The following is a 144,179-nucleotide window of genomic DNA, read 5'->3' as shown; positions in this document are numbered from 1 at the left end:
TGTGAACCTGACCCATCTCACTGTCCAGTCTACATCACACTGTTCTCACAATCTTCTCGTCCCTCACTGTGAACCCGATCCATCTCAATGTCCAGTCTGTATCGCCCTGTCCTCACAATTGCCTCGTCCTCACTGTGAACTCGGCTCATGTCACTCTCCGGAGTGTATCACCCTGTCTTCACACCCTCCTCATCGTCACTGTGAACCCGACCCATCTCACTGTCCAGTCTGTATCACCCTGTCCTCACAATCTCCTCATCCTCACTGTGAACCCAGCCCATCTCACTTTCTGGTGTGTATCACGCTGTCCTCACAATCTCCTCATACCTCACTGTGAACCCGGCCCATCTCACTGTCCAGTCTGTATCACCGTGTCCTCACAATCTCCTCGTCCCTCACTGTGAACCCGACACATCTCACTGTCCGGTGTGTATCACCCTGTCCTCACAATCTCCTCGTCCCTCACTGTGATCCCAACCCATCTCACTGTCCGGTGTGTATCACCCTGTCCTGATAATCTCTTCATCCCTCACAATCTCCACATCCTCACTGTCAACCCGGCCCATCTCACTGTCCGGTGTGCATCACCCTGTCCTCACAATCTCCTCGTCCCTCACCGTGAACCCGGCCCATCTCACTGTCCAGTCTGTATCACCCTGTCCTCACAATCTCGTCGTCCCTCACTGTGAACCCGACCCATCTCACTGTCCGGTGTGTATCACCCTGTCCTCAAAATCTCCTCGTCCATCACTGTGAACCTGACCCATCTCACTGTCCGGAGTGTATCACCCTGTCCTCACAATCTCATCAAGCTCACTGTGAACCCGGCTCATCTCACTGTCTGGTGTGTATCAACCTGTCCTGTCAATCTCCTCGTCCCTCACTGTGAACCCGGCCCATCTCACTGTCCGGTGTGTATCGCCCTGTCCTCACAATCTTCTCGTCCCTCACTGTGAAACCGGCCCATCTGACTGTCCAGACTGTATCACCCTGTCCTCAGAATCTCCTCAACCTTACTGTGAACCTGACCCATCTCACTGTCCAGTCTGTATCACACTGTTCTCACAATCTTCTCGTCCCTCACTGTGAACCCGATCCATCTCAATGTCCAGTCTGTATCGCCCTGTCCTCACAATTGCCTCGTCCTCACTGTGAACTCGGCTCATGTCACTCTCCGGAGTGTATCACCCTGTCTTCACACCCTCCTCATCGTCACTGTGAACCCGACCCATCTCACTGTCCAGTCTGTATCACCCTGTCCTCACAATCTCCTCATCCCTCACTGTGAACCCGACCCATCTCACTGTCCAGTCTGTATCACCCTGTCCTCACAATCACTTGATTTCTCACAATCACCTCATCCTCACTGTGAACCCAGCCCATCTCACTTTCTGGTGTGTATCACCCTGTCCTCACAATCTCCTCCTTCCTCATTGTGATCCCAACCCATCTCACTGTCCGGTGTGCATCACCCTGTCCTCATAATCTCCTCATCCTTCACAATCTCCACATCCTCACTGTCAAACCGGCCCATCTCACTGTCCAGTCTGTATCACCCTGTCCTCACAATCTCCTAGTCCCTCACTGTGAACCCGACCCATCTCACTGTCCGGTGTGTATCACCCTGTCCTCACAATCTCCTCGTCCATCACTGTGAACCTGACCCATCTCACTGTCCGGAGTGTATCACCCTGTCCTCACAATCTCTTCCTCTCTCACAATCTCCTCATCCTCACTGTGAACCCGGCCCAACTCACTGTCCGGTGTGTATCACCCTGTCCTCAAAATCTCCTCATCCCTCACTGTGAACCCGACCCATCTCACTGTCCAGTCTGTATCACCCTGTCCTCACAATCTCATCATCCTCACTGTGAACCTGAACCATCTCACTGTCCGGTGTGTATCACCCTGTCCTCACAATCTCCTAGTCCCTCACTGTGAACCCGGCCCATTTCACTGTCCAGTGTGATTCACCCTGTTCTCACAATCTCCTCGTCCCTCACTGTGAACACGACCCATCTCACTGTCCAGTCTGTATCACCCTATCCTCACAATCTCTTCATTCCTCACAATCTCCTCATCCTCACTGTGAACTCGGCCCATCTTGCTGTCCAGTGTGTATCACCCTGTCCTCACAATCTCCTCATCTTCACCGTGAACCCAATCCATCTCACTGTCCAGTCGGTATCACCTTGTCCTCACAATCTCTTCATCCCTCACATTCTCCTCATCCTCACTGGGAACCCAACCCATCTCACTGTCCGGTCTGTATCGCCCTGTCCTCACAATCTCCTCCTCCCTCACTGTGAACCCGACCCATCTCACTGTCCAGTCTGTATCACCCTGTCCTCACAATCACTTGATTCCTCACAATCACCTCATCCTCACTGTGAACCCAGCGCCTCTCACTTTCCGGTGTGTATCACGCTGTCCTCACATTCTCCTCATACCTCACTGTGAACCCGGCCCATCTCACTGTCCAGTCCGTATCACCCTGTCCTCACAATCTCCTCGTCCCTCACTGTGAACCCGACACATCTCACTGTCCGGTGTGTATCACCCTGTCCTCACAATCTCCTCGTCCCTCACTGTGATCCCGTCACATCTCACTGTCCGGTGTGTATCACCCTGTCCTCACAATCTCTTCCTCTCTCACAATCTCCTCATCCTCACTGTGAACCCGGCCCATCTCACTGTCCGGTGTGTATCGCCCTGTCCTCACAATCTTCTCGTCCCTCACTGTGAAACCGGCCCATCTGACTGTCCAGACTATATCACCCTGTACTCACAATCTCCTCGTCCCTCACTGTGATCCCGTCACATCTCACTGTCCGGTGTGTATCACCCTGTCCTCACAATCTCCTCGTCCATCACTGTGAACCTGAACCATCTCACTGTCCGGTGTATATCACCCTGTCCTCACAATCTCCTCGTTCCTCGCTGTGAACGCAGCCCATCTCACTGTCCAGTCTGTATCACCCTGTCCTCACAATCTCATCATCCGTACTGTGAACCCGGCCCATCTCACTGTCCAGTCTGTATCACCCTGTCCTCGCAATCTTCTCGCCCCTCACTGTGAATCCCACCCATCTCACTGTCCAGTCTGTATAACCCTGTCCTCACAATCTCTTCGTCCCTCACATTCTCCTCATCCTCACTGTGAACCCGGCCCATCTCACTGTCTGGTGTGCATCACCCTGTCCTCACAATCTCTCGTCTCTCACTGTGAACCCGGCCCATCTCACTGGCCAGTCTGTATCACCCTGTCCTCACAATCTCATCCTCCTTCACCTTGAACCCGACCCATCTCACTGTCCGGTGTGTATCACCCTGTCCTCACAATCTCCTCGTCCATCACTGTGAAACTGACCCATCTCACTGTCCAGTATGTCGCGCCCTGTCCTCACAATCTCCTCGTCCCTCACTGTGAACCCGTCCCATCTCACTGTGCGGAGTGTATTACCCTGTCCTCACAATCTCCTCGTCCCTCACTGTGAACCCGGCCCATCTCACTGTCCGGTGTGTATCAGCCTGTCCTCACAATCTTATCATCCTCACTGTGAACCCGGCTAATCTCACAGTCTGGAGTGTATCACCCTGTTCTCACAAACTCCTCGTCCCTCACTGTGAACCCCACCCATCTCACTGTCCAGTCTGTATCACCCTGCCCTCACAATCTCCTCATACTCACTGTGAACCCGGCCCATCTCAGTGTCCAGTCTGTATCACCATGTCCTCACAATCTTCTCGTCCCACACTGTGAACCCGGCCCATCTCACTGTCCGGTGTGTATCACCCTGTCCTCACAATCTCCTCATCCTCACCGTGAACCCGATCCATCTCACTGTCCTGTCTGTATCGCCCTGTCCTCACAATCTCGTCATCGCTCACAATCTCCTCATCCTCACTGGGAATCTAACCCATCTCACTGTCCGTTCTGTATCGCCCTGTCCTCACAACCTCCTCCTCCCTCACTGTGAACCCGACCCATCTCACTGTCTGGTGTGTATTACCTTGTCCTCACAATCTCTTCATCCCTCACAATCTCCTCATCCTCACTGTGAACGCAGCCCATCTCACTGTCCAGTCTGTATCACCCTGTCCTCACAATCTCATCATCCTCACCGTGAAACCGGCCCATCTCACTGTCCGGTGTGTATCGCCCTGTCCTCTCAATCTCCTCATCCCTCACTGTGAACCCGGCCCATCTCACTGTCCGGTGTATATCGCCCTGTCCTCACAATCTTCTCGTCCCTCAGTGTGAAGCCGGCCCATCTCACTGTCCAGTCTGTATCACACTGTCCTTCACAATCTTCTCGTCCCTCACTGTGAACCCGGCCCAACTCACTGTCTGGTGTGTATCACCCTGTCTTCACAACCTCCTCATCGTTACTGTGAACCCGACTCATCTCACTCTCCAGTGTGTATCGCGCTGTACTCACAAACTCCTCGTCCCTCACTGTGAACCCGATCCATCTCACTGTCCAGTCGGTATCACACTGCCCTCACAATCTCCTCGCTCTTCACTGTGAACCCGACCCATCTCACTGTCCAGTCTGTATCACCCTGTCGTCACAATCTCTTCATCCCTCACAATCTCCTCATCCTCACTGTGAACCCGACCCATCTCACTGTCCGGTCTGCATCTCCCTGTCCTCACAATCTCCTCATCCCTCACTGTGAACCCCACCCATCTCACTGACCAGTCTGTTTCGCCTTGTCCTCACAATCTCCTCGTCCCTCCCTGAGAACGCGGCCCATCTCTCTGTCCAGTCTGTATCGCCCTGTCCTCACAATCTCCTCGTCCCTCACTGTGAACCCGACCCATCTCACTGTCAGGTCTGTATCGCTCTGTCCTCACAATCTCATCATCCTCACTGTGAACCCGGCCCATCTCACTGTCCGGAGTGCATCACCCTGTACTCACAATCTCCTCATCCCTCACTATCGACCCGGCACATCTCCCTGTCCGGTGTGTATCGCACTGTCCTCACAATCTTCTCGTCCATCACTGTGAACCCGGCCCATCTCACTGTCCAGCCTGTATCTCCCTGTACTCACAATCTCCTCGTCCCTCACTGTGATCCCGTCACATCTCACTGTCCGGTGTGTATCACCCTGTCCTCACAATCTCTTCCTCTCTCACAATCTCCTCATCCTCACTGTGAACCCGGCCCATCTCACTGTCCGGTGTGTATCACCCTGTCCTCAAAATCTCCTCATCCCTAACTGTGAACCCGACCCATCTCACTGTCCAGTCTGTATCACCCTGTCCTCACAATCTCATCATCCTCACTGTGAACCTGAACCATCTCACTGTCCGGTGTGTATCGCCCTGTCCTCACAATCTCCTCCTTCGTCATTGTGATCCCAACCCATCTCACTGTCCGGTGTGCATCAACCTGTCCTCATAATCTCTTCATCCCTCACAATCTCCACAACCTCACTGTCAACCCGGCCCATCTCACTGTCCAGTCTGTATCACCCTGTCCTCACAATCTCCTAGTCCCTCACTGTGAACCCGGCCCATTTCACTGTCCAGTGTGTATCACCCTGTTCTCACAATCTCCTCGTCCCTCACTGTGAACACGACCCATCTCACTGTCCAGTCTGTATCACCCTATCCTCACAATCTCTTCATTCCTCACAATCTCCTCATCTTCACCGTGAAGCCAATCCATCTCACTGTCCAGTCGGTATCACCTTGTCCTCACAATCTCTTCATCCCTCACATTCTCCTCATCCTCACTGGGATCCCAACCCATCTCACTGTCCGGTCTGTATCGCCCTGTCCTCACAATCTCCTCCTCCCTCATTGTGATCCCAACCCATCTCACTGTCCGGTGTGTATCGCCCTGTCCTCACAATCTTCTCGTCCATCACTGTGAACCCGGCCCATCTCACTGTCCAGTCTGTATCGCCATGTACTCACAATCTCCTCGTCCCTCACTGTGATCCCGTCACATCTCACTGTCTGGTGTATATCACCCTGTCCTCACAATCTCCTCATCCATCACTGTGAACCTGAACCATCTCACTGTCCGGTGTGTATCACCCTGTCCTCACAATCTCCTCGTCCCTCTCTGTGAACCCGGCCCATTTCACTGTCCAGTGTGTATCACCCTGTTCTCACAATCTCCTCATCCCTCACTGTGAACACGACCCATCTCACTGTCCAGTCTGTATCACCCTATCCTCACAATCTCCTCATCCTCACTGTGAACTCGGCCCATCTTGCTGTCCAGTGTGTATCACCCTGTCCTCACAATCTCCTCATCTTCACCGTGAACCCGATCCATCTCACTGTCCAGTCGGTATCACCTTGTCCTCACAATCTCTTCATCCCTCACAATCTCCACATCCTCACTGTCAACCCGGCCCATCTCACTGTCCGGTGTGCATCACCCTGTCCTCACAATCTCCTCGTCCCTCACCGTGAACCCGGCCCATCTCACTGTCCAGTCTGTATCACCCTGTCCTCACAATCTCCTCGTCCCTCACTGTGAACCCGACCCATCTCACTGTCCGGTGTGTATCACCCTGTCCTCACAATCTCCTCGTCCATCACTGTGAAACTGACCCATCTCACTGTCCAGTATGTCGCGCCCTGTCCTCACAATCTCCTCGTCCCTCACTGTGAACCCGTCCCATCTCACTGTGCGGAGTGTATTACCCTGTCCTCACAATCTCCTCGTCCCTCACTGTGAACCCGGCCCATCTCACTGTCCGGTGTGTATCAGCCTGTCCTCACAATCTTATCATCCTCACTGTGAACCCGGCTAATCTCACAGTCTGGAGTGTATCACCCTGTTCTCACAAACTCCTCGTCCCTCACTGTGAACCCCACCCATCTCACTGTCCAGTCTGTATCACCCTGCCCTCACAATCTCCTCATACTCACTGTGAACCCGGCCCATCTCAGTGTCCAGTCTGTATCACCATGTCCTCACAATCTTCTCGTCCCACACTGTGAACCCGGCCCATCTCACTGTCCGGTGTGTATCACCCTGTCCTCACAATCTCCTCATCCTCACCGTGAACCCGATCCATCTCACTGTCCTGTCTGTATCGCCCTGTCCTCACAATCTCGTCATCGCTCACAATCTCCTCATCCTCACTGGGAATCTAACCCATCTCACTGTCCGTTCTGTATCGCCCTGTCCTCACAACCTCCTCCTCCCTCACTGTGAACCCGACCCATCTCACTGTCTGGTGTGTATTACCTTGTCCTCACAATCTCTTCATCCCTCACAATCTCCTCATCCTCACTGTGAACGCAGCCCATCTCACTGTCCAGTCTGTATCACCCTGTCCTCACAATCTCATCATCCTCACCGTGAAACCGGCCCATCTCACTGTCCGGTGTGTATCGCCCTGTCCTCTCAATCTCCTCATCCCTCACTGTGAACCCGGCCCATCTCACTGTCCGGTGTATATCGCCCTGTCCTCACAATCTTCTCGTCCCTCAGTGTGAAGCCGGCCCATCTCACTGTCCAGTCTGTATCACACTGTCCTTCACAATCTTCTCGTCCCTCACTGTGAACCCGGCCCAACTCACTGTCTGGTGTGTATCACCCTGTCTTCACAACCTCCTCATCGTTACTGTGAACCCGACTCATCTCACTCTCCAGTGTGTATCGCGCTGTACTCACAAACTCCTCGTCCCTCACTGTGAACCCGATCCATCTCACTGTCCAGTCGGTATCACACTGCCCTCACAATCTCCTCGCTCTTCACTGTGAACCCGACCCATCTCACTGTCCAGTCTGTATCACCCTGTCGTCACAATCTCTTCATCCCTCACAATCTCCTCATCCTCACTGTGAACCCGACCCATCTCACTGTCCGGTCTGCATCTCCCTGTCCTCACAATCTCCTCATCCCTCACTGTGAACCCGACCCATCTCACTGTCCAGTCTGTATCACCCTGTCCTCACAATCACTTGATTTCTCACAATCACCTCATCCTCACTGTGAACCCGACCCATCTCACTGTCCAGTCTGTATCACCCTGTCCTCACAATCTCATCATCCTCACTGTGAACCTGAACCATCTCACTGTCCGGTGTGTATCACCCTGTCCTCACAATCTCCTAGTCCCTCACTGTGAACCCGGCCCATTTCACTGTCCAGTGTGATTCACCCTGTTCTCACAATCTCCTCGTCCCTCACTGTGAACACGACCCATCTCACTGTCCAGTCTGTATCACCCTATCCTCACAATCTCTTCATTCCTCACAATCTCCTCATCCTCACTGTGAACTCGGCCCATCTTGCTGTCCAGTGTGTATCACCCTGTCCTCACAATCTCCTCATCTTCACCGTGAACCCAATCCATCTCACTGTCCAGTCGGTATCACCTTGTCCTCACAATCTCTTCATCCCTCACATTCTCCTCATCCTCACTGGGAACCCAACCCATCTCACTGTCCGGTCTGTATCGCCCTGTCCTCACAATCTCCTCCTCCCTCACTGTGAACCCGACCCATCTCACTGTCCAGTCTGTATCACCCTGTCCTCACAATCACTTGATTCCTCACAATCACCTCATCCTCACTGTGAACCCAGCGCCTCTCACTTTCCGGTGTGTATCACGCTGTCCTCACATTCTCCTCATACCTCACTGTGAACCCGGCCCATCTCACTGTCCAGTCCGTATCACCCTGTCCTCACAATCTCCTCGTCCCTCACTGTGAACCCGACACATCTCACTGTCCGGTGTGTATCACCCTGTCCTCACAATCTCCTCGTCCCTCACTGTGATCCCGTCACATCTCACTGTCCGGTGTGTATCACCCTGTCCTCACAATCTCTTCCTCTCTCACAATCTCCTCATCCTCACTGTGAACCCGGCCCATCTCACTGTCCGGTGTGTATCGCCCTGTCCTCACAATCTTCTCGTCCCTCACTGTGAAACCGGCCCATCTGACTGTCCAGACTATATCACCCTGTACTCACAATCTCCTCGTCCCTCACTGTGATCCCGTCACATCTCACTGTCCGGTGTGTATCACCCTGTCCTCACAATCTCCTCGTCCATCACTGTGAACCTGAACCATCTCACTGTCCGGTGTATATCACCCTGTCCTCACAATCTCCTCGTTCCTCGCTGTGAACGCAGCCCATCTCACTGTCCAGTCTGTATCACCCTGTCCTCACAATCTCATCATCCGTACTGTGAACCCGGCCCATCTCACTGTCCAGTCTGTATCACCCTGTCCTCGCAATCTTCTCGCCCCTCACTGTGAATCCCACCCATCTCACTGTCCAGTCTGTATAACCCTGTCCTCACAATCTCTTCGTCCCTCACATTCTCCTCATCCTCACTGTGAACCCGGCCCATCTCACTGTCTGGTGTGCATCACCCTGTCCTCACAATCTCTCGTCTCTCACTGTGAACCCGGCCCATCTCACTGGCCAGTCTGTATCACCCTGTCCTCACAATCTCATCCTCCTTCACCTTGAACCCGACCCATCTCACTGTCCGGTGTGTATCACCCTGTCCTCACAATCTCCTCGTCCCTCACTGTGAACCCGGCCCATCTCACTGTCCGGTGTGTATCAGCCTGTCCTCACAATCTTATCATCCTCACTGTGAACCCGGCTAATCTCACAGTCTGGAGTGTATCACCCTGTTCTCACAAACTCCTCGTCCCTCACTGTGAACCCCACCCATCTCACTGTCCAGTCTGTATCACCCTGCCCTCACAATCTCCTCATACTCACTGTGAACCCGGCCCATCTCAGTGTCCAGTCTGTATCACCATGTCCTCACAATCTTCTCGTCCCACACTGTGAACCCGGCCCATCTCACTGTCCGGTGTGTATCACCCTGTCCTCACAATCTCCTCATCCTCACCGTGAACCCGATCCATCTCACTGTCCTGTCTGTATCGCCCTGTCCTCACAATCTCGTCATCGCTCACAATCTCCTCATCCTCACTGGGAATCTAACCCATCTCACTGTCCGTTCTGTATCGCCCTGTCCTCACAACCTCCTCCTCCCTCACTGTGAACCCGACCCATCTCACTGTCTGGTGTGTATTACCTTGTCCTCACAATCTCTTCATCCCTCACAATCTCCTCATCCTCACTGTGAACGCAGCCCATCTCACTGTCCAGTCTGTATCACCCTGTCCTCACAATCTCATCATCCTCACCGTGAAACCGGCCCATCTCACTGTCCGGTGTGTATCGCCCTGTCCTCTCAATCTCCTCATCCCTCACTGTGAACCCGGCCCATCTCACTGTCCGGTGTATATCGCCCTGTCCTCACAATCTTCTCGTCCCTCAGTGTGAAGCCGGCCCATCTCACTGTCCAGTCTGTATCACACTGTCCTTCACAATCTTCTCGTCCCTCACTGTGAACCCGGCCCAACTCACTGTCTGGTGTGTATCACCCTGTCTTCACAACCTCCTCATCGTTACTGTGAACCCGACTCATCTCACTCTCCAGTGTGTATCGCGCTGTACTCACAAACTCCTCGTCCCTCACTGTGAACCCGATCCATCTCACTGTCCAGTCGGTATCACACTGCCCTCACAATCTCCTCGCTCTTCACTGTGAACCCGACCCATCTCACTGTCCAGTCTGTATCACCCTGTCGTCACAATCTCTTCATCCCTCACAATCTCCTCATCCTCACTGTGAACCCGACCCATCTCACTGTCCGGTCTGCATCTCCCTGTCCTCACAATCTCCTCATCCCTCACTGTGAACCCCACCCATCTCACTGACCAGTCTGTTTCGCCTTGTCCTCACAATCTCCTCGTCCCTCCCTGAGAACGCGGCCCATCTCTCTGTCCAGTCTGTATCGCCCTGTCCTCACAATCTCCTCGTCCCTCACTGTGAACCCGACCCATCTCACTGTCAGGTCTGTATCGCTCTGTCCTCACAATCTCATCATCCTCACTGTGAACCCGGCCCATCTCACTGTCCGGAGTGCATCACCCTGTACTCACAATCTCCTCATCCCTCACTATCGACCCGGCACATCTCCCTGTCCGGTGTGTATCGCACTGTCCTCACAATCTTCTCGTCCATCACTGTGAACCCGGCCCATCTCACTGTCCAGCCTGTATCTCCCTGTACTCACAATCTCCTCGTCCCTCACTGTGATCCCGTCACATCTCACTGTCCGGTGTGTATCACCCTGTCCTCACAATCTCTTCCTCTCTCACAATCTCCTCATCCTCACTGTGAACCCGGCCCATCTCACTGTCCGGTGTGTATCACCCTGTCCTCAAAATCTCCTCATCCCTAACTGTGAACCCGACCCATCTCACTGTCCAGTCTGTATCACCCTGTCCTCACAATCTCATCATCCTCACTGTGAACCTGAACCATCTCACTGTCCGGTGTGTATCGCCCTGTCCTCACAATCTCCTCCTTCGTCATTGTGATCCCAACCCATCTCACTGTCCGGTGTGCATCAACCTGTCCTCATAATCTCTTCATCCCTCACAATCTCCACAACCTCACTGTCAACCCGGCCCATCTCACTGTCCAGTCTGTATCACCCTGTCCTCACAATCTCCTAGTCCCTCACTGTGAACCCGGCCCATTTCACTGTCCAGTGTGTATCACCCTGTTCTCACAATCTCCTCGTCCCTCACTGTGAACACGACCCATCTCACTGTCCAGTCTGTATCACCCTATCCTCACAATCTCTTCATTCCTCACAATCTCCTCATCTTCACCGTGAAGCCAATCCATCTCACTGTCCAGTCGGTATCACCTTGTCCTCACAATCTCTTCATCCCTCACATTCTCCTCATCCTCACTGGGATCCCAACCCATCTCACTGTCCGGTCTGTATCGCCCTGTCCTCACAATCTCCTCCTCCCTCATTGTGATCCCAACCCATCTCACTGTCCGGTGTGTATCGCCCTGTCCTCACAATCTCCTCGTCCCTCACTGTGAACCCGACCCATCTCACTGTCCGGTGTGTATCACCCTGTCCTCACAATCTCCTCGTCCATCACTGTGAACCTGACCCATCTCACTGTCCGGAGTGTATCACCCTGTCCTCACAATCTCATCATCCTCACTGTGAACCCGGCTCATCTCACGGTCCGGTGTGTATCACCCTGTCCTCACAATCTCCTCATCCCTCACTGTGAACCTGAACCATCTCACTGTCCGGTGTGTATCACCCTGTCCTCACAATCTCCTAGTCCCTCACCGTGAACCCGATCCATCTCACTGTCCAGTCGGTATCACCTTGTCCTCACAATCTCTTCATCCCTCACATTCTCCTCATACTCACTGGGAACCCAACCCATCTCACTGTCCGGTCTGTATCGCCCTGTCCTCACAATCTCCTCCTCCCTCATTGTGATCCCAACCCATCTCACTGTCCGGTGTGTATCACCCTGTCCTCAAAATCTCCTCGTCCATCACTGTGAACCTGACCCATCTCACTGTCCGGAGTGTATCACCCTGTCCTCACAATCTCATCAAGCTCACTGTGAACCCGGCTCATCTCACTGTCTGGTGTGTATCAACCTGTCATGTCAATCTCCTCGTCCCTCACTGTGAACCCGGCCCATCTCACTGTCCGGTGTGTATCGCCCTGTCCTCACAATCTTCTCATCCCTCACTGTGAAACCGGCCCATCTGACTGTCCAGACTGTATCACCCTGTCCTCAGAATCTCCTCAACCTCACTGTGAACCTGACCCATCTCACTGTCCAGTCTGTATCACACTGTTCTCACAATCTTCTCGTCCCTCACTGTGAACCCGATCCATCTCAATGTCCAGTCTGTATCGCCCTGTCCTCACAATTGCCTCGTCCTCACTGTGAACTCGGCTCATGTCACTCTCAGGAGTGTATCACCCTGTCTTCACACACTCCTCATCGTCACTGTGAACCGACCCATCTCACTGTCCAGTCTGTATCACCCTGTCCTCACAATCTCCTCATCCCTCACTGTGAACCCGACCCATCTCACTGTCCAGTCTGTATCACCCTGTCCTCACAATCACTTGATTTCTCACAATCACCTCATCCTCACTGTGAACCCAGCCCATCTCACTTTCTGGTGTGTATCACGCTGTCCTCACAATCTCCTCATACCTCACTGTGAACCCGGCCCATCTCACTGTCCGGTGTGCATCACCCTGTACTCACAATCTCCTCATCCCTCACTATCGACCCGGCACATCTCCCTGTCAGGTGTGTATCGCACTATCCTCACAATCTTCTCGTCCATCACTGTGAACCCGGCCCATCTCACTGTCCAGTGTGTATCGTCCTGTACTCACAATCTCCTCGTCCCTCACTGTGATCCCGTCACATCTCACTGTCCAGTGTGTATCACCCTGTCCTCAAAATCTCCTCACCCCTCACTGTGAACCCGACCCAACTCACTGTCCAGTCTGTATCACCCTGTCCTCACAATCTCATCATCCTCACTGTGAACCTGAACCATCTCACTGTCCGGTCGGTATCACCTTGTCCTCACAATCTCTTCATCCCTCACATTCTCCTCATCCTCACTGGGAACCCAACCCATCTCACTGTCCGGTCTGTATCGCCCTGTCCTCACAATCTCCTCCTCCCTCTTTGTGATCCCAACCCATCTCACTGTCCGGTGTGTATCACCCTGTCCTCATGATCTCTTCATCCCTCACAATCTCCACATCCTCACTGTCAACCCGGCCCATCTCACTGTCTGGTGTGCATCACCCTGTCCTCACAATCTCCTCGTCCCTCACCGTGAACCCGGAACATCTCACTGTCCAGTCTGTATCACCCTGTCCTCACAATCTCTTCATCCCTCACATTCTCCTCATCCTCACTGGGAACCCAACCCATCTCACTGTCCGGTCTGTATCGCCCTGTGCTCACAATCTCCTCCTCCCTCTTTGTGATCCCAACCCATCTCACTGTCCGGTGTGTATCACCCTGTCCTCATAATCTCTTCATCCCTCACAATCTCCACATCCTCACTGTCAACCCGGCCCATCTCACTGTCTGGTGTGCATCACCCTGTCCTCACAATCTCCTTGTCCCTCACCGTGAACCCGGAACATCTCACTGTCCAGTCTGTATCACCCTGTCCTCACAATCTCCTCGTCCCTCACTGTGAACCCGACCCATCTCACTGTCCGGTGTGTATCAACCTGTCCTCACAATCTCCACGTCCATCACTGTGAACCCGACCCATCACAATGTCCGGTGGGTAACGCCCTGTCCTCACAATCTCATCATCGTCACTGTGAACCCGGCCCATCTCACTGTCCTGTGTGTATCACCCTGTCCTCCCAATCTCCTCGTTCCTCGCTGTGAACGCAGCCCATCTCACTGTCCAGTCTGTATCACCCTGTCCTCACAATCTCATCATCCGTACTGTGAACCCGGCCCATCTCACTGTCCAGTCTGTATCACCCTGTCCTCGCAATCTTCTCGTCCCTCACTGTGAATCCCACCCATCTCACTGTCCAGTCTGTATAACCCTGTCCTCACAATCTCTTCATCCCTCACATTCTCCTCATCCTCACTGTGAACCCGGCCCATCTCACTGTCTGGTGTGCATCACCCTGTCCTCACAATCTCTCGTCTCTCACTGTGAACCCGGCCCATCTCACTGGCCAGTCTGTATCACCCTGTCCTCACAATCTCATCCTCCCTCACTGTGAACCCGACCCATCTCACTGTCCGGTGTGTATCACCCTGTCCTCACAATCTCCTCGTCCATCACTGTGAAACTGACCCATCTCACTGTCCAGTATGTCGCGCCCTGTCCTCACAATCTCCTCGTCCCTCACTGTGAACCCGTCCCATCTCACTGTGCGGAGTGTATTACCCTGTCCTCACAATCTCCTCATACTCACTGTGAACCCGGCCCATCTCACTGTCCAGTCTGTATCACCATGTCCTCACAATCTTCTCGTCCCACACTGTGAACCCGGCCCATCTCACTGTCCGGTGTGTATCACCCTGTCCTCAAAATCTCCTCATCCTCACCGTGAACCCGATCCATCTCACTGTCCTGTCTGTATCGCCCTGTCCTCACAATCTCGTCATCGCTCACAATCTCTTCATCCTCACTGGGAATCTAACCCATCTCACTGTCCGTTCTGTATCGCCCTGTCCTCACAACCTCCTCCTCCCTCACTGTGAACCCGACCCATCTCACTGTCTGGTGTGTATTACCTTGTCCTCACAATCTCTTCATCCCTCACAATCTCCTCATCCTCACTGTGAACGCAGCCCATCTCACTGTCCAGTCTGTATCACCCTGTCCTCACAATCTCATCATCCTCACCGTGAAACCGGCCCATCTCACTGTCCGGTGTGTATCGCCCTGTCCTCTCAATCTCCTCATCCCTCACTGTGAACCCGGCCCATCTCACTGTCCGGTGTATATCGCCCTGTCCTCACAATCTTCTCGTCCCTCAGTGTGAAGCCGGCCCATCTCACTGTCCAGTCTGTATCACACTGTCCTTCACAATCTTCTCGTCCCTCACTGTGAACCCGGCCCAACTCACTGTCTGGTGTGTATCACCCTGTCTTCACAACCTCCTCATCGTTACTGTGAACCCGACTCATCTCACTCTCCAGTGTGTATCGCGCTGTACTCACAATCTCCTCGTCCCTCACTGTGAACCCGATCCATCTCACTGGCCAGTCTGTATCACCCTGTCCTCACAATCTCATCCTCCCTCACTGTGAACCCGACCCATCTCACTGTCCGGTGTGTATCACCCTGTCCTCACAATCTCCTCGTCCATCACTGTGAAACTGACCCATCTCACTGTCCAGTATGTCGCGCCCTGTCCTCACAATCTCCTCGTCCCTCACTGTGAACCCGTCCCATCTCACTGTGCGGAGTGTATTACCCTGTCCTCACAATCTCCTCATACTCACTGTGAACCCGGCCCATCTCACTGTCCAGTCTGTATCACCATGTCCTCACAATCTTCTCGTCCCACACTGTGAACCCGGCCCATCTCACTGTCCGGTGTGTATCACCCTGTCCTCAAAATCTCCTCATCCTCACCGTGAACCCGATCCATCTCACTGTCCTGTCTGTATCGCCCTGTCCTCACAATCTCGTCATCGCTCACAATCTCCTCATCCTCACTGGGAATCTAACCCATCTCACTGTCCGTTCTGTATCGCCCTGTCCTCACAACCTCCTCCTCCCTCACTGTGAACCCGACCCATCTCACTGTCTGGTGTGTATTACCTTGTCCTCACAATCTCTTCATCCCTCACAATCTCCTCATCCTCACTGTGAACGCAGCCCATCTCACTGTCCAGTCTGTATCACCCTGTCCTCACAATCTCATCATCCTCACCGTGAAACCGGCCCATCTCACTGTCCGGTGTGTATCGCCCTGTCCTCTCAATCTCCTCATCCCTCACTGTGAACACGGCCCATCTCACTGTCCGGTGTATATCGCCCTGTCCTCACAATCTTCTCGTCCCTCAGTGTGAAGCCGGCCCATCTCACTGTCCAGTGTGTAACGCGCTGTACTCACAATCTCCTCGTCCCTCACTGTGAACCCGATCCATCTCACTGTCCAGTCGGTATCGCACTGCCCTCACAATCTCCTTGCTCTTCACTGTGAACCCGACCCATCTCACTGTCCAGTCTGTATCACCCTGTCGTCACAATCTCTTCATCCCTAACAATCTCCTCATCCTCACTGTGAACCCGACCCATCTCACTGTCCGGTCTGCATCTCCCTGTCCTCACAATCTCCTCATCCCTCACTGTGAACCCCACCCATCTCACTGACCAGTCTGTTTCGCCTTGTCCTCACAATCTCCTCGTCCCTCCCTGAGAACGCGGCCCATCTCTCTGTCCAGTCTGTATCGCCCTGTCCTCACAATCTCCTCGTCCCTCACTGTGAACCCGACCCATCTCACTGTCAGGTCTGTATCGCTCTGTCCTCACAATCTCATCATCCTCACTGTGAACCCGGCCCATCTCACTGTCCGGAGTGCATCACACTGTACTCACAATCTCCTCATCCCTCACTATCGACCCGGCACATCTCCCTGTCCGGTGTGTATCGCACTGTCCTCACAATCTTCTCGTCCATCACTGTTAACCCGGCCCATCTCACTGTCCAGCCTGTATCTCCCTGTACTCACAATCTCCTCGTCCCTCACTGTGATCCCGTCACATCTCACTGTCCGGTGTGTATCACCCTGTCCTCACAATCTCTTCCTCTCTCACAATCTCCTCATCCTCACTGTGAACCCGGCCCATCTCACTGTCCGGTGTGTATCACCCTGTCCTCAAAATCTCCTCATCCCTAACTGTGAACCCGACCCATCTCACTGTCCAGTCTGTATCACCCTGTCCTCACAATCTCATCATCCGCACTGTGAACCTGAACCATCTCACTGTCCGGTGTGTATCGCCCTGTCCTCACAATCTCCTCCTTCCTCATTGTGATCCCAACCCATCTCACTGTCCGGTGTGCATCACCCTGTCCTCATAATCTCTTCATCCCTCACAATCTCCACAACCTCACTGTCAACCCGGCCCATCTCACTGTCCAGTCTGTATCACCCTGTCCTCACAATCTCCTCGTCCATCACTGTGAACCTGACCCATCTCACTGTCCGGAGTGTATCACCCTGTCCTCACAATCTCTTCCTCTCTCACAATCTCCTCATCCTCACTGTGAACCTGGCCCAACTCACTGTCCGGTGTGTATCACCCTGTCCTCAAAATCTCCTCATCCCTCACTGTGAACCCGACCCATCTCACTGTCCGGTGTGTATCACCCTGTCCTCACAATCTCCTCGTCCCTCACTGTGATCCCGTCACATCTCACTGTCCGGTGTGTATCACCCTGTCCTCACAATCTCTTCCTCTCTCACAATCTCCTCATCCTCACTGTGAACCCGGCCCATCTCACTGTCCAGTGTGTATCACCCTGTTCTCACAATCTCCTCATCCCTCACTGTGAACACGACCCATCTCACTGTCCAGTCTGTATCACCCTATCCTCACAATCGCTTCATTCCTCACAATCACCTCATCCTCACTGTGAACCCAACCCATCTCACTTTCTGGTGTGTATCACGCTGTCCTCACAATCTCCTCATACCTCACTGTGAACCCGGCCCATCTCACTGTCCGGTGTGCATCACCCTGTACTCACAATCTCCTCATCCCTCACTATCGACCCGGCACATCTCCCTGTCAGGTGTGTATCGCACTATCCTCACAATCTTCTCGTCCATCACTGTGAACCCGGCCCATCTCACTGTCCAGTGTGTATCGTCCTGTACTCACAATCTCCTCGTCCCTCACTGTGATCCCGTCACATCTCACTGTCCAGTGTGTATCACCCTGTCCTCAAAATCTCCTCACCCCTCACTGTGAACCCGACCCAACTCACTGTCCAGTCTGTATCACCCTGTCCTCACAATCTCATCATCCTCACTGTGAACCTGAACCATCTCACTGTCCGGTCGGTATCACCTTGTCCTCACAATCTCTTCATCCCTCACATTCTCCTCATCCTCACTGGGAACCCAACCCATCTCACTGTCCGGTCTGTATCGCCCTGTCCTCACAATCTCCTCCTCCCTCTTTGTGATCCCAACCCATCTCACTGTCCGGTGTGTATCACCCTGTCCTCATGATCTCTTCATCCCTCACAATCTCCACATCCTCACTGTCAACCCGGCCCATCTCACTGTCTGGTGTGCATCACCCTGTCCTCACAATCTCCTCGTCCCTCACCGTGAACCCGGAACATCTCACTGTCCAGTCTGTATCACACTGTCCTCACAATCTCTTCATCCCTCACATTCTCCTCATCCTCACTGGGAACCCAACCCATCTCACCGTCCGGTCTGTATCGCCCTGTGCTCACAATCTCCTCCTCCCTCTTTGTGATCCCAACCCATCTCACTGTCCGGTGTGTATCACCCTGTCCTCATAATCTCTTCATCCCTCCCAATCTCCACATCCTCACTGTCAACCCGGCCCATCTCACTGTCTGGTGTGCATCACCCTGTCCTCACAATCTCCTTGTCCCTCACCGTGAACCCGGAACATCTCACTGTCCAGTCTGTATCACCCTGTCCTCACAATCTCCTCGTCCCTCACTGTGAACCCGACCCATCTCACTGTCCGGTGTGTATCAACCTGTCCTCACAATCTCCACGTCCATCACTGTGAACCCGACCCATCACAATGTCCGGTGGGTAACGCCCTGTCCTCACAATCTCATCATCGTCACTGTGAACCCGGCCCATCTCACTGTCCTGTGTGTATCACCCTGTCCTCCCAATCTCCTCGTTCCTCGCTGTGAACGCAGCCCATCTCACTGTCCAGTCTGTATCACCCTGTCCTCACAATCTCATCATCCGTACTGTGAACCCGGCCCATCTCACTGTCCAGTCTGTATCACCCTGTCCTCACAATCTCTTCATCCCTCACATTCTCCTCATCCTCACTGTGAACCCGGCCCATCTCACTGTCTGGTGTGCATCACCCTGTCCTCACAATCTCTCGTCTCTCACTGTGAACCCGGCCCATCTCACTGGCCAGTCTGTATCACCCTGTCCTCACAATCTCATCCTCCCTCACTGTGAACCCGACCCATCTCACTGTCCGGTGTGTATCACCCTGTCCTCACAATCTCCTCGTCCATCACTGTGAAACTGACCCATCTCACTGTCCAGTATGTCGCGCCCTGTCCTCACAATCTCCTCGTCCCTCACTGTGAACCCGTCCCATCTCACTGTGCGGAGTGTATTACCCTGTCCTCACAATCTCCTCATACTCACTGTGAACCCGGCCCATCTCACTGTCCAGTCTGTATCACCATGTCCTCACAATCTTCTCGTCCCACACTGTGAACCCGGCCCATCTCACTGTCCGGTGTGTATCACCCTGTCCTCAAAATCTCCTCATCCTCACCGTGAACCCGATCCATCTCACTGTCCTGTCTGTATCGCCCTGTCCTCACAATCTCGTCATCGCTCACAATCTCCTCATCCTCACTGGGAATCTAACCCATCTCACTGTCCGTTCTGTATCGCCCTGTCCTCACAACCTCCTCCTCCCTCACTGTGAACCCGACCCATCTCACTGTCTGGTGTGTATTACCTTGTCCTCACAATCTCTTCATCCCTCACAATCTCCTCATCCTCACTGTGAACGCAGCCCATCTCACTGTCCAGTCTGTATCACCCTGTCCTCACAATCTCATCATCCTCACCGTGAAACCGGCCCATCTCACTGTCCGGTGTGTATCGCCCTGTCCTCTCAATCTCCTCATCCCTCACTGTGAACACGGCCCATCTCACTGTCCGGTGTATATCGCCCTGTCCTCACAATCTTCTCGTCCCTCAGTGTGAAGCCGGCCCATCTCACTGTCCAGTCTGTATCACACTGTCCTTCACAATCTTCTCGTCCCTCACTGTGAACCCGGCCCAACTCACTGTCTGGTGTGTATCACCCTGTCTTCACAACCTCCTCATCGTTACTGTGAACCCGACTCATCTCACTCTCCAGTGTGTATCGCGCTGTACTCACAATCTCCTCGTCCCTCACTGTGAACCCGATCCATCTCACTGTCCAGTCGGTATCGCACTGCCCTCACAATCTCCTTGCTCTTCACTGTGAACCCGACCCATCTCACTGTCCAGTCTGTATCACCCTGTCGTCACAATCTCTTCATCCCTCACAATCTCCTCATCCTCACTGTGAACCCGACCCATCTCACTGTCCGGTCTGCATCTCCCTGTCCTCACAATCTCCTCATCCCTCACTGTGAACCCCACCCATCTCACTGACCAGTCTGTTTCGCCTTGTCCTCACAATCTCCTCGTCCCTCCCTGAGAACGCGGCCCATCTCTCTGTCCAGTCTGTATCGCCCTGTCCTCACAATCTCCTCGTCCCTCACTGTGAACCCGACCCATCTCACTGTCAGGTCTGTATCGCTCTGTCCTCACAATCTCATCATCCTCACTGTGAACCCGGCCCATCTCACTGTCCGGAGTGCATCACACTGTACTCACAATCTCCTCATCCCTCACTATCGACCCGGCACATCTCCCTGTCCGGTGTGTATCGCACTGTCCTCACAATCTTCTCGTCCATCACTGTTAACCCGGCCCATCTCACTGTCCAGTCTGTATCTCCCTGTACTCACAATCTCCTCGTCCCTCACTGTGATCCCGTCACATCTCACTGTCCGGTGTGTATCACCCTGTCCTCACAATCTCTTCCTCTCTCACAATCTCCTCATCCTCACTGTGAACCCGGCCCATCTCACTGTCCGGTGTGTATCACCCTGTCCTCAAAATCTCCTCATCCCTAACTGTGAACCCGACCCATCTCACTGTCCAGTCTGTATCACCCTGTCCTCACAATCTCATCATCCGCACTGTGAACCTGAACCATCTCACTGTCCGGTGTGTATCGCCCTGTCCTCACAATCTCCTCCTTCCTCATTGTGATCCCAACCCATCTCACTGTCCGGTGTGCATCACCCTGTCCTCATAATCTCTTCATCCCTCACAATCTCCACAACCTCACTGTCAACCCGGCCCATCTCACTGTCCAGTCTGTATCACCCTGTCCTCACAATCTCCTCGTCCATCACTGTGAACCTGACCCATCTCACTGTCCGGAGTGTATCACCCTGTCCTCACAATCTCTTCCTCTCTCACAATCTCCTCATCCTCACTGTGAACCTGGCCCAACTCACTGTCCGGTGTGTATCACCCTGTCCTCAAAATCTCCTCATCCCTCACTGTGAACCCGACCCATCTCACTGTCCAGTCTGTATCACCCTGTCCTCAGAATCTCCTCGTCCCCCACTGTGAACCTGAACCATCTCACTGTCCGGTGTGTATCACCCTGTCCTCACAATCTCCTCGTCCCTCACCGTGATCCCGTCACATCTCACTGTCCGGTGTGTATCACCCTGTCCTCACAATCTCTTCCTCTCTCACAATCTCCTCATCCTCACTGTGAACCCGGCCCATCTCACTGTCCGGTGTGTATCACCCTGTCCTCAAAATCTCCTCATCCCTCACTGTGAACCCGACCCATCTCACTGTCCAGTGTGTATCACCCTGTTCTCACAATCTCCTCATCCCTCACTGTGAACACGACCCATCTCACTGTCCAGTCTGTATCACCCTATCCTCACAATCGCTTCATTCCTCACAATCTCCTCATCCTCACTGTGAACTCGGCCCATCTTGCTGTCCAGTGTGTATCACCCTGTCCTCACAATCTCCTCATCTTCACCGTGAACCCGATGCATCTCACTGTCCAGTCGGTATCACCTTGTCCTCACAATCTCTTCATCCCTCACATTCTCCTCATCCTCACTGGGAACCCAACCCATCTCAATGTCCGGTCTGTATCGCCCTGTCATCACAATCTCCTCCTCCCTCATTGTGATCCCAACCCATCTCACTGTCCGGTGTGTATCACCCTGTCCTCATAATCTCTTCATCCCTCACAATCTCCACATCCTCACTGTCAACCCGGCCCATCTCACTGTCCGGTGTGCATCACCCTGTCCTCACAATCTCCTCGTCCCTCACCGTGAACCCGGCCCATCTCACTGTCCAGTCTGTATCACCCTGTCCTCACAATCTCCTCGTCCCTCACTGTGAACCCGACCCATCTCACTGTCCGGTGTGTATCACCCTGTCCTCAGAATCTCCTCGTCCATCACTGTGAACCTGACCCATCTCACTGTCCGGAGTGTATCACCCTGTCCTCACAATCTCATCATCCTCACTGTGAACCCGGCTCATCTCACTGTCTGGTGTGTATCAACCTGTCCTCTCAATCTCCTCGTCCCTCACTGTGAACCCGGCCCATCTCACTGTCGGGTGTGTATCTCCCTGTCCTCACAATCTTCTCGTCCCTCACTGTGAACCCGATCCATCTCAATGTCCAGTCTGTATCGCCCTGTCCTCACAATTGCCTCGTCCTCACTGAGAACTCGGCTCATGTCAATCTCCTGTGTGTATCACCCTGTCTTCACACCCTCCTCATCGTCACTGTGAACCCGACCCATCTCACTGTCCAGTCTGTATCACCCTGTCCTCACAATCACTTGATTCCTCACAATCACCTCATCCTCACTGTGAACCCAGCCCATCTCACTTTCCGGTGTGTATCACGCTGTCCTCACAATCTCCTCATACCTCACTTTGAACCCGGCCCATCTCACTGTCCAGTCTGTATCACCCTGTCCTCACAATCTCCTCGTCCCTCACTGTGAACCCGACATATCTCACTCTCCGGTGTGTATCACCCTGTCCTCACAATCTCCTCGTCCCTCACTGTGAACCTGGCCCAACTCACTGTCCAGTCTGTATCGCTCTGTCCTCACAATCTCATCATCCTCACTGTGAACCCGGCCCATCTCACTGTCCGGTGTGCATCACCCTGTACTCACAATCTCCTCATCCCTGACTATCGACCCGGCACATCTCCCTGTCCGCTGTGTATCGCACTGTCCTCACTATCTTCTCGTCCATCAGTGTGAACGCGACCCATCTCACTGTCCAGTCTGTATCGCCCTGTACTCACAATCTCCTCGTCCCTCACTGTGATCCCATCACATCTCACTGTCCGGTGTGTATCACCCTGTCCTCACAATCTCTTCCTCTCTCACAATCTCCTCATCCTGACTGTGAACCCGGCCCATCTCACTTTCCGGTGTGTATCACCCTATCCTCAAAATCTCCTCATTCTCACCGTGAACCCGATCCATTTCACTGTCCAGTCTCTATCGCCCTGTACTCACAATCTCCCCGTCCCTCACTGTGATCCCGTCACATCTCACTGTCCGGTGTGTATCACCCTGTCCTCACAATCTCCTCATCCTCACCGTGAACCCGATCCATCTCACTGTCCTGTCTGTATCGCCCTGTCCTCACAATCTCGTCATCGCTCACAATCTCCTCATCCTCACTGGGAATCTAACCCATCTCACTGTCCGTTCTGTATCGCCCTGTCCTCACAACCTCCTCCTCCCTCACTGTGAACCCGACCCATCTCACTGTCTGGGGTGTATTACCTTGTCCTCACAATCTCTTCATCCCTCACAATCTCCTCATCCTCGCTGTGAACGCAGCCCATCTCACTGTCCAGTCTGTATCACCCTGCCCTCACAATCTCATCATCCTCACCGTGAAACCGGCCCATCTCACTGTCCGGTGTGTATCGCCCTGTTCTCTCAATCTCCTCATCCCTCACTGTGAACCCGGCCCATCTCACTGTCCGGTGTATATCGCCCTGTCCTCACAATCTTCTCGTCCCTCAGTGTGAAGCCGGCCCATCTCACTGTCCAGTCTGTATCACACTGTCCTTCACAATCTTCTCGTCCCTCACTGTGAACCCGGCCCAACTCATTGTCTGGTGTGTATCACCCTGTCTTCACAACCTCCTCATCGTTACTGTGAACCCGACTCATCTCACTCTCCAGTGTGTATCGCGCTGTACTCACAATCTCCTCGTCCCTCACTGTGAACCCGATCCATCTCACTGTCCAGTCGGTATCGCACTGCCCTCACAATCTCCTTGCTCTTCACTGTGAACCCGACCCATCTCACTGTCCAGTCTGTATCACCCTGTCGTCACAATCTCTTCATCCCTCACAATCTCCTCATCCTCACTGTGAACCTGACCCATCTCACTGTCCGGTCTGCATCTCCCTGTCCTCACAATCTCCTCATCCCTCACTGTGAACCCCACCCATCTCACTGACCAGTCTGTTTCGCCTTGTCCTCACAATCTCCTCGTCCCACCCTGAGAACGCGGCCCATCTCTCTGTCCAGTCTGTATCGCCCTGTCCTCACAATCTCCTCGTCCCTCACTGTGAACCCGACCCATCTCACTGTCAGGTCTGTATTGCTCTGTCCTCACAATCTCATCATCCTCACTGTGAACCCGGCCCATCTCACTGTCCGGAGTGCATCACCCTGTACTCACAATCTCCTCATCCCTCACTATCGACCCGGCACATCTCCCTGTCCGGTGTGTATCGCACTGTCCTCACAATCTTCTCGTCCATCACTGTTAACCCGGCCCATCTCACTGTCCAGCCTGTATCTCCCTGTACTCACAATCTCCTCGTCCCTCACTGTGATCCCGTCACATCTCACTGTCCGGTGTGTATCACCCTGTCCTCACAATCTCTTCCTCTCTCACAATCTCCTCATCCTCACTGTGAACCCGGCCCATCTCACTGTCCGGTGTGTATCACCCTGTCCTCAAAATCTCCTCATCCCTAACTGTGAACCCGACCCATCTCACTGTCCAGTCTGTATCACCCTGTCCTCACAATCTCATCATCTGCACTGTGAACCTGAACCATCTCACTGTCCGGTGTGTATCGCCCTGTCCTCACAATCTCCTCCTTCCTCATTGTGATCCCAACCCATCTCACTGTCCGGTGTGCATCACCCTGTCCTCATAATCTCTTCATCCCTCACAATCTCCACAACCTCACTGTCAACCCGGCCCATCTCACTGTCCAGTCTGTATCACCCTGTCCTCACAATCTCCTCGTCCATCACTGTGAACCTGACCCATCTCACTGTCCGGAGTGTATCACCCTGTCCTCACAATCTCTTCCTCTCTCACAATCTCCTCATCCTCACTGTGAACCTGGCCCAACTCACTGTCCGGTGTGTATCACCCTGTCCTCAAAATCTCCTCATCCCTCACTGTGAACCCGACCCATCTCACTGTCCAGTCTGTATCACCCTGTCCTCACAATCTCATCATCCTCACTGTGAACCTGAACCATCTCACTGTCCGGTGTGTATCACCCTGTCCTCACAATCTCCTAGTCCCTCACTGTGAACCCGGCCCATTTCACTGTCCAGTGTGTATCACCCTGTTCTCACAATCTCCTCGTCCCTCACTGTGAACACGACCCATCTCACTGTCCAGTCTGTATCACCCTATCCTCACAATCTCTTCATTCCTCACAATCTCCTCATCTTCACCGTGAACCCAATCCATCTCACTGTCCAGTCGGTATCACCTTGTCCTCACAATCTCTTCATCCCTCACATTCTCCTCATCCTCACTGGGAACCCAACCCATCTCACTGTCCGGTCTGTATCGCCCTGTCCTCACAATCTCCTCCTCCCTCATTGTGATCCCAACCCATCTCACTGTCCGGTGTGTATCGCCCTGTCCTCACAATCTTCTCGTCCATCACTGTGAACCCGGCCCATCTCACTGTCCAGTCTGTATCGCCATGTACTCACAATCTCCTCGTCCCTCACTGTGATCCCGTCACATCTCACTGTCCGGTGTATATCAACCTGTCCTCACAATCTCTTCATCCATCACTGTGAACCTGAACCATCTCACTGTCCGGTGTGTATCACCCTGTCCTCACAATCTCTTCCTCTCTCACAATCTCCACATCCTCACTGTGAACCTGGCCCATCTCACTGTCCGGTGTGTATCGCCCTGTCCTCACAATCTTCTCGTCCCTCACTGTGAACCCGACTCATCTCACTGTCCAGTCTGTATCAACCTGTCCTCAGTATCTCCTCGTCCCCCACTGTGAACCTGAACCATCTCACTGTCCGGTGTGTATCACCCTGTCCTCACAATCTCCTCGTCCCTCACTGTGATCCCGTCACATCTCACTGTCCGGTGTGTATCACCCTGTCCTCACAATCTCTTCCTCTCTCACAATCTCCTCATCCTCACTGTGAACCCGGCCCATCTCACTGTCCGGTGTGTATCACCCTGTCCTCAAAATCTCCTCATCCCTCACTGTGAACCCGACCCATCTCACTGTCCAGTGTGTATCACCCTGTTCTCACAATCTCCTCATCCCTCACTGTGAACACGACCCATCTCACTGTCCAGTCTGTATCACCCTATCCTCACAATCGCTTCATTCCTCACAATCTCCTCATCCTCACTGTGAACTCGGCCCATCTTGCTGTCCAGTGTGTATCACCCTGTCCTCACAATCTCCTCATCTTCACCGTGAACCCGATGCATCTCACTGTCCAGTCGGTATCACCTTGTCCTCACAATCTCTTCATCCCTCACATTCTCCTCATCCTCACTGGGAACCCAACCCATCTCAATGTCCGGTCTGTATCGCCCTGTCATCACAATCTCCTCCTCCCTCATTGTGATCCCAACCCATCTCACTGTCCGGTGTGTATCACCCTGTCCTCATAATCTCTTCATCCCTCACAATCTCCACATCCTCACTGTCAACCCGGCCCATCTCACTGTCCGGTGTGCATCACCCTGTCCTCACAATCTCCTCGTCCCTCACCGTGAACCCGGCCCATCTCACTGTCCAGTCTGTATCACCCTGTCCTCACAATCTCCTCGTCCCTCACTGTGAACCCGACCCATCTCACTGTCCGGTGTGTATCACCCTGTCCTCAGAATCTCCTCGTCCATCACTGTGAACCTGACCCATCTCACTGTCCGGAGTGTATCACCCTGTCCTCACAATCTCATCATCCTCACTGTGAACCCGGCTCATCTCACTGTCTGGTGTGTATCAACCTGTCCTCTCAATCTCCTCGTCCCTCACTGTGAACCCGGCCCATCTCACTGTCGGGTGTGTATCTCCCTGTCCTCACAATCTTCTCGTCCCTCACTGTGAACCCGATCCATCTCAATGTCCAGTCTGTATCGCCCTGTCCTCACAATTGCCTCGTCCTCACTGAGAACTCGGCTCATGTCAATCTCCTGTGTGTATCACCCTGTCTTCACACCCTCCTCATCGTCACTGTGAACCCGACCCATCTCACTGTCCAGTCTGTATCACCCTGTCCTCACAATCACTTGATTCCTCACAATCACCTCATCCTCACTGTGAACCCAGCCCATCTCACTTTCCGGTGTGTATCACGCTGTCCTCACAATCTCCTCATACCTCACTTTGAACCCGGCCCATCTCACTGTCCAGTCTGTATCACCCTGTCCTCACAATCTCCTCGTCCCTCACTGTGAACCCGACATATCTCACTCTCCGGTGTGTATCACCCTGTCCTCACAATCTCCTCGTCCCTCACTGTGAACCTGGCCCAACTCACTGTCCAGTCTGTATCGCTCTGTCCTCACAATCTCATCATCCTCACTGTGAACCCGGCCCATCTCACTGTCCGGTGTGCATCACCCTGTACTCACAATCTCCTCATCCCTGACTATCGACCCGGCACATCTCCCTGTCCGCTGTGTATCGCACTGTCCTCACTATCTTCTCGTCCATCAGTGTGAACGCGACCCATCTCACTGTCCAGTCTGTATCGCCCTGTACTCACAATCTCCTCGTCCCTCACTGTGATCCCATCACATCTCACTGTCCGGTGTGTATCACCCTGTCCTCACAATCTCTTCCTCTCTCACAATCTCCTCATCCTCACTGTGAACCCGGCCCATCTCACTTTCCGGTGTGTATCACCCTGTCCTCAAAATCTCCTCATTCTCACCGTGAACCCGATCCATTTCACTGTCCAGTCTCTATCGCCCTGTACTCACAATCTCCCCGTCCCTCACTGTGATCCCGTCACATCTCACGGTCCGGTGTGTATCACCCTGTCCTCACAATCTCCTCATCCCTCACTGTGAACCTGAACCATCTCACTGTCCGGTGTGTATCACCCTGTCCTCACAATCTCCTAGTCCCTCACCGTGAACCCGATCCATCTCACTGTCCAGTCGGTATCACCTTGTCCTCACAATCTCTTCATCCCTCACATTCTCCTCATACTCACTGGGAACCCAACCCATCTCACTGTCCGGTCTGTATCGCCCTGTCCTCACAATCTCCTCCTCCCTCATTGTGATCCCAACCCATCTCACTGTCCGGTGTGTATCACCCTGTCCTCATAATCTCTTCATCCCTCACAATCTCCACATCCTCACTGTCAACCCGGCCCATCTCACTGTCCGGTGTGCATCACCCTGTCCTCACAATCTCCTCGTCCCTCACCGTGAACCCGGCCCATCTCACTGTCCAGTCTGTATCACCCTGTCCTCACAATCTCGTCGTCCCTCACTGTGAACCCGACCCATCTCACTGTCCGGTGTGTATCACCCTGTCCTCAAAATGTCCTCGTCCATCACTGTGAACCTGACCCATCTCACTGTCCGGAGTGTATCACCCTGTCCTCACAATCTCATCAAGCTCACTGTGAACCCGGCTCATCTCACTGTCTGGTGTGTATCAACCTGTCCTGTCAATCTCCTCGTCCCTCACTGTGAACCCGGCCCATCTCACTGTCCGGTGTGTATCGCCCTGTCCTCACAATCTTCTCGTCCCTCACTGTGAAACCGGCCCATCTGACTGTCCAGACTGTATCGCCCTGTCCTCACTGTGAACTCGGCTCATGTCACTCTCCGGAGTGTATCACCCTGTCTTCACACCCTCCTCATCGTCACGGTGAACCCGACACATCTCACTGTCCAGTCTGTATCACCCTGTCCTCACAATCTCCTCATCCCTCACTGTGAACCCGACCCATCTCACTGTCCAGTCTGTATCACCCTGTCCTCAGAATCACTTGATTTCTCACAATCACCTCATCCTCACTCTGAACCCAGCCCATCTCACTTTCTGGTGTGTATCACGCTGTCCTCACAATCTCCTCATACCTCACTGTGAACCCGGCCCATTATACTGTCCAGTCTGTATCACCGTGTCCTCACAATCTCCTCGTCCCTCACTGTGAACCCGACACATCTCACTGTCCGGTGTGTATCACCCTGTCCTCACAATCTCCTCGTCACTCACTGTGAACCTGGCCCAACTCACTGTCCTGTCTGTATCGCTCTGTCCTCACAATCTCATCATCCTCACTGTGAACCCGGCCCATCTGACTGTCCGGTGTGCATCACCCTGTACTCACAATCTCCTCATCCCTCACTATCGACCCGGCACATCTCCCTGTCAGGTGTGTATCGCACTATCCTCACAATCTTCTCGTCCATCACTGTGATCCCGTCACATCTAACTGTCCAGTGTGTATCACCCTGTCCTCAAAATCTCCTCATCCCTCACTGTGAACCCGACGCAACTCACTGTCCAGTCTGTATCACCCTGTCCTCACAATCTCATCATCCTCACTGTGAACCTGAACCATCTCACTGTCCGGTGTGTATCACCCTGTCCTCACAATCTCCTTAGTCCCTCACTGTGAACCCGGCCCATTTCACTGTCCAGTGTGTATCACCCTGTTCTCACAATCTCCTCGTCCCTCACTGTGAACACGACCCATCTCACTGTCCAGTCTGTATCACCCTATCCTCACAATCTCTTCATTCCTCACAATCTCCTCATCCTCACTGTGAACTCGGCCCATCTTACTGTCCAGTGTGTATCACCCTGTCCTCACAATCTCCTCATCTTCACCGTGAACCCGATCCATCTCACTGTCCAGTCGGTTTCACCTTGTCCTCACAATCTCTTCATCCCTCACATTCTCCTCATCCTCACTGGGAACCCAACCCATCTCACTGTCCGGTCTGTATCGCCCTGTCCTCACAATCTCCTCCTCCCTCTTTGTGATCCCAACCCATCTCACTGTCCGGTGTGTATCACCCTGTCCTCATAATCTCTTCATCCCTCACAATCTCCACATCCTCACTGTCAACCCGGCCCATCTCACTGTCTGGTGTGCATCACCCTGTCCTCACAATCTCCTCGTCCCTCACTGTGAACCTGACCCATCTCACTGTCCAGTCTGTATCGCCCTGTCCTCACAATCTCCTCGTCCAACACTGTGATCCCGACCCATCTCATTGTCCGGTGTGTATCACCCTGTCCTTACAATATCTTCGTCCAACACTGTGATCCCGACCCATCTCATTGTCCGGTGTGTATCACCCTGTCCTCACAATCTCCTCGTCCTGACTGTGAACCCGTCCCATGTCACTGTCCGGTGTGTATCACCCTGTCTTCACACCCTCCTCATCGTCACTGTGAACCCGACTAATCTCAATGTCCAGTCTGTATCACCCTGTCCTCACAAGCTCCTCGTTCGTGACTGTGAACCCGACCCATCTAACTCTCCAGTCTCTATCACCCTTTCCTCACAATCTCCTCATCCTCACTGTGAACCCGACCCATGTCAATGTCCGGTCTGTATCGCCCTGTCCTCACAATCTCTTCATCGCTCACAATCTCCTCATCCTCACTGGGAATCCAACCCATCTCACTGTCCGGTGTGTATTGCCCTGTCCTCACAATCTCTTCATCCCTCACAATCTCCTCATCCTCACTGTGAACCCGGCTCATCTCACTGTCTGGTGTGTATCAACCTGTCCTCTCAATCTCCTCGTCCCTCACTGTGAACACAGCCCATCTCACTGTCCTGTCTGTATCACCCTGTCCTCACAATCTCCTCGTCCAACACTGTGATCCCGTCACATCTAACTGTCCAGTGTGTATCACCCTGTCCTCAAAATCTCCTCATCCCTCACTGTGAACCCGACCCAACTCACTGTCCAGTCTGCATCACCCTGTCCTCACAATCTCATCATCCTCACTGTGAACCTGAACCATCTCACTGTCCGGTGTGTATCACCCTGTCCTCACAATCTCCTTAGTCCCTCACTGTGAACCCGGCTCATCTCACTGTCTGGTGTGTATCAACCTGTCCTCTCAATCTCCTCGTCCCTCACTGTGAACCCGGCCCATCTCACTGTCGGGTGTGTATCTCCCTGTCCTCACAATCTTCTCGTCCCTCACTGTGAACCCGATCCATCTCAATGTCCAGTCTGTATCGCCCTGTCCTCACAATTGCCTCGTCCTCACTGAGAACTCGGCTCATGTCAATCTCCTGTGTGTATCACCCTGTCTTCACACCCTCCTCATCGTCACTGTGAACCCGACCCATCTCACTGTCCAGTCTGTATCACCCTGTCCTCACAATCACTTGATTCCTCACAATCACCTCATCCTCACTGTGAACCCAGCCCATCTCACTTTCCGGTGTGTATCACGCTGTCCTCACAATCTCCTCATACCTCACTTTGAACCCGGCCCATCTCACTGTCCAGTCTGTATCACCCTGTCCTCACAATCTCCTCGTCCCTCACTGTGAACCCGACATATCTCACTCTCCGGTGTGTATCACCCTGTCCTCACAATCTCCTCGTCCCTCACTGTGAACCTGGCCCAACTCACTGTCCAGTCTGTATCGCTCTGTCCTCACAATCTCATCATCCTCACTGTGAACCCGGCCCATCTCACTGTCCGGTGTGCATCACCCTGTACTCACAATCTCCTCATCCCTGACTATCGACCCGGCACATCTCCCTGTCCGCTGTGTATCGCACTGTCCTCACTATCTTCTCGTCCATCAGTGTGAACGCGACCCATCTCACTGTCCAGTCTGTATCGCCCTGTACTCACAATCTCCTCGTCCCTCACTGTGATCCCATCACATCTCACTGTCCGGTGTGTATCACCCTGTCCTCACAATCTCTTCCTCTCTCACAATCTCCTCATCCTCACTGTGAACCCGGCCCATCTCACTTTCCGGTGTGTATCACCCTGTCCTCAAAATCTCCTCATTCTCACCGTGAACCCGATCCATTTCACTGTCCAGTCTCTATCGCCCTGTACTCACAATCTCCCCGTCCCTCACTGTGATCCCGTCACATCTCACGGTCCGGTGTGTATCACCCTGTCCTCACAATCTCCTCATCCCTCACTGTGAACCTGAACCATCTCACTGTCCGGTGTGTATCACCCTGTCCTCACAATCTCCTAGTCCCTCACCGTGAACCCGATCCATCTCACTGTCCAGTCGGTATCACCTTGTCCTCACAATCTCTTCATCCCTCACATTCTCCTCATACTCACTGGGAACCCAACCCATCTCACTGTCCGGTCTGTATCGCCCTGTCCTCACAATCTCCTCCTCCCTCATTGTGATCCCAACCCATCTCACTGTCCGGTGTGTATCACCCTGTCCTCATAATCTCTTCATCCCTCACAATCTCCACATCCTCACTGTCAACCCGGCCCATCTCACTGTCCGGTGTGCATCACCCTGTCCTCACAATCTCCTCGTCCCTCACCGTGAACCCGGCCCATCTCACTGTCCAGTCTGTATCACCCTGTCCTCACAATCTCGTCGTCCCTCACTGTGAACCCGACCCATCTCACTGTCCGGTGTGTATCACCCTGTCCTCAAAATGTCCTCGTCCATCACTGTGAACCTGACCCATCTCACTGTCCGGAGTGTATCACCCTGTCCTCACAATCTCATCAAGCTCACTGTGAACCCGGCTCATCTCACTGTCTGGTGTGTATCAACCTGTCCTGTCAATCTCCTCGTCCCTCACTGTGAACCCGGCCCATCTCACTGTCCGGTGTGTATCGCCCTGTCCTCACAATCTTCTCGTCCCTCACTGTGAAACCGGCCCATCTGACTGTCCAGACTGTATCGCCCTGTCCTCACTGTGAACTCGGCTCATGTCACTCTCCGGAGTGTATCACCCTGTCTTCACACCCTCCTCATCGTCACGGTGAACCCGACACATCTCACTGTCCAGTCTGTATCACCCTGTCCTCACAATCTCCTCATCCCTCACTGTGAACCCGACCCATCTCACTGTCCAGTCTGTATCACCCTGTCCTCAGAATCACTTGATTTCTCACAATCACCTCATCCTCACTCTGAACCCAGCCCATCTCACTTTCTGGTGTGTATCACGCTGTCCTCACAATCTCCTCATACCTCACTGTGAACCCGGCCCATTATACTGTCCAGTCTGTATCACCGTGTCCTCACAATCTCCTCGTCCCTCACTGTGAACCCGACACATCTCACTGTCCGGTGTGTATCACCCTGTCCTCACAATCTCCTCGTCACTCACTGTGAACCTGGCCCAACTCACTGTCCTGTCTGTATCGCTCTGTCCTCACAATCTCATCATCCTCACTGTGAACCCGGCCCATCTGACTGTCCGGTGTGCATCACCCTGTACTCACAATCTCCTCATCCCTCACTATCGACCCGGCACATCTCCCTGTCAGGTGTGTATCGCACTATCCTCACAATCTTCTCGTCCATCACTGTGATCCCGTCACATCTAACTGTCCAGTGTGTATCACCCTGTCCTCAAAATCTCCTCATCCCTCACTGTGAACCCGACGCAACTCACTGTCCAGTCTGTATCACCCTGTCCTCACAATCTCATCATCCTCACTGTGAACCTGAACCATCTCACTGTCCGGTGTGTATCACCCTGTCCTCACAATCTCCTTAGTCCCTCACTGTGAACCCGGCCCATTTCACTGTCCAGTGTGTATCACCCTGTTCTCACAATCTCCTCGTCCCTCACTGTGAACACGACCCATCTCACTGTCCAGTCTGTATCACCCTATCCTCACAATCTCTTCATTCCTCACAATCTCCTCATCCTCACTGTGAACTCGGCCCATCTTACTGTCCAGTGTGTATCACCCTGTCCTCACAATCTCCTCATCTTCACCGTGAACCCGATCCATCTCACTGTCCAGTCGGTTTCACCTTGTCCTCACAATCTCTTCATCCCTCACATTCTCCTCATCCTCACTGGGAACCCAACCCATCTCACTGTCCGGTCTGTATCGCCCTGTCCTCACAATCTCCTCCTCCCTCTTTGTGATCCCAACCCATCTCACTGTCCGGTGTGTATCACCCTGTCCTCATAATCTCTTCATCCCTCACAATCTCCACATCCTCACTGTCAACCCGGCCCATCTCACTGTCTGGTGTGCATCACCCTGTCCTCACAATCTCCTCGTCCCTCACTGTGAACCTGACCCATCTCACTGTCCAGTCTGTATCGCCCTGTCCTCACAATCTCCTCGTCCAACACTGTGATCCCGACCCATCTCATTGTCCGGTGTGTATCACCCTGTCCTTACAATATCTTCGTCCAACACTGTGATCCCGACCCATCTCATTGTCCGGTGTGTATCACCCTGTCCTCACAATCTCCTCGTCCTGACTGTGAACCCGTCCCATGTCACTGTCCGGTGTGTATCACCCTGTCTTCACACCCTCCTCATCGTCACTGTGAACCCGACTAATCTCAATGTCCAGTCTGTATCACCCTGTCCTCACAAGCTCCTCGTTCGTGACTGTGAACCCGACCCATCTAACTCTCCAGTCTCTATCACCCTTTCCTCACAATCTCCTCATCCTCACTGTGAACCCGACCCATGTCAATGTCCGGTCTGTATCGCCCTGTCCTCACAATCTCTTCATCGCTCACAATCTCCTCATCCTCACTGGGAATCCAACCCATCTCACTGTCCGGTGTGTATTGCCCTGTCCTCACAATCTCTTCATCCCTCACAATCTCCTCATCCTCACTGTGAACCCGGCTCATCTCACTGTCTGGTGTGTATCAACCTGTCCTCTCAATCTCCTCGTCCCTCACTGTGAACACAGCCCATCTCACTGTCCTGTCTGTATCACCCTGTCCTCACAATCTCCTCGTCCAACACTGTGATCCCGTCACATCTAACTGTCCAGTGTGTATCACCCTGTCCTCAAAATCTCCTCATCCCTCACTGTGAACCCGACCCAACTCACTGTCCAGTCTGCATCACCCTGTCCTCACAATCTCATCATCCTCACTGTGAACCTGAACCATCTCACTGTCCGGTGTGTATCACCCTGTCCTCACAATCTCCTTAGTCCCTCACTGTGAACCCGGCCCATTTCACTGTCCAGTGTGTATCACCCTGTTCTCACAATCTCCTCGTCCCTCACTGTGAACACGACCCATCTCACTGTCCAGTCTGTATCACCCTATCCTCACAATCTCTTCATTCCTCACAATCTCCTCATCCTCACTGTGAACTCGGCCCATCTTACTGTCCAGTGTGTATCACCCTGTCCTCACAATCTCCTCATCTTCACCGTGAACCCGATCCATCTCACTGTCCAGTCGGTTTCACCTTGTCCTCACAATCTCTTCATCCCTCACATTCTCCTCATCCTCACTGGGAACCCAACCCATCTCACTGTCCGGTCTGTATCGCCCTGTCCTCACAATCTCCTCCTCCCTCTTTGTGATCCCAACCCATCTCACTGTCCGGTGTGTATCACCCTGTCCTCATAATCTCTTCATCCCTCACAATCTCCACATCCTCACTGTCAACCCGGCCCATCTCACTGTCTGGTGTGCATCACCCTGTCCTCACAATCTCCTCGTCCAACACTGTGATCCCGACCCATCTCATTGTCCGGTGTGTATCACCCTGTCCTTACAATATCTTCGTCCAACACTGTGATCCCGACCCATCTCATTGTCCGGTGTGTATCACCCTGTCCTCACAATCTCCTCGTCCTGACTGTGAACCCGTCCCATGTCACTGTCCGGTGTGTATCACCCTGTCTTCACACCCTCCTCATCGTCACTGTGAACCCGACTAATCTCAATGTCCAGTCTGTATCACCCTGTCCTCACAAGCTCCTCGTCCGTGACTGTGAACCCGACCCATCTAACTCTCCAGTCTCTATCACCCTTTCCTCACAATCTCCTCATCCTCACTGTGAACCCGACCCATGTCAATGTCCGGTCTGTATCGCCCTGTCCTCACAATCTCTTCATCGCTCACAATCTCCTCATCCTCACTGGGAATCCAACCCATCTCACTGTCCGGTGTGTATTGCCCTGTCCTCACAATCTCTTCATCCCTCACAATCTCCTCATCCTCACTGTGAACCCGGCTCATCTCACTGTCTGGTGTGTATCAACCTGTCCTCTCAATCTCCTCGTCCCTCACTGTGAACACAGCCCATCTCACTGTCCTGTCTGTATCACCCTGTCCTCACAATCTCCTCGTCCAACACTGTGATCCCGACCCATCTCATTGTCCGGTGTGTATCACCCTGTCCACACAATCTCCTCGTCCCTCACTGTGAACCTGGCCCAACTCACTGTCCAGTCTGTATCGCTCTGTCCTCACAATCTCATCATCCTCACTGTGAACCCGGCCCATCTCACTGTCCGGTGTGCATCACCCTGTACTCACAATCTCCTCATCCCTGACTATCGACCCGGCACATCTCCCTGTCCGCTGTGTATCGCACTGTCCTCACTATCTTATCGTCCATCAGTGTGAACGCGACCCATCTCACTGTCCAGTCTGTATCGCCCTGTACTCACAATCTCCTCGTCCCTCACTGTGATCCCATCACATCTCACTGTCCGGTGTGTATCACCCTGTCCTCACAATCTCTTCCTCTCTCACAATCTCCTCATCCTCACTGTGAACCCGGCCCATCTCACTTTCCGGTGTGTATCACCCTGTCCTCAAAATCTCCTCATTCTCACCGTGAACCCGATCCATTTCACTGTCCAGTCTCTATCGCCCTGTACTCACAATCTCCCCGTCCCTCACTGTGATCCCGTCACATCTCACGGTCCGGTGTGTATCACCCTGTCCTCACAATCTCCTCATCCCTCACTGTGAACCTGAACCATCTCACTGTCCGGTGTGTATCACCCTGTCCTCACAATCTCCTAGTCCCTCACCGTGAACCCGATCCATCTCACTGTCCAGTCGGTATCACCTTGTCCTCACAATCTCTTCATCCCTCACATTCTCCTCATACTCACTGGGAACCCAACCCATCTCACTGTCCGGTCTGTATCGCCCTGTCCTCACAATCTCCTCCTCCCTCATTGTGATCCCAACCCATCTCACTGTCCGGTGTGTATCACCCTGTCCTCATAATCTCTTCATCCCTCACAATCTCCACATCCTCACTGTCAACCCGGCCCATCTCACTGTCCGGTGTGCATCACCCTGTCCTCACAATCTCCTCGTCCCTCACCGTGAACCCGGCCCATCTCACTGTCCAGTCTGTATCACCCTGTCCTCACAATCTCGTCGTCCCTCACTGTGAACCCGACCCATCTCACTGTCCGGTGTGTATCACCCTGTCCTCACAATCTCCTCGTCCTGACTGTGAACCTGACCCATCTCACTGTCCGGTGTGTATCACCCTGTCTTCACACCCTCCTCATCGTCACTGTGAACCCGACTAATCTCAATGTCCAGTCTGTATCGCCCTGTCCTCACAATCTCCTCGTCCCTCACTGTGAACCCGATCCATCTCACTGTCCAGTCTGTATCACCCTGTCCTCACAATTGCCTCGTCCTCACTGTGAACTCGGCTCATGTCACTCTCCGGTGTGTATCACCTTGTCTTCACACCAGCCTCATCGTCACTGTGAACCTGACCCATCTCACTGTCCAGTCTGTATCGCCCTGTCCTCACAATCTCCTCGTCCAACACTGTGATCCCGACCCATCTCATTGTCCGGTGTGTATCACCCTGTCCTCACAATATCTTCGTCCAACACTGTGATCCCGACCCATCTCATTGTCCGGTGTGTATCACCCTGTCCTCACAATCTCCTCGTCCTGACTGTGAACCCGTCCCATGTCACTGTCCGGTGTGTATCACCCTGTATTCACACCCTCCTCATCGTCACTGTGAACCCGACTAATCTCAATGTCCAGTCTGTATCACCCTGTCCTCACAAGCTCCTCGTCCGTGACTGTGAACCCGACCCATCTAACTGTCCAGTCTCTATCACCCTTTCCTCACAATCTCCTCATCCTCACTGTGAACCCGACCCATGTCAATGTCCGGTCTGTATCGCCCTGTCCTCACAATCTCTTCATCGCTCACAATCTCCTCATCCTCACTGGGAATCCAACCCATCTCACTGTCCGGTGTGTATTGCCCTGTCCTCACAATCTCTTCATCCCTCACAATCTCCTCATCCTCACTGTGAACCCGGCTCATCTCACTGTCTGGTGTGTATCAACCTGTCCTCTCAATCTCCTCGTCCCTCACTGTGAACACAGCCCATCTCACTGTCCTGTCTGTATCACCCTGTCCTCACAATCTCATCATCCTCACCGTGAAACCGGCCCATCTCACTCTCCGGTGTGTATCGCCCTGTCCTCTCAAACTCCTCATATCTCACTGTGAACACGGCCCATCTCACTGTCCGGTGTGTATCGCCCTGTCCTCACAATCTTCTCGTCCCTCACTGTGAAACCGGCCCATCTCACTGTCCAGTCTGTATCACCCTGTCCTCACAATCTCCTCATCCTCACTGTGAACCTGACCCATCTCACTGTCCAGTCTGTATCACACTGTCCTCAATCTTCTCGTCCCTCACTGTGAACCCGGCCCAACTCACTGTCTGGTGTGTATCACCCTGTCTTCACAACCTCCTCATCGTTACTGTGAACCCGACGCATCTCACAGTCCAGTCTGTATCACCCTGTCCTCACAATTGCCTCGTCCTCACTGTGAACTCGGCTCATGTCACTCTCCGGTGTGTATCACCTTGTCTTCACACCAGCCTCATCGTCACTTTGAAGCCGACCCATCTCACTGTCCAGTCTGTATCACCCTGTCCTCACAATTTCCTCAACCTCACTGTGAACCCGGCCCATCTCACTGTCCAGTCTGTATCACCCTGTCCTCACAATCTCCTCATCCTCACTGTGAACCCAACCCATCTCACTGTCCAGTCTCTATCACCCTGTCCTCACAATCTCCTCGTCCCTCACTGTGAACCTGACCCATCTGACTGTCCAGTCTGTATAACCCTGTCCTCACAATCTCCTCGTCGAACACTGTGATCCCGAACCATCTCATTGTCCAGTGTGTATCACCCTGTCCTCACAATCTCCTCGTCCCTCACTGTGTACCTGGCCCAACTCACTGTCCAGTCTGTATCGCCCTGTCTCACAACCTCCTCATCCTGACTGTGAACCCGTCCCATGTCACTGTCCGGTGTGTATCACACTGTCTTCACACCCTCCTCATCGTCACTGTGAACCAAACTAATCTCAATGTCAAGTCTGTATCACCCAGTCCTCACAAGCTCCTCGTCCGTGACTGTGAACCCGACCCATCTAACTGTCAAGTCTGTATCACCCTTTCCTCACAATCTTTTCATCCCTCACAATCTCCTCATTCTCACTGGGAATCCAACCCATCTCACTGTCCTGTCTGTATCACCCTGTCCTCACAATCTCATCATCCTCACCGTGAAACCGGCCCATCTCACTGTCCGGTGTGTATCGCCCTGTCCTCTCAAACTCCTCATATCTCACTGTGAACACGGCCCACCTCACTGTCCGGTGTGTATCGCCCTGTCCTCACAATCTTCTCGTCCCTCACTGTGAAACCGGCCCATCTCACTGTCCAGTCTGTATCACCCTGTCCTCACAATCTCCTCATCCTCACTGTGAACCTGACCCATCTCACTGTCCAGTCTGTATCACACTGTCCTCAATCTTCTCGTCCCTCACTGTGAACCCGGCCCAACTCACTGTCCGGTGTGTATCACCCTGTCTTCACAACCTCCTCATCGTTACTGTGAACCCGACTCATCTCACAGTCCAGTCTGTATCACCCTGTCCTCACAATTGCCTCGTCCTCACTGTGAACTCGGCTCATGTCACTCTCCGGTGTGTATCACCTTGTCTTCACACCAGCCTCATCGTCACTTTGAAGCCGACCCATCTCACTGTCCAGTCTGTATCACCCTGTCCTCACAATTTCCTCAACCTCACTGTGAACCCGGCCCATCTCACTGTCCAGTCTGTATCACCCTGTCCTCACAATCTCCTCATCCTCACTGTGAACCCAACCCATCTCACTGTGCAGTCTCTATCACCCTGTTCTCACAATCTCCTCGTCCCTCACTGTGAACCTGACCCATCTGACTGTCCAGTCTGTATAACCCTGTCCTCACAATCTCCTCGTCCAACACTGTGATCCCGAACCATCTCATTGTCCAGTGTGTATCACCCTGTCCTCACAATCTCCTCGTCCCTCACTGTGTACCTGGCCCAACTCACTGTCCAGTCTGTATCGCCCTGTCTCACAACCTCCTCATCCTGACTGTGAACCCGTCCCATGTCACTGTCCGGTGTGTATCAGACTGTCTTCACACCCTCCTCATCGTCACTGTGAACCAAACTAATCTCAATGTCAAGTCTGTATCACCCTGTCCTCACAAGCTCCTCGTCCGTGACTGTGAACCCGACCCATCTAACTGTCAAGTCTGTATCACCCTTTCCTCACAATCTTTTCATCCCTCACAATCTCCTCATCCTCACTGTGAACCCGACCCATGTCAATGTCCGGTCTGTTTCGCCCTGTCCTCACAATCTCTTCATCGCTCACAATCTCCTCATTCTCACTGGGAATCCAACCCATCTCACTGTCCGGTCTGTATCACCCTGTCCACACAATCTCCTCCTCCCTCACTGTGAACCCGACCCATCTCACTGTCCGGTGTGTATTACCCTGTCCTCACAATCTCTTCATCCCTCACAATCTCCTCATCCTCAGTGTGAACCCGGCTCATCTCACTGTCTGGTGTGTATCAACCTGTCCTCTCAATCTCCTCGTCCCTCACTGTGAACCCAGCCCATCTCACTGACCAGTCTCTATCACCCTGTCCTCACAATCTCATCATCCTCACCGTGAAACCAGACCATCTCACTGTCCGGTGTGTATCGCCCTGTCCTCACAATCTTCTCGTCCCTCACTGTGAAACCGGCCCATCTCACTGTCCAGTCTGTATCACCCTGTCCTCACAATCTCCTCATCCTCACTGCGAACCTAACCCATCTCACTGTCCAGTCTGTATCACCCTGTCCTCACAATTGCCTAGTCCTCACTCTGAACTCGGCTCATGTCACTCTCCGGTGTGTATCACGTTGTCTTCACACAAGCCTCATCGTCACTTTGAAGCCGACCCATCTCACTGTCCAGATTGTATCACCCTGTCCTCACAATCTCCTCGTCCCTCACTGTGAACCCGACCCATCTCACTGTCCAGTCTGTATCACCTTGTCCTCACAATTATTTCATTCTTCACAATCTCCTCATCCTCACTGTGAACCCGGCCCATCTCACTCTCCGGTGTGTATCACGCTGTCCTCACAATCTCCTCGTCCGTCACTGTGAACCCGGCCCATCTCACTGTCCAGTCTGTATCACCCTGTCCTCACAATCTCCTTGTCCCTCACTGTGAACCCGACCCATCTCACTGTCCGGTGTGTATCACCCTGTCCTCACAATCTCCTCGTCCAACACTGTGATCCCGACCCATCTCATTGTCTGGTGTGTATCAACCTGTCCTCTCAATCTCCTCGTCCCTCACTGTGAACACAGCCCATCTCACTGTCCAGTCTGTATCACCTTGTCCTCACAATTATTTCATTCTTCACAATCTCCTCATCCTCACTGTGAACCTGACCCATCTCACTGTCCAGTCTGTATCACACTGTCCTCAATCTTCTCGTCCCTCACTGTGAACCCGGCCCAACTCACTGTCCGGTGTGTATCACCCTGTCTTCACAACCTCCTCATCGTTACTGTGAACCCGACTCATCTCACTGTCCAGTGTGTATCGCCCTGTCCTCACAATCTCCTCGTCCCTCACTGTGAACCCGATCCATCTCACTTTCCAGTCTGTATCACCCTGTCCTCACAATTGCCTAGTCCTCACTCTGAACTCGGCTCATGTCACTCTCCGGTGTGTATCACGTTGTCTTCACACCAGCCTCATCGTCACTTTGAAGCCGACCCATGTCACTGTCCAGTCTGTATCACCCTGTCCTCACAATTTCCTCAACCTCACTGTGAACCCGGCCCATCTCACTGTCCAGTCTGTATCATCCTGTCCTCACAATCTTCTCGTCGCTCACTTTGATCCCGGCCCATCTCACTGTGCGGTGTGTATCTCCCTGTCTTTACAACCTCGTCATCCTCACTGTGAACCCGTCCCATCTCACTGTCCAGTCTGTATCACCCTGTCCTCACAATCTCCTCGTCCCTCACAGTGAACCTGACCCATCTCACTGTCCAGTCTGTATCACCCTGTCCTCACAATCTCCTCATCCCTCACTGTGTACCTGGCCCAACTCACTGTCCAGTCTGTATCGCCCTGTCTCACAACCTCCTCATCCTGACTGTGAACCCGTCCCATGTCACTGTCCGGTGTGTATCACACTGTCTTCACACCCTCCTCATCGTCACTGTGAACCCAACTAATCTCAATGTCCAGTCTGTATCACCCTGTTCTCACAATCTCCTCCTCCCTCACTGTGAACCCGACCCACCTCACTGTCCGGTGTGTATTACCCTGTCCTCACAATCTCTTCATCCCTCACAATCTCCTGATCCTCAGTGTGAACCCGGCTCATCTCACTGTCTGGTGTGTATCAACCTGTCCTCTCAATCTCCTTGTCCCTCACTGTGAACCCAGTCCATCTCACTGACCAGTCTCTATCACCCTGTCCTCACAATCTCATCATCCTCACCGTGAAACCAGACCATCTCACTGTCCGGTGTGTATCGCCCTGTCCTCACAATCTTCTCGTCCCTCACTGTGAAACCGGCCCATCTCACTGTCCAGTCTGTATCACCCTGTCTTCACAATCTCCTCATCCTCACTGTGAACCTAACCCATCTCACTGTCCAGTCTGTATCACCCTGTCCTCACAATTGCCTAGTCCTCACTCTGAACTCGGCTCATGTCACTCTCCGGTGTGTATCACGTTGTCTTCACACCAGCCTCATCGTCACTTTGAAGCCGACCCGTCTCACTGTCCAGATTGTATCACCCTGTCCTCACAATCTCCTCGTCCCTCACTGTGAACCCGACCCATCTCACTGTCCAGTCTGTATCACCTTGTCCTCACAATTATTTCATTCTTCACAATCTCCTCATCCTCACTGTGAACCCGGCCCATCTCACTCTCCGGTGTGTATCACGCTGTCCTCACAATCTCCTCGTCCGTCACTGTGAACCCGGCCCATCTCACTGTCCAGTCTGTATCACCCTGTCCTCACAATCTCCTTGTCCCTCACTGTGAACCCGACCCATCTCACTGTCCGGTGTGTATCACCCTGTCCTCACAATCTCCTCGTCCAACACTGTGATCCCGACCCATCTCATTGTCCGGTGTGTATCACCCTGTCCACACAATCTCTTCGTCCCTCACTGCGAAGCCGGCACATCTCACTGTCCGGTGTGTATCACCCTGTTCTCGCAATCTCCTCGTCCCTCACTGTGAACCCGGCCCATCTCACTGTCCAGTATGTATCACCCTGTCCTCACAATCTCCTCGTCCCTCACTGTGAACCTGACCCATCTCACTGTCCAGTCTGTATCACCCTGTCCTCACAATCTCCTCGTCCAACACTGTGATCCCGACCCATCTCATTGTCCGGTGTGTATCACCCTGTCCTCACAATCTCCTCGTCCAACACTGTGATCCCGACCCATCTCATTGTCCGGTGTGTATCACCCTGTCCTCACAATCTCCTCGTCCGTGACTGTGAACCCGACCCATCTAACTGTCCAGTCTCTATCACCCTTTCCTCACAATCTCCTCATCTTCACTGGGAATCCAACCCATCTCACTGTCCGGTGTGTATCGCCCTGTCCTCGCAATCTCTTAATCCCTCACAATCTCCTCATCCTCACTGTGAACCCGGCTCATCTCACTGTCTGGTGTGTATCAACCTGTCCTCTCAATCTCCTCGTCCCTCACTGTGAACACAGCCCATCTCACTGTCCAGTCTGTATCACCTTGTCCTCACAATTATTTCATTCTTCACAATCTCCTCATCCTCACTGTGAACCCGGCCCATCTCACTCTCCGGTGTGTATCACGCTGCCCTCACAATCTCCTCGTCCGTCACTGTGAACACGGCCCATCTCACTGTCCGGTGTGTATCGCCCTGTCCTAACAATCTTCTCGTCCCTCACTGTGAAACCGGCCCATCTCACTGTCCAGTCTTTATCACCCTGTCCTCACAATATCCTCATCCTCACTGTGAACCTGACCCATCTCACTGTCCAGTCTGTATCACACTGTCCTCAATCTTCTCGTCCCTCACTGTGAACCCGGCCCAACTCACTGTCCGGTGTGTATCACCCTGTCTTCACAACCTCCTCATCGTTACTGTGAACCCGACTCATCTCACTGTCCAGTGTGTATCGCCCTGTCCTCACAATCTCCTCGTCCCTCACTGTGAACCCGATCCATCTCACAGTCCACTCTGTATCACCCTGTCCTCACAATTGCCTCGTCCTCACTGTGAACTCGGCTCATGTCACTCTCCGGTGTGTATCACCTTGTCTTCACACCAGCCTCATCGTCACTTTGAAGCCGACCCATGTCACTGTCCAGTCTGTATCACCCTGTCCTCACAATTTCCTCAACCTCACTGTGAACCCGGCCCATCTCACTGTCCAGTCTGTATCACCCTGTCCTCACAATCTTCTCGTCGCTCACTTTGATCCCGGCCCATCTCACTGTGCGGTGTGTATCTCCCTGTCTTTACAACCTCGTCATCCTCACTGTGAACCCGTCCCATGTCACTGTCCAGTCTGTATCACCCTGTCCTCACAATCTCCTTGTCCCTCACTGTGAACCCGACCCATCTCACTGTCTGGTGTGTATCACCCTGTCCTCACAATCTCCTCGTCCAACACTGTGATCCCGACCCATCTCATTGTCCGGTGTGTATCACCCTGTCCACACAATCTCTTCGTCCCTCACTGCGAACCCGGCACATCTCACTGTCCGGTGTGTATCACCCTGTTCTCGCAATCTCCTCGTCCCTCACTGTGAACCTGACCCATCTCACTGTCCAGTCTGTATCACACTGTCCTCAATCTTCTCGTCCCTCACTGTGAACCCGGCCCAACTCACTGTCCGGTGTGTATCACCCTGTCTTCACAACCTCCTCATCGTTACTGTGAACCCGACTCATCTCACTGTCCAGTGTGTATCGCCCTGTCCTCACAATCTCCTCGTCCCTCACTGTGAACCCGATCCATCTCACAGTCCACTCTGTATCACCCTGTCCTCACAATTGCCTCGTCCTCACTGTGAACTCGGCTCATGTCACTCTCCGGTGTGTATCACCTTGTCTTCACACCAGCCTCATCGTCACTTTGAAGCCGACCCATGTCACTGTCCAGTCTGTATCAGCCTGTCCTCACAATTTCCTCAACCTCACTGTGAACCCGGCCCATCTCACTGTCCAGTCTGTATCACCCTGTCCTCACAATCTTCTCGTCGCTCACTTTGATCCCGGCCCATCTCACTGTGCGGTGTGTATCACCCTGTCCTCACAATCTCCTCGTCCAACACTGTGATCCCGACCCATCTCATTGTCCGGTGTGTATCACCCTGTCCACACAATCTCTTCGTCCCTCACTGCGAACCCGGCACATCTCACTGTCCGGTGTGTATCACCCTGTTCTCGCAATCTCCTCGTCCCTCACTGTGAACCTGACCCATCTCACTGTCCAGTCTGTATCACACTGTCCTCAATCTTCTCGTCCCTCACTGTGAACCCGGCCCAACTCACTGTCCGGTGTGTATCACCCTGTCTTCACAACCTCCTCATCGTTACTGTGAACCCGACTCATCTCACTGTCCAGTGTGTATCGCCCTGTCCTCACAATCTCCTCGTCCCTCACTGTGAACCCGATCCATCTCACAGTCCACTCTGTATCACCCTGTCCTCACAATTGCCTCGTCCTCACTGTGAACTCGGCTCATGTCACTCTCCGGTGTGTATCACCTTGTCTTCACACCAGCCTCATCGTCACTTTGAAGCCGACCCATGTCACTGTCCAGTCTGTCTCAGCCTGTCCTCACAATATCCTCAACCTCACTGTGAACCCGGCCCATCTCACTGTCCAGTCTGTATCACCCTGTCCTCACAATCTTCTCGTCGCTCACTTTGATCCCGGCCCATCTCACTGTGCGGTGTGTATCACCCTGTCCTCACAATCTCCTCGTCCAACACTGTGATCCCGACCCATCTCATTGTCCGGTGTGTATCACCCTGTCCACACACTCTCTTCGTCCCTCACTGCGAACCCGGCACATCTCACTGTCCGGTGTGTATCACCCTGTTCTCGCAATCTCCTCGTCCCTCACTGTGAACCTGACCCATCTCACTGTCCAGTCTGTATCACACTGTCCTCAATCTTCTCGTCCCTCACTGTGAACCCGGCCCAACTCACTGTCCGGTGTATATCACCCTGTCTTCACAACCTCCTCATCGTTACTGTGAACCCGACTCATCTCACTGTCCAGTGTGTATCGCCCTGTCCTCACAATCTCCTCGTCCCTCACTGTGAACCCGATCCATCTCACAGTCCACTCTGTATCACCCTGTCCTCACAATTGCCTCGTCCTCACTGTGAACTCGGCTCATGTCACTCTCCGGTGTGTATCACCTTGTCTTCACACCAGCCTCATCGTCACTTTGAAGCCGACCCATGTCACTGTCCAGTCTGTATCACCCTGTCCTCACAATTTCCTCAACCTCACTGTGAACCCGGCCCATCTCACTGTCCAGTCTGTATCACCCTGTCCTCACAATCTTCTCGTCGCTCACTTTGATCCCGGCCCATCTCACTGTGCGGTGTGTATCTCCCTGTCTTTACAACCTCGTCATCCTCACTGTGAACCCGTCCCATGTCACTGTCCAGTCTGTATCACCCTGTCCTCACAATCTCCTTGTCCCTCACTGTGAACCCGACCCATCTCACTGTCCGGTGTGTATCACCCTGTCCTCACAATCTCCTCGTCCAACACTGTGATCCCGACCCATCTCATTGTCCGGTGTGTATCACCCTGTCCACACAATCTCTTCGTCCCTCACTGCGAACCCGGCACATCTCACTGTCCGGTGTGTATCACCCTGTTCTCGCAATCTCCTCGTCCCTCACTGTGAACCCGGCCCATCTCACTGTCCAGTATGTATCACCCTGTCCTCACAATCTCCTCGTCCCTCACTGTGAACCTGACCCATCTCACTGTCCAGTCTGTATCACCCTGTCCTCACAATCTCCTCGTCCAACACTGTGATCCCGACCCATCTCATTGTCCGGTGTGTATCACCCTGTCCTCACAATCTCCTCGTCCAACACTGTGATCCCGACCCATCTCATTGTCCGGTGTGTATCACCCTGTCCTCACAATCTCCTCGTCCGTGACTGTGAACCCGACCCATCTAACTGTCCAGTCTCTATCACCCTTTCCTCACAATCTCCTCATCTTCACTGGGAATCCAACCCATCTCACTGTCCGGTGTGTATCGCCCTGTCCTCACAATCTCTTAATCCCTCACAATCTCCTCATCCTCACTGTGAACCCAGCTCATCTCACTGTCTGGTGTGTATCAACCTGTCCTCTCAATCTCCTCGTCCCTCACTGTGAACACAGCCCATCTCACTGTCCAGTCTGTATCACCTTGTCCTCACAATTATTTCATTCTTCACAATCTCCTCATCCTCACTGTGAACCCGGCCCATCTCACTCTCCGGTGTGTATCACGCTGTCCTCACAATCTCCTCGTCCGTCACTGTGAACACGGCCCATCTCACTGTCCGGTGTGTATCGCCCTGTCCTAACAATCTTCTCGTCCCTCACTGTGAAACCGGCCCATCTCACTGTCCAGTCTTTATCACCCTGTCCTCACAATCTCCTCATCCTCACTGTGAACCTGACCCATCTCACTGTCCGGTGTGTATCACCCTGTTCTCGCAATCTCCTCGTCCCTCACTGTGAACCCGGCCGATCTCACTGTCCAGTCTGTATCGCCCTGTCCTCACAATCTCCTCGTCCAACACTGTGATCCCGACCCATCTCATTGTCCGGTGTGTGTCACCCTGTCCTCACAATCTCCTCGTCCAACACTGTGATCCCGACCCATCTCATTGTCCGGTGTGTATCACCCTGTCCTCACAATCTCCTCATCCTCACGGTGAACCCGGCCCATCTCACTGTCCGGTGTGTATCACCCTGTCCTCACAATCTCCTCATCCTCACTGTGAACCTGACCCATCTCACTGTCCAGTCTGTATCACACTGTCCTCAATCTTCTCGTCCCTCACTGTGAACCCGGCCCAACCTACTGTCCGGTGTGTATCACCCTGTCTTCACAACCTCCTCATCGTTACTGTGAACCCGACTCATCTCACTGTCCAGTGTGTATCGCCCTGTCCTCACAATCTCCTCGTCCCTCACTGTGAACCCGATCCATCTCACAGTCCACTCTGTATCACCCTGTCCTCACAATTGCCTCGTCCTCACTGTGAACTCGGCTCATGTCACTCTCCGGTGTGTATCACCTTGTCTTCACACCAGCCTCATCGTCACTTTGAAGCTGACCCATGTCACTGTCCAGTCTGTATCACCCTGTCCTCACAATTATTTCATTATTCACAATCTCCTCATCCTCACTGTGAACCCGGCCCATCTCACTCTCCGGTGTGTATCACGCTGTCCTCACAATCTCCTCGTCCGTCACTGTGAACCCGGCCCATCTCACTGTCCAGTCTGTATCACCCTGTCCTCACAATCTCCTTGTCCCTCACTGTGAACCCGACCCATCTCACTGTCCGGTGTGTATCACCCTGTCCTCACAATCTCCTCGTCCAACACTGTGATCCCGACCCATCTCATTGTCCGGTGTGTATCACCCTGTCCACACAATCTCCTCGTCCCTCACTGCGAACCCGGCACATCTCACTGTCCGGTGTGTATCACCCTGTTCTCGCAATCTCCTCGTCCCTCACTGTGAACCCGGCCCATCTCATTGTCCGGTGTGTATCACCCTGTCCTCACAATCTCCTCGTCCGTGACTGTGAACCCGACCCATCTAACTGTCCAGTCTCTATCACCCTTTCCTCACAATCTCCTCATCTTCACTGGGAATCCAACCCATCTCACTGTCCGGTGTGTATCGCCCTGTCCTCACAATCTCTTAATCCCTCACAATCTCCTCATCCTCACTGTGAACCCGGCTCATCTCACTGTCTGGTGTGTATCAACCTGTCCTCTCAATCTCCTCGTCCCTCACTGTGAACACAGCCCATCTCACTGTCCAGTCTGTATCACCTTGTCCTCACAATTATTTCATTCTTCACAATCTCCTCATCCTCACTGTGAACCCGGCCTATCTCACTCTCCGGTGTGTATCACGCTGTCCTCACAATCTCCTCGTCCGTCACTGTGAACACGACCCATCTCACTGTCCGGTGTGTATCGCCCTGTCCTAACAATCTTCTCGTCCCTCACTGTGAAACCAGCCCATCTCACTGTCCAGTCTTTATCACCCTGTCCTCACAATCTCCTCATCCTCACTGTGAACCTGACCCATCTCACTGTCCAGTCTGTATCACACTGTCCTCAATCTTCTCGTCCCTCACTGTGAACCCGGCCCAACTCACTGTCCGGTGTGTATCACCCTGTCTTCACAACCTCCTCATCGTTACTGTGAACCCGACTCATCTCACTGTCCAGTGTGTATCGCCCTGTCCTCACAATCTCCTCGTCCCTCACTGTGAACCCGATCCATCTCACTTTCCAGTCTGTATCACCCTGTCCTCACAATTGCCTAGTCCTCACTCTGAACTCGGCTCATGTCACTCTCCGGTGTGTATCACGTTGTCTTCACACCAGCCTCATCGTCACTTTGAAGCCGACCCATGTCACTGTCCAGTCTGTATCACCCTGTCCTCACAATTTCCTCAACCTCACTGTGATCCCGACCCATCTCATTGTCCGGTGTGTATCACCCTGTCCTCACAATCTCCTCGTCCAACACTGTGATCCCGACCCATCTCATTGTCCGGTGTGTATCACCCTGTCCTCACAATCTCCTCGTCCGTGACTGTGAACCCGACCCATCTAACTGTCCAGTCTCTATCACCCTTTCCTCACAATCTCCTCATCTTCACTGGGAATCCAACCCATCTCACTGTCCGGTGTGTATCGCCCTGTCCTCACAATCTCTTAATCCCTCACAATCTCCTCATCCTCACTGTGAACCCGGCTCATCTCACTGTCTGGTGTGTATCAACCTGTCCTCTCAATCTCCTCGTCCCTCACTGTGAACACAGCCCATCTCACTGTCCAGTCTGTATCACCTTGTCCTCACAATTATTTCATTCTTCACAATCTCCTCATCCTCACTGTGAACCCGGCCCATCTCACTCTCCGGTGTGTATCACGCTGTCCTCACAATCTCCTCGTCCGTCACTGTGAACACGGCCCATCTCACTGTCCGGTGTGTATCGCCCTGTCCTAACAATCTTCTCGTCCCTCACTGTGAAACCGGCCCATCTCACTGTCCAGTCTTTATCACCCTGTCCTCACAATCTCCTCATCCTCACTGTGAACCTGACCCATCTCACTGTCCGGTGTGTATCACCCTGTTCTCGCAATCTCCTCGTCCCTCACTGTGAACCCGGCCGATCTCACTGTCCAGTCTGTATCGCCCTGTCCTCACAATCTCCTCGTCCAACACTGTGATCCCGACCCATCTCATTGTCCGGTGTGTATCACCCTGTCCTCACAATCTCCTCATCCTCACGGTGAACCCGGCCCATCTCACTGTCCGGTGTGTATCACCCTGTCCTCACAATCTCCTCATCCTCACTGTGAACCTGACCCATCTCACTGTCCAGTCTGTATCACACTGTCCTCAATCTTCTCGTCCCTCACTGTGAACCCGGCCCAACTCACTGTCCGGTGTGTATCACCCTGTCTTCTCAACCTCCTCATCGTTACTGTGAACCCGACTCATCTCACTGTCCAGTGTGTATCGCCCTGTCCTCACAATCTCCTCGTCCCTCACTGTGAACCCGATCCATCTCACAGTCCACTCTGTATCACCCTGTCCTCACAATTGCCTCGTCCTCACTGTGAACTCGGCTCATGTCACTCTCCGGTGTGTATCACCTTGTCTTCACACCAGCCTCATCGTCACTTTGAAGCCGACCCATGTCACTGTCCAGTCTGTATCACCCTGTCCTCACAATTTCCTCAACCTCACTGTGAACCCGGCCCATCTCACTGTCCAGTCTGTATCACCCTGTCCTCACAATCTTCTCGTCGCTCACTTTGATCCCGGCCCATCTCACTGTGCGGTGTGTATCTCCCTGTCTTTACAACCTCGTCATCCTCACTGTGAACCCGTCCCATGTCACTGTCCAGTCTGTATCACCCTGTCCTCACAATCTCCTCGTCCCTCACTGTGAACCTGACCCATCTCACTGTCCAGTCTGTATCGCCCTGTCTCACAACCTGCTCATCCTGACTGTGAACCCGTCCCATGTCACTGTCCGGTGTGTATCACACTGTCTTCACACCCTCCTCATCGTCACTGTGAACCCAACTAATCTCAATGTCCAGTCTGTATCACCCTGTCCTCACAAGCTCCTCGTCCGTGACTGTGAACCCGACCCATCTAACTGTCAAGTCTGTATCACCCTTTCCTCGCAATCTTTTCATCCCTCACAATCTCCTCATCCTCACTGTGAACCCGAACCATGTCAATGTCCGGTCTGTTTCGCTCTGTCCTCACAATCTCTTCATCGCTCACAATCTCCTCATTCTCACTGGGAATCCAACCCATCTCACTGTCCGGTCTGTATCACCCTGTCCTCACAATTGCGTCGTCCTCACTGTGAACTCGGCTAATGTCACTCTCCGGTCTGTATTACCTTGTCTTCACACCAGCCTCATCGTCACGTTGAAGCCGACCCATCTCACTGACCAGTTTGTATCACCCTGTCCTCACAATCTCCTCGTCCCTCACTGTGAACCTGACCCATCTCACTGTCCAGTCTGTATCACCTTGTCCTCACAATCACTTCATTATTCACAATCTCCTCATCCTCACTGTGAACCCGGCCCATCTCACTGTCCAGTCTGTATCGACCTGTCCTCACAATCTCCTCGTCCAACACTGTGATCCCGACCCATCTCATTGTCCGGTGTGTATCACCCTGTCCACACAATCTCCTCGTCCCTCACTGCGAACCCGGCGCATCTCACTGTCCGGTGTGTATCACCCTGTTCTCGCAATCTCCTCGTCCCTCACTGTGAACCCGGCCGATCTCACTGTCCAGTCTGTATCGCCCTGTCCTCACAATCTCCTCGTCCAACACTGTGATCCCGACCCATCTCATTGTCTGGTGTGTGTCACCCTGTCCTCACAATCTCCTCATCCTCACGGTGAACCCGGCCCATCTCACTGTCCGGTGTGTATCACGCTGTCCTCACAATCTCCTCGTCCCTCACTGTGAACCCGGCCCATCTCACTGTCCAGTCTGTATCACCCTGTCCTCACAATCTCCTTGTCCCTCACTGTGAACCTGACCCATCTCACTGTCCGGTGTGTATCACCCTGTCCTCACAATCTCCTCGTCCCTCACTGTGAACCTGACCCATCTCACTGTCCAGTCTGTATCGACCTGTCCTCACAATCTCCTCGTCCAACACTGTGATCCCGACCCATCTCATTGTCCGGTGTGTATCACCCTGTCCACACAATCTCCTCGTCCCTCACTGCGAACCCGGCACATCTCACTGTCGGGTGTGTATCACCCTGTTCTCACAATCTCCTCGTCCCTCACTGTGAACCTGACCCATCTCACTGTCCAGTCTGTATCGCCCTGTCCTCACAATCTCCTCATCCAACACTGTGATCCCGACCCATCTCACTCTCCGGTGTGTATCACCCTGTCCTCACAATCTCCTCGTCCAACACTGTGATCCCGACCCATCTCATTGTGAGGACAGGGTGATACACACCGGACAATCTCCTCATCCGTCACTGTGATCCCGGCCCTTCTCACTGTGCGGTGTGTATCACCCTGTCCTCGCAATCTCCTCGTCCTGACTGTGAACCCGTCCCATGTCACTGTCCGGTGTGTTTCACCCTGTCTTCACACCCTCCTCATCGTCACTGTGAACCCGACTAACCTCAATGTCCAGTCTGTATCACACTGTCCTCACAAGCTCCTCGTCCGTGACTGTGAACCCGACCCATCTAACTGTCCAGTCTGTATCACCCTTTCCTCACAATCTTTTCATGCCTCACAATCTCCTCATCCTCACTGTGAACCCGACCCATGTCAATGTCCGGTCTGTATCGCCCTGTCCTCACAATCTCTTCATCGCTCACAATCTCCTCATCCTCACTGGGAATCCAACCCATCTCACTGTCCGGTCTGTATCGCCCTGTCCTCACAATCTCCTCCTCCCTCACTGTGAACCCGACCCATCTCACTGTCCGGTGTGTATTACCCTGTCCTCACAATCTCTTCATCCCTCACAATCTCCTCATCCTCACTGTGAACCCGGCTCATCTCACTGTCTGGTGTGTATCAACCTGTCCTCTCAATCTCCTCGTCCCTCACTGTGAACACAGCCCATCTCACTGACCAGTCTATATCACCCTGTTTTTCACAATCTCATCATCCTCACCGTGAAACCGGCCCATCTCACTGTCCGGTGTGTATCGCCCTGTCCTCTCAAACTCCTCATCCCTCACTGTGAACACGGCCCATCTCACTGTCCGGTGTGTATCGCCCTGTCCTCACAATCTTCTCGTCCCTCTCTGTAAAACCGGCCCATCTCACTGTCCAGTCTGTATCGCCCTGTCTCACAACCTGCTCATCCTGACTGTGAACCCGTCCCATGTCACTGTCCGGTGTGTATCACACTGTCTTCACACCCTCCTCATCGTCACTGTGAACCCAACTAATCTCAATGTCCAGTCTGTATCACCCTGTCCTCACAAGCTCCTCGTCCGTGACTGTGAACCCGACCCATCTAACTGTCAAGTCTGTATCACCCTTTCCTCACAATCTTTTCATCCCTCACAATCTCCTCATCCTCACTGTGAACCCGACCCATGTCAATGTCCGGTCTGTTTCGCTCTGTCCTCACAATCTCTTCATCGCTCACAATCTCCTCATTCTCACTGGGAATCCAACCCATCTCACTGTCCGGTCTGTATCACCCTGTCCTCACAATTGCGTCGTCCTCACTGTGAACTCGGCTAATGTCACTCTCCGGTCTGTATTACCTTGTCTTCACACCAGCCTCATCGTCACGTTGAAGCCGACCCATCTCACTGTCCAGTTTGTATCACCCTGTCCTCACAATCTCCTCGTCCCTCACTGTGAACCTGACCCATCTCACTGTCCAGTCTGTATCACCTTGTCCTCACAATCACTTCATTATTCACAATCTCCTCATCCTCACTGTGAACCCGGCCCATCTCACTGTCCAGTCTGTATCGACCTGTCCTCACAATCTCCTCGTCCAACACTGTGATCCCGACCCATCTCATTGTCCGGTGTGTATCACCCTGTCCACACAATCTCCTCGTCCCTCACTGCGAACCCGGCGCATCTCACTGTCCGGTGTGTATCACCCTGTTCTCGCAATCTCCTCGTCCCTCACTGTGAACCCGGCCGATCTCACTGTCCAGTCTGTATCGCCCTGTCCTCACAATCTCCTCGTCCAACACTGTGATCCCGACCCATCTCATTGTCCGGTGTGTGTCACCCTGTCCTCACAATCTCCTCGTCCAACACTGTGATCCCGACCCATCTCATTCTCCGGTGTGTATCACCCTGTCCTCACAATCTCCTCATCCTCACGGTGAACCTGGCCCATCTCACTGTCCGGTGTGTATCACGCTGTCCTCACAATCTCCTCGTCCCTCACTGTGAACCCGGCCCATCTCACTGTCCAGTCTGTATCACCCTGTCCTCACAATCTCCTTGTCCCTCACTGTGAACCTGACCCATCTCACTGTCCGGTGTGTATCACCCTGTCCTCACAATCTCCTCGTCCCTCACTGTGAACCTGACCCATCTCACTGTCCAGTCTGTATCGACCTGTCCTCACAATCTCCTCGTCCCTCACTGCGAACCCGGCACATCTCACTGTCGGGTGTGTATCACCCTGTTCTCACAAACTCCTCGTCCCTCACTGTGAACCTGACCCATCTCACTGTCCAGTCTGTATCGCCCTGTCCTCACAATCTCCTTGTCCCTCACTGTGAACCCGACCCATCTCACTGTCCGGTGTGTATTACCCTGTCCTCACAATCTCTTCATCCCTCACAATCTCCTCATCCTCACTGTGAACCCGGCTCATCTCACTGTCTGGTGTGTATCAACCTGTCCTCTCAATCTCCTCGTCCCTCACTGTGAACACAGCCCATCTCACTGACCAGTCTATATCACCCTGTTTTTCACAATCTCATCATCCTCACCGTGAAACCGGCCCATCTCACTGTCCGGTGTGTATCGCCCTGTCCTCTCAAACTCCTCATCCCTCACTGTGAACACAGCCCATCTCACTGTCCGGTGTGTATCGCCCTGTCCTCACAATCTTCTCGTCCCTCTCTGTGAAACCGGCCCATCTCACTGTCCAGTCTGTATCACACTGTCCTCACAATCTTCTCGTCCCTCACTGTGAACCCGGCCCAACTCACTGTCCGGTGTGTATCACCCTGTCTTCACAACCTCCTCATCGTTACTGTAAACCCGACTCATCTCACTGTCCAGTGTGTATCGCCCTGTCCTCACAATCTCCTCGTCCCTCACTGTGAACCCGATCCATCTCACTGTCCAGTCTGTATCACCCTGTCCTCACAATTGCCTCGTCCTCACTGTGAACTCTGCTCATGTCACTCTCCGGTGTGTGTCACGTTGTCTTCACACCAGCCTCATCGTCACTTTGAAGCCGAACCATCTCACTGTCCAGTCTGTATCACCCTGTCCTCACAATTTCCTCATCCTCACTCTGAACGCAACCCATCTCACTGTCCAGTCTGTATCACCCTGTCCTCACAATCTTCTCGTCCCTCTCTGTGAAACCGGCCCATCTCACTGTCCAGTCTGTATCACACTGTCCTCACAATCTTCTCGTCCCTCACTGTGAACCCGGCCCAACTCACTGTCCGGTGTGTATCACCCTGTCTTCACAACCTCCTCATCGTTACTGTAAACCCGACTCATCTCACTGTCCAGTGTGTATCGCCCTGTCCTCACAATCTCCTCGTCCCTCACTGTGAACCCGATCCATCTCACTGTCCAGTCTGTATCACCCTGTCCTCACAATTGCCTCGTCCTCACTGTGAACTCTGCTCATGTCACTCTCCGGTGTGTGTCACGTTGTCTTCACACCAGCCTCATCGTCACTTTGAAGCCGAACCATCTCACTGTCCAGTCTGTATCACCCTGTCCTCACAATTTCCTCATCCTCACTCTGAACGCAACCCATCTCACTGTCCAGTCTGTATCACCCTGTCCTCACAATCTCCTCGTCCCTCACTGTGAGCCTGACCCATCTGACTGTCCAGTCTGTATCTCCCTGTCCTCACAATCTCCTCGTCCAGCATTGTGATCCCGACCCATCTAACTGTCCAGTCTGTATCACCCTTTCCTCACAATCTTTTCATCCCTCACAATCTCCTCATCCTCACTGTGAACCCGACCCATGTCAATGTCCGGTCTGTATCGCTTTGTCCTCACAATCTCTTCATCGCTCACAATCTCCTCATCCTCACTGTGAACCCGACCCATCTCACTGTCCAGTCTGTATCACACTGTCCTCACAAACTTCTCGTCCCTCACTGTGAACCCGGCCCAACTCACTGTCCGGTGTGTATCACCCTGTCTTCACAACCTCCTCATCGTTACTGTGAACCCGATTCATCTCACTGTCCAGTGTGTATCGCCTTGTCCTCACAATCTCCTCGTCCCTCACTGTGAACCCGATCCATCTCCCTGTCCAGTCTGTATCACCCTGTCCTCACAATCTCCTCGTCCCTCACTGTGAACCTGACCCATCTCACTGTCCAGTCTGTATCGCCCTGTCCTCACAATCTCCTCGTCCTCACTGTGAACTCGGCTCATGTCACTCTCCGTTGTGTATCACCTTGTCTTCACACCAGCCTCATCGTCACTTTGAAGCCGACCCATCTCACTGTCCAGTTTGTATCACCCTGTCCTCACAATCTCCTCGTCCCTCACTGTGAACCCGACCCATCTCACTGTCCAGTCTGTATCACCTTGTCCTCACAATCACTTCATTCTTCACAATCTCCTCATCCTCACTGTGAACCCGGCCCATCTCACTGTCCGGTGTGTATCACGCTGTCCTCACAATCTCCTCGTCCCTCACTGTGAACCCGGCCCATCTCACTGTCCAGTCTGTATCACCCTGTCCTCACAATCTCCTTGTCCCTCACTGTGAACCCGACCCATCTCACTGTCCGGTGTGTATCACCCTGTCCTCACAATCTCCTCGTCCCTCACTGTTAACCTGACCCATCTCACTGTCCAGTCTGTATCGACCTGTCCTCACAATCTCCTCGTCCAACACTGTGATCCCGACCCATCTCATTGTCCGGTGTGTATCACCCTGTCCACACAATCTCCTCGTCCCTCACTGCGAACCCGGCACATCTCACTGTCCGGTGTGTATCACCCTGTTCTCGCAATCTCCTCATCCCTCACTGTGAACCCACCCCATCTCACTGTCCAGTCTGTATCACCCTGTCCTCACAATCTCCTCGTCCCTTACTGTGAACCTGACCCATCTCACTGTCCAGTCTGTATCGCCCTGTCCTCACAATCTCCTCGTCCAACACTGTGATCCCGACCCATCTCATTGTCCGGTGTGTATCACCCTGTCCACACAATCTCCTCGTCCCTCACTGCGAACCCGGCACATCTCACTGTCCGGTGTGTATCACCCTGTTCTCGCAATCTCCTCATCCCTCACTGTGAACCCACCCCATCTCACTGTCCAGTCTGTATCACCCTGTCCTCACAATCTCCTCGTCCCTTACTGTGAACCTGACCCATCTCACTGTCCAGTCTGTATCGCCCTGTCCTCACAATCTCCTCGTCCAACACTGTGATCCCGACCCATCTCATTGTCCGGTGTGTATCACCCTGTCCTCACAATCTCCTCGTCCAACACTGTGATCCCGACCCATCTCATTGTCCGGTGTGTATCACCCTGTCCCACAATCTCCTCATCCTCACTGTGAACCCGGCCCATCTCACTGTCCGGTGTGTATCGCGCTGTCCTCACAATCTCCTCGTCCCTCACTGTGAACCCGGCCCAGCTCACTGTCCAGTCTGTATCACCCTGTCCTCACAATCTCCTTGTCCCTCACTGTGAACCCGACCCATCTCACTGTCCGGTGTGTATCACCCTGTCCTCACAATCTCCTCGTCCCTCACTGTGAACCTGACCCATCTCACTGTCCAGTCTGTATCGACCTGTCCTCACAATCTCCTCGTCCAACACTGTGATCCCGACCCATCTCATTGTCCGGTGTGTATCACCCTGTCCCACAATCTCCTCATCCTCACTGTGAACCCGGCCCATCTCACTGTCCGGTGTGTATCACCCTGTCCACACAATCTCCTCGTCCCTCACTGCGAACCCGGCACATCTCTCAGTCCGGTGTGTATCACCCTGTCCTCACAATCTCCTCATCCCTCACTGTGAAACCGGCCCATCTCACTGTCCAGTCTGTATCACCCTGTCCTCACAATCTCCTCATCCTCACTGTGAACCTGACCCATCTCACTGTCCAGTCTGTATCACACTGTCCTCACAATCTTCTCGTCCCTCACTGTGAACCCGGCCCAACTCACTGTCCGGTGTGTATCACCCTGTCTTCACAACCTCCTCATCGACACTGTGAACCCGACTCATCTCACTGTCCAGTGTGTATCGCCCTGTCCTCACAATCTCCTCGTCCCTCACTGTGAACCCGATCCATCTCACTGTCCAGTCTGTATCACCCTGTCCTCACAATTGCCTCGTCCTCACTGTGAACTCGGCTCATGTCACTCTCCGGTGTGTATCACCTTGTCTTCACACCAGCCTCATCGTCACTTTGAAGCCGACCCATCTGACTGTCCAGTCTGTATCACCCTGTCCTCACAATTTCCTCAACCTCACTGTGAACCCGGCCCATCTCACTGTCCAGTCTGTATCACACTGTCCTCACAATCTTCTCGTCCCTCACTGTGAACCTGACCCATCTCACTGTCCAGTCTGTATCACCCTGTGCTCACAATTGCCTCGTCCCTCACTGTGAACCCGATCCATCTCACTGTCCAGTCTGTATCACCCTGTGCTCACAATTGCCTCGTCCCTCACTGTGAATCCGGCCCAACTCACTGTCCGGTGTGTATCACCCTGTCTTCACAACCTCCTCATCGTTACTGTGAACCCGACTCATCTCACAGTCCAGTCTGTATCACCCTGTCCTCACAATTGCCTCGTCCTCACTGTGAACTCGGCTCATGTCACTCTCCGGTGTGTATCACCTTGTCTTCACACCAGCCTCATCGTCACTTTGAAGCCGACCCATCTAACTGTCCAGTTTGTATCACCCTGTCCTCACAATCTCCTCATCCTCACCGTGAACCTGACCCATCTCACTGTCCAGTCTGTATCGACCTATCCACAGAATCTCCTCGTTCAACACTGTGATCCCGACCCATCTCATTGTCCGGTGTGTATCACCCTGTCCTCACAATCTCCTCGTCACTCACTGTGAACCGGACCCATCTCACTGTCCGGTGCGTATCATCCTTTCCTCACAATCTCCTGATCCCTCACTGTGAACCCGACCCATCTCACTGTCCACTCTGTATCACCCTGTCCTCACAATCTCATCATCCTCACTGTGAACCAGAAACATCTCACTGTCCGGTGTGTCTCAGCCTGTCCTGACAATCTGATCATCCTGACTGTGAAACCGGCCCATTTCACTGTCCGGTTTGTATCACCCTGTCCTCACAATCTATTCGTCCCTCACTGTGAACCTGGCCCATTTCACTCTCCGGTGTGTATCACCCTGTTCTCACAATCTATTCGTCCCTCACTGTGAACCCGACCCATCTGACTGTCCGGTGTGTATCACCCTCTCCTCCCTATCTCCTCGTCCCTCACTGTGAACCTGGCTCATCTCACTGTCTGGTGTGTATCACTCTGTCCTCACAATCTCCTCGTTCCTTGTTGTGAACCCAGCCCATCTCACTGTCCAGTCTGTATCACCCTGTCCTCACAATCTCATCATCCTCACTGTGAACCCGGCCCATCTCACTGTACTGTGTGTATCGCCCTGTCCTCGCAACCTCCTCATCCCTCACTGTGAACCCGGCCCATCTCACTGTCCGGTGTGTATCACCCTTGTCCTCACAATCTCCTCATCCTCACCGTGAACCCGATCCATCTCACTGTCCACTGTATCGCCCTGTTCTCACAATCTCCTCGCTATCCACTGTGAACCTGACCCATCTCACTGTCCAGTCTGTATCGCCCTGTCCTCACAATCTCCTCGTCCAACACTGTGATCCCGACCCATCTCATTGTCCGGTGTGTATCACCCTGTCCTCACAATCTCCTCATCCCTCACTGTGATCCCGGCCCTTCTCACTGTGCGGTGTATATCACCCTGTCCTCACAATCTCCTCGTCCTGACTGTGAACCCGTCCCATGTCACTGTCCGGTGTGTATCACCCTGTCTTCACACCCTCCTCATCGTCACTGTGAACCCGACTAATCTCAATGTCCAGTCTGTATCACCCTGTCCTCACAAGCTCCTCGTCCGTGACTGTGAAGCCGACCCATCTAACTGTCCAGTCTGTATCACCCTTTCCTCACAATGTTTTCATCCCTCACAATCTCCTCATCCTCACTGTGAACCCGACCCATGTCAATGTCCGGTCTGTATCGCCCTGTCCTCACAATCTCTTCAACCCTCACAATCTCCTCATCCTCACTGTGAACCCGGCTCATCTCACTGTCTGGTGTGTATCAACCTGTCCTCTCAATCTCCTCGTCCCTCACTGTGAACCCAGCCCATCTCACTGACCAGTCTCTATCACCCTGTCCTCACAATCTCATCATCCTCACCGTGAAACCGGCCCATCTCACTGTCCGGTGTGTATCGCCCTGTCCTCTCAAACTCCTCATCCCTCACTGTGAACACGGCCCATCTTACTGTCCGGTGTGTATCGCCCTGTCCTCACAATCTCCTCATCCTCACTGTGAACCTGACCCATCTCACTGTCCAGTCTGTATCACACTGTCCTCACAATCTTCTCGTCCCTCACTGTGAACCCGGCCCAACTCACTGTCCGGTGTGTATCACCCGGTCTTCACAACCTCCTCATCGTTACTGTGAACCCGACTCATCTCACTGTCCAGTGTGTATCGCCCTGTCCTCACAATCTCCTCGTCCCTCAATGTGAACCCGACCCATCTCACTGTCCAGTCTGTATCACCTTGTCTTCACAATCACTTCATGCTCTACAATCTCCTCATCCTCACTGTGAACCCGGCCCATCTCACTGTCCAGTCTGTATCACCCTGTCCTCACAATTGCCTCGTCCTCACTGTGAACTCGGATCATGTCACTCTCAGGTGTGTATCACCTTGTCTTCACACCAGCCTCATCGTCAATTTGAAGCCGACCCATCTCACTGTCCAGTTTGTATCACCCTGTCCTCACAATCTCCTCGTCCCTCACTGTGAACCCGACCCATCTCACTGTCCAGTCTGTATCACCTTGTCCTCACAATCACTTCATTCTTCACAATCTCTTCATCCTCACTGTGAACCCGGCCCATCTCACTGTCCGGTGTGTATAATGCTGTTCTCACAATCTCCTCGTCCCTCACTGTGAACCCGGCCCATCTCACTGTCCAGTCTGAATCACCCTGTCCTCACAATCTCCTTGTCCCTCACTGTGAACCCGACCCATCTCACTGTCCGGTGTGTATCACCCTGTCCTCACAATCTCCTCGTCCCTCACTGTGAACCTGACCCATCTCACTGTCCAGTCTGTATCGACCTGTCCTCACAATCTCCTCGTCCAACACTGTGATCCCGACCCATCTCATTGTCCGGTGTGTATCACCCTGTCCACACAATCTCCTCATCCCTCACTGCGAACCCGGCACATCTCACTGTCCGGTGTGTATCACCCTGTTCTCGCAAACTCCTCGTCCCTCACTGTGAACCTGACCCATCTCACTGTCCTGTGTGGATCACCCTGTCCTCACAGTCTCCTCGTCCCTGACTATGAACCCGACCCATCTCACTGTCCGGTGTGCATCACCCTGTCCTCACAGTCTCCTGATCACTCACTATGAACCCGGCACATCTCACTGTCTGGTGTGTATCGCCCTGTCCGCACAATCTTCTCGTCCATCACTGTGAACCCGGCCCATCTCACTGTCCAGTCTGTATCACTCTGTCCTCACAATCTCCTCATCCCTCACTGCGATCCCGGCCCTTCTCACTGTGCGGTGTGTATCACCCTGTCCTCGCAATCTCCTCGTCCTGACTGTGAACCTGTCCCATGTCACTGTCCGGTGTGTATCACCCTGTCTTCACACCATCCTCATCGTCACTGTGAACCCGACTAATCTCAATGTCCAGTCTGTATCACCGTGTCCTCACAACCTCTTCATCGCTCACAATCTCCTCATCCTCACTGGGATCCAACCCATCTCACTGTCCGGTCTGTATCGCCCTGTCCTCACAATCTCCTCCTCTCTCACTGTGAACCCAACCCATCTCACTGTCCGGTGTGTATTACCCTGTCCTCACAATCTCTTCATCCCTCACAATCTCCTGATCCTCACTGTGAACACGGCTCATCTCACTGTCTGGTGTGTATCAACCTGTCCTCACAAACTCCTCGTCCCTCAATGTGAACCCGACCCATCTCACTGTCCAGTCTGTATCACCTTGTCCTCACAATCACTTCTTTCTTCACAATCTCCTCATCCTCACTGTGAACCCGGCCCATCTCACTGTCCGTTGAGTATCACGCTGTCCTCACAATCTCCTCGTCCCTCACTGTGAACCCGGCCCATCTCACTGTCCAGTCTGTATCACCCTGTACTCACAATCTCCTTGTCCCTCACTGTGAACCCGACCCATCTCACTGTCCGGTGTGTATCACCCTGTCCTCACAATCTCCTCGTCCCTCACTGTGAACCTGACCCATCTCACTGTCCAGTCTGTATCGACCTGCCTCACAATCTCCTCGTCCAACACTGTGATCCCGACCCATCTCATTGTCCGGTGTGTATCACCCTGTCCACACAATCTCCTCGTCCCTCACTGCGAACCCGGCACATCTCACTGTCCGGTGTGTATCACCCTGTTCTCGCAATCTCCTCGTCCCTCACTGTGAACCCGGCCCATCTCACTGTCCAGTCTGTATCACCCTGTACTCACAATCTCCTTGTCCCTCACTGTGAACCCGACCCATCTCACTGTCCGGTGTGTATCACCCTGTCCTCACAATCTCCTCGTCCCTCACTGTGAACCTGACCCATCTCACTGTCCAGTCTGTATCGACCTGCCTCACAATCTCCTCGTCCAACACTGTGATCCCGACCCATCTCATTGTCCGGTGTGTATCACCCTGTCCACACAATCTCCTCGTCCCTCACTGCGAACCCGGCACATCTCACTGTCCGGTGTGTATCACCCTGTTCTCGCAATCTCCTCGTCCCTCACTGTGAACCCGGCCCATCTCACTGTCCAGTCTGTATCACCCTGTCCTCACAATCTCCTCGTCCCTCACTGTGAACCTGTCCCATCTCACTGTCCAGTCTGTATCGCCCTGTCCTCACAATCTCCTCGTCCAACACTGTGATCCCGACCCATCCCATTGTCCGGTGTGTATCACCCTGTCCTCACAATCTCCTCGTCCAACACTGTGATCCCGACCCATCTTATTGTCCGGTGTGTATCACCCTGTCCTCGCAATCTCCTCGTCCTGACTGTGAACCCGTCCCATGTCACTGTCTGGTGTGTATCACCCTGTCCTGACAATTGCCTCGTCCCTCACTGTGAACCCGATCCATCTCACTGTCCAGTCTGTATCACCCTGTCCTCACAATTGCCTCGTCCTCACTGTGAACTCGGCTCATGTCTCTCTCCGGTGTTTATCCCCTTGTCTTCACACCAGCCTCATCGTCACTTTGAAGCCGACCCATCTCACTGTCCAGTTTGTATCACCCTGTCCTCACAATCTCCTCGTCCCTCACTGCGAACCCGGCACATCTCACTGTCCGGTGTGTATCACCCTGTTCTCGCAAACTCCTCGTCCCTCACTGTGAACCTGACCCATCTCACTGTCCTGTGTGGATCACCCTGTCCTCACAGTCTCCTCGTCCCTGACTATGAACCCGACCCATCTCACTGTCCGGTGTGCATCACCCTGTCCTCACAGTCTCCTGATCACTCACTATGAACCCGGCACATCTCACTGTCTGGTGTGTATCGCCCTGTCCGCACAATCTTCTCGTCCATCACTGTGAACCCGGCCCATCTCACTGTCCAGTCTGTATCACCCTGTCCTCACAATCTCCTCATCCCTCACTGCGATCCCGGCCCTTCTCACTGTGCGGTGTGTATCACCCTGTCCTCGCAATCTCCTCGTCCTGACTGTGAACCTGTCCCATGTCACTGTCCGGTGTGTATCACCCTGTCTTCACACCATCCTCATCGTCACTGTGAACCCGACTAATCTCAATGTCCAGTCTGTATCACCGTGTCCTCACAACCTCTTCATCGCTCACAATCTCCTCATCCTCACTGGGATCCAACCCATCTCACTGTCCGGTCTGTATCGCCCTGTCCTCACAATCTCCTCCTCTCTCACTGTGAACCCGACCCATCTCACTGTCCGGTGTGTATTACCCTGTCCTCACAATCTCTTCATCCCTCACAATCTCCTGATCCTCACTGTGAACACGGCTCATCTCACTGTCTGGTGTGTATCAACCTGTCCTCTCAATCTCCTCGTCCCTCACTGTGAACCCGACCCATCTCACTGTCCAGTCTGTATCACCCTGTCCTCACAATCTCATCATCCTCACTGTGAACCCGTCCCATGTCACTGTCCGGTGTGTATCACCCTGTCTTCACACCCTCCTCATCGTCATTGTGAACCCGACGAATCTCAATGTCCAGTCTGTATCATCCTGTCCTCACAAGCTCCTCGTCCGTGACTGTGAACCCGACCCATCTAACTGTCCAGTCTGTATCACCCTTTCCTCACAATCTTTTCATCCCTCACAATCTCCTGATCCTCACTGTGAACCCGACCCATCTCACTGTCCACTCTGTATCACCCTGTCCTCACAATCTCATCATCCTCACTGTGAACCAGAAACATCTCACTGTCCGGTGTGTCTCAGCCTGTCCTGACAATCTGATCATCCTGACTGTGAAACCGGCCCATTTCACTGTCCGGTTTGTATCACCCTGTCCTCACAATCTATTCGTCCCTCACTGTGAACCTGGCCCATTTCACTCTCCGGTGTGTATCACCCTGTTCTCACAATCTATTCGTCCCTCACTGTGAACCCGACCCATCTGACTGTCCGGTGTGTATCACCCTCTCCTCCCTATCTCCTCGTCCCTCACTGTGAACCTGGCTCATCTCACTGTCTGGTGTGTATCACTCTGTCCTCACAATCTCCTCGTTCCTTGTTGTGAACCCGGCCCATCTCACTGTACTGTGTGTATCGCCCTGTCCTCGCAACCTCCTCATCCCTCACTGTGAACCCGGCCCATCTCACTGTCCGGTGTGTATCACCCTTGTCCTCACAATCTCCTCATCCTCACCGTGAACCCGATCCATCTCACTGTCCACTGTATCGCCCTGTTCTCACAATCTCCTCGCTATCCACTGTGAACCTGACCCATCTCGCTGTCCAGTCTGTATCGCCCTGTCCTCACAATCTCCTCGTCCAACACTGTGATCCCGACCCATCTCATTGTCCGGTGTGTATCACCCTGTCCTCACAATCTCCTCATCCCTCACTGTGATCCCGGCCCTTCTCACTGTGCGGTGTATATCACCCTGTCCTCGCAATCTCCTCGTCCTGACTGTGAACCCGTCCCATGTAACTGTCCGGTGTGTATCACCCTGTCTTCACACCCTCCTCATCGTCACTGTGAACCCGACTAATCTCAATGTCCAGTCTGTATCACCCTGTCCTCACAAGCTCCTCGTCCGTGACTGTGAAGCCGACCCATCTAACTGTCCAGTCTGTATCACCCTTTCCTCACAATGTTTTCATCCCTCACAATCTCCTCATCCTCACTGTGAACCCGACCCATGTCAATGTCCGGTCTGTATCGCCCTGTCCTCACAATCTCTTCAACCCTCACAATCTCCTCATCCTCACTGTGAACCCGGCTCATCTCACTGTCTGGTGTGTATCAACCTGTCCTCTCAATCTCCTCGTCCCTCACTGTGAACCCAGCCCATCTCACTGACCAGTCTCTATCACCCTGTCCTCACAATCTCATCATCCTCACCGTGAAACCGGCCCATCTCACTGTCCGGTGTGTATCGCCCTGTCCTCTCAAACTCCTCATCCCTCACTGTGAACACGGCCCATCTTACTGTCCGGTGTGTATCGCCCTGTCCTCACAATCTCCTCATCCTCACTGTGAACCTGACCCATCTCACTGTCCAGTCTGTATCACACTGTCCTCACAATCTTCTCGTCCCTCACTGTGAACCCGGCCCAACTCACTGTCCGGTGTGTATCACCCGGTCTTCACAACCTCCTCATCGTTACTGTGAACCCGACTCATCTCACTGTCCAGTGTGTATCGCCCTGTCCTCACAATCTCCTCGTCCCTCAATGTGAACCCGACCCATCTCACTGTCCAGTCTGTATCACCTTGTCTTCACAATCACTTCATGCTCTACAATCTCCTCATCCTCACTGTGAACCCGGCCCATCTCACTGTCCAGTCTGTATCACCCTGTCCTCACAATTGCCTCGTCCTCACTGTGAACTCGGATCATGTCACTCTCAGGTGTGTATCACCTTGTCTTCACACCAGCCTCATCGTCAATTTGAAGCCGACCCATCTCACTGTCCAGTTTGTATCACCCTGTCCTCACAATCTCCTCGTCCCTCACTGTGAACCCGACCCATCTCACTGTCCAGTCTGTATCACCTTGTCCTCACAATCACTTCATTCTTCACAATCTCTTCATCCTCACTGTGAACCCGGCCCATCTCACTGTCCGGTGTGTATAATGCTGTTCTCACAATCTCCTCGTCCCTCACTGTGAACCCGGCCCATCTCACTGTCCAGTCTGAATCACCCTGTCCTCACAATCTCCTTGTCCCTCACTGTGAACCCGACCCATCTCACTGTCCGGTGTGTATCACCCTGTCCTCACAATCTCCTCGTCATTCACTGTGAACCTGACCCATCTCACTGTCCAGTCTGTATCGACCTGTCCTCACAATCTCCTCGTCCAACACTGTGATCCCGACCCATCTCATTGTCCGGTGTGTATCACCCTGTCCACACAATCTCCTCGTCCCTCACTGCGAACCCGGCACATCTCACTGTCCGGTGTGTATCACCCTGTTCTCGCAAACTCCTCGTCCCTCACTGTGAACCTGACCCATCTCACTGTCCTGTGTGGATCACCCTGTCCTCACAGTCTCCTCGTCCCTGACTATGAACCCGACCCATCTCACTGTCCGGTGTGCATCACCCTGTCCTCACAGTCTCCTGATCACTCACTATGAACCCGGCACATCTCACTGTCTGGTGTGTATCGCCCTGTCCGCACAATCTTCTCGTCCATCACTGTGAACCCGGCCCATCTCACTGTCCAGTCTGTATCACCCTGTCCTCACAATCTCCTCATCCCTCACTGCGATCCCGGCCCTTCTCACTGTGCGGTGTGTATCACCCTGTCCTCGCAATCTCCTCGTCCTGACTGTGAACCTGTCCCATGTCACTGTCCGGTGCGTATCACCCTGTCTTCACACCATCCTCATCGTCACTGTGAACCCGACTAATCTCAATGTCCAGTCTGTATCACCCTGTCCTCACAACCTCTTCATCGCTCACAATCTCCTCATCCTCACTGGGATCCAACCCATCTCACTGTCCGGTCTGTATCGCCCTGTCCTCACAATCTCCTCCTCTCTCACTGTGAACCCGACCCATCTCACTGTCCGGTGTGTATTACCCTGTCCTCACAATCTCTTCATCCCTCACAATCTTCTGATCCTCACTGTGAACACGGCTCATCTCACTGTCTGGTGTGTATCAACCTGTCCTCTCAATCTCCTCGTCCCTCACTGTGAACCCGACCCATCTCACTGTCCAGTCTGTATCACCCTGTCCTCACAATCTCATCATCCTCACTGTGAACCCGTCCCATGTCACTGTCCGGTGTGTATCACCCTGTCTTCACACCCTCCTCATCGTCATTGTGAACCCGACGAATCTCAATGTCCAGTCTGTATCATCGTGTCCTCACAAGCTCCTCGTCCGTGACTGTGAACCCGACCCATCTAACTGTCCAGTCTGTATCACCCTTTCCTCACCATCTTTTCATCCCTCACAATCTCCTGATCCTCACTGTGAACCCGACCCATCTCAATTTCCGGTCTGTATCACCCTGTCCTCACAGTCTCCTCGTCTCTGACTGTGAACCCGACCCATCTCACTGACCAGTCTCTATCACCGTGTCCTCACAATCTCATCATCCTCACCGTGAAACCGGACCATCTCACTGTCCGGTGTGTATCGCCCTGTCCTCTCAAACTCCTCATCCCTCACTGTGAACACGGCCCATCTCACTGTCCGGTGTGTATCGCCCTGTCCTCACAATCTTCTCGTCCCTCACTGTGAAACCGGCCCATCTCACTGTCCAGTCTGTATCACCCTGTCCTCACAATCTCCTCATCCTCACTGTGAACCTTACCCATCTCACGGTCCAGTCTGTATCACACTGTCCTCGCAATCTTCTCGTCCCACACTGTGAACCCGGCCCAACTCACTGTCCGGTGTGTATCACCCTGTCTTCACAACCTCCTCATCGTTACTGTGAACCCGACTCATCTCACTGTCCAGTGTGTATCGCCCTGTCCTCACAATCTCCTCGTCCCTCACTGTGAACCCGACCCATCTCACTGTCCAGTTTGTATTGCCCTGTCCTCACAATCTCCTCGTCCCTCACTGTGAACCCGACCCATCTCACTGTCCAGTCTGTATCACCTTGTCCTCACAATTATTTCATTCTTTACAATCTCCTCATCCTCACTGTGAACCCGGCCCTTCTCACTGTGCGGTGTGTATCACCCTGTCCTCGCAATCTCCTCGTCCTGACTGTGAACCTGTCCCATGTCACTGTCCGGTGTGTATCACCCTGTCTTCACACCATCCTCATCGTCACTGTGAACCCGACTAATCTCAATGTCCAGTCTGTATCACCGTGTCCTCACAACCTCTTCATCGCTCACAATCTCCTCATCCTCACTGGGATCCAACCCATCTCACTGTCCGGTCTGTATCGCCCTGTCCTCACAATCTCCTCCTCTCTCACTGTGAACCCGACCCATCTCACTGTCCGGTGTGTATTACCCTGTCCTCACAATCTCCTCGTCCCTCACTGTGAACCTGACCCATCTCACTGTCCAGTCTGTATCGACCTGTCCTCACAATCTCCTCGTCCAACACTGTGATCCTGACCCATCTCATTGTCCGGTGTGTATCACCCTGTCCACACAATCTCCTCGTCCCTCACTGCGAACCCGGCACATCTCACTGTCCGGTGTGTATCACCCTGTTCTCGCAAACTCCTCGTCCCTCACTGTGAACCTGACCCATCTCACTGTCCTGTGTGGATCACCCTGTCCTCACAGTCTCCTCGTCCCTGAGTATGAACCCGACCCATCTCACTGTCCGGTGTGCATCACCCTGTCCTCACAGTCTCCTGATCACTCACTATGAACCCGGCACATCTCACTGTCTGGTGTGTATCGCCCTGTCCGCACAATCTTCTCGTCCATCACTGTGAACCCGGCCCATCTCACTGTCCAGTCTGTATCACCCTGTCCTCACAATCTCCTCATCCCTCACTGCGATCCCGGCCCTTCTCACTGTGCGGTGTGTATCACCCTGTCCTCGCAATCTCCTCGTCCTGACTGTGAACCTGTCCCATGTCACTGTCCGGTGTGTATCACCCTGTCTTCACACCATCCTCATCGTCACTGTGAACCCGACTAATCTCAATGTCCAGTCTGTATCACCGTGTCCTCACAACCTCTTCATCGCTCACAATCTCCTCATCCTCACTGGGATCCAACCCATCTCACTGTCCGGTCTGTATCGCCCTGTCCTCACAATCTCCTCCTCTCTCACTGTGAACCCGACCCATCTCACTGTCCGGTGTGTATTACCCTGTCCTCACAATCTCTTCATCCCTCACAATCTCCTGATCCTCACTGTGAACACGGCTCATCTCACTGTCTGGTGTGTATCAACCTGTCCTCTCAATCTCCTCGTCCCTCACTGTGAACCCGACCCATCTCACTGTCCAGTCTGTATCACCCTGTCCTCACAATCTCATCATCCTCACTGTGAACCCGTCCCATGTCACTGTCCGGTGTGTATCACCCTGTCTTCACACCCTCCTCATCGTCATTGTGAACCCGACGAATCTCAATGTCCAGTCTGTATCATCCTGTCCTCACAAGCTCCTCGTCCGTGACTGTGAACCCGACCCATCTAACTGTCCAGTCTGTATCACCCTTTCCTCACAATCTTTTCATCCCTCACAATCTCCTGATCCTCACTGTGAACCCGACCCATCTCACTGTCCACTCTGTATCACCCTGTCCTCACAATCTCATCATCCTCACTGTGAACCAGAAACATCTCACTGTCCGGTGTGTCTCAGCCTGTCCTGACAATCTGATCATCCTGACTGTGAAACCGGCCCATTTCACTGTCCGGTTTGTATCACCCTGTCCTCACAATCTATTCGTCCCTCACTGTGAACCTGGCCCATTTCACTCTCCGGTGTGTATCACCCTGTTCTCACAATCTATTCGTCCCTCACTGTGAACCCGACCCATCTGACTGTCCGGTGTGTATCACCCTCTCCTCCCTATCTCCTCGTCCCTCACTGTGAACCTGGCTCATCTCACTGTCTGGTGTGTATCACTCTGTCCTCACAATCTCCTCGTTCCTTGTTGTGAACCCAGCCCATCTCACTGTGCAGTCTGTATCACCCTGTCCTCACAATCTCATCATCCTCACTGTGAACCCGGCCCATCTCACTGTACTGTGTGTATCGCCCTGTCCTCGCAACCTCCTCATCCCTCACTGTGAACCCGGCCCATCTCACTGTCCGGTGTGTATCACCCTTGTCCTCACAATCTCCTCATCCTCACCGTGAACCCGATCCATCTCACTGTCCACTGTATCGCCCTGTTCTCACAATCTCCTCGCTATCCACTGTGAACCTGACCCATCTCGCTGTCCAGTCTGTATCGCCCTGTCCTCACAATCTCCTCGTCCAACACTGTGATCCCGACCCATCTCATTGTCCGGTGTGTATCACCCTGTCCTCACAATCTCCTCATCCCTCACTGTGATCCCGGCCCTTCTCACTGTGCGGTGTATATCACCCTGTCCTCGCAATCTCCTCGTCCTGACTGTGAACCCGTCCCATGTCACTGTCCGGTGTGTATCACCCTGTCTTCACACCCTCCTCATCGTCACTGTGAACCCGACTAATCTCAATGTCCGGTCTGTATCACCCTGTCCTCACAAGCTCCTCGTCCGTGACTGTGAAGCCGACCCATCTAACTGTCCAGTCTGTATCACCCTTTCCTCACAATGTTTTCATCCCTCACAATCTCCTCATCCTCACTGTGAACCCGACCCATGTCAATGTCCGGTCTGTATCGCCCTGTCCTCACAATCTCTTCAACCCTCACAATCTCCTCATCCTCACTGTGAACCCGGCTCATCTCACTGTCTGGTGTGTATCAACCTGTCCTCTCAATCTCCTCGTCCCTCACTGTGAACCCAGCCCATCTCACTGACCAGTCTCTATCACCCTGTCCTCACAATCTCATCATCCTCACCGTGAAACCGGCCCATCTCACTGTCCGGTGTGTATCGCCCTGTCCTCTCAAACTCCTCATCCCTCACTGTGAACACGGCCCATCTTACTGTCCGGTGTGTATCGCCCTGTCCTCACAATCTCCTCATCCTCACTGTGAACCTGACCCATCTCACTGTCCAGTCTGTATCACACTGTCCTCACAATCTTCTCGTCCCTCACTGTGAACCCGGCCCAACTCACTGTCCGGTGTGTATCACCCGGTCTTCACAACCTCCTCATCGTTACTGTGAACCCGACTCATCTCACTGTCCAGTGTGTATCGCCCTGTCCTCACAATCTCCTCGTCCCTCAATGTGAACCCGACCCATCTCACTGTCCAGTCTGTATCACCTTGTCTTCACAATCACTTCATGCTCTACAATCTCCTCATCCTCACTGTGAACCCGGCCCATCTCACTGTCCAGTCTGTATCACCCTGTCCTCACAATTGCCTCGTCCTCACTGTGAACTCGGATCATGTCACTCTCAGGTGTGTATCACCTTGTCTTCACACCAGCCTCATCGTCAATTTGAAGCCGACCCATCTCACTGTCCAGTTTGTATCACCCTGTCCTCACAATCTCCTCGTCCCTCACTGTGAACCCGACCCATCTCACTGTCCAGTCTGTATCACCTTGTCCTCACAATCACTTCATTCTTCACAATCTCTTCATCCTCACTGTGAACCCGGCCCATCTCACTGTCCGGTGTGTATAATGCTGTTCTCACAATCTCCTCGTCCCTCACTGTGAACCCGGCCCATCTCACTGTCCAGTCTGAATCACCCTGTCCTCACAATCTCCTTGTCCCTCACTGTGAACCCGACCCATCTCACTGTCCGGTGTGTATCACCCTGTCCTCACAATCTCCTCGTCATTCACTGTGAACCTGACCCATCTCACTGTCCAGTCTGTATCGACCTGTCCTCACAATCTCCTCGTCCAACACTGTGATCCCGACCCATCTCATTGTCCGGTGTGTATCACCCTGTCCACACAATCTCCTCGTCCCTCACTGCGAACCCGGCACATCTCACTGTCCGGTGTGTATCACCCTGTTCTCGCAAACTCCTCGTCCCTCACTGTGAACCTGACCCATCTCACTGTCCTGTGTGGATCACCCTGTCCTCACAGTCTCCTCGTCCCTGACTATGAACCCGACCCATCTCACTGTCCGGTGTGCATCACCCTGTCCTCACAGTCTCCTGATCACTCACTATGAACCCGGCACATCTCACTGTCTGGTGTGTATCGCCCTGTCCGCACAATCTTCTCGTCCATCACTGTGAACCCGGCCCATCTCACTGTCCAGTCTGTATCACCCTGTCCTCACAATCTCCTCATCCCTCACTGCGATCCCGGCCCTTCTCACTGTGCGGTGTGTATCACCCTGTCCTCGCAATCTCCTCGTCCTGACTGTGAACCTGTCCCATGTCACTGTCCGGTGCGTATCACCCTGTCTTCACACCATCCTCATCGTCACTGTGAACCCGACTAATCTCAATGTCCAGTCTGTATCACCGTGTCCTCACAACCTCTTCATCGCTCACAATCTCCTCATCCTCACTGGGATCCAACCCATCTCACTGTCCGGTCTGTATCGCCCTGTCCTCACAATCTCCTCCTCTCTCACTGTGAACCCGACCCATCTCACTGTCCGGTGTGTATTACCCTGTCCTCACAATCTCTTCATCCCTCACAATCTTCTGATCCTCACTGTGAACACGGCTCATCTCACTGTCTGGTGTGTATCAACCTGTCCTCTCAATCTCCTCGTCCCTCACTGTGAACCCGACCCATCTCACTGTCCAGTCTGTATCACCCTGTCCTCACAATCTCATCATCCTCACTGTGAACCCGTCCCATGTCACTGTCCGGTGTGTATCACCCTGTCTTCACACCCTCCTCATCGTCATTGTGAACCCGACGAATCTCAATGTCCAGTCTGTATCATCGTGTCCTCACAAGCTCCTCGTCCGTGACTGTGAACCCGACCCATCTAACTGTCCAGTCTGTATCACCCTTTCCTCACAATCTTTTCATCCCTCACAATCTCCTGATCCTCACTGTGAACCCGACCCATCTCAATTTCCGGTCTGTATCACCCTGTCCTCACAGTCTCCTCGTCTCTGACTGTGAACCCGACCCATCTCACTGACCAGTCTCTATCACCGTGTCCTCACAATCTCATCATCCTCACCGTGAAACCGGACCATCTCACTGTCCGGTGTGTATCGCCCTGTCCTCTCAAACTCCTCATCCCTCACTGTGAACACGGCCCATCTCACTGTCCGGTGTGTATCGCCCTGTCCTCACAATCTTCTCGTCCCTCACTGTGAAACCGGCCCATCTCACTGTCCAGTCTGTATCACCCTGTCCTCACAATCTCCTCATCCTCACTGTGAACCTTACCCATCTCACGGTCCAGTCTGTATCACACTGTCCTCGCAATCTTCTCGTCCCACACTGTGAACCCGGCCTAACTCACTGTCCGGTGTGTATCACCCTGTCTTCACAACCTCCTCATCGTTACTGTGAACCCGACTCATCTCACTGTCCAGTGTGTATCGCCCTGTCCTCACAATCTCCTCGTCCCTCACTGTGAACCCGACCCATCTCACTGTCCAGTTTGTATTGCCCTGTCCTCACAATCTCCTCGTCCCTCACTGTGAACCCGACCCATCTCACTGTCCTGTCTGTATCACCTTGTCCTCACAATTATTTCATTCTTTACAATCTCCTCATCCTCACTGTGAACCCGGCCCTTCTCACTGTGCGGTGTGTATCACCCTGTCCTCGCAATCTCCTCGTACTGACTGTGAACCTGTCCCATGTCACTGTCCGGTGTGTATCACCCTGTCTTCACACCATCCTCATCGTCACTGTGAACCCGACTAATCTCAATGTCCAGTCTGTATCACCGTGTCCTCACAACCTCTTCATCGCTCACAATCTCCTCATCCTCACTGGGATCCAACCCATCTCACTGTCCGGTCTGTATCGCCCTGTCCTCACAATCTCCTCCTCTCTCACTGTGAACCCGACCCATCTCACTGTCCGGTGTGTATTACCCTGTCCTCACAATCTCTTCATCCCTCACAATCTCCTCATCCTCACTGTGAACACGGCTCATCTCACTGTCTGGTGTGTATCAACCTGTCCTCTCAATCTCCTCGTCCCTCACTGTGTACCCGACCCATCTCACTGTCCAGTCTGTATCACCCTGTCCTCACAATCTCATCATCCTCACTGTGAACCCGTCCCATGTCACTGTCCGGTGTGTATCACCCTGTCTTCACACCCTCCTCATCGTCATTGTGAACCCGACGAATCTCAATGTCCAGTCTGTATCATCCTGTCCTCACAAGCTCCTCGTCCGTGACTGTGAACCCGACCCATCTAACTGTCCAGTCTGTATCACCCTTTCCTCACAATCTTTTCATCCCTCACAATCTCCTGATCCTCACTGTGAACCCGACCCATCTCAATTTCCGGTCTGTATCACCCTGTCCTCACAATCTCATCATCCTCACCGTGAAACCGGACCATCTCACTGTCCGGTGTGTATCGCCCTGTCCTCTCAAACTCCTCATCCCTCACTGTGAACACGGCCCATCTCACTGTCCGGTGTGTATCGCCCTGTCCTCACAATCTTCTCGTCCCTCACTGTGAAACCGGCCCATCTCACTGTCCAGTCTGTATCACCCTGTCCTCACAATCTCCTCATCCTCACTGTGAACCTTACCCATCTCACGGTCCAGTCTGTATCACACTGTCCTCGCAATCTTCTCGTCCCTCACTGTGAACCCGGCCCAACTCACTGTCCGGTGTGTATCACCCTGTCTTCACAACCTCCTCATCGTTACTGTGAACCCGACTCATCTCACTGTCCAGTGTGTATCGCCCTGTCCTCACAATCTCCTCGTCCCTCACTGTGAACCCGACCCATCTCACTGTCCAGTCTGTATCACCTTGTCCTCACAATTATTTCATTCTTTACAATCTCCTCATCCTCACTGTGAACCCGGCCCATCTCACTGCCCGGTGTGTATCACGCTGTCCTCACAATCTCCTCGTCCCTCACTGTGAACCCGACCCATCTCACTGTCCGGTGTGTATCACGCTGTCCTCACAATCTCCTCGTCCCTCACTGTGAACCCGACCCATCTCACTGTCCGGTGTGCATCACCATGTCCTCACAATCTCCTCGTCCCTCACTGTGAACCTGACCCATCTCACTGTCCAGTCTGTATCGACCTGTCCTCACAATCTCCTCGTCCAACACTGTGATCCCGACCCATCTCATTGTCCGGTGTGTATCACCCTGTCCTCACAATCTCCTCATCCCTCACTGTGAACCGGCCCATCTCTCTATCCAGTCTGTATCACCCATTCCTCACAATCTCCTCGTTCCTCACTGTGAACCTGACCCATCTCACTGTCCGGTGCGTATCACCATTTCCTCACAATCTCCTCATCCCTCACTGTGAAACCGGCCCATCTCACTGTCCGGTGTGTATCACCCTGTCCTCACAATCTCCTCGTCCCTCACTGTGAACCCAGCCCATCTCACTGTCCAGTCTGTATCACCCTGTCCTCACAATCTCCTCGTCCCTCACTGTGAACCTGACCCATCTCACTGTCCAGTCTGTATCGCCCTGTCCTCACAATCTCCTCGTCCAACACTGTGATCCCGACCCATCTCATTGTCCGGTGTGTATCACCCTGTCCACACAATCTCCTCGTCCCTCACTGCGAACCCTGCCCTTCTCACTTTGCGGTGTGTATCACCCTGTCCTCACAATCTCCTCATCGTCACTGTGAACCCGTCCCATGTCACTGTCCGGTGTGTATCACCCTGTCTTCACACCCTCCTCATCGTCACTGTGAACCCGACTAATCTCAATGTCCAGTCTGTATCACCCTGTCCTCACAATCTCCTTGTCCCTCACTGTGAACCAGATCCATCTCACTGTCCAGTCTGTAACACCCTGTCCTCACAATTGCCTCGTCCTCACTGTGAACTCGGCTCATGTTACTCTCCGGTGTGTATCACCCTGTCTTCACACCAGCCTCATCGTCACTTTGAAGCCGACCCATCTCACTGTCCAGTCTGTATCACCCTGTCCTCACAATCTCCTTGTCCCTCACTGTGAACCCGACCCATCTCATTGTCCGATGTGTATCACCCTGTCCTCACAATCTCCTCGTCCCTCACTGTGAACCTGACCCATCTCACTGTCCAGTCTGTATCGAACTGCCTGACAATCTCCTCGTCCAACACTGTGATCCCGACCCATCTCATTGTCCGGTGTGTATCACCCTGTCCACACAATCTCCTCGTTCCTCACTGCGAACCCGGCACATCTCACTGTCCGGTGTGTATCACCCTGTCCTCACAATCTCCTCGTCCCTCACTGTGAACCTGACCCATCTCACTGTCCAGTCTGTATCGCCCTGTCCTCACAATCTCCTCGTCCAACACTGTGATCCCGACCCATCCCATTGTCCGGTGTGTATCACCCTGTCCTCACAATCTCCTCGTCCAACAATGTGATCCCGACCCATCTTATTGTCCGGTGTGTATCACCCTGTCCTCACAATCTCCTCATCCCTCACTGTGATCCCGGCCCTTCTCACTGTGCGGTGTGTATCACCCTGTCCTCGCAATCTCCTCGTCCTGAGTGTGAACCCGTCCCATGTCACTGTCTGGTGTGTATCACCCTGTCCTCACAACAGCCTCATCGTCACTTTGAAGCCGACCCATCTCCCTGTCCAGTTTGTATCACCCTGTCCTCACAATCTCCTCGTCCCTCACTGTGAACCCGACCCATCTCACTGTCCAGTCTGTATTACCTTGTCCTCACAATCACTTCATTCTTCACAATCTCCTCATCCTCACTGTGAACCCGACCCATGTCAATGTCCGGTCTGTATCGTCCTCTCCTCACAATCTCCTCGTCCTTCACTGTGAACCCGGCCCATCTCAGTGTCCTGTGCGTATCACCCTTTCCTCACAATCTCCTCATCCCTCACTGTGATCCCGACCCATCTCATTGTCCGGTGTGTATCACACTGTCCTCACAATCTCCTTGTCCAACACTGTGATCCCGACCCATCTCATTGTCCGGTGTGTATCACCCTGTCCCCACAATCTCCTCATCCCTCACTGTGATCCCGGCCCTTCTCACTGTGCGGTGTGTATCACCCTGTCCTGGCAATCTCCTCGTCCTGACTGTGAATCCGTCCCATCTCACTGTCTGGTGTGTATCACCCTGTCTTCACACCCTCCTCATCGTCACTGTGAACCCGACTAATCTCAATGTCCAGTCTGTATCACCCTGTCCTCACAAGCTCCTCGTCCGTGACTGTGAACCTGACCCATCTAACTGTCCAGTCTGTATCACCCTTTCCTCACAATCTTTTCATTCCTCACAATCTCCTCATCCTCACTGTGAACCCGACCCATGTCAATGTCCGGTCTGTATCGTCCTGTCCTCACAATCTCCTCGTCCTTCACTGTGAACCCGGCCCATCTCACTGTCCTGTGTGTATCACCCTGTCCTCACAATCTCCTCGTCACTCACTGTGAACCGGACCCATCTCACTGTCCGGTGCGTATCACCCTTTCCTCAAAATCTCCTCATCCCTCACTGTGAACCCGACCCATCTCACTGTCCAGTCTGTATCACCCTGTCCTCATAATCTGATCATCCTCACTGTGAAACCGGCCCATTTCACTGTCCGGTGTGTATCACCCTGTCCTCACAATCTCCTCGTCCCTCACTGTGAACCTGACCCATCTCACTGTCCAGTCTGTATCGACCTGCCTGACAATCTCCTCGTCCAACACTGTGATCCCGACCCATCTCATTGTCCGGTGTGTATCACCCTGTCCACACAATCTCCTCGTTCCTCACTGCGAACCCGGCACATCTCACTGTCCGGTGTGTATCACCCTGTTCTCGCAATCTCCTCGTCCCTCACTGTGAACCCGGCCCATCTCACTGTCCAGTCTGTATCACCCTGTCCTCACAATCTCCTCGTCCCTCACTGTGAACCTGACCCATCTCACTGTCCAGTCTGTATCGCCCTGTCCTCACAATCTCCTCGTCCAACACTGTGATCCCGACCCATCCCATTGTCCGGTGTGTATCACCCTGTCCTCACAATCTCCTCGTCCAACACTGTGATCCCGACCCATCTTATTGTCCGGTGTGTATCACCCTGTCCTCACAATCTCCTCATCCCTCACTGTGATCCCGGCCCTTCTCACTGTGCGGTGTGTATCACCCTGTCCTCGCAATCTCCTCGTCCTGAGTGTGAACCCGTCCCATGTCACTGTCTGGTGTGTATCACCCTGTCCTCACAATTGCCTCGTCCCACACTGTGAACCCGATCCATCTCACTGTCCAGTCTGTATCACCCTGTCCTCACAATTGCCTCGTCCTCACTGTGAACTCGGCTCATGTCTCTCTCCGGTGTGTATCACCTTGTCTTCAGAACAGCCTCATCGTCACTTTGAAGCCGACCCATCTCACTGTCCAGTTTGTATCACCCTGTCCTCACAATCTCCTCGTCCCTCACTGTGAACCCGACCCATCTCACTGTCCAGTCTGTATCACCCTGTCCTCACAATCTCCTCGTCACTCACTGTGAACCGGACCCATCTCACTGTCCGGTGCGTATCACCCTTTCCTCAAAATCTCCTCATCCCTCACTGTGAACCCGACCCATCTCACTGTCCAGTCTGTATCACCCTGTCCTCATAATCTGATCATCCTCACTGTGAAACCGGCCCATTTCACTGTCCGGTGTGTATCACCCTGTCCTCACAATCTCCTCGTCCCTCACTGTGAACCTGACCCATCTCACTGTCCAGTCTGTATCGACCTGCCTGACAATCTCCTCGTCCAACACTGTGATCCCGACCCATCTCATTGTCCGGTGTGTATCACCCTGTCCACACAATCTCCTCGTTCCTCACTGCGAACCCGGCACATCTCACTGTCCGGTGTGTATCACCCTGTTCTCGCAATCTCCTCGTCCCTCACTGTGAACCCGGCCCATCTCACTGTCCAGTCTGTATCACCCTGTCCTCACAATCTCCTCGTCCCTCACTGTGAACCCGACCCATCTCACTGTCCAGTCTGTATCGCCCTGTCCTCACAATCTCCTCGTCCAACACTGTGATCCCGACCCATCCCATTGTCCGGTGTGTATCACCCTGTCCTCACAATCTCCTCGTCCAACACTGTGATCCCGACCCATCTTATTGTCCGGTGTGTATCACCCTGTCCTCACAATCTCCTCATCCCTCACTGTGATCCCGGCCCTTCTCACTGTGCGGTGTGTATTACCCTGTCCTCACAGTCTCTTCATCCCTCACAATCTCCTCATCCTCACTGTGAACACGGCTCATCTCACTGTCTGGTGTGTATCAACCTGTCCTCTCAATCTCCTTGTCCCTCACTGTGAACCCGACCCATCTCACTGTCCAGTCTGTATCACCCTGTCCTCTCAATCTCATCATCCTCACTGTGAACCCGTCCCATGTCACTGTCCGGTGTGTATCACCCTGTCTTCACACCCTCCTCATCGTCATTGTGAACCCGACGAATCTCAATGTCCAGTCTGTATCATCCTGTCCTCACAAGCTCCTCGTCCGTGACTGTGAACCCGACCCATCTAACTGTCCAGTCTGTATCACCCTTTCCTCACAATCTTTTCATCCCTCACAATCTCCTGATCCTCACTGTGAACCCGACCCATCTCAATTTCCGGTCTGTATCACCCTGTCCTCACAGTCTCCTCGTCTCTGACTGTGAACCCGACCCATCTCACTGACCAGTCTCTATCACCGTGTCCTCACAATCTCATCATCCTCACCGTGAAACCGGACCATCTCACTGTCCGGTGTGTATCGCCCTGTCCTCTCAAACTCCTCATCCCTCACTGTGAACACGGCCCATCTCACTGTCCGGTGTGTATCGCCCTGTCCTCACAATCTTCTCGTCCCTCACTGTGAAACCGGCCCATCTCACTGTCCAGTCTGTATCACCCTGTCCTCACAATCTCCTCATCCTCACTGTGAACCTTACCCATCTCACGGTCCAGTCTGTATCACACTGTCCTCGCAATCTTCTCGTCCCTCACTGTGAACCCGGCCCAACTCACTGTCCGGTGTGTATCACCCTGTCTTCACAACCTCCTCATCGTTACTGTGAACCCGACTCATCTCACTGTCCAGTTTGTATCGCCCTGTCCTCACAATCTCCTCGTCCCTCACTGTGAACCCGACCCATCTCACTGTCCAGTCTGTATCACCTTGTCCTCACAATTATTTCATTCTTTACAATCTCCTCATCCTCACTGTGAACCCGGCCCTTCTCACTGTGCGGTGTGTATCACCCTGTCCTCGCAATCTCCTCGTCCTGACTGTGAACCTGTCCCATGTCACTGTCCGGTGTGTATCACCCTGTCTTCACACCATCCTCATCGTCACTGTGAACCCGACTAATCTCAATGTCCAGTCTGTATCACCGTGTCCTCACAACCTCTTCATCGCTCACAATCTCCTCATCCTCACTGGGATCCAACCCATCTCACTGTCCGGTCTGTATCGCCCTGTCCTCACAATCTCCTCCTCTCTCACTGTGAACCCGACCCATCTCACTGTCCGGTGTGTATTACCCTGTCCTCACAATCTCTTCATCCCTCACAATCTCCTCATCCTCACTGTGAACACGGCTCATCTCACTGTCTGGTATGTATCAACCTGTCCTCTCAATCTCCTCGTCCCTCACTGTGAACCCGACCCATCTCACTGTCCAGTCTGTATCACCCTGTCCTCACAATCTCATCATCCTCACTGTGAACCCGTCCCATGTCACTGTCCGGTGTGTATCACCCTGTCTTCACACCCTCCTCATCGTCATTGTGAACCCGACGAATCTCAATGTCCAGTATGTATCATCCTGTCCTCACAAGCTCCTCGTCCGTGACTGTGAACCCGACCCATCTGACTGTCTAGTCTGTATCACCCTTTCCTCACAATCTTTTCATCCCTCACAATCTCCTGATCCTCACTGTGAACCCGACCCATCTCAATTTCCGGTCTGTATCACCCTGTCCTCACAGTCTCCTCGTCTCTGACTGTGAACCCGACCCATGTCACTGACCAGTCTCTATCACCGTGTCCTCACAATCTCATCATCCTCACCGTGAAACCGGACCATTTCACTGTCCGGTGTGTATCGCCCTGTCCTCTCAAACTCCTCATCCCTCACTGTGAACACGGCCCATCTCACTGTCCGGTGTGTATCGCCCTGTCCTCACAATCTTCTCGTCCCTCACTGTGAAACCGGCCCATCTCACTGTCCAGTCTGTATCACCCTGTCCTCACAATCTCCTCATCCTCACTGTGAACCTTACCCATCTCACGGTCCAGTCTGTATCACACTGTCCTCGCAATCTTCTCGTCCCTCACTGTGAACCCGGCCCAACTCACTGTCCGGTGTGTATCACCCTGTCTTCACAACCTCCTCATCGTTACTGTGAACCCGACTCATCTCACTGTCCAGTGTGTATCGCCCTGTCCTCACAATCTCCTCGTCCCTCACTGTGAACCCGACCCATCTCACTGTCCAGTCTGTATCACCTTGTCCTCACAATTATTTCATTCTTTACAATCTCCTCATCCTCACTGTGAACCCGGCCCATCTCACTGCCCGGTGTGTATCACGCTGTCCTCACAATCTCCTCGTCCCTCACTGTGAACCCGACCCATCTCACTGTCCGGTGTGCATCACCATGTCCTCACAATCTCGTCGTCCCTCACTGTGAACCTGACCCATCTCACTGTCCAGTCTGTATCGACCTGTCCTCACAATCTCCTCGTCCAATACTGTGATCCCGACCCATCTCATTGTCCGGTGTGTATCACCCTGTCCTCACAATCTCCTCATCCCTCACTGTGAACCGGCCCATCTCTCTATCCAGTCTGTATCACCCATTCCTCACAATCTCCTCGTTCCTCACTGTGAACCTGACCCATCTCACTGTCCGGTGCGTATCACCATTTCCTCACAATCTCCTCATCCCTCACTGTGAAACCGGCCCATCTCACTGTCCGGTGTGTATCACCCTGTCCTCACAATCTCCTCGTCCCTCACTGTGAACCCAGCCCATCTCACTGTCCAGTCTGTATCACCCTGTCCTCACAATCTCCTCGTCCCTCACTGTGAACCTGACCCATCTCACTGTCCAGTCTGTATCGCCCTGTCCTCACAATCTCCTCGTCCAACACTGTGATCCCGACCCATCTCATTGTCCGGTGTGTATCACCCTGTCCACACAATCTCCTCGTCCCTCACTGCGAACCCTGCCCTTCTCACTTTGCGGTGTGTATCACCCTGTCCTCTCAATCTCCTCATCGTCACTGTGAACCCGTCCCATGTCACTGTCCGGTGTGTATCACCCTGTCTTCACACCCTCCTCATCGTCACTGTGAACCCGACTAATCTCAATGTCCAGTCTGTATCACCCTGTCCTCACAATCTCCTTGTCCCTCACTGTGAACCAGATCCATCTCACTGTCCAGTCTGTAACACCCTGTCCTCACAATTGCCTCGTCCTCACTGTGAACTCGGCTCATGTTACTCTCCGGTGTGTATCACCCTGTCTTCACACCAGCCTCATCGTCACTTTGAAGCCGACCCATCTCACTGTCCAGTCTGTATCACCCTGTCCTCACAATCTCCTTGTCCCTCACTGTGAACCCGACCCATCTCATTGTCCGGTGTGTATCACCCTGTCCTCACAATCTCCTCGTCCCTCACTGTGAACCTGACCCATCTCACTGTCCAGTCTGTATCGAACTGCCTGACAATCTCCTCGTCCAACACTGTGATCCCGACCCATCTCATTGTCCGGTGTGTATCACCCTGTCCACACAATCTCCTCGTTCCTCACTGCGAACCCGGCACATCTCACTGTCCGGTGTGTATCACCCTGTTCTCGCAATCTCCTCGTCCCTCACTGTGAACCCGGCCCATCTCACTGTCCAGTCTGTATCACCCTGTCCTCACAATCTCCTCGTCCCTCACTGTGAACCTGACCCATCTCACTGTCCAGTCTGTATCGCCCTGTCCTCACAATCTCCTCGTCCAACACTGTGATCCCAACCCATCCCATTGTCCGGTGTGTATCACCCTGTCCTCACAATCTCCTCGTCCAACAATGTGATCCCGACCCATCTTATTGTCCGGTGTGTATCACCCTGTCCTCACAATCTCCTCATCCCTCACTGTGATCCCGGCCCTTCTCACTGTGCGGTGTGTATCACCCTGTCCTCGCAATCTCCTCGTCCTGAGTGTGAACCCGTCCCATGTCACTGTCTGGTGTGTATCACCCTGTCCTCACAACAGCCTCATCGTCACTTTGAAGCCGACCCATCTCACTGTCCAGTTTGTATCACCCTGTCCTCACAATCTCCTCGTCCCTCACTGTGAACCCGACCCATCTCACTGTCCAGTCTGTATCACCTTGTCCTCACAATCACTTCATTCTTCACAATCTCCTCATCCTCACTGTGAACCCGACCCATGTCAATGTCCGGTCTGTATCGTCCTCTCCTCACAATCTCCTCGTCCTTCACTGTGAACCCGGCCCATCTCACTGTCCTGTGCATATCACCCTTTCCTCACAATCTCCTCATCCCTCACTGTGATCCCGACCCATCTCATTGTCCGGTGTGTATCACACTGTCCTCACAATCTCCTTGTCCAACACTGTGATCCCGACCCATCTCATTGTCCGGTGTGTATCACCATGTCCCCACAATCTCCTCATCCCTCACTGTGATCCCGGCCCTTCTCACTGTGCGGTGTGTATCACCCTGTCCTGGCAATCTCCTCGTCCTGACTGTGAATCCGTCCCATGTCACTGTCTGGTGTGTATCACCCTGTCTTCACACCCTCCTCATCGTCACTGTGAACCCGACTAATCTCAATGTCCAGTCTGTATCACCCTGTCCTCACAAGCTCCTCGTCCGTGACTGTGAACCTGACCCATCTAACTGTCCAGTCTGTATCACCCTTTCCTCACAATCTTTTCATTCCTCACAATCTCCTCATCCTCACTGTGAACCCGACTCATGTCAATGTCCGGTCTGTATCGTCCTGTCCTCACAATCTCCTCGTCCTTCACTGTGAACCCGGCCCATCTCACTGTCCTGTGTGTATCACCCTGTCCTCACAATCTCCTCGTCACTCACTGTGAACCGGACCCATCTCACTGTCCGGTGCGTATCACCCTTTCCTCAAAATCTCCTCATCCCTCACTGTGAACCCGACCCATCTCACTGTCCAGTCTGTATCACCCTGTCCTCATAATCTGATGATCCTCACTGTGAAACCGGCCCATTTCACTGTCCGGTGTGTATCACCCTGTCCTCACAATCTCCTCGTCCCTCACTGTGAACCTGACCCATCTCACTGTCCAGTCTGTATCGACCTGCCTGACAATCTCCTCGTCCAACACTGTGATCCCGACCCATCTCATTGTCCGGTGTGTATCACCCTGTCCACACAATCTCCTCGTTCCTCACTGCGAACCCGGCACATCTCACTGTCCGGTGTGTATCACCCTGTTCTCGCAATCTCCTCGTCCCTCACTGTGAACCCGGCCCATCTCACTGTCCAGTCTGTATCACCCTGTCCTCACAGTCTCCTCGTCCCTCACTGTGAACCTGACCCATCTCACTGTCCAGTCTGTATCGCCCTGTCCTCACAATCTCCTCGTCCAACACTGTGATCCCGACCCATCCCATTGTCCGGTGTGTATCACCCTGTCCTCACAATCTCCTCATCCCTCACTGTGATCCTGGCCCTTCTCACTGTGCGGTGTGTATCACCCTGTCCTCGCAATCTCCTCGTCCTGAGTGTGAACCCGTCCCATGTCACTGTCTGGTGTGTATCACCCTGTCCTCACAATTGCCTCGTCCCACACTGTGAACCCGATCCATCTCACTGTCCAGTCTGTATCACCCTGTCCTCACAATTGCCTCGTCCTCACTGTGAACTCGACTCATGTCTCTCTCCGGTGTGTATCACCTTGTCTTCAGAACAGCCTCATCGTCACTTTGAAGCCGACCCATCTCACTGTCCAGTTTGTATCACCCTGTCCTCACAATCTCCTCGTCCCTCACTGTGAACCCGACCCATCTCACTGTCCAGTCTGTATCACCTTGTCCTCACAATCACTTCATTCTTCACAATCTCCTCATCCTCACTGTGAACCGGACCCATCTCACTGTCCGGTGCGTATCACCCTTTCCTCAAAATCTCCTCATCCCTCACTGTGAACCCGGCCCATCTCACTGTCCTGTGTGTATCACCCTGTCCTCACAATCTCCTCGTCACTCACTGTGAACCGGACCCATCTCACTGTCCGGTGCGTATCACCCTTTCCTCAAAATCTCCTCATCCCTCACTGTGAACCTGACCCATCTCACTGTCCAGTCTGTATCGACCTGCCTGACAATCTCCTCGTCCAACACTGTGATCCCGACCCATCTCATTGTCCGGTGTGTATCACCCTGTCCACACAATCTCCTCGTTCCTCACTGCGAACCCGGCACATCTCACTGTCCGGTGTGTATCACCCTGTTCTCGCAATCTCCTCGTCCCTCACTGTGAACCCGGCCCATCTCACTGTCCAGTCTGTATCACCCTGTCCTCACAATCTCCTCGTCCCTCACTGTGAACCCTACCCATCTCACTGTCCAGTCTGTATCGCCCTGTCCTCAGAATCTCCTCGTCCAACACTGTGATCCCAACCCATCCCATTGTCCGGTGTGTATCACCCTGTCCTCACAATCTCCTCGTCCAACACTGTGATCCCGACCCATCTTATTGTCCGGTGTGTATCACCCTGTCCTCGCAATCTCCTCGTCCTGAGTGTGAACCCGTCCCATGTCACTGTCTGGTGTGTATCACCCTGTCCTCACAATTGCCTCGTCCCTCACTGTGAACCCGATCCATCTCACTGTCCAGTCTGTATCACCCTGTCCTCACAATTGCCTCGTCCTCACTGTGAACTCGGCTCATGTCTCTCTCCGGTGTGTATCACCTTGTCTTCACAACAGCCTCATCGTCACTTTGAAGCCGACCCATCTCACTGTCCAGTTTGTATCACCCTGTCCTCACAATCTCCTCGTCCCTCACTGTGAACCCGACCCATCTCACTGTCCAGTCTGTATCACCTTGTCCTCACAATCACTTCATTCTTCACAATCTCCTCATCCTCACTGTGAACCCGACCCATGTCAATGTCCGGTCTGTATCGTCCTCTCCTCACAATCTCCTCGTCCTTCACTGTGAACCCGGCCCATCTCACTGTCCTGTGTGGATCACCCTGTCCTCACAGTCTCCTCGTCCCTGACTATGAACCCGACCCATCTCACTGTCTGGTGTGTATCGCCCTGTCCGCACAATCTTCTCGTCCATCACTGTGAACCCGGCCCATCTCACTGTCCAGTCTGTATCACCCTTTCCTCACAATCTCCTCATCCTCACTGTTAACCCGGCCCATCTCACTGTCCAGTCTGTATCACACTGTCCTCGCAATCCTCTCGTCCCTCACTGTGAACTCGGCCCATCTCACTGTCCGGTGTGGATCACCCTGTCCTCACAGTCTCCTCGTCCCTGACTGTGAACCCGACCCATCTCACTGTCAAGTCTGTGTCACCCAGTCCTCACAATCTATTCGTCCCTCATTGTGAACCCAGCCCATCTCACTGTCCGTTGTGTATCACCCTGTCTTCAGAACCTCCTCATCGTCACTGTGAACCCGACCCATCTCGCTGTCCGGTGTGTATCGACCAGTCCTCACAATCTCATCATCATCACTGTGAACCTGGCCCATCTGACTGTCCGTTGTGTATCACTCTCTACTCACAATCTCCTCATCCCTCACTGTGAACCCGGCACATCTCACGGTCGAGTCTGTATCACCCTGTCCTCACAATCTCCTCATCCTCACTGTGAACCCGGCCCATCTCACTGTCCAGTCTGTATCACACTGTCCTCACAATTTCCTCAACCTCACTGTGAACCCGGCCCATCTCACTGTCCAGTCTGTATCACCCTGTCCTCACAATCTTCTCGTCGCTCACTTTGATCCCGGCCCATCTCGCTGTTCGGTGTGTATCTCCCTGTCTTCACAACCTCCTCATCCTCACTGTGAACCCGTCCCATGTCACTGTCCGGTGTGTATCACCCTGTCTTCACACCCTCCTCATCGTCATTGTGAACCCGACGAATCTCAATGTCCAGTCTGTATCATCCTGTCCTCACAAGCTCCTCGTCCGTGACTGTGAACCCGACCCATCTAACTGTCCAGTCTGTATCACCCTTTCCTCACAATCTTTTCATCCCTCACAATCTCCTGATCCTCACTGTGAACCCGACCCATCTCAATTTCCGGTCTGTATCACCCTGTCCTCACAATCTCCTCGTCCCTCACTGTGAACGCGACCCATCTCACTGTCTGGTGTTTATCACTTTGTCCTCACAATCTCTTCATCTCTCACAATCTCCTCATCCTCACTGTGAACCCGGCCCATCTCACTGTCCGGTGTGTATCACATTGTCCTCACAATCTCCTCATCCCTCACTGTGAACCGGCCCCTCTCTCTGTCCAGTCTATATCACCCTGTCCTCACAATCTCCTCATCCCTCACTGTGAACCTGACCCATCCCACTGTCCGGTGTGTATCACCCTGTCCTCACAATCTCCTCATCCCTCACTGTGAACCCGAACCATCTCTCTGTCCAGTCTGTATCACCCTGTCCTCACAATCTCATCATCCTCACTGTGAACCAGAAACATCTCACTGTCCAGTGTGTATCACCCTGTCTTGACAATCTGATCATCCTCACTGTGAAACCGGCTCATTTCACTGTCCGGGGTGTATCACCCTGTCCTCAGAATCTCCTCGTCCCTCACTGTGAACCTGGCCTATTTCACTCTCCGGTGTGTATCACCCTGTTCTCACAATCTCCTCGTCCCTTACTGTGAACCCGACCCATCTGACTGTCCGGTGTGTATCACCCTCTCCTCCCTATCTCCTCGTCCCTCAGTGTGAAACCGGCCCATCTCACTGTCCGGTGTGTATCATCCTGTCCTCGCAATCTCATCATCATCACTGTGAACCTGGATCATCTCACTGTCTGGTGTGTATCACTCTGTCCTCAAAATCTCCTCGTTCCTTGTTGTGAACCCAGCCCATCTCACTGTCCATTCTATATCACCCTGTCCTCACAATCTCATCATCCTCACTGTGAACCCGGCCCATATCACTGTCCAGTCTGTATCGCCCTGTTCTCACAATCTCCTCGCTCTTCACTGTGAACCTGACCCATCTCACTGTCCAGTCTGTATCACCCTGTCATCACAATCTCTTCATCCCTCACAATCTCCTCATCCTCACTGTGAACCGGACCCATCTCACTGTCCGGTCTGAATCGCCCTGTCCTCACAATCTCTTCATCCCTCACTGTGAACCCCACCCATCTCACTGACCAGTCTGTATCGCCCTGTCCTCACAATCTCCTCGTCCCTCCCTGAGAACGCGGCCCATCTCTCTGTCCAGACTGTATCGCTCTGTCCTCACAATCTCCTCATCCTCACTGTGAACCCGGACCATCTCACTGTCCGGTGTGTATCACCTTGTCCTCACAATCTCCTCGTCCCTCACTGTGAACCTGACCCATCTCACTGTCCAGTCTGTATCGACCTGTCCTCACAATCTCCTCGTCCAACACTGTGATCCCGACCCATCTCATTGTCTGGTGTGTATCACCCTGTCCACACAATCTCCTCGTCCCTCACTGCGAACCCAGCACATCTCACTGTCCGGTGTGTATCACCCTGTCCTCACAATCTCCTCGTCCCTCACTGTGAACCTGACCCATCTCACTGTCCAGTCTGTATCGCCTTGTCCTCACAATCTCCTCGTCCCTCCCTGAGAGTGCGGCCCATCTCTCTGTCCAGACTGTATCGCTCTGTCCTCACAATCTCCTCATCCTAACTGTGAACCCAGACCATCTCACTGTCCGGTGTGTATCACCCTGTCCTCACACTCTCCTCATCCTCACCGTGAACCCGATCCATCCTCACTGTCCACTGTATCGCCCTGTTCTCACAATCTCCTCGCTCTTCACTGTGAACCTGACCCATCTCACTGTCCAGTCTGTATCACCCTGTCGTCACAATCTCTTCATCCCTCACAATCTCCTCATCCTCACTGTGAACCCGGCCCTTCTCACTGTGCGGTGTATATCACCCTGTCCTCGCAATCTCCTCGTCCTGACTGTGAACCCGTCCCATGTCACTGTCCAGTCTGTATCACCCTGTCCTCACAATCTCCTCATCCTCACCGTGAACCCGATCCATCTCACTGTCCACTGTATCGCCCTGTTCTCACAATCTCCTCGCTCTTCACTGTGAACCTGACCCATCTCACTGTCCGGTCTGAATCGCCCTGTCCTCACAATCTCTTCATCCCTCACTGTGAACCCCACCCATCTCACTGACCAGTCTGTATCGCCCTGTCCTCACAATCTCCTCGTCCCTCTCTGAGAACCCCACCCATCTCACTGACCAGTCTGTATCGCCCTGTCCTCACAATCTCCTCGTCCCTCCCTGAGAACGCGGCCCATCTCTCTGTCCAGACTTTATCGCCCTGTCCTCACAATCTCCATGTCCCTCACTGTGAACCCGACCCATCTCACTCTCTGGTGTGTATCGCTCTGTCCTCACAATCTCCTCATCCTCACTGTGAACCCGGACCATCTCACTGTCCAGTGTGTATCGCCCTGTCCTCACAATCTCATCATCGTCACTGTGAACGTAGCCCATCTCACTGTCCGGTGTGTATCACCCTGTGCTCGCAATCTCCTTGTCCCTCACTGTATACCTGGCCCAACTCACTGTCCAGTCTGTATCGCCCTGTCCTCACAATCTCCTCGTACCTCACTGTGAACCCGGCCCATCTCACTGTCCAGTCTGTATCACCCTGTCTTCACAACCTCCTCATCGTCACTGTGAACCCGACCCATCTCACTGTCCAGTCTGTATCACCCTGTCCTCACAATCTTCTCGTCGCTCACTTTGATCCCGGCACATCTCACTGTGCGGTGTGTATCTCCCTGTCTTCACAATCTCCTCATCCCTCACTGTGAACCGGCCCATCTCTCTGTCCAGTCTGTATCACCCTGTCTTCACAATCTCATCATCCTCACTTTGAACCAGAAACATCTCACTGTCCGGTGTGTATCACCCTGTTCTCACAATCTCCTCGTCCCTCACTGTGAACCCGACCCATCTGACTGTCCGGTGTGTATCACACTCTCCTCCCTATCTCCTCGTCCCTCACTGTGATCCCGGCCCATCGCACTGTCCGGTGTGTATGACCCTGTCCTCACAATCTCCTGGTCCCGCAATGTGAACCCGGCCCAACTCACTGTCCGTTGTGTATCATCCTGTCCACACAATCTGATCATCCTCACTGTGAACCTGGCTCATCTCACTGTCTGGTGTGTATCACTCTGTCCTCACAATCTCCTCGTTCCTCGTTGTGAACCCAGCCCATCTCACTGTCCAGTCTGTATCACCCTGTCCTCACAATCTCATCCTCACTGTGATCCCGGCCCATCTCACTGTCTGGTGTGTATCACACTGTCCTCACAATCTCCTCATCCCTCACTGTGAACCGGCCCCTCTCTCTGTCCTGTCTGTATCACCCTGTCCTCACAATCTCCTCATCCCTCACTGTGAACCGGCCCATCTCTCTGTCCAGTCTGTATCACCCTGTCCTCACAATCTCATCATCCTCTCTTTGAACCAGAAACATCTCACTGTCCGGTGTGTATCACCCTGTTCTCACAATCTCCTCATCCCTCACTGCGAACCCCACCCATCTCACTGTCCAGTCTGTATCGCCCTGTCCTCACAATCTCCTTGTCCCTCACTGTGAACCCGACCCATCTCACTCTCCGGTGTGTATCGCTCTGTCCTCACAATCTCCTCATCCTCACTGTGAACCCGGACCATCTCACTGTCCTGTGTGGATCACCCTGTCCTCACAGTCTCCTCGTCCCTGACTATGAACCCGACCCATCTCACTGTCTGGTGTGTATCGCCCTGTCCGCACAATCTTCTCGTCCATCACTGTGAACCCGGCCCATCTCACTGTCCAGTCTGTATCACCCTTTCCTCACAATCTCCTCATCCTCACTGTGAACCCGGCCCATCTCACTGTCCGGTGTGGATCACCCTGTCCTCACAGTCTCCTCGTCCCTGACTGTGAACCCGACCCATCTCACTGCCCAGTCTGTGTCACCCAGTCCTCACAATCTACTCGTCCCTCACTGTGAACTCGGCCCATCTCACTGTCCGGTGTGTATCACCCTGTCTTCACAACCTCCTCATCGTCACTGTGAACCCGACTCATCTCACTGTCCGTTGTGTATCGCCCTGTCCTCACAATCTCATCATCGTTACTGTGAACCCGATCCATCTCACTGTCCAGTCTGTATCACCCTGTCCTCACAATTGCCTCGTCCTCACTGTGAACTCGGCTCATGATACTCTCCGGTGTGTATCACCTTGTCTTCACACCAGCCTCATCGTCACTTTGAAGCCGATCCATGTCACTGTCCAGTTTGTATCACCCTGTCCTCACAATCTCCTCGTCCCTCACTGTGAACCTGACCCATCTCACTGTCCAGTCTGTATCGCCCTGTCCTCACAATCTCCTCGTCCAACACTGTGATCCCGACCCATCTCATTGTCCGGTGTGTATCACCCTGTCCTCACAATCTCCTCATCCCTCACTGTGATCCCGGCCCTTCTCACTGTGCGGTGTGTATCACCCTGTCCTCGCAATCTCCTCGTCCTGACTGTGAACCCGACCCATCTAACTGTCCACTCTGTATCACCCTTTCCTCACAATCTTTTCATCCCTCACAATCTCCTCAATCTCACTGTGAACCCGACCCATGTCAATGTCCGGTCTGTATCGTCTTGTCCTCACAATCTCATCATCCTCACTGTGAACCAGAAACATCTCACTGTCCGGTGTGTATCAGCCTGTCCTCACAATCTCCTCGTCACTCACTGTGAACCGGCCCATCTCTCTATCCAGTCTGTATCACCCCTTCCTCACAATCTCCTCGTCCCTCACTGTGAACCTGACCCATCTCACTGTCCGGTGCGTATCACCCTTTCCTCACAATCTCCTCATGCCTCACAGTGAACCCGACCCATCTCACTGTCCAGTCTGTATCACCCTGTCCTCACAATCTCATCATCCTCACTGTGAACCAGAAACATCTCACTGTCGGGTGTGTATCAGCCTGTCCTGACAATCTCCTCGTTCCTTGTTGTGAACCCAGCCCATCTCACTGTCCATTCTATATCACCCTGTCCTCACAATCTCATCATCCTCACTGTGAACCCGGCCCATATCACTGTCCAGTCTGTATCGCCCTGTTCTCACAATCTCCTCGCTCTTCACTGTGAACCTGACCCATCTCACTGTCCAGTCTGTATCACCCTGTCATCACAATCTCTTCATCCCTCACAATCTCCTCATCCTCACTGTGAACCGGACCCATCTCACTGTCCGGTCTGAATCGCCCTGTCCTCACAATCTCTTCATCCCTCACTGTGAACCCCACCCATCTCACTGACCAGTCTGTATCGCCCTGTCCTCACAATCTCCTCGTCCCTCCCTGAGAACGCGGCCCATCTCTCTGTCCAGACTGTATCGCTCTGTCCTCACAATCTCCTCATCCTCACTGTGAACCCGGACCATCTCACTGTCCGGTGTGTATCACCTTGTCCTCACAATCTCCTCGTCCCTCACTGTGAACCTGACCCATCTCACTGTCCAGTCTGTATCACCCTGTCGTCACAATCCCTTCATCCCTCACAATCTCCTCATCCTCACTGTGAACCCGGCCCTTCTCACTGTGCGGTGTATATCACCCTGTCCTCGCAATCTCCTCGTCCTGACTGTGAACCCGACCCATCTCACTGCCCAGTCTGTGTCACCCAGTCCTCACAATCTACTCGTCCCGCACTGTGAACTCGGCCCATCTCACTGTCCGGTGTGTATCACCCTGTCTTCACAACCTCCTCATCGTCACTGTGAACCCGACTCATCTCACTGTCCGTTGTGTATCGCCCTGTCCTCACAATCTCATCATCGTTACTGTGAACCCGATCCATCTCACTGTCCAGTCTGTATCACCCTGTCCTCACAATTGCCTCGTCCTCACTGTGAACTCGGCTCATGATACTCTCCGGTGTGTATCACCTTGTCTTCACACCAGCCTCATCGTCACTTTGAAGCCGATCCATGTCACTGTCCAGTTTGTATCACCCTGTCCTCACAATCTCCTCGTCCCTCACTGTGAACCTGACCCATCTCACTGTCCAGTCTGTATCGCCCTTTCCTCACAATCTTTTCATCCCTCACAATCTCCTCAATCTCACTGTGAACCCGACCCATGTCAATGTCCGGTCTGTATCGTCTTGTCCTCACAATCTCATCATCCTCACTGTGAACCAGAAACATCTCACTGTCCGGTGTGTATCAGCCTGTCCTCACAATCTCCTCGTCACTCACTGTGAACCGGCCCATCTCTCTATCCAGTCTGTATCACCCCTTCCTCACAATCTCCTCGTCCCTCACTGTGAACCTGACCCATCTCACTGTCCGGTGCGTATCACCCTTTCCTCACAATCTCCTCATGCCTCACAGTGAACCCGACCCATCTCACTGTCCAGTCTGTATCACCCTGTCCTCACAATCTCATCATCCTCACTGTGAACCAGAAACATCTCACTGTCGGGTGTGTATCAGCCTGTCCTGACAATCTCCTCGTTCCTTGTTGTGAACCCAGCCCATCTCACTGTCCATTCTATATCACCCTGTCCTCACAATCTCATCATCCTCACTGTGAACCCGGCCCATATCACTGTCCAGTCTGTATCGCCCTGTTCTCACAATCTCCTCGCTCTTCACTGTGAACCTGACCCATCTCACTGTCCAGTCTGTATCACCCTGTCATCACAATCTCTTCATCCCTCACAATCTCCTCATCCTCACTGTGAACCGGACCCATCTCACTGTCCGGTCTGAATCGCCCTGTCCTCACAATCTCTTCATCCCTCACTGTGAACCCCACCCATCTCACTGACCAGTCTGTATCGCCCTGTCCTCACAATCTCCTCGTCCCTCCCTGAGAACGCGGCCCATCTCTCTGTCCAGACTGTATCGCTCTGTCCTCACAATCTCCTCATCCTCACTGTGAACCCGGACCATCTCACTGTCCGGTGTGTATCACCTTGTCCTCACAATCTCCTCGTCCCTCACTGTGAACCTGACCCATCTCACTGTCCAGTCTGTATCGACCTGTCCTCACAATCTCCTCGTCCAACACTGTGATCCCGACCCATCTCATTGTCTGGTGTGTATCACCCTGTCCACACAATCTCCTCGTCCCTCACTGCGAACCCAGCACATCTCACTGTCTGGTGTGTATCACCCTGTCCTCACAATCTCCTCGTCCCTCACTGTGAACCTGACCCATCTCACTGTCCAGTCTGTATCGCCTTGTCCTCACAATCTCCTCGTCCCTCCCTGAGAGTGCGGCCCATCTCTCTGTCCAGACTGTATCGCTCTGTCCTCACAATCTCCTCATCCTAACTGTGAACCCAGACCATCTCACTGTCCGGTGTGTATCACCCTGTCCTCACACTCTCCTCATCCTCACCGTGAACCCGATCCATCCTCACTGTCCACTGTATCGCCCTGTTCTCACAATCTCCTCGCTCTTCACTGTGAACCTGACCCATCTCACTGTCCAGTCTGTATCACCCTGTCGTCACAATCTCTTCATCCCTCACAATCTCCTCATCCTCACTGTGAACCCGGCCCTTCTCACTGTGCGGTGTATATCACCCTGTCCTCGCAATCTCCTCGTCCTGACTGTGAACCCGTCCCATGTCACTGTCCAGTCTGTATCACCCTGTCCTCACAATCTCCTCATCCTCACCGTGAACCCGATCCATCTCACTGTCCACTGTATCGCCCTGTTCTCACAATCTCCTCGCTCTTCACTGTGAACCTGACCCATCTCACTGTCCGGTCTGAATCGCCCTGTCCTCACAATCTCTTCATCCCTCACTGTGAACCCCACCCATCTCACTGACCAGTCTGTATCGCCCTGTCCTCACAATCTCCTCGTCCCTCTCTGAGAACCCCACCCATCTCACTGACCAGTCTGTATCGCCCTGTCCTCACAATCTCCTCGTCCCTCCCTGAGAACGCGGCCCATCTCTCTGTCCAGACTTTATCGCCCTGTCCTCACAATCTCCATGTCCCTCACTGTGAACCCGACCCATCTCACTCTCTGGTGTGTATCGCTCTGTCCTCACAATCTCCTCATCCTCACTGTGAACCCGGACCATCTCACTGTCCAGTGTGTATCGCCCTGTCCTCACAATCTCATCATCGTCACTGTGAACGTAGCCCATCTCACTGTCCGGTGTGTATCACCCTGTGCTCGCAATCTCCTTGTCCCTCACTGTATACCTGGCCCAACTCACTGTCCAGTCTGTATCGCCCTGTCCTCACAATCTCCTCGTACCTCACTGTGAACCCGGCCCATCTCACTGTCCAGTCTGTATCACCCTGTCTTCACAACCTCCTCATCGTCACTGTGAACCCGACCCATCTCACTGTCCAGTCTGTATCACCCTGTCCTCACAATCTTCTCGTCGCTCACTTTGATCCCGGCACATCTCACTGTGCGGTGTGTATCTCCCTGTCTTCACAATCTCCTCATCCCTCACTGTGAACCGGCCCATCTCTCTGTCCAGTCTGTATCACCCTGTCTTCACAATCTCATCATCCTCACTTTGAACCAGAAACATCTCACTGTCCGGTGTGTATCACCCTGTTCTCACAATCTCCTCGTCCCTCACTGTGAACCCGACCCATCTGACTGTCCGGTGTGTATCACACTCTCCTCCCTATCTCCTCGTCCCTCACTGTGATCCCGGCCCATCGCACTGTCCGGTGTGTATGACCCTGTCCTCACAATCTCCTGGTCCCGCAATGTGAACCCGGCCCAACTCACTGTCCGTTGTGTATCATCCTGTCCACACAATCTGATCATCCTCACTGTGAACCTGGCTCATCTCACTGTCTGGTGTGTATCACTCTGTCCTCACAATCTCCTCGTTCCTCGTTGTGAACCCAGCCCATCTCACTGTCCAGTCTGTATCACCCTGTCCTCACAATCTCATCCTCACTGTGATCCCGGCCCATCTCACTGTCTGGTGTGTATCACACTGTCCTCACAATCTCCTCATCCCTCACTGTGAACCGGCCCCTCTCTCTGTCCTGTCTGTATCACCCTGTCCTCACAATCTCCTCATCCCTCACTGTGAACCGGCCCATCTCTCTGTCCAGTCTGTATCACCCTGTCCTCACAATCTCATCATCCTCTCTTTGAACCAGAAACATCTCACTGTCCGGTGTGTATCACCCTGTTCTCACAATCTCCTCATCCCTCACTGCGAACCCCACCCATCTCACTGTCCAGTCTGTATCGCCCTGTCCTCACAATCTCCTTGTCCCTCACTGTGAACCCGACCCATCTCACTCTCCGGTGTGTATCGCTCTGTCCTCACAATCTCCTCATCCTCACTGTGAACCCGGACCATCTCACTGTCCTGTGTGGATCACCCTGTCCTCACAGTCTCCTCGTCCCTGACTATGAACCCGACCCATCTCACTGTCTGGTGTGTATCGCCCTGTCCGCACAATCTTCTCGTCCATCACTGTGAACCCGGCCCATCTCACTGTCCAGTCTGTATCACCCTTTCCTCACAATCTCCTCATCCTCACTGTGAACCCGGCCCATCTCACTGTCCGGTGTGGATCACCCTGTCCTCACAGTCTCCTCGTCCCTGACTGTGAACCCGACCCATCTCACTGCCCAGTCTGTGTCACCCAGTCCTCACAATCTACTCGTCCCTCACTGTGAACTCGGCCCATCTCACTGTCCGGTGTGTATCACCCTGTCTTCACAACCTCCTCATCGTCACTGTGAACCCGACTCATCTCACTGTCCGTTGTGTATCGCCCGGTCCTCACAATCTCATCATCGTTACTGTGAACCCGATCCATCTCACTGTCCAGTCTGTATCACCCTGTCCTCACAATTGCCTCGTCCTCACTGTGAACTCGGCTCATGATACTCTCCGGTGTGTATCACCTTGTCTTCACACCAGCCTCATCGTCACTTTGAAGCCGATCCATGTCACTGTCCAGTTTGTATCACCCTGTCCTCACAATCTCCTCGTCCCTCACTGTGAACCTGACCCATCTCACTGTCCAGTCTGTATCGCCCTGTCCTCACAATCTCCTCGTCCAACACTGTGATCCCGACCCATCTCATTGTCCGGTGTGTATCACCCTGTCCTCACAATCTCCTCATCCCTCACTGTGATCCCGGCCCTTCTCACTGTGCGGTGTGTATCACCCTGTCCTCGCAATCTCCTCGTCCTGACTGTGAACCCGACCCATCTAACTGTCCACTCTGTATCACCCTTTCCTCACAATCTTTTCATCCCTCACAATCTCCTCAATCTCACTGTGAACCCGACCCATGTCAATGTCCGGTCTGTATCGTCTTGTCCTCACAATCTCATCATCCTCACTGTGAACCAGAAACATCTCACTGTCCGGTGTGTATCAGCCTGTCCTCACAATCTCCTCGTCACTCACTGTGAACCGGCCCATCTCTCTATCCAGTCTGTATCACCCCTTCCTCACAATCTCCTCGTCCCTCACTGTGAACCTGACCCATCTCACTGTCCGGTGCGTATCACCCTTTCCTCACAATCTCCTCATGCCTCACAGTGAACCCGACCCATCTCACTGTCCAGTCTGTATCACCCTGTCCTCACAATCTCATCATCCTCACTGTGAACCAGAAACATCTCACTGTCGGGTGTGTATCAGCCTGTCCTGACAATCTCCTCGTTCCTTGTTGTGAACCCAGCCCATCTCACTGTCCATTCTATATCACCCTGTCCTCACAATCTCATCATCCTCACTGTGATCCCGGCCCATCTCACTGTCTGGTGTGTATCACACTGTCCTCACAATCTCCTCATCCCTCACTGTGAACCGGCCCCTCTCTCTGTCCTGTCTGTATCACCCTGTCCTCACAATCTCCTCATCCCTCACTGTGAACCGGCCCATCTCTCTGTCCAGTCTGTATCACCCTGTCCTCACAATCTCATCATCCTCTCTTTGAACCAGAAACATCTCACTGTCCGGTGTGTATCACCCTGTTCTCACAATCTCCTCATCCCTCACTGCGAACCCCACCCATCTCACTGTCCAGTCTGTATCGCCCTGTCCTCACAATCTCCTTGTCCCTCACTGTGAACCCGACCCATCTCACTCTCCGGTGTGTATCGCTCTGTCCTCACAATCTCCTCATCCTCACTGTGAACCCGGACCATCTCACTGTCCTGTGTGGATCACCCTGTCCTCACAGTCTCCTCGTCCCTGACTATGAACCCGACCCATCTCACTGTCTGGTGTGTATCGCCCTGTCCGCACAATCTTCTCGTCCATCACTGTGAACCCGGCCCATCTCACTGTCCAGTCTGTATCACCCTTTCCTCACAATCTCCTCATCCTCACTGTGAACCCGGCCCATCTCACTGTCCGGTGTGGATCACCCTGTCCTCACAGTCTCCTCGTCCCTGACTGTGAACCCGACCCATCTCACTGCCCAGTCTGTGTCACCCAGTCCTCACAATCTACTCGTCCCTCACTGTGAACTCGGCCCATCTCACTGTCCGGTGTGTATCACCCTGTCTTCACAACCTCCTCATCGTCACTGTGAACCCGACTCATCTCACTGTCCGTTGTGTATCGCCCTGTCCTCACAATCTCATCATCGTTACTGTGAACCCGATCCATCTCACTGTCCAGTCTGTATCACCCTGTCCTCACAATTGCCTCGTCCTCACTGTGAACTCGGCTCATGATACTCTCCGGTGTGTATCACCTTGTCTTCACACCAGCCTCATCGTCACTTTGAAGCCGATCCATGTCACTGTCCAGTTTGTATCACCCTGTCCTCACAATCTCCTCGTCCCTCACTGTGAACCTGACCCATCTCACTGTCCAGTCTGTATCGCCCTGTCCTCACAATCTCCTCGTCCAACACTGTGATCCCGACCCATCTCATTGTCCGGTGTGTATCACCCTGTCCTCACAATCTCCTCATCCCTCACTGTGATCCCGGCCCTTCTCACTGTGCGGTGTGTATCACCCTGTCCTCGCAATCTCCTCGTCCTGACTGTGAACCCGACCCATCTAACTGTCCACTCTGTATCACCCTTTCCTCACAATCTTTTCATCCCTCACAATCTCCTCAATCTCACTGTGAACCCGACCCATGTCAATGTCCGGTCTGTATCGTCTTGTCCTCACAATCTCATCATCCTCACTGTGAACCAGAAACATCTCACTGTCCGGTGTGTATCAGCCTGTCCTCACAATCTCCTCGTCACTCACTGTGAACCGGCCCATCTCTCTATCCAGTCTGTATCACCCCTTCCTCACAATCTCCTCGTCCCTCACTGTGAACCTGACCCATCTCACTGTCCGGTGCGTATCACCCTTTCCTCACAATCTCCTCATGCCTCACAGTGAACCCGACCCATCTCACTGTCCAGTCTGTATCACCCTGTCCTCACAATCTCATCATCCTCACTGTGAACCAGAAACATCTCACTGTCGGGTGTGTATCAGCCTGTCCTGACAATCTCCTCGTTCCTTGTTGTGAACCCAGCCCATCTCACTGTCCATTCTATATCACCCTGTCCTCACAATCTCATCATCCTCACTGTGAACCCGGCCCATATCACTGTCCAGTCTGTATCGCCCTGTTCTCACAATCTCCTCGCTCTTCACTGTGAACCTGACCCATCTCACTGTCCAGTCTGTATCACCCTGTCATCACAATCTCTTCATCCCTCACAATCTCCTCATCCTCACTGTGAACCGGACCCATCTCACTGTCCGGTCTGAATCGCCCTGTCCTCACAATCTCTTCATCCCTCACTGTGAACCCCACCCATCTCACTGACCAGTCTGTATCGCCCTGTCCTCACAATCTCCTCGTCCCTCCCTGAGAACGCGGCCCATCTCTCTGTCCAGACTGTATCGCTCTGTCCTCACAATCTCCTCATCCTCACTGTGAACCCGGACCATCTCACTGTCCGGTGTGTATCACCTTGTCCTCACAATCTCCTCGTCCCTCACTGTGAACCTGACCCATCTCACTGTCCAGTCTGTATCACCCTGTCGTCACAATCCCTTCATCCCTCACAATCTCCTCATCCTCACTGTGAACCCGGCCCTTCTCACTGTGCGGTGTATATCACCCTGTCCTCGCAATCTCCTCGTCCTGACTGTGAACCCGACCCATCTCACTGCCCAGTCTGTGTCACCCAGTCCTCACAATCTACTCGTCCCGCACTGTGAACTCGGCCCATCTCACTGTCCGGTGTGTATCACCCTGTCTTCACAACCTCCTCATCGTCACTGTGAACCCGACTCATCTCACTGTCCGTTGTGTATCGCCCTGTCCTCACAATCTCATCATCGTTACTGTGAACCCGATCCATCTCACTGTCCAGTCTGTATCACCCTGTCCTCACAATTGCCTCGTCCTCACTGTGAACTCGGCTCATGATACTCTCCGGTGTGTATCACCTTGTCTTCACACCAGCCTCATCGTCACTTTGAAGCCGATCCATGTCACTGTCCAGTTTGTATCACCCTGTCCTCACAATCTCCTCGTCCCTCACTGTGAACCTGACCCATCTCACTGTCCAGTCTGTATCGCCCTTTCCTCACAATCTTTTCATCCCTCACAATCTCCTCAATCTCACTGTGAACCCGACCCATGTCAATGTCCGGTCTGTATCGTCTTGTCCTCACAATCTCATCATCCTCACTGTGAACCAGAAACATCTCACTGTCCGGTGTGTATCAGCCTGTCCTCACAATCTCCTCGTCACTCACTGTGAACCGGCCCATCTCTCTATCCAGTCTGTATCACCCCTTCCTCACAATCTCCTCGTCCCTCACTGTGAACCTGACCCATCTCACTGTCCGGTGCGTATCACCCTTTCCTCACAATCTCCTCATGCCTCACAGTGAACCCGACCCATCTCACTGTCCAGTCTGTATCACCCTGTCCTCACAATCTCATCATCCTCACTGTGAACCAGAAACATCTCACTGTCGGGTGTGTATCAGCCTGTCCTGACAATCTCCTCGTTCCTTGTTGTGAACCCAGCCCATCTCACTGTCCATTCTATATCACCCTGTCCTCACAATCTCATCATCCTCACTGTGAACCCGGCCCATATCACTGTCCAGTCTGTATCGCCCTGTTCTCACAATCTCCTCGCTCTTCACTGTGAACCTGACCCATCTCACTGTCCAGTCTGTATCACCCTGTCATCACAATCTCTTCATCCCTCACAATCTCCTCATCCTCACTGTGAACCGGACCCATCTCACTGTCCGGTCTGAATCGCCCTGTCCTCACAATCTCTTCATCCCTCACTGTGAACCCCACCCATCTCACTGACCAGTCTGTATCGCCCTGTCCTCACAATCTCCTCGTCCCTCCCTGAGAACGCGGCCCATCTCTCTGTCCAGACTGTATCGCTCTGTCCTCACAATCTCCTCATCCTCACTGTGAACCCGGACCATCTCACTGTCCGGTGTGTATCACCTTGTCCTCACAATCTCCTCGTCCCTCACTGTGAACCTGACCCATCTCACTGTCCAGTCTGTATCGACCTGTCCTCACAATCTCCTCGTCCAACACTGTGATCCCGACCCATCTCATTGTCTGGTGTGTATCACCCTGTCCACACAATCTCCTCGTCCCTCACTGCGAACCCAGCACATCTCACTGTCTGGTGTGTATCACCCTGTCCTCACAATCTCCTCGTCCCTCACTGTGAACCTGACCCATCTCACTGTCCAGTCTGTATCGCCTTGTCCTCACAATCTCCTCGTCCCTCCCTGAGAGTGCGGCCCATCTCTCTGTCCAGACTGTATCGCTCTGTCCTCACAATCTCCTCATCCTAACTGTGAACCCAGACCATCTCACTGTCCGGTGTGTATCACCCTGTCCTCACACTCTCCTCATCCTCACCGTGAACCCGATCCATCCTCACTGTCCACTGTATCGCCCTGTTCTCACAATCTCCTCGCTCTTCACTGTGAACCTGACCCATCTCACTGTCCAGTCTGTATCACCCTGTCGTCACAATCTCTTCATCCCTCACAATCTCCTCATCCTCACTGTGAACCCGGCCCTTCTCACTGTGCGGTGTATATCACCCTGTCCTCGCAATCTCCTCGTCCTGACTGTGAACCCGTCCCATGTCACTGTCCAGTCTGTATCACCCTGTCCTCACAATCTCCTCATCCTCACCGTGAACCCGATCCATCTCACTGTCCACTGTATCGCCCTGTTCTCACAATCTCCTCGCTCTTCACTGTGAACCTGACCCATCTCACTGTCCGGTCTGAATCGCCCTGTCCTCACAATCTCTTCATCCCTCACTGTGAACCCCACCCATCTCACTGACCAGTCTGTATCGCCCTGTCCTCACAATCTCCTCGTCCCTCTCTGAGAACCCCACCCATCTCACTGACCAGTCTGTATCGCCCTGTCCTCACAATCTCCTCGTCCCTCCCTGAGAACGCGGCCCATCTCTCTGTCCAGACTTTATCGCCCTGTCCTCACAATCTCCATGTCCCTCACTGTGAACCCGACCCATCTCACTCTCTGGTGTGTATCGCTCTGTCCTCACAATCTCCTCATCCTCACTGTGAACCCGGACCATCTCACTGTCCAGTGTGTATCGCCCTGTCCTCACAATCTCATCATCGTCACTGTGAACGTAGCCCATCTCACTGTCCGGTGTGTATCACCCTGTGCTCGCAATCTCCTTGTCCCTCACTGTATACCTGGCCCAACTCACTGTCCAGTCTGTATCGCCCTGTCCTCACAATCTCCTCGTACCTCACTGTGAACCCGGCCCATCTCACTGTCCAGTCTGTATCACCCTGTCTTCACAACCTCCTCATCGTCACTGTGAACCCGACCCATCTCACTGTCCAGTCTGTATCACCCTGTCCTCACAATCTTCTCGTCGCTCACTTTGATCCCGGCACATCTCACTGTGCGGTGTGTATCTCCCTGTCTTCACAATCTCCTCATCCCTCACTGTGAACCGGCCCATCTCTCTGTCCAGTCTGTATCACCCTGTCTTCACAATCTCATCATCCTCACTTTGAACCAGAAACATCTCACTGTCCGGTGTGTATCACCCTGTTCTCACAATCTCCTCGTCCCTCACTGTGAACCCGACCCATCTGACTGTCTGGTGTGTATCACACTCTCCTCCCTATCTCCTCGTCCCTCACTGTGATCCCGGCCCATCGCACTGTCCGGTGTGTATGACCCTGTCCTCACAATCTCCTGGTCCCGCAATGTGAACCCGGCCCAACTCACTGTCCGTTGTGTATCATCCTGTCCACACAATCTGATCATCCTCACTGTGAACCTGGCTCATCTCACTGTCTGGTGTGTATCACTCTGTCCTCACAATCTCCTCGTTCCTCGTTGTGAACCCAGCCCATCTCACTGTCCAGTCTGTATCACCCTGTCTTCACAACGTCCTCATCGTCACTGTGAACCTGATCCATCTCACTGTCCAGTCTGTATCACCCTGTCCTCACAATCTCATCCTCACTGTGATCCCGGCCCATCTCACTGTCTGGTGTGTATCACCCTGTCCTCACAATCTCCTGGTCCCTCACTGTGATCCCGGCCCATATCACTGTCCGGTGTGTATCATCCTGTCCTCACAATCTCCTCATCCTCACTGTGAACCCGATCTAACTCACTGTCCAGTCTGTGCCACCCAGTCCTCACAATCTACTCGTCCCTCACTGCGAACACGGCCCATCTCACTGTCCGGTGTGTATCACCCTGTCTTCACAACCTCCTCATCGTCACTGTGAACCCGACCCATCTCACTGTCCGGTGTGTATAGACCAGTCCTCACAATCTCATCATCATCATTGTGAACCTGGCCCATCTCACTGTCCATTGTGTATCACCCTGTCCTCACAATCTCCTCGTCCCTCACTGTGAACCCGGCACATCTCACGGTCGAGTCTGTATCACCCTGTCCACACAATCTCATCATCGTCACTGTGAACCTGTCCCATCTCACTATCCGGTGTGTATCACCCTGTTCTCGCAATCTCCTTGTCCCTCACTGTGTCCCTGGCCCAACTCACTGTCCAGTCTGTATCACCCTGTCATCACAATTTCCTCGTCGCTCACTTTGATCCCGGCCCATCTCACTGTGCGGTGTGTATCTCACTGTCTTCACAACCTCCTCATCCTCACTGTGAAACCGTCCCATGTCACTGTCCGGTGTGTATCACCCTGTCTTCACACCCTCCACATCGTCATTGTGAACCCGACTAATCTCAATGTCCAGTCTGTATCACCCTTTCCTCACAATCTTTTCATCCCTCACAATCTCCTGATCCTCACTGTGAACCCGACCCATCTCAATGTCCGGTCTGTATCGCCCTGTCCTCACAATCTCCTCGTCCCTCACTGTGAACGCGACCCATCTCACTGTCCGGTGTTTATCACTTTGTCCTCACAATCTCTTCATCTCTCACAATCTCCTCATCCTCACTGTGAACCCGGCCCATCTCACTGTCCGGTGTGTATCACACTGTCCTCACAATCTCCTCATCCCTCACTGTGAACCGGCCCCTCTCTCTGTCCTGTCTGTATCACCCTGTCCTCACAATCTCCTCATCCCTCACTGTGAACCGGCCCATCTCTCTGTCCAGTCTGTATCACCCTGTCCTCACAATCTCATCATCCTCTCTTTGAACCAGAAACATCTCACTGTCCGGTGTGTATCACCCTGTTCTCACAATCTCCTCATCCCTCACTGCGAACCCCACCCATCTCACTGTCCAGTCTGTATCGCCCTGTCCTCACAATCTCCTTGTCCCTCACTGTGAACCCGACCCATCTCACTCTCCGGTGTGTATCGCTCTGTCTTCACAATCTCCTCACCCTCACTGTGAACCCGGCCCATCTCACTGTCCGGTGTGCATCACCCTGTCCTCACAATCTCTTCATCCTCACTGTTAACCCGGCCCATCTCACTGTCCAGTCTGTATCACACTGTCCTCGCAATCTTCTCGTTCCTCACTGTGAACCCGGCCCATCTCACTGTCCGGTGTGGATCACCCAGTCCTCACAATCTCCTCGTCCCTCACTGTGAACCCGGCCCATCTCACTGCCGGTGTGTATCACCCTGTCTTCAGAACCTCCTCATCGTCACTGTGAACCCGACCCATCTCACTGTCCGGTGTGTATCGCCCAGTCCTCACAATCTCATCATCATCACTGTGAACCTGGCCCATCTCACTGTCCGGTGTGTATCACCCTGTCCTCACAATCTCCTCGTCCCTCACTGTGAACCCGACCCATCGCACTGTCCAGTCTGTATCACTCTGTCCTCACAATCTTCTCGTCGCTCACTTTGATCCCGTCCAATCTCACTGTGCGGTGTGTATCTCCCTGTCTTCACAACCTCCTCATCCTCACTGTGAACCCGTCCCATGTCACTGTCCGGTGTGTATCACCCTGTCTTCACACCCTCCTCATCGTCATTGTGAACCCGACTAATCTCAATGTCCAGTCTGTATCACCCTGTCCTCACAAGCTCCTCGTCCGTGACTGTGAACCCGACCCATCTAACTGTCCAGTCTGTATCACCCTTTCCTCACAATCTTTTCATCCCTCACAATCTCCTGATCCTCACTGTGAACCCGACCCATCTCAATGTCCGGTCTGTATCACCCTGTCCTCACAATCTCCTCGTCCCTCACTGTGAACGCGACCCATCTCACTGTCCGGTGTTTATCACTTTGTCCTCACAATCTCTTCATCTCTCACAATCTCCTCGTCCCTCACTGTGAACCTGACCCATCTCACTGTCCGGTGTGTATCACCCTTTCCTCACAATCTCCTCATCCCTCACTGTGAACCCGACCCATCTCACTGTCCAGTCTGTATCACCCTGTCCTCACAATCTCATCATCCTCACTGTGAACCAGAAACATCTCACTGTCCGGTGTGTATCACCCTGTCCTCACAATCTCCTCGTCCCTCACTGTGATCCCGGCCCATCGCACTGTCCGGTGTGTATGACCCTGTACTCACAATCTCCTCGTCCCTCACTGTGAAACCAGCCCATCTCACTGTCCGGTGTGTATCACCCTGTCCTCACAATCTCATCCTCACTGTGATCCCGGCCCATCTCACTGTCTGGTGTGTATCACCCTGTCCTCACAATCTCCTAGTCCCTCACTGGGATCCCGGACCATATCACTGTCCGGTTTGTATCATCCTGTCCTCACAATCTCCTCATCCTCACCGTGAACCCGATCTATCTCACTGTCCAGTCTGTATCACACTGTCCTCACAATCTCCTCATTCCCCACTGTGAACCCGACCCATCTCACTGTCCGGTGTGTATCACCCTGTCCTCACAATCTCCTCGTCCCTCACTGTGATCCCGGCCCATCGCACTGTCCGGTGTGTATGACCCTGTCCTCACAATCTCCTGGTCCCGCAATGTGAACGCGGCCCATCTCACTGTCCAGTGTGTATCACTCTGTCCTCGCAATCTCATCATCCTCACTGTGAACCTGGCTCATCTCACTGTCTGGTGTGTATCACTCTGTCCTCACAATCTCCTCGTTCCTCGTTGTGAACCCAGCCCATCTCACTGTCCAATCTGTATCACCCTGTCTTCACAACGTCCTCATCGTCACTGTGAACCCGATCCATCTCACTGTCCGGTGTGTATCACCCTGTCCTCACAATCTCCTCATCCTCACCGTGAACCCGATCCATCTCACTGTCCAGTCTGTATCACCCTGTCCTCACAATCTCCTCGCTCTTCACTTGGTACCTGACCCATCTCACTGTCCGGTGTTTATCACTTTGTCCTCACAATCTCTTCATCTCTCACAATCTCCTCGTCCCTCACTGTGAACCTGACCCATCTCACTGTCCGGTGTGTATCACCCTTTCCTCACAATCTCCTCATCCCTCACTGTGAACCCGACCCATCTCACTGTCCAGTCTGTATCGCCCTGTCCTCACAATCTCATCATCCTCACTGTGAACCAGAAACATCTCACTGTCCGGTGTGTATCACCCTGTCCTCACAATCTCCTCGTCCCTCACTGTGATCCCGGCCCATCGCACTGTCCGTTGTGTATGACCCTGTCCTCACAATCTCCTCGTCCCTAACTGTGAACCCGACCCATCTGACTGTCCGGTGTGTATCACCCTGTCCTCACAATCTCCTCATCCTCACCGTGAACCCGATCCATCTCACTGTCCAGTCTGTATCACCCTGTCCTCACAATCTCCTCGCTCTTCACTGGGTACCTGACCCATCTCACTGTCCAGTCTGTATCGCCCTGTCGTCACAATCTCTTCATCCCTCACAATCTCCTCATCCTCACTGTGAACCCGACCCATCTCACTCTCCGGTGTGTATCGCTCTGTCTTCACAATCTCCTCATCCTCACTGTGAACCCGGCCCATCTCACTGTCCGGTGTCAATCACCCCATCCTCACAGTCTCCTCGTCCCTGACTGTGAACCCGACCCATCTCACTGTCCAGTCTGTGTCACCTAGTCCTCACAATCTACTCGTCCCTCACTGTGAACCCGGCCCATCTCACTGTCCGGTGTGTATCACTCTGTCTTCAGAACCTCCTCATCGTCACTGTGAACCCGACCCATCTCACTGTCCGGTGTGTATCACCCTGTCTTCACACCCTCCTCATCGTCATTGTGAACCCGACTAATCTCAATGTCCAGTCTGTATCACCCTGTCCTCACAAGCTCCTCGTCCGTGACTGTGAACCCGACCCATCTAACTGTCCAGTCTGTATCAACCTGTCCTCACAATCTCCTCGTCCCTCACTGTGAACGCGACCCATCTCACTGTCCGGTGTTTATCACTTTGTCCTCACAATCTCTTCATTTCTCACAATCTCCTCATCCTCACTGTGAACCCGGCCCATCTCACTGTCCGGTGTGTATCACCCTGTCCTCACAATCTCCTCATCCCTCACTGTGAACCGCCCCATCTCACTGTCCGGTGTGTATCACCCTGTCCTCACAATCTCCTCATCCTCACTGTGAACCCGGCCCATCTCACTGTCCGGTGTGTATCACCCTGTCCTCACAATCTCATCATCCTCACTGTGAACCCGGCCCATCTCACTGTCCGGTGTTTATCGCCCTGTCCACGCAACCTCCTCATCCCTCACTGTGAACCCGGCACATCTCACTGTCCGGTGTGTATCACCCTGTGCTCACAATCTCCTCATCCTCACCGTGAACCTGATCCATCTCACTGTCCAGTCTGTATCGCCCTGTCCTCACAATCTCCTTGCTCTTCACTGTGAATCCCACCCATCTCACTGACCAGTCTGTATCGCCCTGTCCTCACAATCTCCTCGTCCCTGACTGTGAACCCGGCCCATCTCACTGTCCAGTCTGTATCACCCTGTCGTCACAATCTCCTCGTCCCTCCCTGTGAACGCGGACCATCTCTCTGTCCAGTCTGTGTCGCCCTGTCCTCACAATCTCCTCGTACCTCACTTTGAACCCGGCACATCTCACTGTCCAGTCTGTATCACCCTGTCCTCACAAGCTCCTCATCCTCACTGTTAACCCGGTCCATCTCACTGTCCAGTCTGTATCACCCTGTCCTCGCAATCTTCTCGTCCTTCTCTGTGAACCCGGCCCATCTCACTGTCCGGTGTGTATCTCCCTGTCCTCACAATCTGCTCGTCCCTCGCTGTGAACCCGACCCATCTCACCGTCCAGTCTCTATCACACTGTCTGCACAATTTCATCATTCTCACTGTGAACCCGGCCCATCTCACTGTCCAGTCTGTATCACCCTGTCCTCACAATTTCCTCATCGTCACTCTGAACCCAACCCATCTCACTGTCCAGTCTGTATCACCGTGTCCTCACAATCTCCTCGTCCCTCACTGTGAACCCGACTCATCTCACTGACCACTCTGTATCACCCTGTCTACACAATCTCCTGGTCCCTCACTGAGAACCCGGACCATCTCACTGTCCGGTGTGTATCACCCTGTACTCACAACCTCATCTTCCTCACTGTGAACCCGACCCATCACACTGTCCGGTGTGTATCGCACTGTCCTCACAATCTCATCATCGTCACTGTGAACCCGGCCCATCTCACTGTCCGGTGTGTATCGCCCTGTCCTCACAATCTTCTCATCCATCACTGTGAACCCGGCCCATCTCACTGTCCGGTGTGTATCACCCTGTCTTCAGAACCTCCTCATCGTCACTGTGAACCCGACCCATCTCACTGTCCGGTGTGTATCGCCCAGTCCTCACAATCTCATCATCATCACTGTGAACCTGGCCCATCTCACTGTCCGGTGTGTATCACCCTGTCCTCACAATCTCCTCGTCCCTCACTGTGAACCCGGCCCATCTCACTGTCCAGTCTGTATCACTCTGTCCTCACAATCTTCTCGTCGCTCACTTTGATCCCGGCCCATCTCACTGTGCGGTGTGTATCTCCCTGTCTTCACAACCTCCTCATCCTCACTGTGAACCCGTCCCATGTCACTGTCCGGTGTGTATCACCCTGTCTTCACACCCTCCTCATCGTCATTGTGAACCCGACCAATCTCAATGTCCAGTCTGTATCACCCTGTCCTCACAAGCTCCTCGTCCGTGACTGTCAACCCGACCCATCTAACTGTCCAGTCTGTATCACCCTTTCCTCACAATCTTTTAATCCCTCACAATCTCCTGATCCTCACTGTGAACCCGACCCACCTCAATGTCCGGTCTGTATCACCCTGTCCTCACAATCTCCTCGTCCCTCACTGTGAACGCGACCCATCTCACTGTCCGGTGTTTATCACTTTGTCCTCACAATCTTTTCATCTCTCACAATCTCCTCGTCCCTCACTGTGAACCTGACCCATCTCACTGTCCAGTGTGTATCACCCTTTCCTCACAATCTCCTCATCCCTCACTGTGAACCCGACCCATCTCACTGTCCAGTCTGTATCACCCTGTCCACACAATCTCATCATCCTCACTGTGAACCAGAAACATCTCACTGTCCGGTGTGTATCACCCTGTCCTCACAATCTGATCATCCTCACTGTGAACCTGGCCCATTTCACTGTCCGGTATGTATCACACTGTTCTCACAATCTCCTCGTCCCTAACTGTGAACCCGACCCATCTGACTGTCCGGTGTGTATCACCCTCTCCTCCCTATCTCCTCGTCCCTCACTGTGAAACCAGCCCATCTCACTGTCCGGTGTGTATCACCCTGTCCTAACAATCTCATCCTCACTGTGATCCCGGCCCATCTCACTGTCTGGTGTGTATCACCGTCCTCACAATCTCCTGGTCCCTCACTGGGATCCCGGACCATATCACTGTCCGGTGTGTATCATCCTGTCCTCACAATCTCATCATCCTCACCGTGAACCCGATCTATCTCACTGTCCAGTCTGTATCACACTGTCCTCACAATCTCCTCATTCCCCACTGTGAACCTGACCCATCTCACTGTCCGGTGTGTATCACCCTGTCCTCACAATCTCCTCGTCCCTCACTGTGATCCCGGCCCATCGCACTGTCCGGTGTGTATGACCCTGTCCTCACAATCTCCTGGTCCCGCAATGTGAACGCGGCCCATCTCACTGTCCAGTGTGTATCACTCTGTCCTCGCAATCTCATCATCCTCACTGTGAACCTGGCTCATCTCACTGTCTGGTGTGTATCACTCTGTCCTCACAATCTCCTCGTTCCTCGTTGTCAACCCAGCCCATCTCACTGTCCAGTCTGTATCACCCTGTCTTCACAACGTCCTCATCGTCACTGTGAACCCGATCCATCTCACTGTCCGGTGTGTATCACCCTGTCCTCACAATCTCCTCATCCTCACCGTGAACCCGATCCATCTCACTGTCCAGTCTGTATCACCCTGTCCTCACAATCTCCTCGCTCTTCACTGGGTACCTGACCCATCTCACTGTCCAGTCTGTATCACCCTGTCGTCACAATCTCTTCATCCCTCACAATCTCCTCATCCTCACTGTGAACCCGACCCATCTCACTGTCCGGTCTGTATCGCCCTGTCATCACAATCTCCTCATCCCTCACTGCGAACCCCAACCATCTCTCTGTCCAGTCTGTATCGCCCTGTCCTCACAATCTCCTTGTCCCTCACTGTGAACCCAACCCATCTCACTCTCCGGTGTGTATCGCTCTGTCTTGACAATCTCCTCATCCTCACTGTGAACCCGGCCCATCTCACTGTCCGGTGTCGATCACCCCATCCTCACAGTCTCCTCGTCCCTGACTGTGAACCCGACCCATCTCACTGTCCAGTCTGTGTCACCTAGTCCTCACAATCTACTCGTCCCTCACTGTGAACCCGGCCCATCTCACTGTCCGGTGTGTATCACTCTGTCTTCAGAACCTCCTCATCGTCACTGTGAACCCGACCCATCTCACTGTCCGGTGTGTATCACCCTGTCTTCACACCCTCCTCATCGTCATTGTGAACCCGACTAATCTCAATGTCCAGTCTGTATCACCCTGTCCTCACAAGCTCCTCGTCCGTGACTGTGAACCCGACCCATCTAACTGTCCAGTCTGTATCAACCTGTCCTCACAATCTCCTCGTCCCTCACTGTGACCGCGACCCATCTCACTGTCCGGTGTTTATCACTTTGTCCTCACAATCTCTTCATCTCTCACAATCTCATCATCCTCACTGTGAACCCGGCCCATCTCACTGTCCGGTGTGTATCACCCTGTCCTCACAATCTCCTCATCCCTCACTGTGAACCGCCCCATCTCACTGTCCGGTGTGTATCACCCTGTCCTCACAATCTCCTCATCCTCACTGTGAACCCGGCCCATCTCACTGTCCGGTGTGTATCACCCTGTCCTCACAATCTCATCATCCTCACTGTGAACCCGGCCTATCTCACTGTCCGGTGTTTATCGCCCTGTCCACGCAATCTCATCATCCCTCACTGTGAACCCGGCCCATCTCACGGTCCGGTGTTTATCACCCTGTGCTCACAATCTCCTCATCCTCACCGTGAACCTGATCCATCTCACTGTCCAGTCTGTATCGCCCTGTCCTCACAATCTCCTTGCTCTTCACTGTGAATCCCACCCATCTCACTGACCAGTCTGTATCGCCCTGTCCTCACAATCTCCTCGTCTCTGACTGTGAACCCGGCCCATCTCACTGTCCAGTCTGTATCACCCTGTCTTCACAACCTCCTCATCGTCACTGTGAACCCGACCCATCTCACTGTCCGGTGTGTATCGCCCTGTCCTCACAATCTCATCATCGTCACTGTGAACCCGGCCCATCTCGCTGCCCGGTGTGTATCGCCCTGTACTCAAAATATCCTCATCCTCACTGTGAACCCGGCCCATCTCACTGTCCGGTGTGTATCACCCTGTCCTCACAATCTTCTCGTCCCCCACTGTGAATCTGACCCATCTCACTGTCAGGTGTGTATCACCCAGTCCTCACAATCACCTCATCCCTCACTGTGAACACGACACAACTCACTGTCGAGTCTGTATCACCCTGTCCTCACAATCTCATCCTCACTGTGCACCCGGCTCATCTCACTGTCCGATGTGTATCACCCTGTCCTCGCAACCTCCTCATCCCTCACTGTGAACCCGGCCCATCTCACTGTCCGGTGTGTATCACCCTGTCTTCACAACCTCCTCATCGTCACTGTGAACCCGATCCATCTCACTGTCCGGTGTGTATCACCCTGTCCTCACAATCTCCTCATCCTCACTGTGAACCTGATCCATCTTACTGTCCAGTCTGTATCGCCCTGTCCTCAAAACCTCCTCGCTCTTCACTGTGAACCCAACCCATCTCACTGTCCAGTCTGTATCACCCTGTCGTCACAATCTCTTCATCCTTCACAATCTTCTCATCCTCACTGTGAACCCCACCCATCTCACTGACCAGTCAGTATCGCCCTGTCCTCACAATCTCCTCGTCCCTCCCTGTGAACGCGGACCATCTCTCTGTCCAGTCTGTGTCGCCCTGTCCTCACAATCTCCTCGTACCTCACTTTGAACCCGGCACATCTCACTGTCCAGTCTGTATCACCCTGTCCTCACAAGCTCCTCATCCTCACTGTTAACCTGGCCCATCTCACTGTCCAGTCTGTATCACCCTGTCCTCGCAATCTTCTCGTCCTTCTCTGTGAACCCGGCCCATCTCACTGTCTGGTGTGTATCTCCCTGTCCTCACAATCTCCTCGTCCCTCGCTGTGAACCCGACCCATCTCACCGTCCAGTCTCTATCACACTGTCTGCACAATTTCATCCTTCTCACTGTGAACCCGGCCCATCTCACTGTCCAGTCTGTATCACCCTGTCCTCACAATTTCCTCATCGTCACTGTGAACCCAACCCATCTCACTGTCCAGTCTGTATCACCGTGTCCTCACAATCTCCTCGTCCCTCACTGTGAACCCGACTCATCTCACTGTCCAGTCTGTATCACCCTGTCTACACAATCTCCTGGTCCCTCACTGAGAACCCGGACCATCTCACTGTCCGCTGTGTATCACCCTGTACTCACAACCTCATCTTCCTCACTGTGAACCCGACCCATCACACTGTCCGGTGTGTATCGCACTGTCCTCACAATCTCATCATCGTCACTGTGAACCCGGCCCATCTCACTGTCCGGTGTGTATCGCCCTATCCTCACAATCTTCTCGTCCATCACTGTGAACCCGGCCCATCTCACTGTCCAGTCTGTATCACCCTTTCCTCACAATCTCTTCATCCTCACTGTTAACACGGCCCATCTCACTGTCCAGTCTTTATCACCCTGTCCTCGCAATCTTCTCGTCCCTCACTGTGAACCTGGCTCATCTCACTGTCCGGTGTGGATCACCCTGTCCTCACAGTCTCCTCGTCCCTGACTGTGAACCCGACCCATCTCACTGTCTAGTCTGTGTCACCCAGTCCTCACAATCTACTCGTCCCTCACTGTGAACCCGGCCCATCTCACTGTCCAGTGTGTATCACCCTGTCTTCACAACCTCCTCATCGTCACTGTGAACCCGACCCATCTCACTGTCCGGTGCGTATCACCCTGTCCTCACAATCTCCTCGTCCCTCACTGTGAACCCGGCCCATCTCACGGTGGAGTCTGTATCACCATGTCCTCACAATATCCTCGTCCCTCACTGTTAACCCGACCCATCTCACTGTCCAGTGTGTATCGCCCTGTCCTCATAATCTCCTCGTCCCTCACTGTGAACCCGACCCTTATCACCGTCCAGTCTGTATCACCCTGTCCGCACAATTTCATCATTCTCAATGTGAACCCGGCCCATCTCACTGTCCAGTCTGTATCAACCTGTCCTCATAATTTCCTCATCGTCACTGTGAACCCGACCCATCTCAGTATCCAGTCTGTATCGCCCTGTCCTCACTCGCTGCTCAGTCCCTCACTTTGAACCTGACCCATCTCACTGTGCAGTCTGTTTCGCCCTGTCCTCACAATCTCCTCATCCCCCACTGTGAACCCGACCTATCTCACTGTCCAGTGTGCATCACCCTGTCTTCACAACCTCCTCGTCCCTCACTGTGAACCCGGACCATCTCACTGTCCGGTTTGTATCACCCTGTGCTCACAATCTACTCATCCTCACCGTGAACCTGATCCATCTCACTGTCCAGTCTGTATCGCCCTGTCCTCACAATCTCCTTGCTCTTCACTGTGAACTCCACCCATCTCACTGACCAGTCTGTATCACCCTGTCCTCACAATCTCCTCGTCCCTGACTGTGAACCCGGCCCATCTCACTGTCCAGTCTGTATCACCCTGTCTTCACAACCTCCTCATCGTCACTGTGAACCCGACCCATCTCACTGTCCGGTGTGTATCACCCTGTCCTCACAATCTTCTCGTCCCCCACTGTGAATCTGACCCATCTCACTGTCAGGTGTGTATCACCCTGTCCTCACAATCACCTCATCCCTCACTGTGAACACGACACAACTCACTGTCGAGTCTGTATCACCCTGTCCTCACAATCTCATCCTCACTGTGAACCCGGCCCATCTGACTGTCCGGTGTGTATCACCCTGTGCTCACAATCTCCTCATCCTCACCGTGAACCTGATCCATCTCACTGTCCAATCTGTATCGCCCTGTCCTCACAATCTCCTTGCTCTTCACTGTGAACCCCACCCATCTCACTGACCAGTCTGTATCGCCCTGTCCTCACAATCTCCTCGTCCCTGACTGTGAACCCGGCCCATCTCACTGTCCAGTCTGTATCACCCTGTCTTCACAACCTCCTCATCGTCACTGTGAACCCGACCCATCTCACTGTCCGGTGTGTATCGCCCTGTCCTCACAATCTCATCATCGTCACTGTGAACCCGGCCCATCTCGCTGCCCGGTGTGTATCGCCCTGTCCTCAAAATATCCTCATCCTCACTGTGAACCCGGCCCATCTCACTGTCCGGTGTGTATCACCCTGTCCTCACAATCTTCTCGTCCCCCACTGTGAATCTGACCCATCTCACTGTCAGGTGTGTATCACCCTGTCCTCACAATCACCTCATCCCTCACTGTGAACACGACACAACTCACTGTCGAGTCTGTATCACCCTGTCCTCACAATCTCATCCTCACTGTGAACCCGGCCCATCTCACTGTCCGATGTGTATCACCCTGTCCTCGCAACCTCCTCATCCCTCACTGTGAACCCGGCCCATCTCACTGTCCGGTGTGTATCACCCGGTCTTCACAACCTCCTCATCGTCACTGTGAACCCGATCCATCTCACTGTCCGGTGTGTATCACCCTTTCCTCACAATCTCCTCATCCCTCACTGTGAACCCGACCCATCTCACTGTCCAGTCTGTATCACCCTGTCCTCACACTCTCATCAGCCTCACTGTGAACCAGAAACATCTCACTGTCCGGTGTGTATCACCCTGTCCTCACAATCTTTTCGTTCCTCACTGTGAACCTGGCCCATTTCACTCTCCGGTGTGTATCACGCTGTTCTCACAATCTCCTCGTCCCGAACTGTGAACCCGACCCATCTGACTGTCCGGTGTGTATCACCCTCTCCTCCCTATCTCCTCGTCCCTCACTGTGAAACCAGCCGATCTCACTGTTCGGTGTGTATCACCCTGTCCTCACAATCTCCTCATCCGTCACTGTGAACCCGGCCAATCTCTCTGTGCGGTGTGTATCTCCCTGTGCTCACAATGTCCTCGTCCCTCACTGTGAATCCGGCCCATCTCACTGTCCGGTGTGTATCGCTCTGTCCTCACAATCTCCTCATCCTCACAGTGAACCCGATCTATCTCACTGTCCAGTCGGTATCGCCCTGTCCTCACAATCTCCTCGCTCTTCACTGTGAACCCGACCCATCTGACTGTCCAGTCTGTATCACACTGTCGTCACAATCTCTTCATCCCTCACAATCTCCTCATCCTCACTGTGAACCCCACCCATCTCACTGACCAGTCAGTATCGCCCTGTCCTCACAATCTCCTCGTCCCTCCCTGAGAACGCGGCCCATCTCTCTGTCCAGTCTGTAGCGCCCTGTCCTCACAATCTCCTTGTCCCTCACTGTGAACCCGAACCATCTGACTGTCCGGTGTGTATCGCTCTGTCCTCACAATCTCCTCATCACTCACTATCAACCCGGCACATCTCACTGTCCGGTGTGTATCGCCCTGTCCTCACAATCTTCTCGTCCATCACTGTGAACCCGGCCCATCTCACTGTCCAGTCTGTATCACCCTTTCCTCACAATCTCTTCATCCTCACTGTTAACCCGGCCCATCTCACTGTCCAGTCTTTATCACCCTGTCCTCGCAATCTTCTCGTCCCTCACTGTGAACCCGGCTCATCTCACTGTCCGGTGTGGATCACCCTGTCCTCACAGTCTCCTCGTCCCTGACTGTGAACCCGACCCATCTCACTGTCTAGTCTGTGTCACCCAGTCCTCACAATCTACTCGTCCCTCACTGTGAACCCGGCCCATCTCACTGTCCGGTGTGTATCACCCTGTCTTCACAACCTCCTCATCGTCACTGTGAACCCGACTCATCTCAATGTCCGGTGCGTATCACCCTGTCCTCACAATCTCCTCGTCCCTCACTGTGAACCCGGCCCATCTCACGGTCGAGTCTGTATCACCATGTCCTCACAATCTCCTCGACCCTCACTGTTAACCCGACCCATCTCACTGTCCAGTGTGTATCGCCCTGTCCTCACAATCTCCTCGTCCCTCACTGTGAACCCGACCCATATCACCGTCCAGTCTGTATCACCCTGTCCGCACAATTTCATCATTCTCACTGTGAACCCGGCCCAGCTCACTGTCCAGTCTGTATCAACCTGTCCTCACAATTTCCTCATCGTCACTGTGAGCCCAACCCATCTCAGTATCCAGTCTGTATCGCCCTGTCCTCACTAGCTGCTCAGTCCCTCACTTCGAACCTGACCGATCTCACTGTGCAGTCTGTTTCGCCCTGTCCTCACAATCTCCTCATCCCCCACTGTGAACCCGACCTATCTCACTGTCCAGTGTGCATCACCCTGTCTTCACAACCTCCTCGTCCCTCACTGTGAACCCGGACCATCTCACTGTCCGGTGTGTATCACCCTGTCCTCACAATCTCATCATCCTCACTGTGAACCTGACCCATCTCACTGTCCTGTGTGGATCACCCTGTCCTCACAGTCTCCTCGTTCCTGACTATGAACCCGACCCATCTCACTGTCCAGTGTGTATCACCCTGTCTTCACAACCTCCTCATCGTCACTGTGAACCCGGCCCATCTCACTGTCCAGTGTGTATCACCTTGCCTTCACAACCTCCTCATCCTCACTGTGAACCCGGCCCATCTCACTGTCTGGTGTGTATCACCCTGTCCTCACAATCTCATCCTCACTGTGAACCCGGCCCATCTCACTGTCCGGTGTGTATCACCCTGTCCTTACAATCTCCTGGTCCCGCAATGTGAACCCGGTCCATCTCACTGTCTGGTATGTATCATTCTGTCCTCACAATTTCCTCGTTCCTCGCTGTGAACACAGCCCATCTCACTGTCTGGTCTGTATCACCCTGTCTTCACAACCTCCTCATCGTCACTGTGAACCCGACCCATCTCACTGTCCGGTGCGTATCACCCTGTCCTCACAATCTCCTCGTCCCTCACTGTGAACCCGGCCCATCTCACGGTCGAGTCTGTATCACCATGTCCTCACAATATCCTCGTCCCTCACTGTTAACCCGACCCATCTCACTGTCCAGTGTGTATCGCCCTGTCCTCATAATCTCCTCGTCCCTCACTGTGAACCCGACCCTTATCACCGTCCAGTCTGTATCACCCTGTCCGCACAATTTCATCATTCTCAATGTGAACCCGGCCCATCTCACTGTCCAGTCTGTATCAACCTGTCCTCACAATTTCCTCATCGTCACTGTGAACCCGACCCATCTCAGTATCTAGTCTGTATCGCCCTGTCCTCACTCGCTCCTCAGTCCCTCACTTTGAACCTGACCCATCTCACTGTGCAGTCTGTTTCGCCCTGTCCTCACAATCTCCTCATCCCCCACTGTGAACCCGACCTATCTCACTGTCCAGTGTGCATCACCCTGTCTTCACAACCTCCTCGTCCCTCACTGTGAACCCGGACCATCTCACTGTCCGGTTTGTATCACCCTGTGCTCACAATCTGCTCATCCTCACCGTGAACCTGATCCATCTCACTGTCCAGTCTGTATCGCCCTGTCCTCACAATCTCCTTGCTCTTCACTGTGAACCCCACCCATCTCACTGTCCAGTCTGTATCGCCCTGTCCTCACAATCTCCTCGTCCCTGACTGTGAACCCGGCCCATCTCACTGTCCAGTCTGTATCACACTGTCCTCACAATCTCCTCATTCCCCACTGTGAACCCGACCCATCTCACTGTCCGGTGTGTATCACCCTGTCCTCACAATCTCCTCGTCCCTCACTGTGATCCCGGCCCATCGCACTGTCCGGTGTGTATGACCCTGTCCTCACAATCTCCTGGTCCCGCAATGTGAACGCGGCCCATCTCACTGTCCAGTGTGTATCACTCTGTCCTCACAATCTCCTCGTCCCTCACTGTGAACCCGACCCATATCACCGTCCAGTCTGTATCACCCTGTCCGCACAATTTCATCATTCTCACTGTGAACCCGGCCCAGCTCACTGTCCAGTCTGTATCAACCTGTCCTCACAATTTCCTCATCGTCACTGTGAGCCCAACCCATCTCAGTATCCAGTCTGTATCGCCCTGTCCTCACTAGCTGCTCAGTCCCTCACTTCGAACCTGACCCATCTCACTGTGCAGTCTGTTTCGCCCTGTCCTCACAATCTCCTCATCCCCCACTGTGAACCCGACCTATCTCACTGTCCAGTGTGCATCACCCTGTCTTCACAACCTCCTCGTCCCTCACTGTGAACCCGGACCATCTCACTGTCCGGTGTGTATCACCCTGTCCTCACAATCTCATCATCCTCACTGTGAACCTGACCCATCTCACTGTCCTGTGTGGATCACCCTGTCCTCACAGTCTCCTCGTTCCTGACTATGAACCCGACCCATCTCACTGTCCAGTGTGTATCACCCTGTCTTCACAACCTCCTCATCGTCACTGTGAACCCGGCCCATCTCACTGTCCAGTGTGTATCACCTTGCCTTCACAACCTCCTCATCCTCACTGTGAACCCGGCCCATCTCACTGTCTGGTGTGTATCACCCTGTCCTCACAATCTCATCCTCACTGTGAACCCGGCCCATCTCACTGTCCGGTGTGTATCACCCTGTCCTTACAATCTCCTGGTCCCGCAATGTGAACCCGGTCCATCTCACTGTCTGGTATGTATCATTCTGTCCTCACAATTTCCTCGTTCCTCGCTGTGAACACAGCCCATCTCACTGTCTGGTCTGTATCACCCTGTCTTCACAACCTCCTCATCGTCACTGTGAACCCGACCCATCTCACTGTCCGGTGCGTATCACCCTGTCCTCACAATCTCCTCGTCCCTCACTGTGAACCCGGCCCATCTCACGGTCGAGTCTGTATCACCATGTCCTCACAATATCCTCGTCCCTCACTGTTAACCCGACCCATCTCACTGTCCAGTGTGTATCGCCCGGTCCTCATAATCTCCTCGTCCCTCACTGTGAACCCGACCCTTATCACCGTCCAGTCTGTATCACCCTGTCCGCACAATTTCATCATTCTCAATGTGAACCCGGCCCATCTCACTGTCCAGTCTGTATCAACCTGTCCTCACAATTTCCTCATCGTCACTGTGAACCCGACCCATCTCAGTATCTAGTCTGTATCGCCCTGTCCTCACTCGCTCCTCAGTCCCTCACTTTGAACCTGACCCATCTCACTGTGCAGTCTGTTTCGCCCTGTCCTCACAATCTCCTCATCCCCCACTGTGAACCCGACCTATCTCACTGTCCAGTGTGCATCACCCTGTCTTCACAACCTCCTCGTCCCTCACTGTGAACCCGGACCATCTCACTGTCCGGTTTGTATCACCCTGTGCTCACAATCTGTTCATCCTCACCGTGAACCTGATCCATCTCACTGTCCAGTCTGTATCGCCCTGTCCTCACAATCTCCTTGCTCTTCACTGTGAACCCCACCCATCTCACTGACCAGTCTGTATCGCCCTGTCCTCACAATCTCCTCGTCCCTGACTGTGAACCCGGCCCATCTCACTGTCCAGTCTGTATCACACTGTCCTCACAATCTCCTCATTCCCCACTGTGAACCCGACCCATCTCACTGTCCGGTGTGTATGACCCTGTCCTCACAATCTCCTGGTCCCGCAATGTGAACGCGGCCCATCTCACTGTCCAGTGTGTATCACTCTGTCCTCGCAATCTCATCATCCTCACTGTGAACCTGGCTCATCTCACTGTCTGGTGTGTATCACTCTGTCCTCACAATCTCCTCGTTCCTCGTTGTGAACCCAGCCCATCTCACTGTCCAGTCTGTATCACCCTGTCTTCACAACGTCCTCATCGTCACTGTGAACCCGATCCATCTCACTGTCCGGTGTGTATCACCCTGTCCTCACAATCTCCTCATCCTCACCGTGAACCCGATCCATCTCACTGTCCAGTCTGTATCACCCTGTCCTCACAATCTCCTCGCTCTTCACTGGGTACCTGACCCATCTCACTGTCCAGTCTGTATCACCCTGTCGTCACAATCTCCTCATCCCTCACTGCGAACCCCAACCATCTCTCTGTCCAGTCTGTATCGCCCTGTCCTCACAATCTCCTTGTCCCTCACTGTGAACCCAACCCATCTCACTCTCCGGTGTGTATCGCTCTGTCTTGACAATCTCCTCATCCTCACTGTGAACCCGGCCCATCTCACTGTCCGGTGTCGATCACCCCATCCTCACAGTCTCCTCGTCCCTGACTGTGAACCCGACCCATCTCACTGTCCAGTCTGTGTCACCTAGTCCTCACAATCTACTCGTCCCTCACTGTGAACCCGGCCCATCTCACTGTCCGGTGTGTATCACTCTGTCTTCAGAACCTCCTCATCGTCACTGTGAACCCGACCCATCTCACTGTCCGGTGTGTATCACCCTGTCTTCACACCCTCCTCATCGTCATTGTGAACCCGACTAATCTCAATGTCCAGTCTGTATCACCCTGTCCTCACAAGCTCCTCGTCCGTGACTGTGAACCCGACCCATCTAACTGTCCAGTCTGTATCAACCTGTCCTCACAATCTCCTCGTCCCTCACTGTGACCGCGACCCATCTCACTGTCCGGTGTTTATCACTTTGTCCTCACAATCTCTTCATCTCTCACAATCTCATCATCCTCACTGTGAACCCGGCCCATCTCGCTGTCCGGTGTGTATCGCCCTGTACTCAAAATATCCTCATCCTCACTGTGAACCCGGCCCATCTCACTGTCCGGTGTGTATCACCCTGTCCTCACAATCTTCTCGTCCCCCACGGTGAATCTGACCCATCTCACTGTCAGGTGTGTATCACCCAGTCCTCACAATCACCTCATCCCTCACTGTGAACACGAAACAACTCACTGTCGAGTCTGTATCACCCTGTCCTCACAATCTCATCCTCACTGTGCACCCGGCTCATCTCACTGTCCGATGTGTATCACCCTGTCCTCGCAACCTCCTCATCCCTCACTGTGAACCCGGCCCATCTCACTGTCCGGTGTGTATCACCCTGTCTTCACAACCTCCTCATCGTCACTGTGAACCCTATCCATCTCACTGTCCGGTGTGTATCACCCTGTCCTCACAATCTCCTCATCCTCACTGTGAACCTGATCCATCTTACTGTCCAGTCTGTATCGCCCTGTCCTCAAAACCTCCTCGCTCTTCACTGTGAACCCAACCCATCTCACTGTCCAGTCTGTATCACCCTGTCGTCACAATCTCTTCATCCTTCACAATCTGCTCATCCTCACTGTGAACCCCACCCATCTCACTGACCAGTCAGTATCGCCCTGTCCTCACAATCTCCTCGTCCCTCCCTGTGAACGCGGACCATCTCTCTGTCCAGTCTGTGTCGCCCTGTCCTCACAATCTCCTCGTACCTCACTTTGAACCCGGCACATCTCACTGTCCAGTCTGTATCACCCTGTCCTCACAAGCTCCTCATCCTCACTGTTAACCTGGCCCATCTCACTGTCCAGTCTGTATCACCCTGTCCTCTCAATCTCCTCGACCCTCACTGTTAACCCGACCCATCTCACTGTCCAGTGTGTATCGCCCTGTCCTCACAATCTCCTCGTCCCTCACTGTGAACCCGACCCATATCACCGTCCAGTCTGTATCACCCTGTCCGCACAATTTCATCATTCTCACTGTGAACCCGGCCCAGCTCACTGTCCAGTCTGTATCAACCTGTCCTCACAATTTCCTCATCGTCACTGTGAACCCAACCCATCTCAGTATCCAGTCTGTATCGCCCTGTCCTCACTAGCTGCTCAGTCCCTCACTTCGAACCTGACCCATCTCACTGTGCAGTCTGTTTCGCCCTGTCCTCACAATCTCCTCATCCCCCACTGTGAACCCGACCTATCTCACTGTCCAGTGTGCATCACCCTGTCCTCACAATCTCCTCATCCCCCACTGTGAACCTGACCCATCTCACTGTCCTGTGTGGATCACCCTGTCCTCACAGTCTCCTCGTTCCTGACTATGAACCCGACCCATCTCACTGTCCAGTGTGTATCACCCTGTCTTCACAACCTCCTCATCGTCACTGTGAACCCGGCCCATCTCACTGTCCAGTGTGTATCACCTTGCCTTCACAACCTCCTCATCCTCACTGTGAACCCGGCCCATCTCACTGTCTGGTGTGTATCACCCTGTCCTCACAATCTCATCCTCACTGTGAACCCGGCCCATCTCATTGTCCGGTGTGTATCACCCTGTCCTTACAATCTCCTGGTCCCGCAATGTGAACCCGGTCCATCTCACTGTCTGGTATGTATCATTCTGTCCTCACAATTTCCTCGTTCCTCGCTGTGAACACAGCCCATCTCACTGTCTGGTCTGTATCACCCTGTCTTCACAACCTCCTCATCGTCACTGTGAACCCGACCCATCTCACTGTCCGGTGCGTATCACCCTGTCCTCACAATCTCCTCGTCCCTCACTGTGAACCCGGCCCATCTCACGGTCGAGTCTGTATCACCATGTCCTCACAATATCCTCGTCCCTCACTGTTAACCCGACCCATCTCACTGTCCAGTCTGTATCACCCTGTCCGCACAATTTCATCATTCTCAATGTGAACCCGGCCCATCTCACTGTCCAGTCTGTATCAACCTGTCCTCACAATTTCCTCATCGTCACTGTGAACCCGACCCATCTCAGTATCTAGTCTGTATCGCCCTGTCCTCACTCGCTCCTCAGTCCCTCACTTTGAACCTGACCCATCTCACTGTGCAGTCTGTTTCGCCCTGTCCTCACAATCTCCTCATCCCCCACTGTGAACCCGACCTATCTCACTGTCCAGTGTGCATCACCCTGTCTTCACAACCTCCTCGTCCCTCACTGTGAACCCGGACCATCTCACTGTCCGGTTTGTATCACCCTGTGCTCACAATCTGCTCATCCTCACCGTGAACCTGATCCATCTCACTGTCCAGTCTGTATCGCCCTGTCCTCACAATCTCCTTGCTCTTCACTGTGAACCCCACCCATCTCACTGACCAGTCTGTATCGCCCTGTCCTCACAATCTCCTCGTCCCTGACTGTGAACCCGGCCCATCTCACTGTCCAGTCTGTATCACCCTGTCTTCACAACCTCCTCATCGTCACTGTCAACCCGACCCATCTCACTGTCCGGTGTGTATCGCCCTGTCCTCACAATCTCATCATCGTCACTGTGAACCTGGCCCATCTCGCTGCCCGGTGTGTATCGCCCTGTCCTCAAAATATCCTCATCCTCACTGTGAACCCGGCCCATCTCACTGTCCGGTGTGTATCACCCTGTCCTCACAATCTTCTCGTCCCCCACTGTGAATCTGACCCATCTCACTGTCAGGTGTGTATCACCCTGTCCTCACAATCACCTCATCCCTCACTGTGAACACGACACAACTCACTGTCGAGTCTGTATCACCCTGTCCTCACAATCTCATCCTCACTGTGAACCCGGCCCATCTCACTGTCCGATGTGTATCACCCTGTCCTCGCAACCTCCTCATCCCTCACTGTGAACCCGGCCCATCTCACTGTCCGGTGTGTATCAGCCTGTCTTCACAACCTCCTCATCGTCACTGTGAACCCGATCCATCTCACTGTCCGGTGTTTATCACTTTGTCCTCACAATCTCTTCATCTCTCACAATCTCCTCGTCCCTCACTGTGAACCTGACCCATCTCACTGTCCGGTGTGTATCACCCTTTCCTCACAATCTCCTCATCCCTCACTGTGAACCCGACCCATCTCACTGTCCAGTCTGTATCACCCTGTCCTCACAATCTCATCATCCTCACTGTGAACCAGAAACATCTCACTGTCCGGTGTGTATCACCCTGTCCTCACAATCTCCTCGTCCCTCACTGTGATCCCGGCCCATCGCACTGTCCGGTGTGTATGACCCTGTACTCACAATCTCCTCGTCCCTTACTGTGAAACCAGCCCATCTCACTGTCCGGTGTGTATCACCCTGTCCTCACAATCTCATCCTCACTGTGATCCCGGCCCATCTCACTGTCTGGTGTGTATCACCCTGTCCTCACAATCTCCTGGTCCCTCACTGGGATCCCGGACCATATCACTGTCCGGTTTGTATCATCCTGTCCTCACAATCTCCTCATCCTCACCGTGAACCCGACCCATCTCACTGTCCGGTGTGTATCACCCTGTCCTCACAATCTCCTCATTCCCCACTGTGAACCCGACCCATCTCACTGTCCGGTGTGTATGACCCTGTCCTCACAATCTCCTGGTCCCGCAATGTGAACGCGGCCCATCTCACTGTCCAGTGTGTATCACTCTGTCCTCGCAATCTCATCATCCTCACTGTGAACCTGGCTCATCTCACTGTCTGGTGTGTATCACTCTGTCCTCACAATCTCCTCGTTCCTCGTTGTGAACCCAGCCCATCTCACTGTCCAGTCTGTATCACCCTGTCTTCACAACGTCCTCATCGTCACTGTGAACCCGATCCATCTCACTGTCCGGTGTGTATCACCCTGTCCTCACAATCTCCTCATCCTCACCGTGAACCCGATCCATCTCACTGTCCAGTCTGTATCACCCTGTCCTCACAATCTCCTCGCTCTTCACTGGGTACCTGACCCATCTCACTGTCCAGTCTGTATCACCCTGTCGTCACAATCTCCTCATCCCTCACTGCGAACCCCAACCATCTCTCTGTCCAGTCTGTATCGCCCTGTCCTCACAATCTCCTTGTCCCTCACTGTGAACCCAACCCATCTCACTCTCCGGTGTGTATCGCTCTGTCTTGACAATCTCCTCATCCTCACTGTGAACCCGGCCCATCTCACTGTCCGGTGTCGATCACCCCATCCTCACAGTCTCCTCGTCCCTGACTGTGAACCCGACCCATCTCACTGTCCAGTCTGTGTCACCTAGTCCTCACAATCTACTCGTCCCTCACTGTGAACCCGGCCCATCTCACTGTCCGGTGTGTATCACTCTGTCTTCAGAACCTCCTCATCGTCACTGTGAACCCGACCCATCTCACTGTCCGGTGTGTATCACCCTGTCTTCACACCCTCCTCATCGTCATTGTGAACCCGACTAATCTCAATGTCCAGTCTGTATCACCCTGTCCTCACAAGCTCCTCGTCCGTGACTGTGAACCCGACCCATCTAACTGTCCAGTCTGTATCAACCTGTCCTCACAATCTCCTCGTCCCTCACTGTGACCGCGACCCATCTCACTGTCCGGTGTTTATCACTTTGTCCTCACAATCTCTTCATCTCTCACAATCTCATCATCCTCACTGTGAACCCGGCCCATCTCGCTGTCCGGTGTGTATCGCCCTGTACTCAAAATATCCTCATCCTCACTGTGAACCCGGCCCATCTCACTGTCCGGTGTGTATCACCCTGTCCTCACAATCTTCTCGTCCCCCACGGTGAATCTGACCCATCTCACTGTCAGGTGTGTATCACCCAGTCCTCACAATCACCTCATCCCTCACTGTGAACACGAAACAACTCACTGTCGAGTCTGTATCACCCTGTCCTCACAATCTCATCCTCACTGTGCACCCGGCTCATCTCACTGTCCGATGTGTATCACCCTGTCCTCGCAACCTCCTCATCCCTCACTGTGAACCCGGCCCATCTCACTGTCCGGTGTGTATCACCCTGTCTTCACAACCTCCTCATCGTCACTGTGAACCCTATCCATCTCACTGTCCGGTGTGTATCACCCTGTCCTCACAATCTCCTCATCCTCACTGTGAACCTGATCCATCTTACTGTCCAGTCTGTATCGCCCTGTCCTCAAAACCTCCTCGCTCTTCACTGTGAACCCAACCCATCTCACTGTCCAGTCTGTATCACCCTGTCGTCACAATCTCTTCATCCTTCACAATCTGCTCATCCTCACTGTGAACCCCACCCATCTCACTGACCAGTCAGTATCGCCCTGTCCTCACAATCTCCTCGTCCCTCCCTGTGAACGCGGACCATCTCTCTGTCCAGTCTGTGTCGCCCTGTCCTCACAATCTCCTCGTACCTCACTTTGAACCCGGCACATCTCACTGTCCAGTCTGTATCACCCTGTCCTCACAAGCTCCTCATCCTCACTGTTAACCTGGCCCATCTCACTGTCCAGTCTGTATCACCCTGTCCTCGCAATCTTCTCGTCCTTCTCTGTGAACCCGGCCCATCTCACTGTCCGGTGTGTATCTCCCTGTCCTCACAATCTCCTCGTCCCTCGCTGTGAACCCGACCCATCTCACCGTCCAGTCTCTATCACACTGTCTGCACAATTTCATCCTTCTCACTGTGAACCCGGCCCATCTCACTATCCAGTCTGTATCACCCTGTCCTCACAATTTCCTCATCGTCACTGTGAACCCAACCCATCTCACTGTCCAGTCTGTATCACCGTGTCCTCACAATCTCCTCGTCCCTCACTGTGAACCCGACTCATCTCACTGTCCAGTCTGTATCACCCTGTCTACACAATCTCCTGGTCCCTCACTGAGAACCCGGACCATCTCACTGTCCGCTGTGTATCACCCTGTACTCACAACCTCATCTTCCTCACTGTGAACCCGACCCATCACACTGTCCGGTGTGTATCGCACTGTCCTCACAATCTCATCATCGTCACTGTGAACCCGGCCCATCTCACTGTCCGGTGTGTATCGCCCTATCCTCACAATCTTCTCGTCCATCACTGTGAACCCGGCCCATCTCACTGTCCAGTCTGTATCACCCTTTCCTCACAATCTCTTCATCCTCACTGTTAACACGGCCCATCTCACTGTCCAGTCTTTATCACCCTGTCCTCGCAATCTTCTCGTCCCTCACTGTGAACCCGGCTCATCTCACTGTCCGGTGTGGATCACCCTGTCCTCACAGTCTCCTCGTCCCTGACTGTGAACCCGACCCATCTCACTGTCTAGTCTGTGTCACCCAGTCCTCACAATCTACTCGTCCCTCACTGTGAACCCGGCCCATCTCACTGTCCAGTGTGTATCACCCTGTCTTCACAACCTCCTCATCGTCACTGTGAACCCGACCCATCTCACTGTCCGGTGCGTATCACCCTGTCCTCACAATCTCCTCGTCCCTCACTGTGAACCCGGCCCATCTCACGGTGGAGTCTGTATCACCATGTCCTCACAATATCCTCGTCCCTCACTGTTAACCCGACCCATCTCACTGTCCAGTGTGTATCGCCCTGTCCTCATAATCTCCTCGTCCCTCACTGTGAACCCGACCCTTATCACCGTCCAGTCTGTATCACCCTGTCCGCACAATTTCATCATTCTCAATGTGAACCCGGCCCATCTCACTGTCCAGTCTGTATCAACCTGTCCTCACAATTTCCTCATCGTCACTGTGAACCCGACCCATCTGAGTATCCAGTCTGTATCGCCCTGTCCTCACTCGCTGCTCAGTCCCTCACTTTGAACCTGACCCATCTCACTGTGCAGTCTGTTTCACCCTGTCTTCACAACCTCCTCGTCCCTCACTGTGAACCCGGACCATCTCACTGTCCGGTTTGTATCACCCTGTGCTCACAATCTCCTCATCCTCACCGTGAACCTGATCCATCTCACTGTCCAGTCTGTATCGCCCTGTCCTCACAATCTCCTTGCTCTTCACTGTGAACTCCACCCATCTCACTGACCAGTCTGTATCACCCTGTCCTCACAATCTCCTCGTCCCTGACTGTGAACCCGGCCCATCTCACTGTCCAGTCTGTATCACCCTGTCTTCACAACCTCCTCATCGTCACTGTGAACCCGACCCATCTCACTGTCCGGTGTGTATCACCCTGTCCTCACAATCTTCTCGTCCCCCACTGTGAATCTGACCCATCTCACTGTCAGGTGTGTATCACCCTGTCCTCACAATCACCTCATCCCTCACTGTGAACACGACACAACTCACTGTCGAGTCTGTATCACCCTGTCCTCACAATCTCATCCTCACTGTGAACCCGGCCCATCTCACTGTCCGGTGTGTATCACCCTGTCTTCACAACCTCCTCATCGTCACTGTGAACCCGACTCATCTCAATGTCCGGTGCGTATCACCCTGTCCTCACAATCTCCTCGTCCCTCACTGTGAACCCGGCCCATCTCACGGTCGAGTCTGTATCACCATGTCCTCTCAATCTCCTCGACCCTCACTGTTAACCCGACCCATCTCACTGTCCAGTGTGTATCGCCCTGTCCTCACAATCTCCTCGTCCCTCACTGTGAACCCGACCCATATCACCGTCCAGTCTGTATCACCCTGTCCGCACAATTTCATCATTCTCACTGTGAACCCGGCCCAGCTCACTGTCCAGTCTGTATCAACCTGTCCTCACAATTTCCTCATCGTCACTGTGAACCCAACCCATCTCAGTATCCAGTCTGTATCGCCCTGTCCTCACTAGCTGCTCAGTCCCTCACTTCGAACCTGACCCATCTCACTGTGCAGTCTGTTTCGCCCTGTCCTCACAATCTCCTCATCCCCCACTGTGAACCCGACCTATCTCACTGTCCAGTGTGCATCACCCTGTCCTCACAATCTCCTCATCCCCCACTGTGAACCTGACCCATCTCACTGTCCTGTGTGGATCACCCTGTCCTCACAGTCTCCTCGTTCCTGACTATGAACCCGACCCATCTCACTGTCCAGTGTGTATCACCCTGTCTTCACAACCTCCTCATCGTCACTGTGAACCCGGCCCATCTCACTGTCCAGTGTGTATCACCTTGCCTTCACAACCTCCTCATCCTCACTGTGAACCCGGCCCATCTCACTGTCTGGTGTGTATCACCCTGTCCTCACAATCTCATCCTCACTGTGAACCCGGCCCATCTCATTGTCCGGTGTGTATCACCCTGTCCTTACAATCTCCTGGTCCCGCAATGTGAACCCGGTCCATCTCACTGTCTGGTATGTATCATTCTGTCCTCACAATTTCCTCGTTCCTCGCTGTGAACACAGCCCATCTCACTGTCTGGTCTGTATCACCCTGTCTTCACAACCTCCTCATCGTCACTGTGAACCCGACCCATCTCACTGTCCGGTGCGTATCACCCTGTCCTCACAATCTCCTCGTCCCTCACTGTGAACCCGGCCCATCTCACGGTCGAGTCTGTATCACCATGTCCTCACAATATCCTCGTCCCTCACTGTTAACCCGACCCATCTCACTGTCCAGTCTGTATCACCCTGTCCGCACAATTTCATCATTCTCAATGTGAACCCGGCCCATCTCACTGTCCAGTCTGTATCAACCTGTCCTCACAATTTCCTCATCGTCACTGTGAACCCGACCCATCTCAGTATCTAGTCTGTATCGCCCTGTCCTCACTCGCTCCTCAGTCCCTCACTTTGAACCTGACCCATCTCACTGTGCAGTCTGTTTCGCCCTGTCCTCACAATCTCCTCATCCCCCACTGTGAACCCGACCTATCTCACTGTCCAGTGTGCATCACCCTGTCTTCACAACCTCCTCGTCCCTCACTGTGAACCCGGACCATCTCACTGTCCGGTTTGTATCACCCTGTGCTCACAATCTGCTCATCCTCACCGTGAACCTGATCCATCTCACTGTCCAGTCTGTATCGCCCTGTCCTCACAATCTCCTTGCTCTTCACTGTGAACCCCACCCATCTCACTGACCAGTCTGTATCGCCCTGTCCTCACAATCTCCTCGTCCCTGACTGTGAACCCGGCCCATCTCACTGTCCAGTCTGTATCACCCTGTCTTCACAACCTCCTCATCGTCACTGTCAACCCGACCCATCTCACTGTCCGGTGTGTATCGCCCTGTCCTCACAATCTCATCATCGTCACTGTGAACCTGGCCCATCTCGCTGCCCGGTGTGTATCGCCCTGTCCTCAAAATATCCTCATCCTCACTGTGAACCCGGCCCATCTCACTGTCCGGTGTGTATCACCCTGTCCTCACAATCTTCTCGTCCCCCACTGTGAATCTGACCCATCTCACTGTCAGGTGTGTATCACCCTGTCCTCACAATCTCATCCTCACTGTGAACCCGGCCCATCTCACTGTCCGATGTGTATCACCCTGTCCTCGCAACCTCCTCATCCCTCACTGTGAACCCGGCCCATCTCACTGTCCGGTGTGTATCAGCCTGTCTTCACAACCTCCTCATCGTCACTGTGAACCCGATCCATCTCACTGTCCGGTGTTTATCACTTTGTCCTCACAATCTCTTCATCTCTCACAATCTCCTCGTCCCTCACTGTGAACCTGACCCATCTCACTGTCCGGTGTGTATCACCCTTTCCTCACAATCTCCTCATCCCTCACTGTGAACCCGACCCATCTCACTGTCCAGTCTGTATCACCCTGTCCTCACAATCTCATCATCCTCACTGTGAACCAGAAACATCTCACTGTCCGGTGTGTATCACCCTGTCCTCACAATCTCCTCGTCCCTCACTGTGATCCCGGCCCATCGCACTGTCCGGTGTGTATGACCCTGTACTCACAATCTCCTCGTCCCTTACTGTGAAACCAGCCCATCTCACTGTCCGGTGTGTATCACCCTGTCCTCACAATCTCATCCTCACTGTGATCCCGGCCCATCTCACTGTCTGGTGTGTATCACCCTGTCCTCACAATCTCCTGGTCCCTCACTGGGATCCCGGACCATATCACTGTCCGGTTTGTATCATCCTGTCCTCACAATCTCCTCATCCTCACCGTGAACCCGACCCATCTCACTGTCCGGTGTGTATCACCCTGTCCTCACAATCTCGTCGTCCCTCACTGTGATCCCGGCCCATCGCACTGTCCGGTGTGTATGACCCTGTCCTCACAATCTCCTGGTCCCGCAATGCGAACGCGGCCCATCTCACTGTCCAGTGTGTATCACTCTGTCCTCGCAATCTCATCATCCTCACTGTGAACCTGGCTCATCTCACTGTCTGGTGTGTATCACTCTGTCCTCACAATCTCCTCGTTCCTCGTTGTGAACCCAGCCCATCTCACTGTCCAGTCTGTATCACCCTGTCTTCACAACGTCCTCATCGTCACTGTGAACCCGATCCATCTCACTGTCCGGTGTGTATCACCCTGTCCTCACAATCTCCTCATCCTCACCGTGAACCCGATCCATCTCACTGTCCAGTCTGTATCACCCTGTCCTCACAATCTCCTCGCTCTTCACTTGGTACCTGACCCATCTCACTGTCCAGTCTGTATCACCCTGTCGTCACAATCTCTTCATCCCTCACAATCTCCTCATCCTCACTGTGAACCCGACCCATCTCACTGTCCGGTCTGTATCGCCCTGTCCTCACAATCTCCTCATCCCTCACTGCGAACCCCACCCATCTCTCTGTCCAGTCTGTATCGCCCTGTCCTCACAATCTCCTTGTCCCTCACTGTGAACCCGACCCATCTCAATGTCCCGGTCTGTATCACCCTGTCCTCACAATCTCCTCGTCCCTCACTGTGAACGCGACCCATCTCACTGTCCGGTGTTTATCACTTTGTCCTCACAATCTCTTCATCTCTCACAATCTCCTCGTCCCTCACTGTGAACCTGACCCATCTCACTGTCCGGTGTGTATCACCCTTTCCTCACAATCTCCTCATCCCTCACTGTGAACCCGACCCATCTCACTGTCCAGTCTGTATCACCCTGTCCTCACAATCTCATCATCCTCACTGTGAACCAGAAACATCTCACTGTCCGGTGTGTATCACCCTGTCCTCACAATCTCCTCGTCCCTCACTGTGATCCCGGCCCATCGCACTGTCCGGTGTGTATGACCCTGTCCTCACAATCTCCTCGTCCCTAACTGTGAACCCGACCCATCTGACTGTCCGGTGTGTATCACCCTCTCCTCCCTATCTCCTCGTCCCTCACTGTGAAACCAGCCCATCTCACTGTCCGGTGTGTATCACCCTGTCCTCACAATCTCATCCTCACTGTGATCCCGGCCCATCTCACTGTCTGGTGTGTATCACCCTGTCCTCACAATCTCCTGGTCCCTCACTGGGATCCCGGACCATATCACTGTCCGGTTTGTATCATCCTGTCCTCACAATCTCCTCATCCTCACCGTGAACCCGATCTATCTCACTGTCCAGTCTGTATCACACTGTCCTCACAATCTCCTCATTCCCCACTGTGAACCCGACCCATCTCACTGTCCGGTGTGTATCACCCTGTCCTCACAATCTCCTCGTCCCTCACTGTGATCCCGGCCCATCGCACTGTCCGGTGTGTATGACCCTGTCCTCACAATCTCCTGGTCCCGCAATGTGAACGCGGCCCATCTCACTGTCCAGTGTGTATCACTCTGTCCTCGCAATCTCATCATCCTCACTGTGAACCTGGCTCATCTCACTGTCTGGTGTGTATCACTCTGTCCTCACAATCTCCTCGTTCCTCGTTGTGAACCCAGCCCATCTCACTGTCCAGTCTGTATCACCCTGTCTTCACAACGTCCTCATCGTCACTGTGAACCCGATCCATCTCACTGTCCGGTGTGTATCACCCTGTCCTCACAATCTCCTCATCCTCACAGTGAACCCGATCCATCTCACTGTCCGGTCTGTATCACCCTGTCCTCACAATCTCCTCGCTCTTCACTGGGTACCTGACCCATCTCACTGTCCAGTCTGTATCACCCTGTCGTCACAATCTCTTCATCCCTCACAATCTCCTCATCCTCACTGTGAACCCGACCCATCTCACTGTCCGGTCTGTATCGCCCTAGTCCTCACAATCTCCTCATCCCTCACTGCGAACCCCACCCATCTCTCTGTCCAGTCTGTATCGCCCTGTCCTCACAATCTCCTTGTCCCTCACTGTGAACCCGACCCATCTCACTCTCCGGTGTGTATCGCTCTGTCTTCACAATCTCCTCATCCTCACTGTGAACCCGGCCCATCTCACTGTCCGGTGTCGATCACCCCATCCTCACAGTCTCCTCGTCCCTGACTGTGAACCCGACCCATCTCACTGTCCAGTCTGTGTCACCTAGTCCTCACAATCTACTCGTCCCTCACTGTGAACCCGGCCCATCTCACTGTCCGGTGTGTATCACTCTGTCTTCAGAACCTCCTCATCGTCACTGTGAACCCGACCCATCTCACTGTCCGGTGTGTATCACCCTGTCTTCACACCCTCCTCATCGTCATTGTGAACCCGACTAATCTCAATGTCCAGTCTGTATCACCCTGTCCTCACAAGCTCCTCGTCCGTGACTGTGAACCCGACCCATCTAACTGTCCAGTCTGTATCAACCTGTCCTCACAATCTCCTCGTCCCTCACTGTGAACGCGACCCATCCTCACTGTCCGGTGTTTATCACTTTGTCCTCACAATCTCTTCATTTCTCACAATCTCCTCATCCTCACTGTGAACCCGGCCCATCTCACTGTCCGGTGTGTATCACCCTGTCCTCACAATCTCCTCATCCCTCACTGTGAACCGCCCCATCTCACTGTCCGGTGTGTATCACCCTGTCCTCACAATCTCCTCATCCTCACTGTGAACCCGGCCCATCTCACTGTCCGGTGTGTATCACCCTGTCCTCACAATCTCATAATCCTCACTGTGAACCCGGCCCATCTCACTGTCCGGTGTTTATCGCCCTGTCCACGCAACCTCCTCATCCCTCACTGTGAACCCGGCCCATCTCACTGTCCGGTGTGTATCACCCTGTGCTCACAATCTCCTCATCCTCACCGTGAACCTGATCCATCTCACTGTCCAGTCTGTATCGCCCTGTCCTCACAATCTCCTTGCTCTTCACTGTGAATCCCACCCATCTCACTGACCAGTCTGTATCGCCCTGTCCTCACAATCTCCTCGTCCCTGACTGTGAACCCGGCCCATCTCACTGTCCAGTCTGTATCACCCTGTCGTCACAATCTCTTCATCCTTCAGCAATCTTCTCATCCTCACTGTGAACGCCACCCATCTCACTGACCAGTCAGTATCGCCCTGTCCTCACAATCTCCTCGTCCCTCCCTGTGAACGCGGACCATCTCTCTGTCCAGTCTGTGTCGCCCTGTCCTCCACAATCTCCTCGTACCTCACTTTGAACCCGGCACATCTCACTGTCCAGTCTGTATCACCCTGTCCTCACAAGCTCCTCATCCTCACTGTTAACCCGGCCCATCTCACTGTCCAGTCTGTATCACCCTGTCCTCGCAATCTTCTCGTCCTTCTCTGTGAACCCGGCCCATCTCACTGTCCGGTGTGTATCTCCCTGTCCTCACAATCTCCTCGTCCCTCGCTGTGAACCCGACCCATCTCACCGTCCAGTCTCTATCACACTGTCTGCACAATTTCATCATTCTCACTGTGAACCCGGCCCATCTCACTGTCCAGTCTGTATCACCCTGTCCTCACAATTTCCTCATCGTCACTCTGAACCCAACCCATCTCACTGTCCAGTCTGTATCACCGTGTCCTCACAATCTCCTCGTCCCTCACTGTGAACCCGACTCATCTCACTGTCCAGTCTGTATCACCCTGTCTACACAATCTCCTGGTCCCTCACTGAGAACCCGGACCATCTCACTGTCCGGTGTGTATCACCCTGTACTCACAACCTCATCTTCCTCACTGTGAACCCGACCCATCTCACTGTCCGGTGTGTATCGCCCTGTCCTCACAATCTTCTCATCCATCACTGTGAACCCGGCCCATCTCACTGTCCGGTGTGTATCACCCTGTCTTCAGAACCTCCTCATCGTCACTGTGAACCCGACCCATCTCACTGTCCGGTGTGTATCGCCCAGTCCTCACAATCTCATCATCATCACTGTGAACCTGGCCCATCTCACTGTCCGGTGTGTATCACCCTGTCCTCACAATCTCATCCTCACTGTGATCCCGGCCCATCTCACTGTCTGGTGTGTATCACCCTGTCCTCACAATCTCCTGGTCCCTCACTGGGATCCCGGACCATATCACTGTCCGGTTTGTATCATCCTGTCCTCACAATCTCCTCATCCTCACCGTGAACCCGATCTATCTCACTGTCCAGTCTGTATCACACTGTCCTCACAATCTCCTCATTCCCCACTGTGAACCCGACCCATCTCACTGTCCGGTGTGTATCACCCTGTCCTCACAATCTCCTCGTCCCTCACTGTGATCCCGGCCCATCGCACTGTCCGGTGTGTATGACCCTGTCCTCACAATCTCCTGGTCCCGCAATGTGAACGCGGCCCATCTCACTGTCCAGTGTGTATCACTCTGTCCTCGCAATCTCATCATCCTCACTGTGAACCTGGCTCATCTCACTGTCTGGTGTGTATCACTCTGTCCTCACAATCTCCTCGTTCCTCGTTGTGAACCCAGCCCATCTCACTGTCCAGTCTGTATCACCCTGTCTTCACAACGTCCTCATCGTCACTGTGAACCCGATCCATCTCACTGTCCGGTGTGTATCACCCTGTCCTCACAATCTCCTCATCCTCACAGTGAACCCGATCCATCTCACTGTCCGGTCTGTATCACCCTGTCCTCACAATCTCCTCGCTCTTCACTGGGTACCTGACCCATCTCACTGTCCAGTCTGTATCACCCTGTCGTCACAATCTCTTCATCCCTCACAATCTCCTCATCCTCACTGTGAACCCGACCCATCTCACTGTCCGGTCTGTATCGCCCTGTCCTCACAATCTCCTTGTCCCTCACTGTGAACCCGACCCATCTCACTCTCCGGTGTGTATCGCTCTGTCTTCACAATCTCCTCATCCTCACTGTGAACCCGGCCCATCTCACTGTCCGGTGTCGATCACCCCATCCTCACAGTCTCCTCGTCCCTGACTGTGAACCCGACCCATCTCACTGTCCAGTCTGTGTCACCTAGTCCTCACAATCTACTCGTCCCTCACTGTGAACCCGGCCCATCTCACTGTCCGGTGTGTATCACTCTGTCTTCAGAACCTCCTCATCGTCACTGTGAACCCGACCCATCTCACTGTCCGGTGTGTATCACCCTGTCTTCACACCCTCCTCATCGTCATTGTGAACCCGACTAATCTCAATGTCCAGTCTGTATCACCCTGTCCTCACAAGCTCCTCGTCCGTGACTGTGAACCCGACCCATCTAACTGTCCAGTCTGTATCAACCTGTCCTCACAATCTCCTCGTCCCTCACTGTGAACGCGACCCATCTCACTGTCCGGTGTTTATCACTTTGTCCTCACAATCTCTTCATTTCTCACAATCTCCTCATCCTCACTGTGAACCCGGCCCATCTCACTGTCCGGTGTGTATCACCCTGTCCTCACAATCTCCTCATCCCTCACTGTGAACCGCCCCATATCACTGTCCGGTGTGTATCACCCTGTCCTCACAATCTCCTCATCCTCACTGTGAACCCGGCCCATCTCACTGTCCGGTGTGTATCACCCTGTCGTCACAATCTCATAATCCTCACTGTGAACCCGGCCCATCTCACTGTCCGGTGTTTATCGCCCTGTCCACGCAACCTCCTCATCCCTCACTGTGAACCCGGCCCATCTCACTGTCCGGTGTGTATCACCCTGTGCTCACAATCTCCTCATCCTCACCGTGAACCTGATCCATCTCACTGTCCAGTCTGTATCGCCCTGTCCTCACAATCTCCTTGCTCTTCACTGTGAATCCCACCCATCTCACTGACCAGTCTGTATCGCCCTGTCCTCACAATCTCCTCGTCCCTGACTGTGAACCCGGCCCATCTCACTGTCCAGTCTGTATCACCCTGTCGTCACAATCTCTTCATCCTTCACAATCTTCTCATCCTCACTGTGAACCCCACCCATCTCACTGACCAGTCAGTATCGCCCTGTCCTCACAATCTCCTCGTCCCTCCCTGTGAACGCGGACCATCTCTCTGTCCAGTCTGTGTCGCCCTGTCCTCACAATCTCCTCGTACCTCACTTTGAACCCGGCACATCTCACTGTCCAGTCTGTATCACCCTGTCCTCACAAGCTCCTCATCCTCACTGTTAACCCGGCCCATCTCACTGTCCAGTCTGTATCACCCTGTCCTCGCAATCTTCTCGTCCTTCTCTGTGAACCCGGCCCATCTCACTGTCCGGTGTGTATCTCCCTGTCCTCACAATCTCCTCGTCCCTCGCTGTGAACCCGACCCATCTCACCGTCCAGTCTCTATCACACTGTCTGCACAATTTCATCATTCTCACTGTGAACCCGGCCCATCTCACTGTCCAGTCTGTATCACCCTGTCCTCACAATTTCCTCATCGTCACTCTGAACCCAACCCATCTCACTGTCCAGTCTGTATCACCGTGTCCTCACAATCTCCTCGTCCCTCACTGTGAACCCGACTCATCTCACTGTCCAGTCTGTATCACCCTGTCTACACAATCTCCTGGTCCCTCACTGAGAACCCGGACCATCTCACTGTCCGGTGTGTATCACCCTGTACTCACAACCTCATCTTCCTCACTGTGAACCCGACCCATCACACTGTCCGGTGTGTATCGCACTGTCCTCACAATCTCATCATCGTCACTGTGAACCCGGCCCATCTCACTGTCCGGTGTGTATCGCCCTGTCCTCACAATCTTCTCATCCATCACTGTGAACCCGGCCCATCTCACTGTCCGGTGTGTATCACCCTGTCTTCAGAACCTCCTCATCGTCACTGTGAACCCGACCCATCTCACTGTCCGGTGTGTATCGCCCAGTCCTCACAATCTCATCATCATCACTGTGAACCTGGCCCATCTCACTGTCCGGTGTGTATCACCCTGTCCTCACAATCTCCTCGTCCCTCACTCTGAACCCGGCCCATCTCACTGTCCAGTCTGTATCACTCTGTCCTCACAATCTTCTCGTCGCTCACTTTGATCCCGGCCCATCTCACTGTGCGGTGTGTATCTCCCTGTCTTCACAACCTCCTCATCCTCACTGTGAACCCGTCCCATGTCACTGTCCGGTGTGTATCACCCTGTCTTCACACCCTCCCCATCGTCATTGTGAACCCGACCAATCTCAATGTCCAGTCTGTATCACCCTGTCCTCACAAGCTCCTCGTCCGTGACTGTGAACCCGACCCATCTAACTGTCCAGTCTGTATCACCCTTTCCTCACAATCTTTTAATCCCTCACAATATCCTGATCCTCACTGTGAACCCGACCCATCTCAATGTCCGGTCTGTATCACCCTGTCCTCACAATCTCCTCGTCCCTCACTGTGAACGCGACCCATCTCACTGTCCGGTGTTTATCACTTTGTCTTCACAATCTCTTCATCCCTCACAATCTCCTCGTCCCTCACTGTGAACCTGACCCATCTCACTGTCCGGTGTGTATCACCCTTTCCTCACAATCTCCTCATCCCTCACTGTGAACCCGACCCATCTCACTGTCCAGTCTGTATCACCCTGTCCTCACAATCTCATCATCCTCACTGTGAACCAGAAACATCTCACTGTCCGGTGTGTATCACCCTGTCCTCACAATCTGATCATCCTCACTGTGAACCTGGCCCATTTCACTGTCCGGTATGTATCACACTGTTCTCACAATCTCCTCGTCCCTAACTGTGAACCCGGACCATATCACTGTCCGGTGTGTATCACCCTGTCCTCACAATCTCATCATCCTCACTGTGAACCCGGCCTATCTCACTGTCCGGTGTTTATCGCCCTGTCCACGCAAACTCCTCATCCCTCACTGTGAACCCGGCCCATCTCACGGTCCGGTGTGTATCACCCTGTGCTCACAATCTCCTCATCCTCACCGTGAACCTGATCCATCTCACTGTCCAGTCTGTATCGCCCTGTCCTCACAATCTCCTTGCTCTTCACTGTGAATCCCACCCATCTCACTGACCAGTCTGTATCGCCCTGTCCTCACAATCTCCTCGTCTCTGACTGTGAACCCGGCCCATCTCACTGTCCAGTCTGTATCACCCTGTCTTCACAACCTCCTCATCGTCACTGTGAACCCGACCCATCTCACTGTCCGGTGTGTATCGCCCTGTCCTCACAATCTCATCATCGTCACTGTGAACCCGGCCCATCTCGCTGCCCGGTGTGTATCGCCCTGTACTCAAAATATCCTCATCCTCACTGTGAACCCGGCCCATCTCACTGTCCGGTGTGTATCACCCTGTCCTCACAATCTCATCATCCTCACGGTGAACCCGATCTATCTCACTGTCCAGTCTGTATCACACTGTCCTCACAATCTCCTCATTCCCCACTGTGAACCCGACCCATCTCACTGTCCGGTGTGTATCACCCTGTCCTCACAATCTCCTCGTCCCTCACTGTGATCCCGGCCCATCGCACTGTCCGGTGTGTATGACCCTGTCCTCACAATCTCCTGGTCCCGCAATGTGAACGCGGCCCATCTCACTGTCCAGTGTGTATCACTCTGTCCTCGCAATCTCATCATCCTCACTGTGAACCTGGCTCATCTCACTGTCTGGTGTGTATCACTCTGTCCTCACAATCTCCTCGTTCCTCGTTGTGAACCCAGCCCATCTCACTGTCCAGTCTGTATCACCCTGTCTTCACAACGTCCTCATCGTCACTGTGAACCCGATCCATCTCACTGTCCGGTGTGTATCACCCTGTCCTCACAATCTCCTCATCCTCACCGTGAACCCGATCCATCTCACTGTCCGGTCTGTATCACCCTGTCGTCACAATCTCTTCATCCCTCACAATCTCCTCATCCTCACTGTGAACCCGACCCATCTCACTGTCCGGTCTGTATCGCCCTGTCCTCACAATCTCCTCATCCCTCACTGCGAACCCCACCCATCTCTCTGTCCTGTCTGTATCGCCCTGTCCTCACAATCTCCTTGTCCCTCACTGTGAACCCGACCCATCTCACTCTCCGGTGTGTATCGCTCTGTCTTCACAATCTCCTCATCCTCACTGTGAACCCGGCCCATCTCACTGTCCGGTGTCGATCACCCCATCCTCACAGTCTCCTCGTCCCTGACTGTGAACCCGACCCATCTCACTGTCCAGTCTGTGTCACCTAGTCCTCACAATCTACTCGTCCCTCACTGTGAACCCGGCCCATCTCACTGTCCGGTGTGTATCACTCTGTCTTCAGAACCTCCTCATCGTCACTGTGAACCCGACCCATCTCACTGTCCGGTGTGTATCACCCTGTCTTCACACCCTCCTCATCGTCATTGTGAACCCGACTAATCTCAATGTCCAGTCTGTATCACCCTGTCCTCACAAGCTCCTCGTCCGTGACTGTGAACCCGACCCATCTAACTGTCCAGTCTGTATCAACCTGTCCTCACAATCTCCTCGTCCCTCACTGTGACCGCGACCCATCTCACTGTCCGGTGTTTATCACTTTGTCCTCACAATCTCTTCATCTCTCACAATCTCCTCATCCTCACTGTGAACCCGGCCCATCTCACTGTCCGGTGTGTATCACCCTGTCCTCACAATCTCCTCATCCTCACTGTGAACCCGGCCCATCTCACTGTCCGGTGTGTATCACCCTGTCCTCACAATCTCATCATCCTCACTGTGAACCCGGCCTATCTCACTGTCCGGTGTTTATCGCCCTGTCCACGCAAACTCCTCATCCCTCACTGTGAACCCGGCCCATCTCACGGTCCGGTGTGTATCACCCTGTGCTCACAATCTCCTCATCCTCACCGTGAACCTGATCCATCT

This window comes from Mobula birostris, unplaced genomic scaffold (assembly GCF_030028105.1).
Source record: "Mobula birostris isolate sMobBir1 unplaced genomic scaffold, sMobBir1.hap1 scaffold_468, whole genome shotgun sequence".
NCBI classification, from domain to species: domain Eukaryota; kingdom Metazoa; phylum Chordata; class Chondrichthyes; order Myliobatiformes; family Myliobatidae; genus Mobula; species Mobula birostris.
The sequence above is the reverse complement of the archived record's forward strand: the minus strand, read 5'-3'. Positions refer to the sequence as shown.